The sequence below is a fragment of the Pelobates fuscus genome, chromosome 7 (genome assembly GCF_036172605.1).
Source record: "Pelobates fuscus isolate aPelFus1 chromosome 7, aPelFus1.pri, whole genome shotgun sequence".
NCBI classification, from domain to species: Eukaryota; Metazoa; Chordata; class Amphibia; order Anura; family Pelobatidae; genus Pelobates; species Pelobates fuscus.
This window is the reverse complement of record NC_086323.1, coordinates 30,905,458-31,033,614: the sequence shown is the minus strand read 5'-3', so window position 1 is coordinate 31,033,614 and position 128,157 is coordinate 30,905,458. Positions and strand designations below refer to the sequence as shown.

Below are 128,157 nucleotides of genomic sequence, written 5' to 3'. Positions count from 1 at the left end.
GCGGGAAGAGAGGCTTACACTGTGATACTTACTGAGTGCGGGGAGAGGGGCTGACACTGTGATACTCAGTGAGTGCGGGGAGAGGGTCTCACACTGTGATACTCAGTGAGTGCGGGAGAGGGTCTCACACTGTGATACTTACTGAGTGCGGGGAGAGAGGCTCACACTGTGATACTTACTGAGTGCGGGGAGAGGGGCTGACACTGTGATACTTACTGAGTGCGGGGAGAGGGGCTCACACTGTGATACTTACTGAGTGCGGGAGAGGGTCTCACACTGTGATACTTACTGAGTGCGGGGAGAGAGGCTCACACTGTGATACTTACTGAGTGCGGGGAGAGAGGCTCACACTGTGATACTTACTGAGTGCGGGGAGAGGGGCTGACACTGTGATACTTACTGAGTGCGGGGAGAGGGGCTCACACTGTGATACTCAGTGAGTGCGGGAGAGGGTCTCACACTGTGATACTTACTGAGTGCGGGGAGAGAGGCTCACACTGTGATACTTACTGAGTGCGGGGAGAGGGGCTGACACTGTGATACTTACTGAGTGCGGGGAGAGGGGCTCACACTGTGATACTTACTGAGTGCGGGGAGAGGGGCTCACACTGTGATACTTACTGAGTGCGGGGAGAGGGGCTCACACTGTGATACTCAGTGAGTGCGGGAGAGGGTCTCACACTGTGATACTCGCTGAGTGTGGGGAGGGGAGCTCACACTGTGATACTGAGTGCGGGGAGAGGGGCTGACACTGTGATACTCCGTGAGTGCAGGGAAAGGGGCTCACACTGTGATACTCGCTGAGTGTGGGGAGGGGAGCTCACACTGTGATACTGAGTGCGGGGAGAGGGGCTGACACTGGGACACTCAGTGAGTGCGTGGAGAGGGGCTGACACTGTGATACTTACTGAGTGTGGGGAGAGGGGCTCACACTGTGATACTTACTGAGTGCGGGGAGAGGGGCTCACACTGTGATATTTACTGAGTGAGGGGAGGGGCTCACACTGTGTTACTGAGTGCGGGGAGAGGGGCTCACACTGTGACACTATGTGCTGCTCCCTTACTGTTCCCCTCACTGGGTGCTTACGGACTGCTGCTCACTTACTGTGACCCTCACTGACTGCTGCTCACTTACTGTGACCCTCACTGACTGCTGTTCACTTACTGTGACCCTCACTGACTGCTGTTCACTTACTGTGACCCTCACTGACTGCTGTTCACTTACTGTGACCCTCACTGACTGCTGTTCACTTACTGTGACCCTCACTGACTGCTGTTCACTTACTGTGACCCTCACTGACTGCTGTTCACTTACTGTGACCCTCACTGACTGCTGTTCACTTACTGTGACCCTCACTGACTGCTGTTCACTTACTGTGACCCTCACTGACTGCTGTTCACTTACTGTGACCCTCACTGACTGCTGTTCACTTACTGTGACCCTCACTGACTGCTGTTCACTTACTGTGACCCTCACTGACTGCTGTTCACTTACTGTGACCCTCACTGACTGCTGTTCACTTACTGTGACCCTCACTGACTGCTGTTCACTTGCTGTGACCCTCACTGACTGGTGCTCACTTGCTGTGACCCTCACTGACTGGTGCTCACTTGCTGTGACCCTCACTGACTGGTGCTCACTTGCTGTGACCCTCACTGACTGGTGCTCACTTGCTGTGACCCTCACTGACTGGTGCTCACTTGCTGTGACCCTCACTGACTGGTGCTCACTTGCTGTGACCCTCACTGACTGGTGTTCACTTGCTGTGACCCTCACTGACTGGTGTTCACTTGCTGTGACCCTCACTGACTGGTGTTCACTTGCTGTGACCCTCACTGACTGGTGTTCACTTGCTGTGACCCTCACTGACTGGTGTTCACTTGCTGTGACCCTCTCTGGCTGGTGCTCACTTACTGTGACCCTCACTGACTGCTGCTCACTTACTCTGACCCTCACTGGCTGGCGTTCACTTACTGTGACCCTCACTGGCTGGCGCTCACTTACTGTGACCCTCACTGGCTGGCGCTCACTTACTGTGACCCTCACTGGCTGGCGCTCACTTACTGTGACCCTCACTGGCTGGCGCTCACTTACTGTGACCCTCACTGGCTGGCGCTCACTTACTGTGACCCTCACATGCTGGCGCACACTTACTGTGACCCTCACGGACTGCTGCTCACTACTGTGACCCCCACTGGCTGGTGCTCACTTACTGTGACCCCCACTGGCTGGTGCTCACTTACTCTGACCCCCACTGGCTGGTGCTCACTTACTGTGACCCCACTGGCTGGTGCTCACTTACTGTGACCCCCACTGGCTGGTGCTCACTTACTGTGACCCCCACTGGCTGGTGCTCACTTACTGTGACCCCCACTGGCTGGTGCTCACTTACTGTGACCCCCACTGGCTGGTGCTCACTTACTGTGACCCCCACTGGCTGGTGCTCACTTACTGTGACCCCCACTGGCTGGTGCTCACTTACTGTGACCCTCACTGGCTGGTGCTCACTTACTGTGACCCTCACTGGCTGGTGCTCACTTACTGTGACCCTCACTGGCTGGTGCTCACTTGCTGTGACCCTCACGGACTGGTGCTCACTTGCTGTGACCCTCACGGACTGGTGCTCACTTGCTGTGACCCTCACGGACTGGTGCTCACTTGCTGTGACCCTCACGGACTGGTGCTCACTTGCTGTGACCCTCACGGACTGGTGCTCACTTGCTGTGACCCTCACGGACTGGTGCTCACTTGCTGTGACCCTCACGGACTGGTGCTCACTTGCTGTGACCCTCACGGACTGGTGCTCACTTGCTGTGACCCTCACTGACTGGTGCTCACTTGCTGTGACCCTCACTGACTGGTGCTCACTTGCTGTGACCCTCACTGACTGGTGCTCACTTGCTGTGACCCTCACTGACTGCTGCTCACTCGCTGTGACCCTCACTGACTGCTGCTCACTTATTGTGACCCTCACTGGCTCGTGCTCACCTATTGTGACCCTCACTGGCTCGTGCTCACTAATTTATTTCGCCATAAAAAGTTTGCACTTAATGGAAAAAAATGTCACTTCTCTAGGACTTACACCATTGAATAACAATTTGGCAAACACTGGCACATGCATAGGTAGACTAACTTTAGTATGCAAAATCATATTTATTTGTGTTTCTTAATAAATAAAATCTTCAATTCCCTGTATTTTCCAAACGACCTCTGCACTTTTTCCAAGCTCATATACTCTTTTAATATCCTTCTTAAAAACATGTGCAGCATATAGAAATTACAAGGTGGAAGTGATTTGTAAACACGTATGCAAAAAAACAAAATTAAATTGCACAGTAATCTCTCTCTCTCTCTCTCTCTGAGAAGGGGCACGCGTGATGTGCGCATGCAAAGCTTTCTAAAAGAGAGGGTTTAAAGTGGCACTGTCACACCCCTCCACCCCAATAAATTTGAGCCTTTAATATAGATACATTTTTATGGAATGCTCATAAAGACTGTGTTGGAACTTCATGGAAATTCAAATACAGTCAAAATATATCATAAAACAAATAAGGGACTACTCTAGATTATGGTAAATCCTCCATATGGCAAAATTTGACAAAGACAGACTAGCATCGCCAAGTTTTGTCACTTCCCACAACCGTCACTGGCTCATAGCGCGATAATAGCAGTTGGCTATGCGATCAGTTTCCCTTTGGGATCTTGAAAAGAATAGAGTGCTCAAAGGTTCATGTTCACTCTAAGGAACCTGCGCAATATGTGACACACTCACACTTTAGACTTCTGGGGCAAATAAATTAGATGAATGCTGGTTCCCATCATTCCCTGGACATCTGCACCCATATTTTGATATCCACATATAATTTGGGTCTGTTTCTCCCCCTTTCAGAACCATGACTGGGTTGCCAGGTGACCCACCATGTTTTTGTAGCCACATCACTTCCCCTTGCAGGTGAACAATGTCAAGCGCAGTCAGTATGATGCATTATTCCTAGTAAATATATTGTCAATTAATGTGTATTCACTGTTCCATTGCCGAACTATGGTTAATTAATGTGATGTGTGTAGTGGATGCATTGAATGGTTACCCAATAGAGGTGGTATGATTTAATTATGGCAATGCAAAGGTTAATTTGGTGTGAAGCAATGGGTTGAATTTTGTTTGTAGCTGAAATAATATAGCCTTTAATTCCGTGGTTGCAGACCAAACAATGTAAAGGAATTTTACTACTGGCCTCTGAGTTATATTTATAACCATAGAAACCTTATGAGATAGGATGTCAGAGTTGAGACAACACTTATAATGTATATTGTAAGTTCAATAAAGCGTCACTCAGTTAAAGGACTACTCCAGACTGATTTTTTTTATGAACTGCAGCCTATGCAAGCCTCCGCTTTTTCCCCGGAAGAGACTAACAGTCTCTTCATTGGAAAAAAGCCTATCAGAGGCTTCTCATTGAGAAACATCAGAGTCTGTCTGTGCACTCGTACTGATCTGAGATCTGTGGAGGAGCTTGAGTTCCCCAAGACGTTAGTCCTATGTCTTTAGGGGAGGAGCTAATGGAATTAGGAAGCAAGCATCCATGGCGGTCTAATTGATCCTTTAAAGTTTGGGATAAATTTTAGATGTTATTTTGGTTTTGGGCCATTATGTATGAAATATGTTATGTTTGGTCTCAAACTAGTTGTCTGTATTCTTAAGTATATAGCATTGTACATTTTCAGACATATTTTAGGCATACATTATTTGCCCTCATAAAACTGGCAGCCTTATATAATTCCAGGGGTGGAGAATGGAAGTTTCGAACGCCATTGCTGTGGTCGTCATTTTAGGTATCAAGACCAGCCTCAGGCATGGCTACCCAACAGAATTGTAAATAAGGAAGAGGAGAGAAATTAAGCAGTGGAATGGAGGCAATGAGGAAGCTAGGGATGGTGGGAATGCGGAAGCTGGGGAATGCAGGAAATTAGATAGTTGAGGAATGGAAGCCATCGGGGAAGTATTTTTTGTCTTTCACTATTTTACACCATTTATATATTTTTTGAATCGAGTTATAGGTTGAAGGTAGGGACTTTGTGTCTAAGAATTAAGTATTAGAATGAGGGATTTGTAACCATCTAGCATTAGGATCGCTGCAAGGACCATATTTTGTTATGGTGCTTGGAATATCCCTTTAAAGAAATATTGCAATAACCATTACCGCCCTCTGTAGTGGTTATGGTGCTTGGAATATCCCTTTAAAGAAATATTGCAAGAACCATAACCATTACCGCCCTCTGTAGTGGTTATGGTGCTAGGAGTGCCCTGGCACCCTCCCAGAGAAATGTTTCAAATCATTAAAAGATATTTTCACATCTCAGTTCTGTTGGGCACCCCTCCCCTCATCCCTAAAGATCCTGCAGGGAGCTTCTACTAGCTTCACTGAGCTAAGCACTGCATTGGAGAGCAAGCTCTTTGACTGAAAGAGATCAGCTGATGCTCTGCATGGCCGGCTCAATGGCAGTGCGTCTGGTAGCAGGTGAGCTGTTGGCTGGCACCCAGGGGGCGCAGGTGAGTTGTCAGGGCGCTTCTGACATTATATCCATTACAGACTGCTGTAGTTGTTATGGTACATGAAATGTTCTTTTAATGATGAATGAAGGAGTAAGTGTAGTCAGGGGCGTATTAGCCGCGAGGCAAACAAGGCATTTGCCTTGGGCGGCATTTTCCAGGGGGCGGCAAAAAACGCCGCCCCCAAATGCCCAGGGCAAATGTCTTGTTAGCCTCGCGGCTAACTGACATGCTGGGCGGCGAGGGAGCACTTCCAGAGGTGTGTTTCCCTGGTGGTCCAGTGGCTGCTGTGCGGCGCGGCCGGCGAGGGAGCACTTCCTCTGAGCTCTCTGCTCAGCTCCCTCGCGCGCCGCCCGCAGAGTGAGGCTGGAAGGCGGAGCCGGAATATGACGTCATATTCCGGCTCCCAGCCTCACTCTGCGGGCGGCGCGCGAGGGAGCTGAGCAGAGAGCTCAGAGGAAGTGCTCCCTCGCCGGCCGCGCCGCCCAGCAGCCACTGGACCACCAGGGAAACACACCTCTGCAGAGACACCCCCCCCCCCCAGCATTCCCAAAGGTAAGGAGGCTGGGGGGGTGTTTAAATAAATGTAAAACATTTTTTTAATGTGGGTGAGTGTGTGAGTGTGTGAGTGTGAGTCTGTGAGAGTGAGTCTGTGAGTCTGAGTGTGAGAGTGAGTCTGTGAGTGTGAGAGTGAGTCTGTGAGTGTGAGAGTGAGTCTGTGAGTGTGAGAGTGAGTCTGTGAGTGTGAGAGTGAGTCTGTGAGTGCGAGAGTGAGTCTGTGAGTGCGAGAGTGAGTCTGTGAGTGCGAGAGTGAGTCTGTGAGTGCGAGAGTGAGTCTGTGAGTGCGAGAGTGAGTCTGTGAGTGCGAGAGTGAGTCTGTGAGTGCGAGAGTGAGTCTGTGAGTGCGAGAGTGAGTCTGTGAGTGCGAGAGTGAGTCTGTGAGAGTGAGTCTGTGAGAGTGAGTCTGTGAGAGTGTCTGTTAGTCTGTGTGTGTGTCTGTTAGTCTGTGTGTGTGTCTGTTAGTCTGTGTGTGTGTCTGACTGTGTGTGTGTTTGCCTGTGAGTGTGTGTGTCTGCTAGTGAGTGAGTGTGTGTCTGTTAGTGTGTCTGTTACTGAGTGTGAGTGTGTCTGTTAGTGTGTCTGTTAGTGTGTGTATCTGTCAGTGAATGTGTATGTGTGTATTTAGAATGCGGGGCGGGGGGAAGGGTTGGGTGGGGTGGCGTGGGGGGGTGGGGGGGGGCGGCGCCTGATTTTGTCCTGCCTAGGGCAGCACAAAACCAGAATACACCACTGAGTGTAGTGGCCACGTATCCAGTCATAGAAACCTGAAAGTGGATCTCCAGTGAAGCTCCACAGCTTAATTTCATACATGAATTAGATGTATTTTAAAACTTCCGCCATGGTCTTTGTGACGCCATTAACCCGTTCAGTGGCTTCTTATGGCAACATCTGTGGATGAGTTATACTGTATAGCAATAATAGTAAAAGGTGCATTATATGGATATTATAGGCGTGAATTATACATTTCACAAACGTGAAGTTGTCAGGTGATGCATGTCTCTTTAAGATGATATACCATGCTGTGTACTCCTTAAGAAGGTTAGTGCATGACTTCAGGACACTTTGAAGCAGAGCTATCAAGCTGACACATTTTCTCTACGAATGATAATTGGTGACCTAACAACATCCTTAGAAGAGCTTACACCTGCAACTAATTGTACTCATTGTTCCAAACCGATTTTGGTGCTTGGAGCGACCTTTTAAGGAGCCCCCATACCCTCAGCATTTCAGGCTAATGCCAATAAAATAAAGTGTGTGTCTCACAGCATGTCCTGTAACCTATATATTATTCATTTATATATTCTGGAGCTGCCTATTTTTGTATTGGAAATCCTGCCATGTTTATACTATGTGTTCAGTTGCAGTAAACCTGCTTGGGTATCCTCTGCTATGATGCAATCTATGGTGTCATGTGATGGATGATTTCATGTCATGAGTGAACAATCAGAGTCTCTACAAAAGCAAGTCACCTGGTCCCTCGCAGCCAAATATGTTTCAGGACCAGTAAAGTACAAATAATACTTACTGACATTCTCTGACCATGAAAATGGACGTTAATATAGCCGCGATGAAAGGAGATTACAAACGACTGAGAAAACTTGTAGAAGATGGAGGTGAAGTGAACGGCAGGGACAGTGAAAACAGAACGCCACTAATGGTATGCTGCCTTCATAATGGAGAGAAGTGGGCTGTAGGAGCTGCAAGAATTCTGTTGGATTTTGGAGCAAAAGTTGGTCACTGTGACCAAGAGGGCCGCAATGCTTTAATGTACGCTATCATGTACGAAAGAGAAGATTTGGTTAAACTATATTTGGAGGCTTTAGACTATGATTTGTCTCATAAGGACAAGAGAAATCGAACAATTCTCTGGTACGCAACTATGTCAAGAAATGAAGCCATTAATACCATGATAACTGATATTTTAAAGCGATACCACTTATTGCCAAAAATAACTAGATTTCCGGATCTAGATGTTAAATATAAACTACCGTACCGGAAAATAGATGCAGACATCTGGGACAGGAAAGAGAGATTCTCATTGCTGCCAAGTATTACAAGCTGTGATAAAAATGTGCAATACAGAGAATTACCTAAAAGTAAAAATAATTATCCACTTTCTGATTGGAGATATGACTTCTTAAGACTTCAGGGATTGCCAGAATTCCAACTGTCTTCATCATATTGTGCTCCCGACGGTTACGGGCTGTCCAGGAAAAAGAAACAGAGAAAAAAAAGAAGACTGGAAGACTCAGAGTCCATAGACGATCAGAACAAAAAATAAGTGTAATAATAACAGCATTTAGTAGTGTATTACAATAAAGGCAAAAAAAAATTTTCAGAGGTGTTTGTGATAATTTCATTTAATTCCTTCACTACCGAGCACTTCTTGATTGAAGATTGAAGAAATAAATGATTGATTGAAGAACAAAAAAGTATTAGCTTAACATTTATTTAAAAATGATAGCATATTAGCATATCGTAGTACAGCAAATTGGTGTATAAATTAATTTGCTGGGAAAGTTGTAAATTAAAATTAGGCAGATTTACACAATTTTTATTTTTCACTTATTCGATCATCCTTAATAAAAAAAATATTTGGCAAATTAAAAGCTATAGACAGGGGGCGGGGCCTGACCGTCGGCGGGATCAGACGTGCTCTGTCTGAGCTCCCGCTTCAGGGCTGAAAAATCGGCGCTAACTGGGGTCCAAAACCTAACCAGCAATCCACACCGGTGACCAACTTGATCCCCAGCTGCTGGGGCACATGGGGATACCCCCCAAGACCCTACCTGGCACCAACAGTAACCTGACAAGGGCCCGGAGCGTGCAGGAACTTAAGCCGAGACGAGACGACCGCTCTCCAGCCGGCGTCTGGCTTCTCCCCCCCCTGGACCGGTGGGGTCATCCCGGTCTACACGGGCAGCCACTAATGCGCCAATCTGGGCCTACAGCAACCACTCTGCAGTGGAACACATACGGAGCAGCACCCCTTGTGGCGAAAGTGACCTCGCCACTGGTTTTGGAGGGGCCTGTTTGCCAGCCTCCTGCCATGTGACTATGGCCCCTGGGATGTATTGCCCTTTAAGGAACTGAGTTGGGGCTTATGGACTTATACTGTTACTGACCCTTTAAGAACTGTATTTGGGCATAATGGATTTTTATAATGCTGTTTCTGGCCCTTTAATTACTTTGGAGCAGTGTTGCAACTTTAAATTGGCACTTCGGATACAGCCGAAGTAGTCGAAGTGGCCGCCATCTTTGTTCATTCGAACGAGGTAAGCGGTATGTGTAGCCAAATCCATGGAACTGAAATCGGCTACACATTTCAACGAACACCGCTGACCCTTACCTTCTCCTGCACTGAGTTTTCAGCCACAGAGACTAAGTCCAGTTCGAAGATTCGAACGCACGTTCGAATGGGACTTAGTAATTTTTTCAGTGTGAAATTGACCGACCGCACAGCCCAAATCTGCGTAACTGTTTTGGGCAGGAAAATGCGCTTGCGGTTGGTCATAAAGGACATCCAGCTAACTTTTTAACCCCTGGATGGAATTGACTGAATTTTGGATATGTTTGTAAGTAAAGTGTGCTGAGTTCGAATATGTAATTTATGAAGATTGAATGTATATTTTTAAAGTTACAGTGTATGTGTAAAAAGTATATTTTTCCTGCCTGTGATAATTATTTTAACCCATTGTGTTCAGTAATTATATCACAGGCAGAGGGGAGGGTTTGTGTGTAATTGATGGGAGTGTTTGTACTGTATACTACATGTTTATTGGTTGTTCTGTAAAACCCTGTGGGCGGTTCTGTATGTGTAAAACCTGCGTAAAAGAAGCAGTGGCGGATCCAGAGCCTGATCTCGGGAGGGGCACTTGTAGATTATTTAAAGAAATAATCCAGACACAATAACCACTACAGCTCAGTGTAGTGGTTATGGTGTCAATAGTGCCGGGGACCCCTCCCAGAGTAAGTAGTCAAACCGTTTAAGAACAGTTTGACAACTTACCTGAGGTCTGCTGGGAAATGGGGCTGTAGTAGGGTATAGAAGCAGTGGTGTGTGTGTGAGTGGTGCAATGTGTAAGGGGTGCAGTGTGTGTGTGTGTGTGTGAGGGTGACAGTGTGTGAGCAGTGTGTGTGTGTGAAGGTTGTAGTGTGTGAGTGAGGGCCGCAGTGTATGTCAGGGATGCAGTGTGGGACAGTATGTGTGTGTAACAGTTGCAGTGTGTGTGTGAGTATTGCAGTGTGGGCAATGTGTGTGTATGGGGCGGCAGTGTATGGGGGTAGTGTATGTGTGTATTGTGTGTGTGTATGGGGGAGCAGTATGTGTGTGTATGGGGCAGTGTGTGTGTGTATGGGGGCAGTGTGTGTGTATGGGGGCAGTATGGGGGGCAATGTGTGTGTATGGGGGCAGTGTGTGTGTATGGGGGCAGTATGGGGGGCAATGTGTGTGTATGGGGGCAGTGTGTGTGTATGGGGGCAGTATGGGGGCAGTGTGTGTGTATGGGGGCAGTGTGTGTGTATGGGGGCAGTATGGGGGGCAGTGTGTGTGTATGGGGGCAGTGTGTGTGTATGGGGGCAGTATGGGGGGCAGTGTGTGTGTATGGGGGCAGTATGGGGGGGCAGTGTGTGTGTATGGGGGCAGTGTGTGTGTGTATGGGGGCAGTGTATGTGTATGGGGGGGCAGTGTGTGTGTATGGGAGCAGTATGGGGGGAAGTATGTGTGTATGGGGTAAGTGTGTGTGTGTGTATGGGGGCAGTGTATGTGTATGAGGGGCAGTGTGTGTGTATGGGGGCAGTATGTGTATGGGGGCAGTGTGTATGGGGGGCAGTATGTGTGTTTGGGGGCAGTGTGTGTGTGTATGGGGGCAGTGTATGTGTATGTGTATGGGGGGCAGTGTGTGTGTGTATGGGGGCAGTGTATGTGTATGTGTATGGGGGGCAGTGTGTGTGTATGGGGGCAGTATGGGGGGGAAGTATGTGTGTATGGGGTAAGTGTGTGTGTGTGTATGGGGGGCCGTATGTGTATGGGGGGCCGTATGTGTATGGGGGGCAGTATGTGTATGGGGGGCAGTGTGTGTGTATGGGGGCAGTATGTGTATGGGGGGCAGTATGTGTATGGGGGGCAGTGTGTGTGTGTATGGGGGCAGTATGTGTATGGGGGCAGTGTGTGTGTGTGTATGGGGGCAGTATGCGGGGCAGTGTGTGTGTATTGGGGGCAGTGTGTGTGTATGGGGGCAGTATGGGGGGCAGTGTGTGTGTATTGGGGGCAGTATGTGTATGGGGGCAGTGTGTGTGTGTATGGGGGCAGTATGGGGGGCAGTGTGTGTGTATTGGGGGCAGTGTGTGTGTGTATGGGGGCAGTATGGGGGGCAGTGTGTGTGTATGGGGGCAGTATGGGGGGCAGTGTGTGTGTATTGGGGGCAGTGTGTGTGTGTATGGGGGCAGTATGGGGGGCAGTGTGTGTGTATGGGGGCAGTATGGGGGGTAGTGTGTGTGTATGGGGCAGTATGGGGGGCAGTGTGTGTGTATTGGGGGCAGTGTGTGTGTATGGGGGCAGTATGGGGGCAGTGTGTGTGTATGGGGGCAGTGTGTGTGTATTGGGGAAGTGTGTGTGCGTATGGGGGGCAGTATGGGGGGCAGTGTGTGTGTATGGGGGCAGTATGGGGGGCAGTGTGTGTGTATTGGGGGCAGTATGTGTATGGGGGCAGTGTGTGTGTGTATGGGGGCAGTATGGGGGGCAGTGTGTGTGTATTGGGGGCAGTGTGTGTGTGTATGGGGGCAGTATGGGGGGCAGTGTGTGTGTATTGGGGCAGTGTGTGTGTGTATGGGGGCAGTATGGGGGGCAGTGTGTGTGTATGGGGGCAGTATGGGGGGCAGTGTGTGTGTATTGGGGGCAGTGTGTGTGTATGGGGGCAGTATGGGGGCAGTGTGTGTGTATGGGGGCAGTGTGTGTGTATTGGGGAAGTGTGTGTGCGTATGGGGGGCAGTATGTGTATGGGGGGAGTATAGGGGCCAGTGTGTGTATTGGGGCAGTGTATGTGTATGGGGGGCCAGTGTGTGTATGGGGGCAGTGTATGTGTATGGGGGGCCAGTGTGTGTATGGGGGCAGTGTATGTGTATGGGGGGCCAGTGTGTGTATGGGGGCAGTGTATGTGTATGGGGGGCAGTGTATGTGTATGGGGGCAGTGTATGTGTATGGGGGGCAGTGTATGTGTATGGGGGCAGTGTGTGTGTATGGGGGCAGTATGGGGGGCAGTGTGTGTGTATGGGGGCAGTATGGGGGGCAGTGTGTGTGTATGGGGGCAGTATGGGGGGCAGTGTGTGTGTATTGGGGGCAGTATGTGTGTATGGGGGGCAGTGTGTGTGTATTGGGGCAGTGTGTGTGCGTATGGGGGGCAGTATGTGTATGGGGGGAGTATAGGGGCCAGTGTGTGTGTGTATGGGGCAGTATGTGTATGGGGGTAGTATGTGCGTATGGGGGGCAGTATGTGTATGGGGGGAGTATAGGGGCCAGTGTGTGTGTGTATGGGGCAGTATGTGTATGGGGGCAGTATGTGTATGGGGGGAGTATAGGGGCCAGTGTGTGTATGGGGCAGTATGTGTATGGGGGGAGTATAGGGGCCAGTGTGTGTATGGGGCAGTATGTGTATGGGGCAGTATGTGTATGGGGGCAGTGTGTGTGTATGGGGGCAGTATGGGGGGCAGTGTGTGTGTATTGGGGGCAGTGTGTGTGTATGGGAGCAGTATGGGGGGCAGTGTGTGTGTATTGGGGGCAGTATGTGTATGGGGGCAGTGTGTGTGTATGGGGGCAGTATGGGGGGCAGTGTGTGTGTGTATTGGGGGCAGTGTGTGTGCGTATGGGGGGCAGTATGTGTATGGGGGGAGTATAGGGGCCAGTGTGTGTGTATGGGGCAGTATGTGTATGGGGGCAGTATGTGTATGGGGGGGCAGTGTGTGTGTATTGGGGCAGTGTGTGTGCGTATGGGGGTGCAGTATTGGGGGCAGTGTGTGTGTATTGGGGCAGTGTGTGTGCGTATGGGAGGCAGTATGTGTATGGGGGGAGTATAGGGGCCAGTGTGTGTATGGGGCAGTATGTGTATGGGGGGCAGTGTGTGTGTATTGGGGCAGTGTGTGTGCGTATGGGGGGCAGTATGTGTATGGGGGGAGTATAGGGGCCAGTGTGTGTGTGTATGGGGGCAGTATGTGTATGGGGGGGCAGTGTGTGCGTATGGGGGGCAGTATGTGTATAGGGGCCAGTGTGTGTATGGGGCAGTATGTGTATGGGGGCAGTGTGTGTGTATGGGGGCAGTATGGGGGGCAGTGTGTGTGTATTGGGGGCAGTGTGTGTGTATGGGGGCAGTATGGGGGGCAGTGTGTGTGTATTGGGGGCAGTATGTGTATGGGGGCAGTGTGTGTGTATGGGGGCAGTATGGGGGGCAGTGTGTGTGTATTGGGGGCAGTATGTGTATGGGGGCAGTGTGTGTGTATGGGGGCAGTATGGGGGGCAGTGTGTGTGTATTGGGGGCAGTGTGTGTGTATTGGGGCAGTGTGTGTGCGTATGGGGGGCAGTATGTGTATGGGGGGAGTATAGGGGCCAGTGTGTGTGTATGGGGCAGTATGTGTATGGGGGCAGTATGTGTATGGGGGGGCAGTGTTTGTGTATTGGGGCAGTGTGTGTGTGTATGGGGGTGCAGTATTGGGGGCAGTGTGTGTGTATTGGGGCAGTGTGTGTGCGTATGGGGGGCAGTATGTGTTATGGGGGGAGTATAGGGGCCAGTGTGTGTGTGTATGGGGCAGTATGTGTATGGGGGCAGTATGTGTATGGGGGGGCAGTATGTGTATGGGGGGGCAGTGTGTGTGTATTGGGGCAGTGTGTGTGCGTATGGGGGTGCAGTATTGGGGGCAGTGTGTGTGTATTGGGGCAGTGTGTGTGCGTATGGGGGGCAGTATGTGTATGGGGGGAGTATAGGGGCCAGTGTGTGTGTGTATGGGGGCAGTATGTGTATGGGGGGGCAGTGTGTGTGTATTGGGGCAGTGTGTGTGTGCGTATGGGGGGGCAGTATGTGTATGGGGGGAGTATAGGGGCCAGTGTGTGTGTGTGTGTGTATGGGGGCAGTATGTGTATGGGGGTCAGTGTGTGTGTATGGGGGCAGTATGGGGGGCAGTGTGTGTGTGTGTATGGGGGGCAGTATGTGTAAGGGGGTCAGTGTGTGTGTATGGGGGCAGTATGGGGGGCAGTGTGTGTGTGTGTATGGGGGCAGTATAGGGGGCAATGTGTGTGTATGGGGGGGCAGTGTATGTGTGTAGAGTGTGTGTGATAAGGGTAGGGGGGGGCTTTTTTTATTATAATATATATATATACTAGAAAAGCTACAATTTCTGGGGAAATTGTGTGAAGTGTTCTTGCCTCCACCAGTAGTCTAAAACTGGAGTGGGCGCAGTAACTGTTATCATTTATATAGCACATTTAATTGCAACTTTGTTGCACAGTTACATTAACCCCTTAAGTCCGGAGGGCGTACTATTACGTCCTTTTAAAAGCGGCTCTAAACGCCGCCGGACGTAATAGTACGCCCTCCGTTTTTTAGTAACTTACCCGGTCGCTGGCGGTCCCACGCCGGCGATCGCGGTTCGGGGGACTCCCAGGGAGCCCCCCGCGGCACGTCCGCCCTCCAGGAGCCCTCCCGGCCATGTGAGAGTGAGGTCCTTGCGAGGACCTCACAATCACATGGCCGGTATAGCTGCCTGCTGCATTGCCAGCAGGGGGACCAACTGTAATGACAGTTGGTCCCCCTGCTGGCTGAAAATAAAATAAAAAATGTTTAAAACAGTGTAAAAAAAAATAAATTATATACTTAGATCATATATATATATTATATATATATGATCTAAGTATATATATACACATATACACACATACACATACACCGTCTAGGTGTATTTTAATATTAATATATATATAATTATATATATATATTAATATCAAATTACACGTAGACTGATACTGATTAAATATATATATAATTATTGTTATATATATATTTATAAATAATATAAAAAAAATTAATATGTAAATACGTAAAAAAATTTAATAAAAAAAATAATTAAAAATAAAATATTAAAAAATATATAGATGTGTTTTATTTCGTTCTAACTGTATTCTGATATTAATATATATATATTTATATCAAAATACACTTATAACGAAATAATATATATATCTATATACATAAATATATACGTATATATCACTATATATACCTATATATAAATAAAAATATTAAAAAATATATATATATATATATACGTATATATACACATATGTATATATATACATATATTAATTCTACACATATATTTATGTAATAATTTTACATAATTAGGTATCCTAATTAATTACAATTAACGGGACCTGCCTGACCACCCATGCCGAAAGTATAGGGAATTTAATTTGCTAGCACTATATTTAACCCTATAACTTTCCAAGACACCATAAAACCTGTACATGGTAGGTACTGTTTTACTCGGGAGACTTCGCTGAACACAAATATTAGTGTTTCAAAACAGTAAAATGTATTACAACCATGATATCGCCAGTAAAAGTGACGTTTTTTGCATTTTTCACGCACAAACAGCACTTACAGGGACGATATTATTGCTGCAATACTTTTTACTGTTTTGAAACACAAATATTTGTGTTCAGCGAAGTCTCCTGAGTACAACAGTACCCCTCATGTACAGGTTTTATGGTGTTTTCAAAAATTACAGCGTCAAATATAAGGCTTGTGTTTAATTTTTTTCACATTAAAATTCGCCAGATTGCTTACGTTGCCTTTATGACCCTATGGTAGCCCAAGAATGAAAATTACCCCTATGATGGCATACCATTTGCAATAGTAGACAACCAAAGGTATTGCAAATGGGGTATGTCCAGTATTTTTTAGTAGCCACTTAGTCACAAACACTGGCCAAAATTGGCGTTTTTTGCATTTTTCACACACAAACAAATACAAACGCTAACTTTGGCCAGTGTTTGTGACCAAATGGCTACTAAAAAAGACTGGACATCGCTTATTTGCAATACCTTGGGTCGTCTACTATTGCAAATGGTATGCCATTATGGGTGTAAATTTATTTCCTGGGCTACTATACAGTCTCAAAGGCAACGTAACCAATCTGGCGAATTTCAATTTCAAATGTAACACGCTATATTTGACCCTGTAACTTCCCAAAACACCATAAAACCTGTACATAGGGGGTACTGTTTTACACGTGAGACTTTGCTGAATACAAATATGTGTATTTTATTGCAGTAAAAGCAAACCGTATTATGACATTGACAGTTAAAATGTCATGAAGAACGAAAAAAATAAAAAAAAAATCTTATTTTCTCCCATTTTTTTCATATTAAATTATGTTTCATAGCTAAATATTTGATATTAAATGAAAGCCCTGTTTCCCCTGAATAAAATGATATATAATAAGGGGGGGTGCATTTAATATGAAAGAGGTGAATTACGGTTGGACAGACATATAGCGCAAATGCCAGGTTTTGTTTACGTTTTGTTTCGTTCACAACTTGTACATTTGGCTGCGGTGTTAAGGGGTTAAACCATACATTTATAAAAACACTAGCAGGTGTACAAAAGGCTTTGTCTATGACATCACTTGCTGCTGCAGCCTGACACAGGTCAGAGTATTTTGGCGGTTGCCATCTTCAAACGGTCGTATTTTAAAAACTATAAATCCTACAGACCTACATTTTGATGTATAGTATGTCTCTGAGATATTAACAATGAAGGCACAGTCGCAGTTTAGAAATTGCCCTTCAAATGTGAGCTTTGCAGAGTGGAGTTTCAATGAATGTCAATGGACTGCGTGAGTTGCAAACAAATGGTCATATTGTGAAAACTATCAGGACTATGGCTTAGCTGTGGACATTTTTAGTGGCAGCAGGGATAGCTGAACATTTTGATATAAGATTTGTGTAGGTGGGCCTGAAAATGAGGGAGTGGTGGCAGTTTAGAAATCATGTCCTGATTTTTCAGCTTTTGACAGCTCCCACTCTAGCTTTGCCATTCATTCCTATGGGACAAATTTCGCCAGAAGAACGACGATATTCCGAGAACCATTCGCCGAAACGTTCCACAAAGTAATAGCAATCCGGTCGGGAACAATCTGCACGTTTTGGTATATTTTTGTCTATGTAGTGTAAAAACTGTGGGAGGAGTTAGGGTGGCAAATGTGGCTATAATAATAATAATAATATATATGTGAGATAACAGTAAGTGGTCTTGCTATGCAAGAACACTTAATAACTAGAAAAGCTACAATTTCTGGGGAAATTGTGTGAAGTGTTCTTGCCTCCACCAGTAGTCTACAACTGGAGTGGGCGGAGTAACTGTTATTATTTATATAGCACATTTATATAGCACATTTAATTGCAATGTTGTTGCCCAAAGTGCTTCACAGTTACATTAAAACATACATTTATAAAAACATTAGCAGGCCCTGTCTATGACATCACTTGCTGCTCCAGCCTTGCACAGGCCAGAGTTTTTTCGCGGTTGCCATCTTCAAACGGTTGTATTTTAAAAACTATAAATTCTACAGCAAAGAGCTTTATATTGTGAGAATCACAAGACCCAGACCTACATTTTGATGCATAGTATGTCTCTGAGATATTAACAATGAAGGCACAGTCGCAGTTTAGAAATTGCCCTTCAAATGTGAGCTTTGCAGAGTGGAGTTTCAATGAATGCCAATGGACGGCGTGAGTTGCAAACAAATGGTCATATTGTGAAAACTATCAGGACTATGGCTTAGCTGTGGACATTTTTAGTGGCAGCAGGGATAGCTGAACGTTTTGGTATAAGATTTGTGTAGGTGGGCCTGAAAATGAGGGAGTGGTGGCAGTTTAGAAATCATGTCCTGATTTTTCAGCTTTTGCCAGCTCCCACTCTAGCTTTGCCATTCATTCCTATGGGACAAATTGCGCCACAAGAACGACGATATTCCGTGAACCATTTGGCTAAAACGTTCCACAAAGTAATAGCAATCCGATCGGGAACAATCTGCACGTTTTGGTAAATTTTTGTCTATGTAGTGTAAAAACTGTGGGAGGAGTTAGGGTGGCAAATTTGGCTATAATAAGAATAATAATAACTAGAAAAGCTACAATTTCTGGGGAAATTGTGTGAAGTGTTCTTGCATCCACCAGTAGTCTACAACTGGAGTGGGCGGAGTAACTGTTATCATTTATATAGCACATTTAATTGCAACGTTGTTGCCCAAAGTGCTTCACAGTTACATTAAAACATACAGTTATAAAAACATTAGCAGGTGCAAAAGTCCCTGTCTATGACATCACGTGCTGCTGCAGCCTTGCACAGGTCAGAGTATTTTTGCGGTTGCCATCTTCAAACGGTCGTATTTTAAAAACTAGAAATCCTACAGTGAAGAGCTTTATATTGTGAGAATCACAAGACCCAGACCTACATTTTGATGTATAGTATGTCTCTGAGATATTAACAATGAAGGCACAGTCGCAGTTTAGAAATTGCCCTTCAAATGTGAGCTTTGCAGAGTGGAGTTTCAATGAATGTCAATGGACTGCGTGAGTTGCAAACAAATGGTCATATTGTGAAAACTATCAGGACTATGGCTTAGCTGTGGACATTTTAAGTGGCAGCAGGGATAGCTGAACATTTTGATATAAGATTTGTGTAGGTGGGCCTGAAAATGAGGGAGTGGTGGCAGTTTAGAAATCATGTCCTGATTTTTCAGCTTTTGACAGCTCCCACTCTAGCTTTGCCATTCATTCCTATGGGACAAATTTCGCCAGAAGAACGACGATATTCCGAGAACCATTCGCCGAAACGTTCCACAAAGTAATAGCAATCCGGTCGGGAACAATCTGCACGTTTTGGTATAAGATTTGTGTAGGTGGGCCTGAAAATGAGGGAGTGGTGGCAGTTTAGAAATCATGTCCTGATTTTTCAGCTTTTGACAGCTCCCACTCTAGCTTTGCCATTCATTCCTATGGGACAAATTTCGCCAGAAGAACGACGATATTCCGAGTACCATTCGCCGAAACGTTCCACAAAGTAATAGCAATCCGGTCGGGAACAATCTGCACGTTTTGGTATATTTTTGTCTATGTAGTGTAAAAACTGTGGGAGGAGTTAGGGTGGCAAATGTGGCTATAATAATAATAATAATATATATGTGAGATAACAGTAAGTGGTCTTGCTATGCAAGAACACTTAATAACTAGAAAAGCTACAATTTCTGGGGAAATTGTGTGAAGTGTTCTTGCCTCCACCAGTAGTCTACAACTGGAGTGGGCGGAGTAACTGTTATTATTTATATAGCACATTTATATAGCACATTTAATTGCAATGTTGTTGCCCAAAGTGCTTCACAGTTACATTAAAACATACATTTATAAAAACATTAGCAGGCCCTGTCTATGACATCACTTGCTGCTCCAGCCTTGCACAGGCCAGAGTTTTTTCGCGGTTGCCATCTTCAAACGGTTGTATTTTAAAAACTATAAATTCTACAGCGAAGAGCTTTATATTGTGAGAATCACAAGACCCAGACCTACATTTTGATGCATAGTATGTCTCTGAGATATTAACAATGAAGGCACAGTCGCAGTTTAGAAATTTCCCTTCAAATGTGAGCTTTGCAGAGTGGAGTTTCAATGAATGCCAATGGACGGCGTGAGTTGCAAACAAATGGTCATATTGTGAAAACTATCAGGACTATGGCTTAGCTGTGGACATTTTTAGTGGCAGCAGGGATAGCTGAACGTTTTGATATAAGATTTGTGTAGGTGGGCCTGAAAATGAGGGAGTGGTGGCAGTTTAGAAATCATGTCCTGATTTTTCAGCTTTTGCCAGCTCCCACTCTAGCTTTGCCATTCATTCCTTTGGGACAAATTTCGCCACAAGAATGACGATATTCCTAGAACCATTCGGCGAAACGTTCCACAAAGTAATAGCAATCCGATCGGGAACAATCTGCACGTTTTGGTATATTTTTGTCTATAGAGTATAAAAACTGTGGGAGGAGTTATGGTGGCAAATTTGGCTATAATAAGAATAATAATAACTAGAAAAGCTACAATTTCTGGGGAAATTGTGTGAAGTGTTCTTGCCTCCATAAGTAGTCTACAACTAGAGTGGGCGGAGTAACTGTTAGTATTTATTTATATAGCACATTTAATTGCAATGTTGTTGCCCAAAGTGCTTCACAGTTACATTAAAACATACAGTTATAAAAAATTAGCAGGTGTAAAAGGCTTTGTCTATGACATCACTTGCTGTTGCAGCCTTGCACAGGTCAGAGTATTTTTGCGGTTGCCATCTTCAAACGGTCGTATTTTAAAAACTATAAATCCTACAGTGAAGAGCTTTATATTGTGAGAATCACAAGACCCAGACCTACATTTTGATGCATAGTATGTCTCTGAGATATTAACAATGAAGGCACAGTCGCAGTTTAGAAATTGCCCTTCAAATGTGAGCTTTGCAGAGTGGAGTTTCAATGAATGTCAATGGAAGGCGTGAGTTGCAAACAAATGGTCATATTGTGAAAACTATCAGGACTATGGCTTAGCCGTGGACATTTCTAGTGGCAGCAGGGATAGCTGAACGTTTTGATATAAGATTTGTGTAGGTGGGCCTGAAAATGAGGGTGTGGTGGCAGTTTAGAAATCATGTCCTGATTTTTCAGCTTTTGACAGCTCCCACTCTAGCTTTGCCATTCATTCCTATGGGACAAATTTCGCCAGAAGAACGACGATATTCCGTGAACCATTCGGCGAAACGTTCCACAAAGTAATAGCAATCCGATCGGGAACAATCTGCACGTTTTGGTATATTTTTGTCTATGTAGTGTAAAAACTGTGGGAGGAGTTAGGGTGGCAAATTTGGCTATAATAAGAATAATAAGAACTAGAAAAGCTACAATTTCTGGGGAAATTGTGTGAAGTGTTCTTGCCTCCATCAGTAGTCTACAACTAAGTGGGCGGAGTAACTGTTAGTATTTATTTATATAGCACATTTAATTGCAATGTTGTTGCCCAAAGTGCTTCACAGTTACATTAAAACATACAGTTATAAAAAATTAGCAGGTGTAAAAGGCTTTGTCTATGACATCACTTGCTGCTGCAGCCTTGCACAGGTCAGAGTATTTTGGCGGTTGCCATCTTCAAACGGTCGTATTTAAAAAACTATAAATCCTACAGTGAAGAGCTTTATATTGTGAGAATCACAAGACCCAGACCTACATTTTGATGTATAGTATGTCTCTGGAATATTAACAATGAAGGCACAGTCGCAGTTTAGAAATTGCCCTTCAAATGTGAGCTTTGCAGAGTGGAGTTTCAATGAATGTCAATGGAAGGCGTGAGTTGCAAACAAATGGTCATATTGTGAAAACTATCAGGACTATGGCTTAGCCGTGGACATTTCTAGTGGCAGCAGGGATAGCTGAACGTTTTGATATAAGATTTGTGTAGGTGGGCCTGAAAATGAGCGAGTGGTGGCAGTTTAGAAATCATGTCCTGATTTTTCAGCTTTTGCCAGCTCCCACTCTAGCTTTGCCATTCATTCCTATGGGACAAATTTCGCCACAAGAACGACGATATTCCGTGAACCATTCGGCGAAACGTTCCACAAAGTAATAGCAATCCGATCGGGAACAATCTGCACGTTTTGGTATATTTTTGTCTATGTAGTGTAAAAACTGTGGGAGGAGTTAGGGTGGCAAATTTGGCTATAATAAGAATAATAAGAATAATAATAATAATATATATGTGAGATAACATTAAGTGGTCTTGCTATGCAAGAACACTTAATAATAATAATAATATATAGGTGAGATAACATTAAGTGGTCTTGCTATGCAAGAACACTTAACTAGAAAAGCTACAATTTCTGGGGAAATTGTGTGAAGTGTTCTTGCATCCACCAGTAGTCTACAACTGGAGTGGGCGGAGTAACTGTTATCATTTATATAGCACATTTAATTGCAACGTTGTTGCCCAAAGTGCTTCACAGTTACATTAAAACATACAGTTATAAAAACATTAGCAGGTGCAAAAGTCCCTGTCTATGACATCACGTGGTGCTGCAGCCTTGCACAGGTCAGAGTATTTTTGCGGTTGCCATCTTCAAACGGTCGTATTTTAAAAACTAGAAATCCTACAGTGAAGAGCTTTATATTGTGAGAATCACAAGACCCAGACCTACATTTTGATGTATAGTATGTCTCTGAGATATTAACAATGAAGGCACAGTCGCAGTTTAGAAATTGCCCTTCAAATGTGAGCTTTGCAGAGTGGAGTTTCAATGAATGTCAATGGACTGCGTGAGTTGCAAACAAATGGTCATATTGTGAAAACTATCAGGACTATGGCTTAGCTGTGGACATTTTAAGTGGCAGCAGGGATAGCTGAACATTTTGATATAAGATTTGTGTAGGTGGGCCTGAAAATGAGGGAGTGGTGGCAGTTTAGAAATCATGTCCTGATTTTTCAGCTTTTGACAGCTCCCACTCTAGCTTTGCCATTCATTCCTATGGGACAAATTTCGCCAGAAGAACGACGATATTCCGAGAACCATTTGGCTAAAACGTTCCACAAAGTAATAGCAATCCGGTCGGGAACAATCTGCACGTTTTGGTATAAGATTTGTGTAGGTGGGCCTGAAAATGAGGGAGTGGTGGCAGTTTAGAAATCATGTCCTGATTTTTCAGCTTTTGCCAGCTCCCACTCTAGCTTTGCCATTCATTCCTATGGGACAAATTGCGCCACAAGAACGACGATATTCCGTGAACCATTTGGCTAAAACGTTCCACAAAGTAATAGCAATCCGGTCGGGAACAATCTGCACGTTTTGGTATAAGATTTGTGTAGGTGGGCCTGAAAATGAGGGAGTGGTGGCAGTTTAGAAATCATGTCCTGATTTTTCAGCTTTTGCCAGCTCCCACTCTAGCTTTGCCATTCATTCCTATGGGACAAATTGCGCCACAAGAACGACGATATTCCGTGAACCATTTGGCTAAAACGTTCCACAAAGTAATAGCAATCCAATCGGGAACAATCTGCACGTTTTGGTAAATTTTTGTCTATGTAGTGTAAAAACTGTGGGAGGAGTTAGGGTGGCAAATTTGGCTATAATAAGAATAATAATAACTAGAAAAGGTACAATTTCTGGGGAAATTGTGTGAAGTGTTCTTGCCTCCACCAGTAGTCTACAACTGGAGTGGGCGGAGTAACTGTTATTATTTATATAGCACATTTAATTGCAATGTTGTTGCACAGTTACATTAAACCATACATTTATAAAAACATTAGCAGGTGTACAAAAGGCCCTGTCTATGTTATCACTTGCTGCTGCAGCCTTGCACAGGTCAGAGTATTTTGGCGGTTGCCATCTTCAAACGGTCGTATTTTAAAAACTATAAATCCTACAGTGAAGATCTTTATATTGTGAGAATCACAAGACCCAGACCTACATTTTGATGTATAGTATGTCTCTGAAGTATTAAAAATGAAGGCACAGTCGCAGTTTAGAAATTGCCCTTCAAGTTTGAGTTTGCTTGAGTGAAGTTTCAATGAATGTCAATGGAAGGCGTGAGTTGCAAACAAATGGTCATATTGTGAAAACTATAAGGACTATGGCTTAGCTCTGGACATTTTTAGTGACAGCAGGGATAGCTGAACGTTTTGATATAAGATTTGTGTAGGTGGGCTTGAAAATGAGGGAGTGGTGGCAGTTTAGAAATCATGTCCTGATTTTTCAGCTTTTGCTAGCTCCCACTGTAGTTTTGAACATTTTGCCATTCATTCCTATGGGACAAATTTCGCCACAAGAACGACGATATTCCGTGAACCATTCGGCGAAACGTTCCACAAAGTAATAGCAATCCGATCGGGAACAACCCGCACGTTTCGGTATATTATGGTCTATGTAGTGTAAAAACTGTGGGAGGAGTTAGGGTGGCAAATTTGGCTATAAAAATAATAATAATAATATATATGTGAGATAACAGTAAGTGGTCTTGCTATGCAAGAACACTTAATAATATATATGTGAGATAACATTAAGTGGTCTTGCTATGCAAGAACACTTAATAATAATATATATGTGATATAACAGTAAGTGGTCTTGCTATGCAAGAACACTTAATAATAACTAGAAAAGCTACAATTTCTGGGGAAATTGTGTGTAGTGTTCTTGCCTCCACCAGTAGTCTACAACTGGAGTGGGCGGAGTAACTGTTATTATTTATTTATATAGCACATTTAATTGCAACGTTGTTGCCCAAGGTGCTTCACAGTTACATTAAAACATACAGTTATAAAAACATTAGCAGGTGCAAAAGGCTTTGTCTATGACATCACTTGCTGCTGCAGCCTTGCACAGGTCAGAGTATTTTGTTGGTTGCCATCTTCAAACGGTCGTATTTTAAAAACTATAAATCCTACAGCGAAGAGCTTTATATTGTGAGAATCACAAGACCAAGACCTACATTTTGATGTATAGTATAGTATAGTATAGTATAGTATAGTAAATGAGGGAGTGGTGGCAGTTTAGAAATCATGTCCTGATTTTTAAGCTTTTGCCAGCTCCCACTCTAGCTTTGCCATTCATTCCTATGGGACAAATTTCGCCACAAGAACAACGATATTCCGTGAACCATTCGGCGAAACGTTCCACAAAGTAATAGGAATCCGATCGGGAACAATCTGCATGTTTTGGTATATTTTTGTCTATGTAGTGTAAAAACTGTGGGAGGAGTTAGGGTGGCAAATTTGGCTATAATAATAATAATAATATATATGTGAGATAACAGTAAGTGGTCTTGCTATGCAAGAACACTTAATAATATATATGTGAGATAACAGTAAGTGGTCTTGCTATGCAAGAACACTTAATAATAATATATATGTGAGATAACATTAAGTGGTCTTGCTATGCAAGAACACTTAATAATATATATGTGAGATAACAGTAAGTGGTCTTGCTATGCAAGAACACTTAATTAAAATAAATATTGATGTCCCCCCTCTCTTCTTACCTTTACTGGGAGGAGGGGAGACATTTCTTGATCCCTGGTGGTCCCGGTGAGATTCCCTGGTGGTCCGGTGGGGATTCCCTGGTGGTCCAGTGGGGAGAGTGAACTCTCGCAAGATTTGGAGCGTTGCCGTGGTTACCGCGGCAACGATCCAAGCTCGCGAGATGAGGACCCGGAGGAGCTGCAGGCTGAGCTCCCGGGTCCTCTCTCTCTCCCTCCCTCCCTCCCCTGCCGGCTGCTCGGGGGGGGGGGGAGAGGAGGGGCAATTGCCCCGTTGCCCCCCCCGGATCCGCCACTGAAAAGAAGGCCTTTTGATGCCAAGTAAAAGTGAGTTCTTCTTCTCCCTCAATCTAGAGTCCTGTCTCTTATTGGGGGAATTGCTATATCACTACAAGAGATTGCTATGCTAGGCATACTCTCTTGCTATATCACTACTAAGCTCCTTTAAAAGCTTGTTCCTGTCTTACTCTCTGAAGGAGTCCAGGGTGGTTATGGTGTCGGCTGGAGACACCATAAGTACAGTTTCCTTTAATGCTCATTCCAAGAAACCTGTATAATGTGACACGTATACACAGATGCAGATGAATGTTGGTTTAAAGGATCACTATAGGGTCAGGAACACAAACATGTATTCCTGACCGTATAGTGCTAAATATAGTTTATAGGCTTGCCTCCCCTTAGCCCCCTAAAAATGTATAAAACTCGCCTTATTTCCAGCGCCGCGCTGGTCTGCCGGTGCTGGCTCCGCCCCCTTTGTGACATTATCTAAATGGCCGATTTTTAGCGAATCAAAAGCATGGGGCGGGGGGGGCGTGGCCGACCACGGAGCTGAACGGTCGCACATCTGTGGAGCTCCGCTACAGCCCCACAGATTCAGAGAGCTAAAGCAGAGAAATCCGCTCCAAAACTGCACAGCTACCCTGCCACCCGATAGCTGACAACATGGGGCGCAAACATAAAAAGCAAACCTACACGGAGCGACCCGCGGCACCCGACATTAGGCTGGCGTTCCAGAGGCCTACACAGGCGCGGCCCGCCAAGATGGCGCCGGACCCGCAGAGTGAGTTGGAGACGTCTGATGACTCCCAGGAAGAGAGGGATTCCCAAGCCTCACTCCCAGGCACCACTCACAGGTCTGATTCAGAGGAGGATGACTCCCCAGCTACGAAAGGGGACATCAGGAAGCTGCTGACAGACCTAAGACAGGTCTGGAAGGCCGATCTGAAGGAGACCCAAGCTGAACTAGGGGTCTTGCAGCAGAGAGTCCAGGAGGTGGAGACCAGAGAAAAGTCCAGAGATATCCAACTCCGAGACACCAAGCGGCAAGTGGAAGGTCTTCCTGAGCAGGTCCGGCGCTTGCAAGGAACGGTGGTGACACTCGAGACCAGACACCGCCGTCGTAACATACGCCTCAGGGGCATCCCCGAAACGGTTGGCGGAGAGGACCTGCTGCCCTTTGTCCGGAGACTTACCGCCTCCATGGGCCTCAAGTGTAACTCAGACACCCCACTGATACTATCCGCCTTCCGGGTGCGCAAATCACCAGCAGCACCAGCTGGTGCCTCCAGAGACACGATAGCTACCACCAGAGACATAGTGGCGAAAGCCGCCATCATGGCCGGATCTAGATCTTTGGGGTCGGTGAAATTAGAGGGAAGCGAGATAGACATCTACAGTGACCTCCCTTTTGCTGTGCTTGCTGCACGGAGACAACTGGTACCGGTCACAAAGAGGCTGAGAGAGCACTCCGTCCGATACCGTTGGAGCACAGACGGCTCACTGGTGGTACAGCAGGGCACTGACGTACTCACCTTGACCTCAGGGGAGGACCCAGAGACTTTCCTCACGAAGTTAGGCTTGCTAGTCAACGGACACCACAAGCGAACCGAGAAACGCAACACTTAGCTCTTGCAAGGCTTAGCTATTATAACACTGTAATTCATGTGTTTATATGTGTATATAGTTCATAGGAGTTGTTTATACGCCTAACCTACTACCCCATACATAAGCCCTACCAACCTGTCTTCATTAGCGTAGAATGCGTCAGTAGCGAACGCAAAACTCAAGCAACCTCACTAAGCAACCTCACTAAGCAGAGGTCAAAGTATAAAAATATAAAAGTAGAAAATGCATTTTGGCACCTAGCAATGTTAGTGTACATGTTTCACTACTACTGTGATTATTACCATGTTTGTAACCCAACGATATGCTACATGATCTTGTTATAACCTATTCAATAACCAATATAATGGAAAAATGTATACTGTGTGTACAAAACCCAATAAAATACAAATTAAAAAAAAAAAAAAAAAAAAGCATGGGGCGGGACCAAATACCGGTTTGGTCAGTCAGGACCTCCTCATGGAGATGTATTGAATCAATGCAGAGCGTGGAGACGCTGAACGGCACTGCTGCTTACTGTGCATCCCTGAGCCAGGAAGCCTCTCCAGTGGCCATCTAAGGAGTGGCCACTTGGAGGTGTCCCTAGGGGCATTGTAAACACTGCCTTTTCTCTGATTATACTCACCAGAACAACTACATTAAGCTGTAGTTGTTCTGGTGACTATAGTGTCCCTTTAAAGCACAGCCTATGAGCTGTGGATGGATGTGGCCATCAGAATATGTGTGTAGATGTCCAACATCCATGTTTGGCATGTCTCATCCTCTTTCAGAGCCATGACTTGGTTTACCAGATGGTACACCATGTTTTTTAGCCACATAATTTCCCCTTGTTAATGAGCAGCACATGAAGAGCTCTGACTTATCATGTGATATTCAAATAGTACATGAGCTAAGCCAATTCTCTTATTAATGAATTGTTGACTAATGAACTGATGTCACGCCACCTCAGGGCAGCAATTCCATGCATCACAGCATGAATAATTGACTGTGCCCAATAAAAAATGTAATTAAATTAAAAACAAAAACAAATGTGGATCTGGTAAATCCAGCTATGGCTGCCCTATTGGAACATCATACATCCACATTAATCATTAATACACAGAAAGGCAACAGCTGTTGTTTTCACTTTTTTTTTTTTTTTTTTTTAATAGAAAAGAAATGCATGTTTAATTGCTTTAAACCACAGACAAGCATGAAAATAAAAACACTGAATTGATGTGCAGATATTTGTATATGGAAAACCCATAAAGTGCCAAAGGGGAGCAAAACACAATGTCCTGCCATGCCTTGCACGCTCCTCAGGCACAAAAAGGGTAAATGATAGATATAGTTTAGGATCGTAAAATAAATGCAAGTAAGAATCTTACACATTGCTAAAACCAGGATATCAAGCCAACTGCCTAACCAGGGGTTAAAGCATACAGTACTTACATCCATAGGTTCATTAGGTAAGTGTCATACACACAATAATTTCTACAAACAGAGATGGGTAACAGTTAACCAATCACAGGGAAATGTTTCACATTCCAAGGTAATATGACAAGCAAATGATTTATTCCATATCTCCTTTTCCCCCATTTTTTCATGATATTACCAATCCTTACATTAGATTCTGGTCTTTTTTTATTTTATTTATTTTTTTGGATAAAGTTTTGCATAAAAAAACAACAACAGACAACATAACACTTCTCTGCCTGAGATCACAAATTAAACAAAACAGCAAGGTGTAGGGACCCGAAAATGACGGTCAAAATCTAGGGCCAAAATAGCCAATTTGGACAAAACAAATATCCAATCTCCGCCCAGATTCAGTTGTCAGCACACCAAAACATACGCTGTAGTAAGTAAATCCCAAAGTTTAAATGAGATGTGCATAATATGTTTAAGAAAAAAAACTCATTCTGTCAAATCCCCAGTATTCCTTGGCAGGTGCAACAACATCACAAAACACTGAACACCGAGCTGTTATATGCAAATTTCTGGTTTAAATGGCTACATTATGACTGTAACTGGATTGGAGCATTTCTCAAACCAGATGTTTTGGCAGTTGTGGTTTTCAATGCACTACAATTCACTGTTTCGAGAATAAACTCTGCACGGTTACTTATTGACCAGGAATTGACCAGGGAAAGGTGTAGGCCAAAATGGCCTGAAATTTGTAAATAACTGGAAAATTCTCAAAAATTCTAAATTCAGCGAATAACCCTGGTATTCTAGAAATCAGTTACCTAGGCATTGTCCCAATCTCTTGTATACACATAAAGTGGTTGAAGTTTTTATTATCACTGCCTCGTTGTGGAATTCAGGATGTTTCCTGGACACAGATCACATCTTCATGTTGACGGCATCACGTGAAAAAATGAATAAATATTTTGATCTTGATTTTCCTCGTGCAGCCTCTGATTTTTACATACTGCAAGGCAGCACTTTTCATGCAGTACACATCAATTTGTGTAAATGATATGTGTCCAGGATATCGGGATAATATGGCATCCCTATATAGGGTATAAACGCTACTGCCAATTGTAAGGAAAGCTCGTTAGGAATATTCATAGGTAGCGATTCCATTTTTTTTTTCTAAGGACCAGCTATATATTTGTTGTTAGTTTGGATTCTAGTTGGGATACAATATCTAAATGAATCACAGACAATAATTGTAAAATTGGCAAAGGAAACTGATGGATTCCGAGGAAAGGATAATGACATGTAAATGAAATGTCAGACAAGTCACCAATGTATTATAGTCTATGATTTATTCATTAATGTTGAGAAGGTTACTATTGCAATAAATTGATAGAATTCCGATTACCTTCTGAACTCTGTGTAACAGTTTAATTTCTCTTATTCCCTTGAATAGACACTGGGCTTTCCACTAAACCAGGAACTGTGAAGAATTTAGAAGGGAACTGCAAATTGCAGGCAAAAGTAAGCAAGTTAGAAAAATTCCCAACCTCAGCTAATTGTAAACACTCAGCTATGTTGGCTTGTCAACATTCGCATAAAGTCTCATCAATACCTGTATTATTTTATCAACTGCATAGTATGTATTACAATTTACCAAGCTCAGGTCTCCCCACACAATAACAGCGTAGTTAGCAAGGGTTGACTTGTTACAGAGGTATGATATATAAATACAACTTTGATTGCAGAAGAAACAATTAACTGCAACGTAGAGACGGCTTCTACAATCCACTGTGAGAGGAAATGTATTGCAATGTGTTATACCGAGTCCTCTCTGGAGCACTGGAGGGCAGCAAAACATTTTTGGAACAAAGCAATGTCTGCTTTTAAACTCTTATTCTGTGTGATTATAAATGACTGACCCAGACATGCACAATATAAAAGATTGACCCAGAACTAAAATATTGTAAAGTTAGGGGGTATGTATAAATAACAGTGTAATTCTGTAACACAAGGAATTATCTGGTCATATTTTACATTCTACGTCTTTAAGATATGTATAAAGATGTAAAAAAAATATTTATATGTGAGAACAAAAAGAGAAACATTTGCAACTTTTTATTCACAAATATGTGGCTTTTCATTCTTTTATTGGCGACTTTTCTCACAGTGCAGATAACGCCAAATACAGGATGGCAGAGAACTGTTATTTAAAAATGGCTGACTTTTGTGACAAAATAAATAATAATTTGATCCAATTTCTATTTTGCCATAGCTGTCAGGGATCAAATTATACATTGTTTTGCACATAAACTCAGACACTAATTTTAATGCACTTGCTCTACTTTTCTCATTGAAACACTCTTCTGCATAATCCCCAGTGTGCCTCATAGACGGGACGACAAATAAATATATTTTTTAAAAATGTTTGCCTTTTTCAAAGATAAAAAAAAACTAAATCTATAAATCTAGCCAAGCCAATGGCTTCCCCTGACTACCTGTGTTAAAGCAGGAGTAACCCTATAGATGTACAGTGCCAGGTAAGTGGGGAAAACCACAGCACTCGAGTCAGATAAATCCTCCAGTTATTGACATACACTGGCTGAAGTGGAAGGGATGCTGCAAGAATTCCAGCTGTTAAACTCAGAACTGGCTTCCCAAGAGAATGTTAGGAGTTGTAGTCTGTAATCTGCATCCCCCAACTTTGGTGTAACTTTCCCAAACCCTCTCTGGCATGCAGAGTGATAATAGCCTAACTCTGTCCCGGTTTAGTTAATGGGTAGTTGAAAGGCTAATTCAAAGGGCATTCAATCAAACAGCAGACACAACAAGCACTACTTAGTGCTCATAGCCATAGATGTAGCTCTCTATTAAAAAAAAAAAAAACACACACTCAACAATGGGGTCTACTGTCTACCCATACTAACCCAAGATGAAAAATTGTGCGTTTTCCTGGGTTTTAAGAATCTCTATCTGGTTATTTGGAGAAAGATAACCTATCGTGGTCTCTTGCAAAAGCGAAATTTGGTGAGATCATTTAAAATGAAATTCCCTGATTTGAGTTCCTGAGACTCAGCTCAGGGAAGGGTGATGAAGAGTCAGTTCCCCCCTAAGCACTGCTCGAGACTTTCTCCGGGTTGCTTTGACTATTAGCGGTATTTAGTGAATAAATATCACTATTTACGTCTATTTACCTCCACTACCCTGGTGCTGTAACTGAGTATCTTAGTTCAGATGATTCGGATTAAAATCCTGCACTGATAAAATAAATAAATAAATTAAATAAATTAAATAAATAAGGTTGGGGGGAGCAGCAGGGATTTTCCATTAGTATCATACAATCGAAAAAGATCATTATTAGGCATACAAGAACCGAGGAATTTTCATACAATTACTGTATCAACTCTTCTTGCCCTGTTAACATGTCCAAAAATGTGATATGTTGTGTCTCCTCTTATATTAAGAGAAATAAGACTGCATTGAGAGTACAAAGAACAAAAAGTAAACCAAAAACCCCAGCTTTTTTTTCTTTCTTTTTTTTCTCATGTTCTAGAGATGGAAGCTGTGAGAGTAGATCCGAAGCCTGTCTGAGAACTTGAAATTAATATAGCGGCTTCTGGCCCTGATTATCGAATTCTGACCAGGCGTCATTCAGCTCCATAAAAATCATCTTTGCATATTGCTCATAGGGCTGCCCGGTTGCCTGTAAAAGAAAATGTAAATATTTATCCTTGGGTTTTTCTACTTTGCTATTGTTAAATAAATACAGTTACGAGATTACAGGAGCAGAAAACCAGTTTATCAAGTTTTAACTTTTATCATGCCTTTCAACTGCCCCTGTTTAGTTGCATTGTCCCTATATTTGAGGTGCGATCCAGCTGTCGTGGGTTAGTTGCGTGGTGTTCTGCATTTAGGGACATCAGGAATGTCCCCAATCAGGATAGAGTGCGTGCATCGGAAGAAACTTGTGCGTAATGCAAAATTCTGTCAGAGCATTAAGCCTATGCTTAGAGTGCTTCAAAAGTGATCTGCGTATTTGCTGCCCTGAATGGGACCGGCCACACATGCGGTCAGTATGGTGTGCATCCACGCTGTCTAACATACTCCTAACTCAGGAATCCTTGTCCCTTTTCCAGGCAAGTGAAATGCTACTGAGATGCTATTGAACCTAAATATATAGTAGGTAGGCCGGATTTAACATTTTTGGATAAGCTTTTCATTTGATTTCACATTATTGGATAAACTTTTGAAATTAAATTTCCTAAATATTAAATTAATTTTCTCTCTATGGGAAGGCATTGAATTGGCTAAAAAATCTACAATTCTGATGATGTTACAAGGAAGGCGGATCGGGAGGGGGGACAGCGTCGGCGGACCCGCGCGGTGCTGGAAATAAGGTGAGTTTTAATTCATTTTAAGGGGGCTAACGGGGGATGGGGAAACCACCTAAATGGTGGGTTTAACACTTTAGGGTCAGGAATACATGTTTGTGTTCCTGACCCTATAGTGTTTCTTTAAATATATCAATTCATTCAAAAACTAAATATTAAACATTAAATCATTTTAAAAGTTTATCCCAAAGAAATGTAATAGTTTGAATAGCTTACCCAAAATATTAAATTGAGGCCATAGTGTTCAGATCTATATGAAGTGTTTTCAAAACAATCTTAAGTAAGAGAATAAAAAATAAAAATAGTAATTTTTATTCCTGCTTGTCCAGTGTGATGGAAGTGTCTGTCCCAAATATGGCAGAGGGTAAGGGACACCCAGTACTGTTCAAGAGCAAATAAAACCAACAACACTCAGATCTCCAGCTGTAAAGCCACAAATTCCATTATTCTAACGATGCAGGTTGTTTTTGTCATTAAGATGGCTTCATTTACATTTGGACTTACTTTATCTGGATGGACCACCAAGACAGCTTTACGATAGACTTTCTTCACTTGTTCGGGGGTCACTAGGTCCGCCATACTGATGGGTTTCCATTTGGTCTCCCCTGACCAGAGCACAGTGTGCATTGTAGAAAGAAGGGCTCTGATATTTCGTTCTTTACCTTCAATCCAATCTAAAATCTGTGAATAAGAGCAAATTTGTGTCTGTAAGTAGAATATTAACACATCTACTATGCATATATTACAGTTACAGGGAATCCATGGGGAAACTATTAACTAGTCTTTGTAGAGTCCATAGGATTTGTCTGGGATCAGCTGTATACATTGTAGGACAACATTGGTTGGGTTTATACATATTCCTTACTGTAGTATCAACAGGGTTATTAACTAAATGATGATTTGCCAAGGAATCAAAGTTAAATTTTAGGCCAAACTGTAGGCATAGTGGAAATGCAATTCACACTTCAGAAGAAAAATAAAATCTGTGTCTGCCCAGTACAATCATTCATACAGAGTATTGAATGTACTAGTTCTTCACTGAATTCTGTTTAATTTATATAGCGTGAAGGGGGCACTCAGCACTTTAGTGGTTACAAATCCCTACGTCCCTCTTTTCTAGGAGCTCCTTATTATTGGTGTGTCTGAGTGTGTAACAGAACTCCCCAATCAATAATACGCCCAGTAATGTGTCTTTAATCTACAAAAAATGTAATTTAGAACAGGAACAATGTTTCTTTACACAGACTGATTTATTAACCCAATTTAGTTGCACAAACTGTTATTAGTAAGTCACCTAAATTTTCTCCAAACAGCCCTGACCATGGCCACACCCCCAGTCACACACCTAAAATTAAAGTGTCCCTCTATGTCCATTTGAAATGTTGGGAGGCATGATATTGCACCAATAGATGTTCTTAGCACTTTACAGGTTAAATTACAGTAGGTATGAGGTACAGTAAGTGCAGTGGGTATACAGTGTATGTATATGTTACTTAGAAACATAGAAACATAGAATGTGACGGCAGATAAGAACCATTCGGCCCATCTAGTCTGCCCAGTTTTCTAAATACTTTCATTAGTCCCTGGCCTTATCTTATAGTTAGGATAGCCTTATGCCTATCCCACGCATCCCACTCCTTTACGGTGTTAACCTCTACCACTTCAGCTGGAAGGCTATTCCATGCATCCACAACCCTCTCAGTAAAGTAATACTTCCAAATATTATATTTAAACCTTTGTCCCTCTAATTTAAGACTATGTCCTCTTGTTGTGGTAGTTTTTCTTCTTTTAAATATAGTCTCCTCCTTTACTGTGTTGATTCCCTTTATGTATTTAAATGTTTCTATCATATCCCCCCTGTCTTGTCTTTCCTCCAAGCTATACATGTTAAGATCCTTTAACCTTTCCTGGTAAGTTTTATCCTGCAATCCATGAACCAGTTTAGTAGCCCTTCTCTGAACTCTCTCTAAAGTATCAATATCCTTCTGGAAATACGGCCTCCAGTACTGCATACAATACTCCAAGTGAGACATGTATTTAAATGTTTCTATCATATCCCCCCTGTCTCGTCTTTCCTCCAAGCTATACATTTTATTTGCTACTTATATAGTGATGGCAGGTATACTCGGCACTTTACAGGTTACATTACAGTAGGTATGAGGTACAGTAAGTGCAGCAATTATACAGTATGTATATGTTACTTATATAGTGCTGGCAGGTATACTCTGCACTTTACAGGTTACATTACAGTAGGTATGAGGTACACTAAGTGCAGTGGGTATACAGTGTATGTATATGTTACTTATATAGTGCTGGCAGGTATACTCGGCACTTTACAGGTTACATTACAGTAGGTATGAGGTACAGTAAGTGCAGTGGGTATACAGTGTATGTATATGTTACTTATATAGTGCTGGCAGGTATACTCGGCACTTTACAGGTTACATTACAGCAGAGGCGGCTCTCTAATTAGGCGGTTTAGGCGGCCGCCTAAGGCCTCGCGCTGGCGGGGGCCTCGCGGCCGCCTAAACCGCCTGTTGGCAGAGTGTGTCAGGTCCTCGGTCAGTGACCGAGGACCTGACACCAGGAGGGGGCCCGGCGGCTTGCCCGGTATGCCGCCGGGTGCGAGGCCCCTCCTGGCTGCCCGGCCACCATCGCAGACACTGGTCTGCAGCTCCGCAGTGTGCAGAGCTGCAGACCATGTGACTCGCGAGAATTGGCCAATCAGAGCGTTGCCGCGGGTTACCACGGCAACGCTCTGAAATCTCGCGAGACTACTCGGTCTGCAGCTCTGCGGAGCTGCAGACCGAGAGCAGTGGCCACCGGACCACCAGGGAGCCCACTGGACCACCAGGGAAATCAAGGTAGGCTCTCCCTCCCCATCACCCCCCAACACACTCAGCCTCACCCCCCCAGTCACCATCACCACACTCAGCCTTACCCCCAGCCTCACCATCCCCCCCCCACCACCCTCAGCCTCACCACCCCCCACCACCATCACCCCCACCACCCTCAGCCTCACCACCCCTAGCCCCCACCACCCTCACCCACCACCCCCACCACCCTCAGCATCACCCCCCTCAGTCTCACCCCCACCACCCTCAGCCTCACCACCCCTAGCCCCCACCACCCTCACCATCACCCCCACCACCCCTAGCCCCCACCACCCTCACCACTACCCCCACCACCCACAGCCTCACCCCCACCACCCTCAGCCTCACCACCCCTAGCCCCCACCACCCTCACCATCACCCCCCACCACCCCTAGCCCCCACCACCCTCACCACTACCCCCACCACCCTCAGCATCACCCCCCTCAGTCTCACCCCCAGCCCCCCTCAGCCTCACCCCCCACCACCCTCAGCCTCACCTCCCACCACCCTCAGCCTCACTACCCCTAGCCACCACCACCCTCAGCCTCACCCCCCTCACCATCACCCCCCACCACCCCTAGCCCCCACCACCCTCAGCATCACCCCACTCAGCCTCACCCCCACCACCCTCAGCATCACCCCCCTCACCATCACCCCCCAACACCCTCAGCCTCACTACCCCTAGCCCCCACCACCCTCAGCCTCACCCCCCCACCACCCTCACCATCACCCCCACCACCCTCAGCCTCACCACCCCTAGCCCCCACCACCCTCACCACCACCCTCCGTCTCACCCCCAGCCCCCCTCAGTCTCACCCTCAGCCCCCCTCAGCCTCACCACCCTCACCCCCCTCACCCCCTCACCATCACCCCACCACCCTCAGCATCACCCATCACCCCCCACCACCCTCAGCATCACCCCCCACCACCCTCAGCATCACCTCCCCCCACCACCCCCACCACCCTCAGCCTCACCACCCCCACCACCCTCAGCCTCACCACCCCCACCACCCTCAGCCTCACCACCCCCCACCACCCCCACCACCCTCAGCCTCACCACCCCCCACCACCCCCACCACCCTCAGCCTCACCACCCCTCACCACCCCCCACCACCCTCAGCCTCACCACCCTCCACCACCCCCCACCACCCTCACATCACCCCCACCACCCTCACCATCACCCCCACCACCCTCACCATCACCCCCACCACCCTCAGCATCACCCCCCACCACCCTCAGCATCACCCCCCACCACCCTCAGCATCACCCCCCACCACCCTCACCATCACCCCCACCACCCTCAGCATCACCCCCACCACCCTCACCATCACCCTCACCATCACCCCCACCACCCTCACCATCACCCCCACCACCCTCACCATCACCCCCCACCACCCTCAGCATCACCCCCCACCACCCTCAGCATCACCCCCCACCACCCTCAGCATCACCCCCACCACCCTCAGCATCACACCCCCCACCACCCTCAGCATCACACCCCCCACCACCCTCAGCATCACACCCCTCACCACCCTCAGCATCACACCCCTCACCACCCTCAGCATCACACCCCTCACCACCCTCAGCATCACACCCCACCACCCTCAGCATCACCCCCCACCACCCTCAGCATCACACCCCTCACCACCCTCAGCATCATACCCCTCACCACCCTCAGCATCACACCCCTCACCACCCTCAGCATCACACCCCTCACCACCCTCAGCATCACACCCCTCACCACCCTCAGCATCACACCCCTCACCACCCTCAGCATCACCACCCCCACCACCCTCAGCATCACCACCCCCACCACCCTCAGCATCACCACCCCCACCACCCTCAGCATCACCACCCCACCACCCTCAGCATCACCACCCCACCACCCTCAGCATCACCCCCCACCACCACCCTCAGCATCACCCCTCCACCACCCTCAGCATCACCCCCCCCCACCACCCTCAGCATCACCCCCCACCACCACCCTCAGCATCACCCCCCACCGCCACCCTCAGCATCACCCCCCACCGCCACCCTCAGCATCACCCCCCACCACCACCCTCAGCATCACCCCCCACCACCACCCTCAGCATCACCCCCCTCTCACTCTCACATTATCTCCCCTCTCACTCTCACATTATCTCCCCTCTCACTCTCACATTATCTCCCCTCTCACTCTCACATTATCCCCCCTCTCACTCTCACATTACCCCCCCTCTCACTCTCACATTACCATTACCCTCCCTCCATCAACCCCCCGCTCCCTCTCACCATCAACCCCCTCTCCCTCTCACCATCACCCCCCTCTCCCTCTCACCATCACCCCCCTCTCCCTCTCACCATCACCCCCCCTCTCCCTCTCACCATCACCCCCCCTCTCCCTCTCACCATCACCCCCCCTCTCCCTCTCACCATCACCCCCCCTCTCCCTCTCACCATCACCCCCCCTCTCCCTCTCACCATCAACCCCCCTCTCCCTCTCACCATCACCCCCCCCTCTCCCTCTCACCATCACCCCCCCTCTCACCATCACCCCCCTCCCTCTCACCATCACCCCCCTCCCTCTCACCATCACCCCCCCTCCCTCTTACCATCACCCCCCCTCTCCCTTACCATCACCCCCCCTCTCCCTCTCACCATCACCCCCCTCTCACCATCACCCCCCCTCTCCCTCTCACCATCACCCCCCTCTCCCTCTCACCATCACCCCCCTCTCCCTCTCACCATCACCCCCCCTCTCCCTCTCACCATCACCCCCCCTCTCCCTCTCACCATCACCCCCCCTCTCCCTCTCACCATCACCCCCCCTCTCCCTCTCGCCATCACCCCCCCTCTCCCTCTCGCCATCACCCCCCCTCTCCCTCTCGCCATCACCCCCCTCTCCCTCTCGCCATCACCTCCCTCTCCCTCTCGCCATCATCCCTCTCGCCATCACCCCCCCTCTCCCTCTCCCCATCACCCCCCCTCTGCCTCTGGCCATCACCCCCCCCCGCCATCACCCCCCCCTCTCACCATCACCCCCCCCCTCTCACCATCAACCCCCCTCTCACCATCACCCCCCCCTCTCACCATCACCCGCCTCTCCCCCCCCCCATACACACAACACACTTCAAGCAGCTACCCCATACACATAGGGTCTCAGACAAAAACGCAAACATGTTCAGAGACATACATTCACACACACAAGGATACTCTTTGTCAGACACACTCTCATGCACATACACAGGTAGACAGTGCATCAATGTGTATATGTGACACTTTTTTTTGTTAGTGGGGCCTCATGTTTGCGTTTCGCCTAAGGCCTCATAAAGTCTAGAGCCGCCTCTGCATTACAGTAGGTATGATGTACAGTAAATGCAGTAGGTATACAGTGTATGTATATGTTATTTATATAGTGCTGGCAGGTATACTCGGCACTTTACATTTTATTTGCTACTTATATAGTGATGGCAGGTATACTCGGCACTTTACAGGTTACATTACAGTAGGTATGAGGTACAGTAAGTGCAGCAATTATACAGTATGTATATGTTACTTATATAGTGCTGGCAGATATACTCGGCACTTTACAGGTTACATTACAGTAGGAGATACAGTAAGTGCAGGAGGTATACAGTGTATGTATATGTTACTTATATAGTGCTGGCAGGTATACTCAGCACTTTACAGGTTACATTACAGTAGGTATGAGGTACAGTAAATGCAGCAATTATACAGTGTATGTACATGTTATTTATCGCACTATACTTAGAACTATTTAGTATCAGTAAACATATTGTATGTTCTGTAGCACAGTGAAATCCTCTCTCAGTAAATACACATGACTTCCATTGCATTATGCAATATTCTAATTGTTTGATACCTTTAATTTCTCTGGGTCCATTTCTTTTGACATCTCCTCTTTTCTCATTTCAGCAATCGTTCTAGGTCCCTTTCTTTCCTTATGAGCGTTAAAGCCTTGACTGGACAATAAATCTTCAAAGTTGTCACCAGAAAATTTCTGTTTTGTATCTTAAACAACAAGTGAGAGGTAGTTAACTTTGTGAACAAACACAAATGTAGAGCCGTGAGCCAATTAAAATAGCGCTGACCTCAATATAACACGTCACCTGGGGCATGTTTGCAGGGCCGGATTAACATAGGGGCTGATGGAGCTGCAGCTCCAGGCCTTGCCCAGGCCCATGGTATAGGCCCATTGACTTAAAAAAAAAAAAAATTGTTGCTAGTTATTTCTCAGAAGTATTTCTCAGGTATTTCAGGCTGCCTAGCTGGTGCCGGTATTGCAGTAATACCGGCAATACAAATGTCTGTCTGAGTATAAACAGAGATGATTCTGCAATACCAGCGCTGGCCAGTAGGGGTCGCTGTTTGTGTGGAGAGAGGCAGGGATAAGGAGTTACAGCATCTACCTCCCTGCCTCTCACTACTCACTGATCCGCAGGGGAGCAGCTCTGCACAGAGTCCAGACAGCAGCTCCATCCTGCGAGACATGGGGACGGTGAGAGACTTGGGGACGCTGAGACATTGGGACACTGGGCGACATGGGGACACTGAGACACTAGGGGACACTGAAAGACATGGAGACACTGGGGGACACAGGGAGATATGGGGACACTGGGCAACTTTGAGACCTGGGAGACATAAGGGCCCTCCCAGTGTCCACATGTCTCTCAGCCAGTGTCCCTAGTGTCTCAGTATCCCCATGTCTCCCAGTGTCCGTAATATGCCAGTGTACATAGTGTCTGAGTGTTTCCTAGTCTCCTAAAGTCCCCTAGTCTCTCAGTGTCTCTTTGTCCCAATGTCTCCCAGTGTCTCGGTGTCCCCTAGTATAAAATAAAAAAATCTCAGGCACTCACTGTGATAGATTTAAAAGCAGGTTTATTGGACACCACAATGTTTCAACATGTACCTAAGTCTTTATCAAATCTCCAGTGTCCCCTGTGTATCACAGTGTCCCTTATATATCAGAGTGTATCAGTGCCCCATGTCTCCCAGTGTCCCTGGTGTCTCTCAGTGTCCGTAGTGTCTCAGTGCCCTTAGTGTCTCAGTGTCCCTTAGTCTCTCATAATCCTCTAGTCTCCCAGTGTCCCCATGTCTCACAGTGCCCCTAAGTGTCTCAGTGTCCCCTAGTATAAAAGAGAAAATCTCCGGCACTCACTGTGATAGATTTAAGCAGGTTTATTGGACACCGCAATGTTTCAACCTGTACCCAGGTCTTTATCAAGTCTCCAGTGTCCCCTACATATCACAGTGTCCCCTATGCATCACAGTGTCTCAGTGCTCCATATCTACCAGTGCCCCTTCATGTCTCAAAGTCACCCAGTGTCCCCATGTCTACCAGTGTCCCCAGGTCTCCCAGTGATCCCTAGTATCTCAGTGTCCCCATGTCTCCCAGTGTCCCAATGTCTCCCAGTGTCCCCTAGTGTCCTAGTCACATGGGAACACTGGGAGACATGGGGACACAGACACTATGGGACTGGGAGACATAGGGACACAGACATGCCCCCTTTTTGTGTATGTTCGCCCCTTTCGGCAGTTCTGGTTTTGAGATTTGTGTCAGTGGCCCACCCTTTTACCCCATCCATAGACTTCCTGCTTTACTGGACACTGTTGTTAGGGGGTATGGGATTACTTGAAAGATGAAAGCGTGAGATTAACATTGGGTATGTGTTTTCTCATAACTGCATCCTATGAGTTTCCCTCCAGCACCATCTCCATCAGATATATGACGTTTAGGAGGTAGGACTGTTTTAGTGTTTTTGGTCAATAATATTTTGTAATTAGGCCCATCATAATTGTCAGCACCAGGCCCACTGGGCTCTTAATCTGGCCCTGCATGTATGGAAAGATGAAATTAACTCAAATTAAACTGACAGAACCTGATTGCTAAAAAGTAAATTTCTTTAATTCTTTAAGACACTGGAGGTATCACCCTGCTTGGGATTGGCACCCCACCTGCCCTTGGACTACAAATCATGCAATGTTTAGATAGCCAAAATATGGATAACTGGAGCCTGCCCAATCCTAACTCTAACCCCACCATCAGGGTAACAATGGGTGCAACCGCTTGCACTTCCCCATAACTGACCACAAACCTTTACTAAGAAGTAAATGGGCTCTGCACCACATGCAGCGGTTGTTTAGATGACCCTTATATTCTCTGTGATCACTGTGGTCGCAGGAATATTGCGATTTTTGGATGTGTCACTAGTGATGCATTACAGAAATATCTGTACTGAGCAGTCCCAGAAGGCAGTCATCAAAGGGACAGCTGTCCCCACAACCGCTATGCCTCTCATCCTTACCAGCCACAAGGAGTTATTATGGGCAAAACGTTGGGGGGGTAGAAAAGTATTTTTCCATTTTTTAAAATAATTTCTACATAACTAGTATTATGTTAAGTATAATATATATGGTATCAGAAGAGAGCCCTATGTATCCTTTAAAAAAACTGTATATATTACATATGGGTACTCTTAGGGCCTCCATCAGAATGTGTATGTTTATATATATATATACACACACACACTCCGAAACAGCCCTGAAAATGACTCAGAAACAGCTTGACAGCAAAGCAAGGAATGGTGTGCATACAGTGCCCCTTTAAGGGCTGCATTTAGCCTAGAGGTTAATGTGTTCATAACACAGTTTAAGGTTGCTTGTGGCACGCCAATATATAGCGACATGCCGACTGTAAAACCACTGTTCTAATGTAACACAAAAAAATATTTACACAAATAGTTTGTTAATTTGTAATAACTAACCAGCACCAGCTGCAGGTTTTCCTTTTTCACTCTGACCACCTCCAGGGCCGGCAAAGCTGATATTGTAGTTAGGTTTGTTCTGCGGTGAGGAGTGCGGTATTTGTGTTGCTGGTTTGGTCTGTGATTGTTGCCAGTTATAGCCAGTGTTTGGATGCCAGCCTGCGCCCCCTACATGTTGTGGAGATGGGTTTTGTGGGGAGCTTGCAAGTGGAATTCCTCCGCCACAGCCTGTTGGTGTTGTTGGTTTACTGGCAAATGACGAGCCTCCTAGAAAGACACAATACAAATGCATTCCATGTTTAATTGGATATTATTCTACACTCAGGGAGAATAATCTCCAAAGACAAGATTATAGAAGCCTAAAAAAAATGTTCTCTACAATTCACCGACCGGGTTATTCACTAGTATTCTTTTTAGGGAATTCAATAGGAACTTTTACATTTTATGTCATAATAGGCAAATTGGAAATATTCTCCAACAGTTATTTACTTAAGCGTTAGGAATACAAACCTAATAATTTCTTATTGGCCATAAAAATAATAAAATGTCTGCCCAGTCGCAAGTTTCTAGATACAGTGAGCAAAGGCTACTCACGGTTTAGTAGATATGTCCCCTCTGTCAGCATGGGGGCATAATGGAGGTTACAAATCTCCCTTATTTACCTTATAGCAACATGGGGGTCCTATTGACCCCCATAGACCTTTTTCCCACTGTATAATGTAGCCTCTGGCTAGCAGGAGCTGGTCAGCGGCCACTCGATCACCCTCGCACTGCCGAGGGGGTTTTAACTAGTTGACCACAGGCAGCGGGCAAATGGTACTTTAAAATATCGTATGCTTGCATGAATCACGTGAACGATCATTTGCAAATGTGCATCCTCCTGGAAGTATTCGGTACTGATTCGATTTATAGTCATATTCTTTGTGCATATTCTGAATCCTAGACGTTATATGGCATTCAATGCGAAAAGCACGGATTTTAAACCAGACACTGAATGCTTCCTACTGAATTACACAGATTCAGTACGATCATCCAAAGTTTGACCAAAATTATCATTGGTAAATATGAGAATTGCCCTTCTGGTTGGGATTCAGACAGTGTAACTTCATTTAGGACAAAATTCCTTATGTAGTGAAAAACCATGCAGACAGTTTTGTCTAATGTTTGCAATTAAATTTTGAAATCACCGCAATTCACAGCATCCTGAATTAATACCACTTTTTGGAGATCATGTTCAATTTCTGCATTTCATATTTTACCACCGTCTACAAGGGAGCCGGAAGGATGATGTCTCTTGTCTCTCCGATATGTAGAAGGTGGGATGACTGTAACTCCCATCACACATTCACAAAACATATTTGTGCCAACCACAGAAAAAAAAATATAGAAAAAAAATATTACCAGGTAAATTTGCCCCCAAAGATCCAAGATCAGCAAAGGGGTCAAGGCTGTGCGGCTTTGATTGATGAGCAGGGGTACTATGCGGTGATCCTGTAGGACTGGTCGCTGCTGATCGGCTGCCTACACTCAAACCAGCTGGAAAAAATATGAAAAGTTATTAACTCTTACAGCAAACGTTGAGCGTTATATAGGACTTGATCCTAGTGAAACATATTAATAAAAATAAAGTATATAAGTATAATAAGTATAACAGAAAAATTAAAAGTAACTAAAATGTTTAATCTTTTTGAATGTGACCTGATTTTATTTACAATAATTCCACACCAGTGATTTAAACCAGCCAAACTACATTTGTATCACATGCATTGTAAACATTGAAATTGTATTTTTGAATGGTATCCCTGTGTTACTATTGTTTTGTCTTATTAAAAAAAAATAATAATAAACTTGCGTAATATCTTCCATAACATAAGACATTGGAACATTTTGTACATTATTTTTTTAATTATAATTTCCAGTTCTGCTTCTTGGTTTTATACTTTGCTCAGCTGTAACCATGGGTGGCAGAACATTGATTATCACATTGATTCAGAATATTCTATAGGATTTAGTTTCGTAAACTAATTAAATACCTGCTGGGATATTTTATAATGAGAAGTGTAATTAACTACTTTAAATATTTGATGAGAAAAGATTCAGGTTAAAAAAAAAAAGAGGACACATAGAGAAAGCATCACATTATATAATCTTGTCTAGTTGTCAACATTAAAGGGACACAATAGGCACAGCACCCAGACCATTTCATCTAATTGAAGTGATCTGGGTGTGTTGTCACTATCTGTTTAACCCTGCAATGTAAAACATTGTAGTTTCTGAGAAACTGTAATGATTACATTGCAGGGTTAAGCCCACTTCTAGTGGTTGTCTTCCAGTCACTAGAAGTGGAATCGCTTTCTGGTCCCTAACAAAGTGTTACCCTATAAAATGACGTTGGACATCCTCCTGCTTTGTATGAGGACATTTAAAATCTTAAAACGGTGATTCAATGCTTTGCTATGGGGAACGTTAATGCTTGTGTGCTGTGCATGCACCTTAGATCCCGCCAACGTCGTAATATCATGGGAAGAGGAAACCTAGTGCGCAGCAAAGGTGCCTTGTTGTTGGAAAGAGGGGTAAGAGAAATTAGGGTTTTTAACCCTTTCATAATCGGGGTTAGGGCGGGAACTAGTAAGTTATGGACAGAGACACTACAGAGTTAAAGGGACACTATAGACAACCAGACCACTTCTTCTCATTGAAGTGGTCTGGTTGCACTGTCCCTGTCCCCTTAACCCTACATTGTAAAATATTGTACACCAAACAGCCACTAGAGGTTCTTCCTGGCTTTTCATGGAGTTTCACTCTGTGAAATGATGTTCGATGTCCTCACACTTTGCACGAGGACATCTAGGAGTCTTTAAATTCCCAATAGGAAAACATTGAGTCAATGCTTTCCTACGGGGAAGACTTAATGTGCGTGTGGTGCTCGACGCACACGCATATTAGGTTCATAATGCTATAGCGTTTCTTTAAGAATACCAGTTTTAGCGCTACTACTATACTGTTCCTTTAAAGGTAATGCCTCAAGAGGACTCACCTTGTGGATTATTGTTCCAGTTCCATTGTGCAGACACATCCGGCTGTATGGAAACGGAGGGAGGTGCTAGTGTAGAGGAAGGTAAGGATAAATAAAATACAAATGTAATCTCATTACCGGGACTCGGTTTGTTTTCACGTTGAGTTTTGGAAGATGTACGAGTATGCAATGAATACATATATAGCAATAGTCAACGCAGAATAGAGCGTACCAAACAGATAGAAAAAAAAACTCTCTCACTAATGCGGGGTACAAGAATTTTTTCATTATAAAGAGCTTGCTCTCCAGTATATATATATATATATCTATCTATATATAATGCAATCCCCGTTTCCTAGCAATTCCCGATGTCTCAGAGAATGAAAAAATATAAATATAATTCAAAACTTGTTACTCACAATTTCCTTTTAAGATAATAAAGACTTTGATAGGAAATAGACTCGATGGGCCTGATTTAGCTTGCATTATTAAGTTAATTAATTAGTTATTAAGTTATGGAAACAAATCACAGTCTGAACCTGAGGTTAAAGGGCACCAAAGGGATTTATTCACTAAACAGCAAATTCTGGTGAATTTAAAAAAAAAATCAATTTGCAGTAGAGTCCATTCAGTGGTTCTTGGATTTGTCAGTGTGCTTTAAGCTTATAGGCAAATAATAAAGTAATTGAAAGATCATAGGCTACTCATAGAGGTAGGCAACCTTTGGTACTCCAGATGTTAGAGATTACATTTCCCTTGATGCTTTGCCAGGCTGTAAGAACATTATGGGAGATGTTGTCCACAACATCTGGAGTGCTGAAGGTTGCCTAACCATGGCCCTAGTCCAGCCTGCATGTTTGTCAATGGACAAACATATCTATAACTGGTTCATAAGAGCTCGGACTGGTTCTGTGTGCTGGTGTCCCCCTGGGTTTGCTGCCTTTAAGTACATGAACAACTTACGCATGTTAAATGGATCGGCAAACACAGTCGGAGATGGGCTTCGTGTGCTGTGTAGAAAGGGATCCCCGCTGCTGGTATTCGTAGCACTGAGAAAGGAGCCCAGCAAGTCCTTGGCTGGTTGTTTAGGACTGCAGCCAAATGGATCAAATGCAGCAGCTGGGGATAGACACATGTTAATATAATCCAATTCATAATGAGACAGAGGGATACGTTGTAAGAGGACAATACTAACCCAACACTCACTGATTCTCGTATTTAATAAACAGTCCAGAGAAAAGAATGAAACTCCATAGAATTCATGTATTTATTTATTTTTATTTCCCCTGTATCATATTGTGATGAACTGGTAATCAGCCGTCATCAATTCTTCCCATCTAATTTTTTTTTTTTTTAACGCATTTACTGAAAAGTAATAATTTTTTTAAATAATGCATATAAATGATGCTATCTGGGCACATGGACCTCCACAGATCAACATTGTTTATATCTTAATTTCCTCCCCCTCCATACCTACTATATATTCCCCAAAATACCACATTCCCCCCCCCCCCCCCCCCCCCACTGCCCCAGTACATACTGTGTTAGTATGGCAAACCTATCATCTAAAATAACATTTGAATATCTTATACAAGCAATATCTTGTATTTGGCTCATATTAAGGAATTCTACTGTCTGTGTACCATGACAGGAAGTCTCTTCTGAATTTTAGTATATAGCAAACGGTATAGGTCACAAACAAGAGTAACATTATCTCATGTCAATGGACTAAAAGATAATTCTGTTTCAACTCTGCTCACACCACATTGTAGCAAAATATATTTAAATGCCTATTTAAATGGCTGCACACAGCCCTTAGAGCACTGCATACAGCTCATCTGTCAGTCTTATCATAAAAATGTATGTCCAGTCCCTCAATATTCTGAGCCTGCCCTGCCTCCTTATCAGCTAGGTATTGCTATATTGGGACGGCGAGACCCCAGCCAAGTTGTAATGCTGGAAGTGGGAACTACGGTGCTGATGGTGTCTGGTGCGGTGCTTGTGGTACTCGGTAAGCACTAAGGAAGCAGCGATTGGCAGAGGCAGGCGGTCCGTCACACCCACCTTTCCTCCCTGGCTCTGAATGCACTCATGGCACTGGACCAAGCGACGCACATAACTGTTGTCAGTTAGAGGCGTGGAAGTCAACGCCGGGAGCTTTACTGTGAGCTGGATTCCAGGTAAGTAAAAATCTTTTTTTTTGCAGGTGTAATGCAAAATGTAGGGGAGGAGGGTATGAGTATTGTCCAATAGGGCGTTTTAAATAAAAAATTGCCGCCCTAAAATGCTTTGAGTAACCCTTAAATGTTATTTGATCCCCTGACCAGACTGGAATAAATTGTCTTCTTCATTGCATGAGAGCATTAAGAACATGTGATTTAATTTATGTCTGTGTGTGTCAGTGTGTATCTGTATGTGGCAGTTCATATCTCAATGTGTGTGTGTGACAGTATGTATCTGTATGTTAATAGTTGTGTGCATCTGGCAGTGTGTGTTTGTGTTTATGTGTGTCTGTACTGCATGTCTGTGTTTGTGTTTGGGAATGCATATGTGTATCTGCAATGGACCCTGCGATTTCCTTGCAGCGAAGGCTCACATTAGCCGTTTTAAATGAAATGATTACAAACGACTCTTGATATTGTTTTGCCTTTATTTTATTATGCTACTTGATGCTACTATAATTACACCTTTTTCGCTCTAATTGTCTACAGACTCTCCGCAGTCTACATTTCTTCACTGTGTCTTTTTATTGTTATTGCTGGGGTACAATATGATGAAGAGAGTTGGATCTTCTGTAATTCCCTAATTCTTAAGAAGTTATTTCTACTTTATCAGTATTTGGATGTTTGGATATTTCGTTTTAATTTTAGTTATTCCTCTCTGTTGTATACTTTTATCATGGTGGCAGCAATGAGAATCTCTCTTTCCTGTCCCAGATGTCTGCATCTATTGTACGGTACGGTAGTGTATATTGAACAGCTAGATCTCGAAGTCTAGTTAATGTTGCCAATAAGTGGTATCGCTTTAAAATATCAGTTATCATGGTATTAATGGCTTCATTTCTTGACATAGTTGCGTACCAGAGAATTGTTCGATTACTCTTGTCCTTATGAGACAAATCATAGTCTAAAGCCTCCAAATACAGTTTAACCAAATCTTCTCTTTCGTACATGATAGCGTACATTAAAGCATTGCGGCCCTCTTGGTCACAGTGACTTACAGATGCCCCAAAAGTCAACAGAATTCTTGCAGCTCCTACAGCCCACTTCTCTCCATTATGAAGGCAGCATACCATTAGTGGCGTTCTGTTCCATCTATCCCTGCCGTTCACTTCACCTCCACCTTCTACAAGCTTTCTCAGTCGTTTGTAATCTCCTTTCATCACGGCTATATTAACGTCCATTTTCATGGTCAGAGATAGTCAGTAAGTATTATGTGTACTTCACTGGTCCTGAAACATATTTGGCTGTGAGGAGCCAAATAAACTGCTTTTATTGAGACCCTGATTGTTCATCCATGACATCATTAGCTTACATCATAGTAGAGGATACCACAGCAGATTTACTGCCGTTTACTGCCACCAGACACATGGTAAAATCTTTCTAGACATATTTAAATGGCTAGGGAAGCCAAGAGAGAACAAGGGAAAAGGGGTGCAAATTGCAGATATTTCTGACAGCATTGTGTGGTCTGTCACTATTAACTCCTACAGCATATTGCATAGTGTAAGCTCTGCTGCCCAGCGACCATCACCATGCTGTGGCTAGTTGGAAGCGTCAAACTGCAGGACTGGGGCTGTGACTCAGATTCTGGTTTCATTCTGTAATGGTAGTTACTTGTGTTAACCATGTCAGCCACTTCCATGTTACTACTGCAGAAAGGTAATAAAGACCCTATCGGTATCCTGCTGCATCACCCTGCAGACACTGTGTAGCTGACATGTTTGATAAAAGCAGCAACATTCACTATAAAGCTGTAGTTGTCATAGCAGGGGCCCTACTGAAATCAAGATTAGAAGAGGGAGAGCTAGAGATCGAGAGTTAGACAGAGAGAGCTGGATTATTATACAGAGACATGTAATGTGTGGGGATCTCTGTATTGCAGCTCTGGGTAATCCATCACTGTGATCCTGGCCGTGTGGGATAGTTAGTATCTCCTTATTGTCTCCAGCTCTGTGTGTTACGTCTCTGTATTTTACTCCGTTCTATCTGTTGTATGGTATCTCTGTAGTCTATCCAGCTCTGTGTAATCCATCACTGTGATCCTGGCCGTGTGGGATAGTTAGTATCTCCTTATTGTGCCCAGCTCTGTGTTTTACGTCTCTGTATTTTACTCTGTTCTACCTGTTTATGATGGGATATTTGTCAAGAACTTCTACTAGTGTATATAGCAATATATGAAAATATTAAAGGGACACTGTAGGCACCACAAGCACTTAATCTCACTGGATCGGTTTGACACTGAATTAGGGTCTTGAGTGCCAGTGGTTCTAATTATCATATTTTCTGTCGTTACAATCTGTGCTGTATATTTCCTGTTCCAAATGGAAGGATTCCCTCAAGGACTGTAGGGTTGTAAAAAGCTGCCAAAGCTTAAAGAAGTGAAACATTTCATTTTCACATAAAGTCTACAGGAAGCAGATTGTGATAATGGCAAAGTGTAGCATTTGGTCCTTAAAGGAACATTCTAAACACATAAAGCACTTCAAAAAGAACTGGGTCAGCGTGGGGCGCTTTTATCCATGTGAGGTGCAAATGGTTTCTGAAAGGTGCCACACACTCCAAAACAATATGTAAAACAAAACTCGAAAAACATAAATGATTTTTATTTTTTTAAATCATTATCTTTGTTCAAAGTTGTTCAGTCATTTTTTTTTTTTATTATTAATAATGTGTTTAATCTCCACCTGGACTTCCCCGTTTCTTTCTTTTAGAGGTTATAATTCTTGTTGTTTTTTTTTTAAGTTATAATTATTTTTTATTTTAGGGACTATGTTTCCTTATCTACAACTTGCCGATTGACAAAAGCTGACAAACAGCTAACGAGCTTTAGTCAATCTGCACAGCCTTTGTCAACTTTGTCATTGGCTGCCAATGTGGTACTTACCTCCCACCGGCGTCTGTCAATTCCTGGACCATCGCAGCATCAGTCGAGAGTCAACACAGTGCTAATAAAACCCCCTTCGAGGACCTTACCAGCATGCGCGTGATTTGTCATGCAGGACCTAAGTAGGCAACCTCCATCTTGGAGAAGCCAAGATGCCGTGCAGTGAATTGAGACTCCGCAGGACTGTCACTACATGAGGTAAGTGGCATCTGTCCTAGGGTCACTAAATAGTACTAGGGGTGCTATAGAAAGGTTGGCGGCTGGGCAGTATCTATAGTGACAGTGTTGCTTTAAATGTAATAAAACTTAAAAAAAAAAAAGTTAATATTTGAAGACCGTTGGTTTTTAAGACTAACATGGTAAAATTTGAATCAATCTTGTTGTATACGTGTTATGTTTTAAATTTAATGAATTATTAAAATAAAGAATTACAACAATTGAAATAATCAATCTCCGTTATGTTTTCCCCAATTTCATTCAGCCTTATTTTGGCAAGTAATTTGTCAAATAATCCACTCACATAGACTAAACGGAACCACATCTATGTAATATGTGCTAAAGTATGAATGATTTAAGAACTCTGCATTCTTCATCACTTTCTAATCTGATTGGCTAAGAGTGAATAATGATGGCCTGATTAATCATATCTGTGCATAAGCTGCATAGCACATACTGAGTACCTGTTACTCATTGGACAACGTCTAGTAACTATGTTAATACACGCATATTAATGAGTAGTATAGCCAGTACGGTAAATGAAGTGCACCGTACTAGCTGTATACCATCTTAGTACCTCAGGAGGCAGGAATTCTGGCTAATGATGTGTGGTGATGATGTCTAAGTAGATCCTGTGTACTGAATGTTATTTGAACTGGTATAAGCAGGTATCCATGACTGCGCTGTATAAAACTGGGTCATAGTTCTGTTACCCCTAGACTCTCTCTGTAAAATTAGGTTTTTAGTTAATTCCAGGTAAAAAAATAGGTTTTTCAGATACCCCATATATTTGCATTTCTCACCTAAACACACATATAACTAACACATACATGTATAGTTACATTTCAACGTATATATAAAGCATGAGTGAAATTATAGAAATTTCCAAATTACCTTCTCCAATTCTCGGTGACTGGGACGGTGACAGTGACGCTGCAGACCTACGTGGAGTGGAGTGCACAGAGCCTACTCCTTCGGATTGTATCAGAGTCTCCCCAACTCCCTGAGGCACCCCCCCAAATATATCGTTCAGCAAGTCCGAGTTTGAAGGAGGAGGTTTGGGCTGAGATGGAGGAGCAGGTGGAGGAGTGCCACTCACAGTACTTCCATCCAGAAATAGGAGATCTACATCCTCAGGAGGTGCAGGAGGAGCCGGTGGGTCCGTTTTTTTGTGCTTTGGGGTCCCGTGAAGCTTCTCGCCACTTGTGTTGCTGTGCTGGCTGGAGAGGGACAGGAGTTCATCATCTGACTGCTCACTTTCCTCGTGTACTAGTGCAGCCCGGTCTTCTGGGACAGGATGGGACCCAGTCTTGTCTGACTTCTGGTCTGTAAGAGTAAAATAATGGTGTGTGCAGAATGTAAATGAAAAGGCAAATTGGCCCAGGACTTTCATTGTAGACAATGTAATAATGCCCCTTTATCCATTGGCATATTTGTATTTCCTATACTCTAGTGTTACTTACATTAGAATACTCCCCCTTGTGATCTCCTGGTGTCCTTGTTCCTCTAGTGTTCTTGTATCTTGCTTCACTTCAGTTTATATTCTTTTCAGTGTAGCTCCCTTTGTGTCTATCTCCTGACCATTGTGTGCTCCTTCTAGCCCCCCCTTCCAAATAGTGTGTATCTTAAACCACCTGACTCATTGTGTCTCTTAACCCCACACTGTTTGTACCTCTTAATCCTCTTACCCTTTTTCCCCCACACATACCTACATAGTTGCAAATATACATACAGTCATACAATCAATCATACATTCAGTCACATACAAACAAGGACACACACAGTCACACAAACACATGGATAGACTGTCACAACAAAATCACACATGCATACCAAGACACACAGTCACACAAAGTCACATAAACACAGTCGCACAGAGAGTCACATACAGTTACAAACACACAGTCCCACCGACAGTCACATACAGCCCCATGCACACAGTCCCACAGACAGTCACATACAGCCACATGCACACAGTCCCACAGACAGTCACATGCTCCTTACTAGGTCACTGGGGAGGAGCAGAGGGGTTGGACGTACAATCCCTGCAGTCCCTGGCGTGGAGAGGAAGCATGGACTCCTTCTCATTGAGAAGCCTCTGTGATGGAGCCATGAGTATGTGGGCACACACAATTGCTGTATTCCTATGCTTCTCAATGGTCTGTAGTACAGCTCATTGAATAGGGGAGAAGAGACAAAGCGCTCCTGCTACTTCCCTTAGCTCTGTGGAGCTAACGGAGGAGGAAGAAATCCTTCCTGGAGTCTTTTTGCCCCAATTGTATATGTATGTATATATATATATATATATATATATATATATATATATTAAGGTGCCGCAGAGATTAACGTGGAAGTTTAGAAATTGAAGCATAGTGTGGAAGCACAGGTTCTATGAGGAGGGATGGGACGAGACTTTCTTAAAAAGATGAGTTTCACGGACAGTTGTGAAAAAATCTCAGTCACACTGAGGAAGACAGTGATGGTAAAACAGATAACTTATTGTGACCACTGGGTTCTGGATGAATGCGATATATGAGATCCAAGATCAGAGAGGACCCATTAAAATAGCATCATGGAATCTGACCTATAAGAACCATTGTTTGTATCTGTGCACAGCTATGTAAAGCATCTCTATCCCATTTACTGATAAATAATGTGTGTGCTTACAAATCTATGAGAACTGTACCTTGCCAGCTCAAAGAGGAGAAAAATGTGGTCTGCCCGACAGTTCTAATGTTGTCTTGATGTTGTTCTACAGGAGCTTTACCTGTGATATACAAAAATACAAAGTATCAAAAACAATAAACGTATTGTGCGATGTAATAAAAGGGGTAAGGCGTGATAAATAAATAACACAGTACTCACTGCCGATTGTGTGGGCATCTTGCTGTTCCTGCTGAGAAGAAAATAAAATGCTAGGATTTACGTCTTTTGATGCAAAATTTTCCCAGGGGGGAGTAAGGTCTGTCTGTCTGTCCGTGGCTTCAATTTCAATGTCCAGCATCACATGAAACAGCTGTGGATATTTCTCTGGAGAGTCACAGGCATCAAGCTCAGGCCTTAAAATCAGCAATAAATGTGTAGTTATTTATTATTCATATATTTTCAGGTTATAAGACAATTGTAATCTCATTAAAAATTATAAAAAAAAAAACAAGTATTTAAAGTATATCTGTCAGAGGACCATAAGCGGTCTGTTAGGATATATTTGAAATAGTTTAGTAGTCTTTAAAGGGTTATTCCAAACACCATGGCCACTTCACTGTTTTTCAGTAGTCATGGTGCTTGCAGTCTGTATATGCAGAGTCCCATTTGGAAATGCTACACATACAGAGATAAAGGTCACTGCTCCTGGAGGCAGTTTAGTGGATATTTAACCCTCTGATGAAAACGGGAATGTGTTTAGTTAAAGGGTTAAAAAGACAGGGACGTGACAGTCACAGCATTCTGATCATGTGATCTAGGAGCCTATAGAGTCCCTTTAAACCCTGCACATCTCCCTAGAGACATAACATTCAACCCATCATGTCTACCTAGATTTAACTTTATTCTCTAGAGTCTAGACCAGGGATAGACAACCTTCGGCTCTCCAGATGTTGTGGACTACATCCCCCATAATGCTCTTACACACATAATGCTGGCAAAGCATCATGGGAGGTGTAGTCCAAAACATCTGTAGAGCCAAAGGTTGCCTATCCCTGGTCTAGACAATAGATTTAACCCAGGGGTTTTCATACATGTTTGTGTTTTTAGAACAACTATTAGGGATATTCGCTGGACTCTAAATTGCAGGTAATTAAGATGTTAATGGCCAAACTGAAGCTAACATAGCCAAGCTGTGGCTGGAGTGGAATTAGAGATTTTTTTTTCCAAAACCACTATTTTATCTCAAACTTTGGCATTCACAATGTAATTCTCTAAAAGTCAGAGTTTAGTAAATAACCTGTTGTATCTAGAACTCACAGCTAAATGCAGTGCTAATAGTTTTATTTAGAATACTCACTTTGTGAATTTCAATGCTGTTGTCCCCAAAGCTATAAACCCAGTATGAAACTGAATCTGTAATATCTGAGTATTTGACATCTGAGATGGAAAAAAATCGAAAACATTTTAAAGACAATGTAACAGCATAAAAACAATATCAATTTGTGGTACATTTGCATTGCATTTTCTCTGTACTTGTTTAAAGTATGCTTTATTCTGTAATGTAACGAAGAATGAATTACTAATCTAAAAGCAAGTCTGGTTTATCTATATAAAGAGTCTGTCTCAGCTCATATTAGTATACTATACTGTATTAGGCCCTTCAAATACTGAACCCTGCAGCATATTATTGACCAGGCATTGAAGCCTGAAGCTATCAATACACTAAACAAAGATAGGCCCTCCATCGTGACAAATAATTCCAAAGTATGCAGCTCTGCTAAGAAAAAGCATTGAAGATGGCAGCTTAGTATACTAAACACCGAAATCCAGAGTTCTACATACGCTAAATATTGCACCCTGCTACTATCCATGTACTGAACTCTGCAAGTCTCTACAGACAGATCACTGAACTCTGCAACTTCCTACAGACAGATCACTGAACTCTGCAACTCCCTACAGACAGATCACTGAACTCTGCAACTCCCTACAGACAGATCGCTGAACTCTGCAACTCCCTAGAGACAGATCACTGAACTCTGCAACTCCCTAGAGACAGATCACTGAACTCTGCAACTCCCTACAGACAGATCACTGAACTCTGCAACTCCCTACAGACAGATCACTGAACTCTGCAACTCCCTACAGACAGATCACTGAACTCTGCAACTCCCTACAGACAGATCACTGAACTCTGCAACTCCCTACAGACAGATCACTGAACTCTGCAACTCCCTACAGACAGATCACCGAACTCTGCAACTCCCTACAGACAGATCACCGAACTCTGCAACTCCCTACAGACAGATCACTGAACTCTGCAACTCTCTACAGACAGATCACCGAAGTCTGCAACTCCCTACAGACAGAGCACCGAAGTCTGCAACTCCCTACAGACAGAGCACCGAAGTCTGCAACTCCCTACAGACAGAGCACCGAAGTCTGCAACTCCCTACAGACAGAGCACCGAAGTCTGCAACTCCCTACAGACAGAGCACCGAAGTCTGCAACTCCCTACAGACAGAGCACCGAAGTCTGCAACTCCCTACAGACAGAGCACCGAAGTCTGCAACTCCCTACAGACAGAGCACCGAAGTCTGCAACTCCCTACAGACAGATCGCTGAACTCTGCAACTCCCTACAGACAGATCGCTGAACTCTGCAACTCTCTACAGACAGATTGCTGATCTCTGCAACTCTCTACAGACAGATTGCTGATCTCTGCAACTCTCTACAGACAAATCACTTAACTCTGCAACTCTCTACAGAGAAAGGCGCTCGTTTAGCGCTGAAACACGGTTTTCAGTATGATTTTTTTTAACTGCACAGCACTTTTTATTTCTTCACTATTTGGGGTGACTCTGGGAGGGAGAGGAAGCCGGACCTGGCTCACTAAGAGCTATTTCATCTACATGGGGGCTTATTAGTAAGCAGTTAGCCTCCTGCGATTTAGGGCTATTACAGCAAGGATTTTTGTCTGACAGCATACCTTTAGCATGCTCGTGAGGACGTTATAGCAGAATGTGCTCAGGGTTTAGCAATACGCTCTATGGCTGGCTAGTATCTGCTCTATTATAGACAGGTTACGATCTATACAATATTATATTTAGCATTTAAAGTGTGACTACTTCACCTATGGGAATATGTACTAACAGCAAGCTTTAATCAATCTGTGAGAAACATTGTTGGCAGCATGGCTTCTTTTTATTTAGGAGTTTTACCTCAGTATTACCACCTTAAAGCTAACATGCATGAAGCATATTTCCAAGGATCCAAATTTATGGATTATACTCAAGGCTAAGCAATACGATTTGTAGCTACTTTGTTTCACTATAGATTGTTACTGTTTGGATAGCAGTTTATTTAACATTCTGAGACAATGTGGCTAAGTGCATGAATTGTAATGGTTATCATCAGCAAGCTCTGATTTAACTATTTAGGACCAGCCACCGGCAACACAATAGAACTGTATCTAGTTTCTGTTATATGAAGGTCTATCCATTGTACTTATCTATATATTAGTAGTCTATTTTAAGTGGTCATAGATCCCCCTACAGGCTAACTGAGCTCTGTTTCTCTCCGCAGATTTTTTTTATAATATTTTTTTCATGTATTTTATAGATTTACTAATAACATTTTTAATTTGTTACAACCATATCCCAAATGTCGATACATGCCACCACAGATCACTGTTTAGTAAAGAGATCATAATGACTGATTGAGAAAAGGACACTACAAAATGCGATTAATTAACCCATTTAATGTTAAGCAGTTTAAATTACAGTAAAATGTGTTTAGAGCAGTAAAGATCCCCAAATCGATCCATATGTAACTTCTCCTCTGCCAAAAAAAAAAAAAAAAACCTTATCTGACTCGTGGGAGACTTTAGGGGTTTTACTAAACAGTGAATTGTGATGAAGCCAAAACCGAATTGCAAAATGTGGCTGAAAAAAAAAATATCAGTTTGTTTCTGGAGTCACTGATTTGCCTCGTGAAGTCACTTACTTTTGCTTGAAGTCTTCCCCCAATAGTGGATCTCATGTGGAACACCGATACTACGACATCCCCGTGAACAGTGACCCCCAAAGGAATAACAACCTTCCCGTCCTGAACACGATATTCCCTTGCAAAATGGAGAACGTTCATTATTTACTTCCTTTTAATATGTCTCGAGAAGTCCAAGATGCCATTATCTCCCTTATACCACCTTCATCATTATGCCTATTATATATATTATACCTAACATATTATGTATATATATTTAGTACCCGTGCAGCATGGCAGAGTATTCACAGGCAGGGTTATTCACTAAGAGAGAATGTAGAGTGAATTTCAATATGAAAGCCAACATACTGAAATGGAAACATTCTCTATGTCAGCTATGCTGCCAGCTCAGCTACTTTGGCCTTAAATTTGAAATTCACTGATAGACCTTATCCCTAAAGTGTGGATTGCTGGGAAACCAACGTGGGTTTCAAATTGTAGACCACATTAGCTCACCTGAAAACACAGATAACATATCCAGGTTTATTTTGGCCGTAAATTTAAAATTCACTTGGGCTTTAGACCTCACTAAGGGCCTTGATTTAATAATGTATAATAAGCTTTTCAAAGGATTTAATTTTTTGGGTACACTTTTATTTTTATATTAAAATATAAAAAAATATATCCTATATAAAACAAAAGAAATGGCAGAATATTAGAAAACGTTAATATTTTTCATAGTATTAAATCATTTTTAAAACATCATCTAAAAATAATAAAGTATTTGAAAAGCTTTTGTAAAGCTAAAAAAAATGAGGCCTTAGTGAATACCTCTGTTAGTATACAACCTTGATTGGTTTATTCACTAAACCGTGAAATGAAAGGAATTCGCCGGGGCATTGCACATGACAGGGTAAAATAGACGAGCAGTCAGCTGAATTTTTCTAAATCATCTATTTATGCCTGATGTTCACAGTCCCCTTGTGAATTCCCGACAGTTTGCATTTAGTGAATAGCACTGTTAGTGTTTTGTTATTGCATGCCGTGTGAATAGGGTTAGTTGTTCATCTTTAGTTTAAGTGGGCACATTGGCTACTTCATGTCTGTTAGGCTGTGTCTGAAAAGTGCTTCTCGAACGATATAGCATTCATAAACTGCAGGACTGATCATGGTAGGTATGTAATCACGGTAGGTATGTAATCACGGTAGGGATGTAACGAAGAGCCATAATTAACCTATAATTCAACAGTCATTTCTGTAGCTTATGATGGCTACATGCCGCTGGAAGTCCTTTTCATGCAGAGTCCTACAGGGTGATAATCAATATGTGTCCTGCAAATATACTGCAATCTGACAAAGTATCTGTGAGCAATTAAAAACTAGCCAGACTATACCTCCCATTTCATGCCTTCTTATAGGAGTAAAACTGCGTCAAAGTTACTAAATTAAAGGGACACTTCACTGCCTCCCAAGAATAAAAATCAGGGTTTAGTAGATATACCCCAAATTAATCCATGCATGCATTTAATTATGTATTTTTTAATTGGGAGTATATCTAAAAACAGATTTAACCCCTTAAGGACCAAACTTCTGGAATAAAAGGGAATCGTGACATGTCACACATGTCATGTGTCCTTAAGGGGTTAAAAGGGTGCATATCTCTTGTCTGCAGCCTTTGTAAGTCCTGCCCATCTAACCCCACCCAGACTTTCTGTGTCTGTCCAATCACAGACTTCCAAATGCAGTTCAATGGGAATTCTTTGCAAGGCAGGTGCTCTGCTCTATTGCTGTATCTTGAGTTTATATCCACTGAGCTTAACAAACCAGGAAGTAACAGGACCTGTTGTCTGATTGACAATCAAGGGGGTGTAACCGGGTTCATTTATAAAAGTTTCAATTTCTATTTTTTGTAAATGGGAAAAAAAGGACACACTCTTCACACATAAAGCATGTCAGCAAGCTAAGGTGCTTTAGGAGTCTGGAGTGTCTGTTTAACACAGTAGCTAAACAAAAAGTGGGTAGAAAACAGCCAACTCCCATGGTTGTGTTTCTAGCTAGTTTGGCATTTATTGAGACACACCATTACTATTGAAACTCACTTCATCCTTTCATAATCCAACATGGTGCTGAATATTCGCGTCTCTCCGATAAGAACCTCGCAGAAAGGACGGCACCCATTCCTCTGCTTGTTAAAGCACGGAATAGGACTGATGGTGGCAGATTTGATGAGAATAGGTTTGCAGTGAGGCTGTGTGGGTTTATCTGAAACCAGGTCACAGATATAACCTATGTACCTACCAAAAAAAGAGTGAAAGCAAATGTTAATACTGGATTAAAAGATGCTCCTGTCCAACGGATAACTGGCGCCAGCATTTATAAACACAAACCTTTCCATCTGTGATTCCTAAACATTATTTCTAAAAAGGTAATTACTCCTCAGTAACATACAGCAGAAATTGCATTAAACTAAAAACCATTTAACTCCAGGATTCAATTACTTAATAACATGTTTTATTGGTTTGTAGCCTGATCGTACCCTTCATCAGGCAGGAAAACCCCCCAGGAAGTCATTAACAGGGACAGGCACATTAATAACTGTAAATAGTTTGATGGTGTGGTTGGAATATACTAACAAATAATTAGATCTTTGCAGAGACGGATCCCAACTTAATAAACAGCAAACTCGTGCAAGTGTTTAAAAACTGCACGTGTGTAGAAGAGGTTACATTTACTATGAGCATGTTAATTCGTGAACAAGGAGCCATAGGTTCTGAGCTAAACAGGCCAGACAACTCAAATGCACTAGGGTGACTTGCATCTAAGCACACAACATGTTTTCAAGTTCAAGTACTTAACAGACTCATATTAAATGTGTGTGATTCTCCTATCAGCGAAAGTATGCCCTGACACTAAAGATATGTGTAGGCCAGATCTATGTAAGGATTACAGGAAATGTAGTTCACAGACATCTGCAGAGCCAAAGTTAGCCATTAGTGTCCACTATGATAACCGTGAGAATGACCGATGGTAAGAAAGCTTCTCACCTCCTGTGTGAGGGCCAGAGTCCGATCCCAGGGCGCTTCGCATTAAGGAGCTGAATGGCAGAAATAGGATTCGAGAAGAGATGGCAGAAACAAAACACAGCGCTTACTAGAACCGCAGATGCTGTGCGTCCATCCTGTAAAGTGGAGAATAGAAGGTTGTATTCGTAAAACATTTACATGATGAAGGTTTACTCACTAAACTGGGAGGCATGGAGACCTATTAAGGGAATAGGAAACTTTAGTCAAAAATAAGGAACTGACATTTTTAGATTGATTTATTTTTACAATCTGATTAGTTAAGTGAATCATCATAGAATTGCAGATTTCATGCCGAAGTTTAGTTCAATGAAAAATCTCCAGTGTACTTACACAAACAATCTATTACCATATTGGATTCTATAACTCAATCTGGAAAGCATACATTTCTGGGGTCTTTGCATACTTGTACTTTCTATAAGTTGCCCGAAACAGCAGATCCGGCATGAGTCCGGTGGCCACGGGGTGTAAAGGAGGTGCTTTTTTCGGTCTATGAAGGATTCCGCAAGACAACTGGATCCTCCATAGACATAGCCCGACTCCCACAGCTGTCATTTGTGAGGGCTTCTGGGATTTGAAAAAAGGTTGACTGCAGAGCTCCACCTTTTGTCAAATTTTCACCCTTTACTTAAGCTTTCCTATAAAAGATTTAGCTCTCTTGCACTTTGTTAGATATATTCCAATCCCATGAACTCAACACCCTCTCGGGAAAAGAGCATTTTACTGGTTTGGCTTACCATGCAGTGTATAACGCAGACATTTTTGGGGTTCTGCTGTAACCAATTGTGCATGTTTTTGCAAACAGCAAATAGATTGTGCAAACTTGGAGCTTGTCTGACAGGCCAGCTGCATTCTGAGACCTAGAGGGTAAAAAATATGTTAGAGATCTCTCGCTCGCTTGCATGAAGACTTACTGAATGGAAATATTTCACATGGTCACAAACAATAACTAAAAATTCAATTAAACCTGGCAACTCCCTAGTTCTTTAGAATGTTTATTATGATTACTTGTGAACCCGCAGTCCATGGGCACATTACCTCTTCAACCCACTATGACACAGGATGGGGAGAAAGGGGAGGTAACTACAAGAAACCTCCCCCTTCCTCCCCAGAAATTAAAGGACCACTATAGGCACCCAGACCACTTCAGCTTAATGAACTGGTCTGGGTGCCAGGTCCCTCTAGGATTAACCCTTTCTGCTGTAAACATAGCAGTTTCAGAGAAACTGCCATGTTTACACTGAGGGTTAATCCAGCCTTTAGTGGCTGTCTCATTGATTTTCACAGTGAGAAGACGCCAGCCTCCATAGGAAAGCATTGAGAATGCTTTCCTATGAGACTGACTGAATGCGCGCACGGCTCTTGCCGCGCATGCGCATTCAGCCGATGACCGGAAAGGAGGAGGAGAGTCCCCAGCGCCGAGGGAGCCCGGGGCTGGAAAAAAGGTAAGGGACTAACCCCTTCAGCCCGGCGAGGGGGGGGGACCCAGAGAGTGAGGGGGACCCAAGAACCCTATAGAGCCAGGAAAACGAGTATGTTTTTCTGGCACTATAGTGGTCCTTTAAGCTTTCATCTAGTTCATAAAGAGACACACCAGGCTGGAGAGAATGCCTGTTTTTAATGTGTATCATTAAAATATGCAGGAAAATTACAAATAAAAAGGCACTTTGAACTACCAGTAGTTATAGCCATCACCATGATTTGCAGTGTCTGCAATGAACTCTGTCTACCCTAGGGAGTAGCTAACTTCCTACAATCAATTCTAGTTATCCCACTATTGTTGACAGAGGTGCCTATCATACGCTTTAAACTTCTGCAGAAAGGGAGCAGGGAATGACTAACTTAGCCCTGTCTGTTGGCATCAGTGTAATGTATAGAAAATCTGTTCCTGACCATTTAAGCAATCTTCCTAGTGTATTGTATGGAAAATCTTATCCTGGTCTTCTATGTAGTATCCTCATGTATTATATGTGAGATCTTGCCGTGAGCATAAATGCATTCCACAACTGCACTGTATGTATATCCTGCTCTGTAGGTAGCACAGTGTGGGGAGGTTGAAATCTAGTCGAATCTAGTTGCTTAATGTACAGGATGGGAAATCTGACCCTGACCATGTAGGAAGCTGTCTAGTTCGCTGTATGTAAATCCTGGGCCTTAAACAGGACACTATAGTCACCTGAACAACTTCAGCTTAATGAGGTTGTTCAGGTGAGAACTATAGCTCTCTGCAGCCTCTTTAATGTAAACACTGTATTTTCTGAGAAAATACAGTGTTTACATTGAAAGCTAGGAACACCTCCAGTTGCAGTCACTCAGAGTTAACCAGAGGAACTTCGGAGTTGATGGAGGGATAATATGCCTCCATCCACTCAGATCTGCTGTGCACGAGCATCCTGTGATTCAGTATCTCCTCCATCTGCATGCAGACATTGAACTTTCCTCATAGAGATTCATTGATTCAATTCATCTCTATGAGGAGATGCTGATTGGCCAGGGCTGTGTTTGAATCATGCTGGCTCTGCCCCTGATCTGCCTCTTTGTCAGTCTCAGCCAATCCTATGGGGAAGCACTGTGATTGGATCAGGCTATCACATGTCAGCAGACTGCTTGTTTTTCCTGAGTCTAACAGCATGCAGATTTACAGCTTCTGGCTTGAATACAGTAAGATTTTTACTATATTTACGGAGGCATGAGGGGCCCAGGGGGGCTAGATGGTGGTGCTAACACTATAGGGTCAGGAATACATGTTTGTGTTCCTGACCCTATAGTGATCCGTTAAGCAGCTGTCTAGTTCACTGTATGTGAATCTGGTTGTGACCTTGTAAACATCTGCTAACTTGTAGGTAGTTGCCAATACACTGAATTGGGAAAATCTGGCTTCTAACATTGTAGGCAGTTACTATGGTACTGTATGGGAAATCTATCCCAGGCACTGTAGGCAGTTATGAGAAATATGGCTCTGACTTTGATAGATGCCGCCTAACTTTAGCAATAAACAGATTACAGTTTCTTTGTACATTTACCCATCAGCAACGTACCCTGTTATGAAATTTGGCACTGCGGTATGACTTCGGTGACAAATTGAAAACCGTGTAATGATCTAGATGTCTCGAATCTAGAAACGAACGTACGTCTTCGATATGGTTTCGAAAACCCAGTTCAACACCTTCTGCTGGGAATGACATGACTGGAAGGAGGAACACAAACATTGTTGTCAAATGAACAAACTGCAAACAGACAAAATTATAGAACAGCTACCTATTCATGTTTTGGTTGTACACCATTATGGAACTGAAAGCGATGAACAAGAAAATCAAATGAAATAAATCTTAATTAATGTATAAAGTCGCTTACCTATAATCCTTGAGGTAATATATGAAATGTCCAGCTCTCCTTTTGTATAACTACAAAAAAAAAGCCATCATAATTATTATACAAAATAAGTAATGTTTAGATTTTTAGTAAGTACTTTTTAAAAATCTTTCAATAAGTCAGGATTTCTTTACAGAAACTCTAATGACAATCACATGATAACCTAGCTCAGAAAGAAGTGCAATGCAAATAGTCCATTTTCATTTACCACTAGATAAGGTTTAGTCACTGCAGTGAGTTATGTTCGGTTATTTATGTAGCGTCAAATGTTGCAAGTCGTTTGTCAGGCATCCCAGTGGTTCCCAAACCCAGGCCTCTATGCACACCAACTGTCCAGGTTGTGTCCACATTGTAATAGAACTGTGAAATGCATGAATCCATGATGATTGGCGTGAGGACTGGATTGAGAACCGCTGAGATAGCCATAACATTCTGTTCAGTATCCCTAGTCTTTGGGAACTGGATCCAGCATTAGGTTTACCTGGCAACGGACTGCATGACTTTAGTAGACGTGTCCTTTAAGGTGTCCTTCAAGTTGTCCTTCAAGTTGCTGAAGAGACGGCCCGCTCCCCCTTTCACAATGTCTAACAGACCGCCACCATAGTTGGACTCCATGTCTGGAGAGGAGGCTCCTGGAACAAATAAAAGTGAACTCCGTTTTATATTAAACTCTTGAGGTCAAGTTCAACCAGTCATAATTGGAAAGATTATTGGAGAAAATTGTAAATTTGGAGGTATTAACTGGGTCCTAGTGTTCTGAATTCTACAATGGGCCATTGGATGCTATACGTGTGCACATGCCTTGGGCTCTTTTATAGTGACTTGGATGGGTTCTCTTGTAGTTTGCTGTGAGACATGGGTACTGCAGCCATGAACATAGAATGCTCCAAATAGTTCCATTCACTAAACGGATGCATTAAACAAGTAGTTTCATTCATGTATTTTATGAATAATACTACCTGTGATCTCTGAACTACATGTCGACGAACTGTATTTGGGCAGACATTTATGTGATAGTCACGGCACTCCTAACAATGGGAGGACCATAATTAGATGAGAAATCTCAAAAAGTTGCAACAACAAAAAATCCAAGAAAGAGTATCTGCTTGGTAATTCTTTTCATTTTTCTATCTGTATTTTTAGGTGTTAAAAAGGGAGAGTTATCTCCAACCTGAAATTGGAAAGACTGGGTTTCTATCCTTTATATATATAGCATTGCCGCTAACAAGTTTCAGTAAATCTCTCCAATTTATATCCAGATTTTACATAGATCCGACAAACATAAATGCTTGAAAAGGATCAGTCTTGTATCCTATAACGACAAAAGGTCTTGTTTTACATTATAAGGCTGAAAACATTGTTTGACGGAACTGCCTCCCACACATTTTCGTGTCCTGTATCACTGCTTTGTGTACTGATTAATGGTCTATGTTCTAACAGTATAAAAAATCAAATAAAATAAAGAATTGAAGGAATGTTCCTTCTGATTGCGTCTATTCATATAAGCTATTTTTTTTACTTGGTATATACATTACATATTTTATTTCTGATTCATGTAACAAGATAGATGGAATCTGTCTGTTACAAAACATTATTACACTAAAAGGGATGTGAGTATTTACAAGTTATATTAAAAAGAAAAGTGTCTGCTAGTTGTTCTATCGCAGTGTAACGTATATTGGACTATTAAATATTCATGGTTCGAACCCTAGTTCCCAGCTGTAGATGAGATTGATAAATTAACTTGTATAGTGTGTTGTTTTACCAGCCTACTTGTTAGGTAGATATGTTATCGTACAAACAAAATTCAACTCATTTCTCAAAATAAATTAAAAGTATCCTAGCATTGTAATAAAAAAAAATCTTCAAATAGCTGACCTGTGCTGTGGTTAAAGAGATGTCCGTAAAGGTTGGGTTAAGGAAGACGTAGGGAAAATTACTGCTAGGAAAGGTCAGTGCCTATATTGACAGACTGACTAATATGTATAAAATTAAAAAGCAGGAGGGGTATAAAGTGGCACAAAGTGTCAACATGTACGAAGGTAAATATCTCTACATCTCCTTATACATAGATACACTAAATGTGCTTTAAGCTTATTAATTTAAAGTGATTAAGGCAAAAATTGCTCAAATAGATAGAAGCTGAAGAGATATCTGGATTTAGGGCAGGATCAGAGTTTTACAGCCTGTAAAAGGCCTAAAGGGCCTGGCTGCGCCCTAGGGTCTACATGAGACCTTGTAGGGATATGTGGTCCAGTTGAGGAGATATAGGTATCTCTTCTAAACAGACAGCATTGTGGACCTCACATACATGTGAGCGTGTTTGTGCGTGCACCTGGCAGTATGTATGTATTTGCGTATCTGTGTGTTGTGGCATTGTGTTTAGGAATGTGTGCATGGTGTGGCATTGTGTGTTTGTGTGTGTACGTAAGTATGTGTGTCTGGCAGTCAGTATCTGTGTGTGTGTGTGTGTGTGTGTGTGTCTGTCTGTCTGGTAGTGTGTATCAGTATATTTCTGTGTCTTTGAGTGTTTATCTCTGAGTCATTCCTTTAGTGTGCCTGTAAATGCAAAGAGCGTTTTGAACAAAATAAACAAAGATCTTTGTCAAGTTCGGGTCAATGCGTTGCTTTTTGCATTATGATCCAATAAAACTACTTTGCTTGTGTACACTGTGAGTGCCTGAAGCCTCTGTTTGGATATATCTGATACAAAGGATTTGCTTGTCCTGCTTCAGTTAAAGCACCCTGTGGTTTCTGGAAATTGAGTGTGTAATATTATTTTGTATTTTTGTTGTAGCATATTTTCACAATGCAATGTTTGTGGACCCAGCACATACTTGAAAACGAGAGAAATCTCAATGTATTCTTCCTGGTATAAATATAACATTGGTATCCATATGTTATGTTTTAAGGAGCTCCCCTTCCTGGCTCTTTGGATGATCAAGTCTTGAATTATATCTCTTTGTTACTCCCGGTATGTTGTAAAGAGTACTCGGTATTCTAATCTGTTTCTCATCAATATACAAGTCATTAGAAAAAGAACATAACTAGCGGACTAGAACAGACAGGTCTGCCATATGGCCTTGTCTAGAAACACATCACTCCTGAATGGTGTGCCTTCCCTTCTGTGTTAATCCAGTTTAATACTATTAAGTATCAGGAGTTTGTTTTTTTAGAAAAACCCAAATAAATATACATGTATAAAAATAGAAGTGTCCTTTCTACACAGTATGAAATGGAATTAATAAAAGCGTAATCAATATTAAAATTCAGGTGCATTCTAGACAAATACATGGGTCAATACGTACAGACAATTTATTATACAGAAAAATATCTGTGTTAGGATAACTGACACTACCCACCCCTTTTATTTGGGTATTCGGGCTTAACCCAAGCAAATGAATAATCATAAATTCAATTCACTCCTTCCCAAAAGGGAATAAAAAAGACCAACTCCTTTAGTGTAACAAAAATAGAATGAACTATGTGCAGAAAGACTCTATTGAGATGACGTTAAAAAAGTATTCAAGTGTTTTGTGCAATTTACAAACTTCAGCCCGCCCTCCCTATTAACTTCTAGAGGTAAATATTCCACAATCATAACAATCACAATACAGCATGATATCGTTACCTCTTGAGAGATCAGCAAATTGAAAGTCCATTACAGAATACGTTTTCATAGGTGCTGTTATTGTGGCGAAACCAACCTCGCCACTGGGCCCTGGAGAAGCCTGTTTGCTAGCCTCCTACCTGCTGACTATGGCCCTGGGTTATTTGGGGCATATTGTACTTTATATTGCTGCTGCTGGCCCTTTTAAAAGCATCGGTGGACATATTGGGACTTTTGGGACTACTGTCCCTTTAAGACTGTGGAGCATATTACAGTAATACTGCCTTTAGTCCTTTAATATCATGTATGCATTTATGTGTTCAGTTAACCTGGGTTATATGTATGCAGCATTCATCTGATTGTTCGGTAGAATCACTCCATTCAGTATATTGAGTGAAACTACCGAACAACCAGACAACCCAGGAATAAGTGTGCCTCCAATTACCGTTTGCAACAATGTTGCAAACAGGTAATTGACAATCAGTGTAATGTCTTCTTTGTCCTCTGGGTGGCCGCCATTCGGGAAACGAACACGTGGCGGCGGCCATCTTAAACTCCCGAACAGCGGTGTTTTGCCGTCGAGTGTCTGGAACTAAAATCGGACACTCGACTAGGCAAACACCGCTGAGACCTCCATACTTCCAGAAATTCGTATAGAAACTACCGAATGGCCCGCCGTTCGGTAGAAAGAACCCCACAAACAAGGGAATTCATTCAAACCCTCTCCAGGCTCTATAACACAGGCAATTCGCCTGTTTTCATTCCCTTGTCTGTGACCGACCGCAGGGCCAAAATGCATGGAACTGTTTTCGGATACTTTACCCATGCAGTCGGTCAAATCTTTGGAACCCCATATCTCCCGAACCGTTTATCCGAATGAACTGATTTTTGGATATGTTGTCCCCCTGAATAAGGGCTATCCAGCGATGCTGGATTTAAAGGTGTACCCCCTGTTTTTGGGGTACATCCAGAACTTGGCTAAAAATGTGTACCGTATAATTGGGTTTACTGTTATCTGAGGGGAGGGGATGTGTGGGTTGAACCATGTATGTGATTGGTCATTTTGTGCCTCCCCCTGGGTGTGGCCTGTAAGTGTACAAGTGTAATAAAAGCCAGGCTGGATGAGCCAGTCCAGAGTTCCTGTTTTACCCTCAAAGTGAAGTGTCGTCTCATTATTGGGGGAAGGATTTATTGCATGCTGTTCCAGTTGACTGCTAGGAGTGTAAGCCTATTCGTATGGTTCCTATTCAACGGTCTACAGCATTCAGAGGCTTGAGAGGATTCATATGCTTCTCGGATTCGGTGATTGTGGTGTCTGCCAGAGTGTTTGGAGTCCTCAGGAAGCGCTAGGAGCATCCTTTAACGGAGGTACCCAGTCGGGGTGCCAGGTGATCCGTTACAGTTATAATTGTACCTGCCTGGATACAGTTGCTAATTGTGGACACAAGGAAAGCATTACTACAGAACAAGGACAACCAGATGCTGACCATGCAAGTCATTGCCAAAGTTTGCCAACCAGGCAGCAAGCTTGCAAATGTAACAAATGTAACGAATTCCCATATGTATTGACTTACTAACCTTTCTAAATATGGTTAGAATAACTAGTTGTATATTCGTATTAACAGCTTGTTGTTTCAAGGCGAAATGTGATTGCAACTTTGGAGTGAAAAGGGGAATTTTTCTCCCTGTTTGTGACATAGTTGATGCACTCAACCAGTTTGTTTGTTTTTTGCCTACATTTGGATCATTAATCATTTATACATGTTTCATCATTTTTGTCAATCCATTGAACATTCACCATATATTGATCTGCAGTTTGCGCTAATTGTTGAATATCCATTATACTTGATATATTAATGTTTACATTTTAGAATGTTAATATTTATTTATATTTTGTATAAATCTGGCCTGTGCTAGGAATATACATTTAATTTAAAATCTTTAGTAATTAACAAGCAAGCATCATAAACAAACACTTATTATTAGTTATTACAAGCTATTTGCACCGCCCCAATCAGGAACTTACGGAGTAAACCCCTAGGGAAAAAAATTCAACAGATAAAACCACTTGGCCACTAACCTGTCCATACAAAAAACACATACTATACTGAACCCACAGGTGGGCAATATGCAAAATAATCAGTAACATCTCCCATTTAGACTATTAAATATCATGTCCCAGATGCAGGCCGGGGACTTAGCAGATCCAATAACTTACCAAGACATGACATACAGCAATTCGATTCACATCTTGACAATGTCCAATATATGGACAGAACACATTGATGTCACAGAGGTGCACCCACTGCTGAGCCAGAGAGCAGAGGATTTATTTATATATCACATTTATATTTAGTGTCTTACTTTGAGTTAGTCATTTTTACTATTCAGTAGCTGTTAATTTTAGAATATCATACGGGGTTTATAATGTTATAGGGTAAGGTTATTATTAATGCAAAAGCCTGCAACTTATTTTGTGAATGTATATATCTCTGTTGTAAATCATTCTTTAGGCGTCTCATGGGTTCTGTGAGCATGTAAGGAGCGAATGGAGTGAACATGGTGAAAGGCTGATCTTGAGTCTTTTTTCAATCTAAGTAGTAAAGCTATGAAACCCGTCGTCTCTGGTCCGTAAACTTATGGATCAGAGGGTAGGGTGAGAGGTCAGGGTGGTGGTTCCAGTTCCACCTGAATGCGGGCTTGAACCCTAGTATATACATAAAAATAACAGAGAGAAATGTAGATTGGTTAGCTCCCCCTTAAAAAGAAGAAAAGGAGAGCTCGCCAATCAGCCTGGTATTTAGAAAAGAACACTGATTGATACAAAAAGATATCAATAGGTATATCAAAAGATACCACACATCTCTACAGGAAAAGCATATACTGGAAACACTCGATACAAATGTATCCTAACATAGACAGTGAAACACTGTAACTTTATTAGACAGACTGTAGAGAGGATACAAATTTTTTCAATCTATGTAAGTAGGTAAATATGTACCAATATCCCAAATCCAGTGGGACAGTCCTGACTTAAAACTCATAGATTATATTCTGACGTCAGCATAAAACACAGCACAAGCTCGTCATCATTAGCATAATTATTATTATAAATTATTGCCGTACATTTTTGCCAGTGAGAAAGATTCCATAGCACTCTGTGCACGCGCAGCCCTGATTGGCTGATTGCTCTCACATGTGAGAAAGATTCCATAGCACTCTGTGCACGCGCAGCCCTGATTGGCTGATTGCTCTCACATGTGAGAAAGATTCCATAGCACTCTGTGCACGCGCAGCCCTGATTGGCTGATTGCTCTCACATGTGAGAAAGATTCCACAGCACTCTGTGCATGCGCAGCCCTGATTGGCTGATTGCTCTCACATGTGAGAAAGATTCCACAGCACTCTGTGCATGCGCAGCCCTGATTGGCTGATTGCTCTCACATGTGAGAAAGATTCTGCAGCACTCTGACCATGTGCAGACCTGATTGGTTGACTGGCTAGTGGTTTGTCAGCTCAATGAGCATGTATTTGTGGCTCACACGTCTAGTCTTTATGGTCCTGGCTCCACCAGTAACTGCACTTAAATGTGTTGAGTAACTATCAGACCTCCTTTTACCGCCAGCCCTCCCGTCTGACTTTCATACCTTCCAATATTGAATTATTTGCTTACATGCTCTCCCATGCAACTTTCTTTACTATTTATAGGATATGCCAGGCTATTAAGGCACCTAATAGCCTGGCATAATAGCCAGGCCTGGCATCTAATTTTAATTACTGTGGCCTCCATGATTCCGGAAGGATGCATATATGATACATTGGAAAGAATATTTGAGCACGCATTCAGTTATACAGCACCTTAGAAGAAAATGAGTTTTAATAGCTCATGGTGACACTTATAATATATCAGTGAAGTCATATCCCCTCCTCCTCCCACCCCCCCCCCCCCCCCCCCCAAAAAAAAGCCACGCTGTTTCCATTGAGATGTATGCAAATTTCTTTAAACCATCTACTAGCAACTGTGGAAAATACTGTAAAAATAAATCTGTCCAATACAGGTCCTATTTCCAGGGAAAGCTGGCTGGGTTCCCAGACTCACTATCACAATAATTCATATAAAAAGGAAGCCAGTTTAGATAACCTTGTGTCTGCAAGTAAGAGTCAGCATTTCTGTGCATTCTATGAGCTCATTCATGATTTGAATACAACTGTATTTCTTCCTACCTAGTGCTACGGCCCAGGAGCCAGTGATTTCTAGATAAAGCTGGACCCTAGCAAAGCCTCCTCGGAAGTGTCAGCAATTTATGAGCCATAAAAAGATAAATGCCGAACTATAGCTTATGGTACATGTTGCTGCTAAGTCATTGGCAGAGGAATTCGGTTGTGTCTGCAATATATATCAAACAAGACCCAGCACACTCACTCACTATACACAAACTTCAAAGTATACACTATATGATCATACATTGCATATGCCTGCCACAATGTCAAAGTACCCCATTCTTGGCAGGTCCTACTCTAGCAATCTAATGCCTGCTCTTATGAGATTAATCCACTTACTTGGGAAGTCCTTTGTGCTCTTTTCAGGGCAATGTTAAATAGGGCCCTGGAATGAGGCACCTGTGACGGGGAAAGGTGCAAACCTAGGAGTTGGCCAGGACTCCCAAATATATCAAATATAACCAAGATTGTTGCACAAACCTGAACATGCATACATTATAGAGTTCTGCTGTGGCCAATTAATACAACATACAAGATCCAGCACACTCACTCACTAAACAATTCCAAAGCTCACAGAATCTAATAGTTATTTTTAAAACACCTAGCTTGGGCAAATAAATATATATATTATGATGGGACTGCGTGGTACATAGTGAGTGACAGAAATTGCCCTCTTTCCCAAGTGTCACTGTATCAGCAAATGGGCAGTGAGTACATCCTACCATGGACACTGATAGTATCAATGCTCGAGATGGTGGGAAGATCTGATTTTAGTTTTAGCTGACAAATGGGCTGAGTGAGCAGGAAGATGCAGTGGGGGGATTCAAAAAGATTTTCAAGAAGGTTTGCTGGAAAAGCCTGTGCCTATCTTACTTATTATTATTATTTTTATTATTATTTATATAGCGCCAATAAATTCTGCAGCTCTTACTGCAAGAGTTATTCACTAACCTGGACACGCAGGGACACAAATTTGCAATTTTTGACTGAAATCTGTATTTTTCTTTTCAATTCACCACAGATCTCTGGGAGAAGCCTTGATTGGGCCTCAGCTCAGCTAAAGTGACATTAGATGGGGGTGTGCCAAGCATTTAATTTAATTTAATTTAATAACGCTATTTAAACATTTTTGTATTGGGGAATAATGTGAAAAATGGTTGGAGAAATCCTTTCATCAATTTGTTAAACATTTGAATAATGGAAACATTAGGTACAAACTTGCTAAAAATAAATAAAGAGAAAAAAATAGTGAGAGGGGAAAAAAAAGAACAAGCGTTTGCAGAAATACAATGCAAGTAACCCAGGACTAATGTCACAAAGCTGCACTAGAGAGATCTTTCAGGACAAATTAAACAAGCAAACATCACCAAGCACAACGCCAGAGGCAAATGACACTAAGCAAATTATCCAAGAAATTCCACAAACCATGACAGGTTCATGGCAAGACATCGGACCCATCTCCTTATACACCTCAAGCTAATATTTTGTAACAGTTACAGCACTAGATAAATTGTCACGAAATTTAAAAATGCATACAATACATTCTATAATATATATATAGGTATATACACACACACGTATATTGAGAAAAAAATCAAATAAAGCCATGTACGTTTTTGGTTAGTGAAAGAGAAATAGATATTGGTTCAGTAACCAATGAATATATGGATTTTCGAACAAGAACAGACAAGTTCTCCAAAGCTTCTGTTCTGGATATTTTCCCATTGGTTTATGTTGTCCTAAATATTTGCAATTTTATTTTCAGCTCTCAAGAAATTAACTACAGAGCAGACGTTTACCATTGTATGCTCACGTTATCTAGTGCTCTCTGAATACAATGGTTGATGCTTTTTAGAATGCATTCTTTGTTACATTTCACAGTGCATTCCATACACACACACACACACACAAACCCATAATGTTTTATAATTCAGTTTATGCACAGTATAAATGATTGTAAAATTAAAATTTATAGTAAAATATTATTTAGATCAACCAGAATTTGAAATTTTACAGAGCTGTAACTTTTCAATTTCTTTTTTTTTATAAATTAAGTTGTTAAATTTAACCTCTTGCAGACTGCAATTACATTTATATATGGCTGCATTGGTATAAACAATGGGAGTTATTGATAAAGAACAATTCTGGAACAAAGTGCTAATAGTGGGTCCAATAAAGTTTCTGCTCCAGGTTTTCATGGTGACTGCACCACTTGGGATATAGTATACGATCTAACTGGTGATTCATCAGTAAAGAGAAGAATATTTGCTAAATTCTAAAAGTTGAGTAATCTCCATGGAAAATAATGGTATCATCAGACATTTGTGTCACTGGTTTCCATCGTGATTGCTGCACTTTAATATTAGTAACAATGTAATAAATCTCCCAGCACTTTGTCTCTAATTCACTCATCTTACGCCCCAAACTTAAAGGAACACTATAGTCCCCTAAATTACTTTAGCTAAATAAAGCAGTTTTAGTGTATAGATCATTCCCCTGCAATTTCACTGCTCAATTCACTGTCATTTAGGAGTTAAATCACTTTGTTTCTGTTTATGCAGCCCTAGCCACACCTCCCCTGGCTATGATTGACAGAGCCTGCATGAAAAAAAAAACTGGTTTCACTTTCAAACAGATGTAATTTACCTTATATAATTGTATCTCAATCTCTAAATTGAACTTTAATCACATACAGGAGGCTCTTGCAGGGTCTAGCAAGCTATTAACATAGCAGGGGATAAGAAAATCTTAATTAAACAGAACTTGCAATAAAGAAAGCCTAAATAGGGCTCTCTTTACAGGAAGTGTTTATGGAAGGCTGTGCAAGTCACATGCAGGGAGGTGTGACTAGGGTTCATAAACAAAGGGATTTAACTCCTAAATGGCAGAGGATTGAGCAGTGAGGCTGCAGGGGCATGTTCTATACACCAAAACTGCTTCATTAAGCTAAAGTTGTTCAGGTGACTATAGTGTCCCTTTAATGGCATAATATATAAATTATCAGCATACTAAAACCATAAAAAAAAAAGATTCAGCTCCTGTTCAGAGCAGAGGTAATGTTGTGTCTAAACACACAGAACTAGGAAAGTAAGCTACATTTAACAAAAGGTAATTTTTTGATGAAATATTCCAAGAATTATATAAAAGCAGGACAATAATTACAGTCAAGCAGTCTTGCCTTGTCCCTTTAATTCATACATTTATAAAGGCTGTAAGAGAGAGGTTATGTTTCTATTAAGTAAAAAAACAATAACATATTTTATATTAATCTCTTATAATCAATTACCTGTATTTCCTGTACCGTACTAGCTTGAAATAATGACGAACATATAGAATTAGTCCAACATGCATGCGTTTCTTAATATTAGAACATTAATTAATATGGTCTTTGCATCTGACTCAAAACCAGATGTTTGAATTTATAACAAATATTAACCTTTTAACTGCAGCCCATCTTGTTATAAAACTAGACCACAGCAAATTGGAATTAAAGAGACACTATCATTTTCTAGAAGTTTTTATACTGCGCTTCCTTATCCCTATATGTAATAAATCTGCACTTGTGAGGTGTGAAAAATAAAATGAACTGTATAAATCTGCACTTTGTCATCCTGAACCTGGGCGCCACCATCTTGGCTCCTTGTCCATCATTGTTATAAACTCTGTCGTTTGTACCTGGCAGTCAGCATAGAGAGAGCATAGAGAGAAAAGGAAACATGATACAATCAGTGGAGGGGCGTCCATATGGGCAGCACCAGTTTAAAAAATTAAACATAAACTATGTAATTATTTTTTTCAATTGGATATTTAACTTTTGTTTGTAAATTAACTCGTTTACTATGTGTCTGTGTGATAAAAATGTGTTTTGTCCCTTTAAATATTAGTTACTTCAGTTCCCCTTGTTATTCCCCTAAGCTGTTGCTAGGTAGAGTAAAAAACAAAACAAAAAAAAACCTAATTAGAATGTTGGACGACGTCCCAAAAAATCTGATTGAACTCTATGGGAAGTTACTACTTTACTGTTACTGTCAGTGCCCTGATGTTCTTATAGGAGCTCATTAGTGCGCCAAATAGGCGGGACTAACATAACGCTAGCAGACAGGCCAGCCTACGAGCCTGCATACTGGGCTCTCATTGGCTGTTTGCACCAGGGGGTGGAGTTGTCAGAACTCCACTTGCAGTGGTGCAGTTGAATCAGCTCTGATTGGCTGTTTGCACCAGTGTGTGGAGTCAGAACCCCATTTCCATCAGTGCTCCCTCCTTCCCTCCCCTAGCAGAGCTCAAACTCCTTCTCCTCCCAGCTCCCCAGCAAAGCCCCAGGTCCCTTCCAGCTCTTTCACCCCAGGAACCCCCATCTCCAGCTCCTTCCCTACCAGCTACAAATCCTTCCCTCCCAGCTTCCCAGCACAACTCCTGCTTCTTTCCTCCAGCTCAGGACCTCAGCAAAGATCCGCAGAATTTTTGATAGAGAAATTCTATCTAGCATTTTATGTTCAAATAATTTTTAAAAGTAATCCTTTGACGACATCTAGTGGCTAAATTCTGTATTTCACTTGTAATTTGAATTATGCCTCAAAATGACCAACTTCTTTAAAGGATCACTATAGGGTCAGGAACACAAACATGTGTTCCTGACCCTATAGTATAAAAACCACTATCTAGCCCCCTTCGCTCCCTTTGCCTCCCTAAATATAGTAAAATCTTACTTGTATTCAAGTCTGCAGCTGCTGCCTCTGCCTGTGAACTTCTTCTGACCTCTGACATCATCAGAAGTGGTGGCCTGATCCAATCACAATGCTTCCCATAGGATTGGCTGAGACTGACAAGGAGGCAGATCAGGGACAGAGCCAGCATGATTCAAACACAGCCCTGGCCAATTAGCATCTCCTCATAGAGATGAATTGAATCAATGAGTCTCTATGAGGAAAGTTCAGTGTCTGCATGCAGATGGAGGAGACACTGAATGTTTGGATGCATTTTAGGCAGCCATGACCCAGGAAGGATCTCTAACAGCCATCTGAGGAGTGGCCAGTGAAGTTATCATTAGGATGTAATGTAAACACTGTATTTTCTCTGGATTCTACTCACCAGAACAAATGCAATAAACTGTAGTTATTCTGGTGACTATAGTGTCCCGTTAACTCATTAATAGGAAAATGTCTATATGGTTGATTTCCTATATATGGCATCATCCACACATTTTGGTGGTATGCCATACAGATATATTCCTATTTTGTATTAAAAACGTTTAGCAGCAGAGTCAAATCCACGTGTTCTGTCTGGTCCCCCACCAACTTGACATTTCACCAGATGCCACTGGAACCAATGTTGTTCTTTCTTTCATCATTTGCAATGTTTGCCCTGACCTTGCTTTGTCTGAACAGCTCCCAGTTCCCCTTTAAGGACTGGAAGTGAGCAGTATATAAACTTGGTTTACCCAAGCAACAGAACATATGCAGACTTCTATGAGAGGGCCTGTACACTAGCCTTCATTGCCATAACATTTGCGGGCTTCTAAAGTTTTAATAAATAAATAAATTATATATTTTCATGAACACAACTACTAACAAATGTGAAATTCTATATTCCATAAACTCTGCACAGCTCTCCGTTTTAAAACAATGGGGGATATGTATAAAAAGCGTTGTTGTCTACGGTACTAAAACGTGGTCAATGACAGCTGAAGCCAATGGAACCAGCAGACACATTCCTTTGGTGATCCCACCCCATTTTACATCATTTCAGAACATGACACTTTCTATACATAAACCCCAATGTTACCAGGATGAGAGGTCCTCATTATCTTCATTAAAAAAGGAATCAGTTATAGCTTGAAACTGTCCCTTGAAATGTCAGACTGAAATGGTGAAAACATTTTTTATCTGTGCGTGTGATTATTCATCTTTCTCTGTAGATTTTCGAATGTTCAATAAACTGAATCATGTTTCTCCCCCCCATCACCACCACCACCCACATGTCCATAAAACATCCTTTTGATGACATAAGTAACTGCCAAGATTCTACACCCTAACGATAGGTATAAATAAATAAATGTTTCATAACAAGGAGGCGCACGAAGACAAAACATCCTTTCTTGTGTGAAAATGCAAATTTATAACAGCACAAAGTCCTATTCTTTTCAAGGTCATTTAACAGATGCAGCGATACAGGAGACATCGCTGTTTACATGGAATTTGGAAAAACAGAAAGCAAGAATTTGTATACTATATGTAAGTTATAGGGGCAATAAGCATGTTTGAGAATACATCATAGTAAAAAGGCGTGAAGGGTTTCATGAATTCTTCAGTGAATAACAGTTACATTTAAGGGGTTATGAAAAGGAGAGTGGTTAAAACATTTTAAGCCCATCCTCCATCTAAGGCTGCCGGTGAAAATCTCAGAGCCTTGTATAAGTTTTTGGGTGAAATAAAAAAATTCAGACAGCTGCAAGAGGGCTATGTTTTTTCTGTTTCCTATCTCTGGTCTCTCTCTCTAGACGGTCTGCATTAGTAGACTGGGTGAATCTGGATATAACATCATATCTATGTGCCCTCTGCCTGTACTAGAGAAGGAAACAGATGATTGAGCGTCAAAAGATTTCTTCAGTCTACTCTAGACCAGCGTTTCACAATTGGTGTTCCGCAGAACCCTAGGGTTCAGCAAGAACAAAATTGGGGTTCCGCTGCGATTTCCTTATCGGGTGACCAATGCAGTTAGGGCCATCCGATCGGTATTGCTGAACAGGGGCCCGGTCACGCGCCGCAGCCGTTTAACAGTTCGACTGGCCCCTGTAGTGTGGGATGCTGGGAGGAACCGACAGCGTGTCAGTTCTTCCCAGGCACACAGAGAGCCATCCTCTCACCGGGAGAGAAGGCAGGAGAATGGAGAGAGCAGTAGCCAGCCCCAGCACCCAACAGCACTTTAGCCCCAGCAGCCAGCAGCACTTCAAGCAAGTCACCCTCCTGCAGATAAAAAGTAACCTTATAGGAGGGTGACTGCAAATATAAACATTATAGTGTGTGTGTGTGTGTGTGTGTGTGTAACTGTGTGTCAGTGTGTATGTATCTGTGTGCCAGGTTGTGAGCCTGAGTGTGTCTCTGTGTGTCAATGTGTATATCTGTGTGTCAGTGTATCTGTCAGTTTGTGCATCTTAGTGTGTATGTATGTGTCAGTGTGTGTACCTGTCAGTGTGTATGTGCCAGGGTGTGTATATCTGTGTGTCTGAGTGTTAATGTGTGTAACCTGCAAAATGCCGTATAACGCAAGGCTAACAAGGCTGAGGCAGAATACGATTTTGATTCATTTAAGAAAATTATTTAATTGTTTATTTAATATTTAATGAATTAAACAATTCTGCAAGGAAATAAAGATGTTACCACTGTAACAAAGTGTTTAATTACTAGCACTTCCTAGCACTCATGAACACACACACTGACTCATAAGTCACCAGAGATGGAATTTTTCCAAGCCAAGCCATGTTCAATCGGTGTAAACATTTCTAAGCAGATCTACATTGCTATCTGTTAATTTTACCAGCTAACCACATTATAATTTCCTTGTAACAGGATGCTACTAAAGGGACTCTGTCATGAATTACATGCAGAGTCTATTTTAATCTACTAATTATTTAATCTCAACATTGTGCTATCCAAAAGGGCAGAAAATGTATAGGTCCTCAGCTGTAGCAAAGATGTATACTATTTATCTAATAATCCATTGTAATGCCAACCAACAATATGCACATGTATCACTGCACACCTACACCTTACCTGACATGCTTTCTGACTTGAAAGCAAAGTATTCTGGGACAGAACATGGAGGATGCAAGGTTATGCAGGAATTATATCAGCCAATAGCAGCATTGCACCCACTTTATAAGACCTGTACACACACAGCCAAGTGTTCTGTTGTGGTTTCAATCACACAAGACTGCATTTATATGCTATTGTGTTTCTGACTCTGGCTCATTACTGAATTCTGTATTACTCCTACGCTTGGCTCCCTTACTCAGATTGTTGCTTTTCTGTAATCCTGACCTTGAGTTATCCTGAATTTGCTTCACCTGCCTTCAGGTGTGTTTAGCCTTTTCATAGGTATCTGCATTAAGCCTGGCTACCTCTAAGGACCGGTAATACGCTCTGTCCTTTCTTCCAACATTACTGTCTCAGGTTTTGCGTTTTTATTATATCTGCTAATATCTACATTTACTTCCCACCCAGTAAATATAATGCACAGGTGACATAACAGATTAGCAGGATACTATGCCATTTTCCATTTAGTAAAGAATGCTATTCTCCCGTTACCCTGACATCATAATAAACTTCATAATCCTCTATAATTAGCACAGGGTTTCCAGGAATTAGATTAAATGTACACATTGTTGCTTGGCATGACTAATTCCAGACTAGGTCAACTATGGAGGTCAATATGAAGAAAATCAACAACAACACAGCAAAATGGACTTTTAATGCATTATTCCAGGGTATAGGTATAGGATTTTGAAGGACTTGTGAGATACACTAACACATGACACACAATCACAACCCAACACGATAAACACTCACCCCCGACCAGGAAGATAAGGAACAAGCCACACAGGCAGATATAGCTAGCACGTACATAACGCAACAGGAAAGCGACAACATCACCCATAGGGGAACTAAACGACCGCAGACGGACACTCTCTCTTTCCTGAAAATTCAAGTATTACAAGATACATGAACCTAATCCCACCATAGCGGACTTGAGAACCCTAAACACACTTCATCATCATAACAATAACAATACACACCAATGGAGACCTGCGAGTCTCAACGAACAATGACACACTCACGACATAGGCGATCACCACCTACCCCTATATAGACAACACCCCCCAACACAAAGCTCATACACACTTACGGGAGAACATGACATAAGAGAATGGGGGAGCATACCCGAGACTACTTAGATTTAGACTACTGATATATGTCAACAGACCTGCGAGTCCAGCCTATGCGAGCCTGATGTTTCAGCAATTATTTGTTTTACCAGAGACCTGTGCGTCTCACAGTTCAAATGTTTAATGGCATATTTATCACTCATAAAGATTATCTTTCTTTCGAAAACAAAAAACAGATCTACAAAAGACATAAAAAGTTAATCTGTTCGGAACACTATTTATGAATATTGGTCAAAGTTTGTAACATAAGCGATGTATTGTTGAATGGCAACACAACGTAACACTGTAAACCCAAACTATTGCTTAATAAAAACATGATTTACAAATGAATGCAATATTGTGATGTAGTATTATGCATAAAATGTATTGTAAATAATGCAATTCTCATCATTAAGGATTCTATAAAATAGAACATAACTCTAAAGGGGAAGGGTGTGATTAGTACTCTATGAAGGGCGTGAGACAAGAAGCATAGATATTAGCAAGTATAGTGGTTGCAGCCCAATACTAAGACCCCATGTAGAGAATTGCGCTGAAGGAGCTGTTTAAAAGGTAAACTCTGATAACTATAACCACTACAGATTGTTGGAGTGGTTTTGTTGCAAGGGATCATTGTGTAAAACAGTGATTCTGAGTATAATTAGGGATTCAGTGATACCTAATCAATTAAAAGTATTATTACCTTCACTCAAATATACACAATTTGCACAATTTTGATTTTCAATATAGTTGTCCATGCTTTAACGTAATAGTGGAAGGGAATTTTTTTTTATATATATATATATATATATATATATAGGTAACAGCTTATTGCAAGAAATATAGGGTCTGAAATATTAGCATGGATTCACAAATAGCACTGTTATGACAAATAATAAATGTGATCTTAAAAAATAGAAAAGGCCAAACAACCTGCTTACGGATCTTTGTAATGAAATGCATGACGTTTTAAAAAATAAAAAAAAAACTGTCAATATTTTTTATTCTAACTAAAAATAAAAGATTACATGTAATATAAACTCATTATTATTTTAAATTAATATATACAATGTAACGTAAGCCAATAAAGTGTTGAACGTGCCTTTTGGGCGGTTGTGCTATCCTTGATTTCTGGGGCAAACCATTCTTGAACAAAATTGGAACAAGCATTGGAAACAAAATGTCCCAACTCCCTACTGCTCGCCAATTGCTGATGCAGAGGTTTCACTTCAGATTAGCAATATCAAGTTTATCCATATTTTAGAAACATTCATTGGGCGAGTCCATCAACTGACCTTTAAATGTCATGATTTGGCTGCAGCGGATTTTAGTCTATAATTGGGAAACACCTAATTTCAAAGGTTCGTGATGGATACTTTTTATTTTTTTACTTTATATGATTAGCTTTGGCAGAACCAGGATTCGTACAGTCTGTTTGTAAATTTTTTTTGCTAAACGGGGCAACAGAGAGGGGTGTTCGTTTTTGATTACATACTTTCCCGACTCTTTTTAGACAAGTCAACAGTAAGAGGCCTCTCCCATGTTGGCTCAATGAATACTATTCATTATCATATTAACTAAAAACAAATGTCTTGCTTTAAATCCGTGCCTTGCTATGAGTTCAGAGAAGCCAGTTGGCGCTTTTCTGCGATCAGCTCACTTCAAAGCCCATGAGTATTAATATGCCCATCTGAGTTCAAAATGGAGTAAACAAACTTATTTTTTTTATCAGCTTATTCTATACCTGTAATTAATACTATAATAAAAAAAACAGACGTCTCCCACTGATCTGCCAATCATTCCCTGCAATATTACACAGCAATATAAATACGGTAATTAAAATGTACAGAGACCTGCGCGAGTATCCCACTGCATCTTTATCACAATGTGTTTGGAGATATGTGATTGATCCCTCCCTCATGGGATCTCTCTTTTAGTAAGTAGCCCTTTTTTTACTATTTGTTTTAAGCCATATATGAGCCCATATAATGAACAAGCACATTGTAAGTATTCACTCACACATGCGTAGACTTCAGTACTGCATGCACATTTTTACAGTTTAATTGCAATGTATATGTAAGTGAATGAGTAACATCAAGCATGATGTCATCTCGCTAAGATGCTGAGTTGCTGGCAATACAGCAAGCATGACAGAGAGATGGGGGAAGCGCCTATCCTTAGGGAGAACATTTCTGAACTTCTCACTTGGGAGTGTGGAAAAGAGGAGGGAGCTGTAAGTGACGCTGTCTGTGTCAGCTGACACTCTCAGTCAAGGAATAAGGTCCAAAGTAAAAACTAGATTGACTCCTTGCCATAGGATGGCGCCAGGGGACTTCTGACACCATAACCACCATAAAGCAAATTGTACTGGTTATCACGCTTTCATCTTTGAATAATTTTTATATAGCGCTCTTATCTAGAGCTTATTCGTTGTTATTGTTAAAGACATTGCTCCTAAATGTCCATTTTGAGCAGTACAGACCAGTCATGCAAAGTTTAGACTTTCGATTTTATTCATTAAACAGCTGCTAATTTGATGTGAATTTTTACATCTAAAATACAGAGATAGAAAGCACATTTACTTTCAGGATTTTTCATTTTTACACACTGTATCTACCAAGGCTTTTCACTATCCTCTAGTGAATTCCATTGTACCAGACACCAACAAAATATCTAATTATCAACTCTCCATCATCATTCATTCTATAACAACACGTTTTGGAAGAGTTTATTCTGTAACAGCCTGAGCAGTAAGCTACCTGGAGAATACTATTGGCACAATCCAAGTTTTTCTGTGCTCTGGAAAAAATGAATACAATGGGCTAGTATGCTAAGTTTTTCTGCAGTAAAAAGGACAGTGCAGGCAGACTGGATTAGATGGAATATATAATTTTATGCAAATGAAAATAAAACTGCTTGTCCAGACAAACCCCACATGAGAATATGGCGGCTATAACTAAATGTTACACCCCTAGGTGCAAGCAGCAGATCTGCCGCCCTCTTGGCTTCCAGGCACACTCAACAAGATGACCAGAAAACATGGCCGCACATGGGTGCAGCGTCCGCGTGCTCCTGGGCCCTGCCCTTTCTGTAGGAACTTGGGGTAGGAAGAACCATGACAGAAGCGAACCAGAAGTGGAGGAGCAGGGCCTCCGAGACAAAATGGGGGCGGGGCGGTGGGGTACCACAATGACTGAAATGAGACTGCTTCCAGTGAGGGGCAACCGAGGGCTGTGTGTATATATATATATATATATATATATATATATATATAAGCATGTATTTTTGTGTTAAGCAGTTTGTGTGTGTATGTACTGGGCAATATGTGTTCATGCATATATTAGGTAGTGTTTGTGTATGTATGTATGTATGTAATAGAAAGTGTCTATGAATGTTTGTGTGTTAGGAAATGTGTATATATATATATATATACACACAGGGCCGGTGCAAGGATTTCTGCCACCCTAGGCACCACCTTCGGGCGCCATGATGATCGGCCCAGCGCTGCGGCCCCAGACAGAGGGAACTCACCAGCAAACATCCCGGTGGGCGCCCCCAGCAGGCCGACGCCCTAGGCGAATGCCTAGTTCACCTAACGGTTGTGCCCAGCCCTGTATATATAGGTCTGTCTTCTTAACTTGTTTCCTTTAACTGTTTCTCCAGTCTCTTTGTTCACTAAGTGCCTTGCTAACTCAAAAAAAATAAAAATTTAAAAAAGAAAAGTTAGACTTGTGGGTCACTAACCAGTCATATAAACTTTTTTTTTTAAACTTGGGTCAAAAGAGAATTGCAAAGTTAGAAAGCTTTTTCCAAGTCTTCTATTTCAGCCTAATTGTAACATTTAGAAAACACATACACACAGGCAACAGTGCAAAAAGGACAAAAAGCATTAAAGAAATAAAAAAAACAGCCAGGAAAAGTTAAGTATAGAGGAGTAAGCAGAGAAAGCTTACAGACAGGGGGGTTTATTCACTAAAGACCAAATTGTAGGAATGTGAAAAATAAATTGCAAAATGTTGGGTAAAATAGCTAATTTGACATCTCTAGTGCTACACTCCATGGAATTGGAGTTAACTCCGAAATGGCAGATAATTGATCAGTGGCACTGCAGTGGCATGATCTATACACCAAAACCACTCAATTATGCTAAAGTTGTTTTGGTGCCTATATCCTCTTCCCATTGCCATAGCATGCTCAACCCAGAAAGCGAAGCCAGAGGAGGAATCAGTGGGATAATTTAGTTAAAGTAACACTATAGGGTCAGGAACACAAACATGTATTCCTGAACATATAGTGCTAAAAACACCATCAAGTCCCCCTACCCCCACCCCTCCCCTCCTCCTGTAAAATCTTATAGTAAAATCTTGCCTTTATTCCAGTCTGCTGCTGCTGGCTCTGCCCACAGCCCTGGTCAATCAGCATCTACTCAGAGATCAATTGAATCAATGCATCTCTATGAATTAAGTTCAGTGTCTCCATGCAGAGGGTGGATACACTGAATGACTGCCCCAGGAAGTAGCTCTAGCAGCGGAGTGGCCAGTGGAGGTGTCACTGGCCTGTAACGTAAACATTGCATTTTCTCTGAAAAGACAACGTTTACTGTAAAAATCCTGAAGGAAATTATTATACTCACCAGAAATACAATAAGCTATAGTTGTTCTGGTGACTATAGTGTCCCTTTAAGTGTAATTTAGCAGTGACAACTTTATTTTCTAGTAGTTTTATATTAATCCAGGTCTGATTTGCAACAAAGTGGAAAACTACAATGCAACAAAGTGATTTAAAAACGGTACACTATTGCAACAATTTATTTATAACATATAACAGGGTGTAAATTAAACAGGTCATGGCAGATATAAGTTTGCAGTTTTCCAACCATCTGGCTTGACTCATGTTATATAATGTAGTGTTTCTTTCCTTAATACTATTAAAAGCTCATATTTTAATGTATTTGCTGTACCCCTGTCTCCTGATGAGAGCATCAATCATGTTTTCAGTGGGTGTTACAGTTGCTGTAAGATACATCTCTCCTGCACACCCCTGTTTGGAAGGCATAGACTTGCTTCCCCTTTACAGGTTAGAGTCCCCAACACTTAAATTGACTCTGTGTAAATAAAACCTATCTGTTCTTTCTCTCAATTCCCAGATTTCTTGTCCAAAGCTGCTTGCAACAAATCATTTGGGCTGTTTCTCTCCTCTCCCCATGCTGTGGCTGGTACTGCTTTCACACAAAGCCTTCCCCTTCTCCCTACTTCCCCTGCAAGCATCGCTTTCCCTTAGGCCGAATTCAAGTATGAGAGATACCCAAAGAAGGGTTTCAATGATAACAAACATGTGGCTGTAGTGGTTATGGTGCTTTGATTGCTACTTTAAAAGTTACTTGCCACTGCAAACATGGAGGGATCATGGAACACTCACCAGTGGTGTATTTCTACGCACCAAAGCTACATTTTCACTTGCCAAGCAGCAATTTTGAGCCTTGACATAACAAAATAGTCAAACTGTACTCCAGTTTTCAATATTGATGAAGTTGTCTCACTAGTACTGATATATACAACCTCCATGAGATGACTTGTAGAAATGGGTATAGAGGAGTTTAGAAACTGGTCTGCTTATACCGTCAGCATCCTATGTAATCATTACAGAGAGTTATATGCAAGCTGGGATTTTGTTTTGTTTTCCAAAAAGAAAGGGGTGAAGGATGGCATCCCTAAATGTAAAGTCAGGTAGATAAGCTAAAGGGTAACTCAGCTCAGTGTGCCTTCAGCGTGCCTCAGCTCAGGTTCCTGTTGCCAAATGTATCAATTCTTACACTATGAACCTGCCAAGTTCTGCTGAAATGTGTCCCTGTAACGTTATTGGTGCTTCCATTTTCAATTGAACCCTGCAGACTACATACATATATAGCTTTCCAAAGGTTAAAGAACAACTGTCACCTCAACACTATCTTTCAACATAATGATCATTTCATCAAGTTTAGGAAATAGATTCGTGTTAAATGAAGTATATGTAGTATATGACAGGATCCTTCAGCCATATACATGCACCTTGGGTCAGACAGGGTTTGAAACTGACAAAAAAAAAGTCTCTATGTTCTTCCCTGCTTCCCTCCATGTACAGTGCAGGGACATCATAGAGACTAACTACCAAATTCACAAACTGTCTGACTCAAGGTGCAACTCTCACTTTTCTGAATAACCCTGATAGTTGATCTTTATATAAATAGTTTTTTTAGTTCCACTATTATGGCATCAAATTTATAATTCACACCAATTACACTTGATGGGATTATTCATTAAAGGGACACTGTAGGCACCCAGACCACTTCAGGTCATTGAAGTGGTCTGGTTGCAATGTCCCATATCCCTTAATCCTACAGTGATAATTATTGAAATGTCTATGCAATAATTACTCGCTATGGTTAACCCCACCTCTACTGGATGTCCACTAGAGGGACTTACGGGTGCTTAGATGACTTTTAGTCGTCTAAACGACGCTGGACGTACTCATGCTATTCATGAGGGCTTCCAGCATCACCGGAATCCCCATAGGAAAGCATTGACTAATGTTTTCCCATGGGGAAATCTTAAAGCGAGCGCGGCCATTGACGCGCATGCGCATTAGGTCTCCCCCGTAGGCTGACCATGACGGGGGAGGAGTGTGGGCAGAGCCTGACCCAGCACCGAGGGACATCAGCGATGGATTTAGGTAACTGACTGATGGGGTTTTAACCTCTTCAGCACCACAGGAAGGGAGGAGGGCGCGAGGGAGGGGGGCACTGTAGGAACCTATAGTGCCAGGAAAACGGCTTTGCTTTCTTGGAACTATAGAATTCCTTTAATTATCCAAATAACAGAATTTCAACCAGGTTTAGAATTCAGTCATCAAACTGAATGAGCACATCTGATTCAGTGTGCTCCGGTGTCCGCTTTAAAATCAGTAATTATCACATTGTGAATCTAATATAACATATAGGATTTGCATGGTTGTTAAACACCAGGCTTCAGACAGATAGAGTAAAAAAAATACAGGGTAGGGGAAACAGCTCTAAAACAAACAAAACTATAAAGATGGTGAATAACAGGCAGCAAACCTGAAGTAGGGCTCCAGGGGATGGCTGGCAGCCTTAGGCCTGGGGGGGAAATCCAGTCAAGTGGCCTATTGCACCAAGAGGAGAGTAAAAACACCTTTCCCTAACTAACAAACACACACTTACTGACAGGCACACACAAACACACACATTGTTACAGGCATACTGACTCACACAGACAGACATACTGACACACACAGACATACTGGCTGACACACACACACACACACACACACAGACAGACAAACTGGCACACACACAGAGACAGATATACTGACACACAAACAGACAGACATACTGGCCCACACACAGAGACATACCTACACACACAGAGATAGATATACTGAAACACACACAGACAGACATACTAGCACACACACAGAGACATACCTGCACACACACAGACAGATATACTGACACACACACAGACATACTTGCACACACAGACAGACATACTGACACACACACAGAGACATGCTGACACACACACAGACAGATATACTGACACACACACAGAGACATGCTGACACACACAGAGACAGATATACTGAAACACACACAGACAGACATACTGGCGCACACACAGACATACTGACAAACACAGACAGACATACTGACACACACACAGACAGATATACTGACACACACACAGAGACATGCTGACACACACACAGACAGATATACTGACACACACACAGAGACATGCTGACACACACAGAGACAGATATACTGAAACACACACAGACAGACATACTGGCGCACACACAGACATACTGACAAACACAGACAGACATACTGACACACACACAGAGACATACTGACACACAGAGACAGATATACTGACACACACACAGACAGACATACTGGCCCACACACAGAGACATACCTGCACACACAGAGACAGATATACTGACACACACATACAGACAGACATACCTGCACACACACAGAGACATACCTGCACACACACAGACAGATATACTGACACACACACAGAGACATACTGACACACAGACTTACTCATACACACACATACACCCAAACTTTTCACTTTTAGAGCCAGTAGACAGGGGCTGAGTAAGGGGACACAGCTGTAATGGAGGGTATGAGCTGTAATTGGGGGGATAGGAAATGTAGTGGGGTGGTAGGGGCTGAAGTAGGTTGATAGCTACAATTTGGGAAAGGGGCTGTGGTGTGGCTGATATGGGTTGCAATTGGGGAAGAGGAGCTGTAGTGGGGATGTTATGGGGGCTGAGGAGGGGGGTCAGGGCTGAGGAGGGGGATAAAAGAAAACTAAAGTGTATTCCCCCCCTCCCTAAGTCTTACCTTGGGCCAGGGAGAGGTGGGCAGCAGCCAGCAGTCAGTGCAGTCGGCCTCTCCTGATGATGTCAGGAGGAGGGGGCGTGGCTTCCTCTGCTCTTCTCCCAGACTCCCCAGCGGTCCTGTGAGAAGAGCAGTGAAAGGCACGCCCCTTATCCTGACATCATCAGGAGGGGCCAGCCAACTTCACTGGTTGAAGGGATTGTGAGGTAAATTGAAAAATCCGAGTCTCCAGCCAGGGCCAGGGCCAGGGCCAGAGACAGGGCCAGAGCCAGAGACAGGGCCAGAGCCAGAGCCAGGGCCTGAGTCAGAGCCAGGGCCAGGGCCAGAGCCAGAGCCAGAGCCAGAGGCAGGGCCAGAGCCAGGGCCAGAGGCAGGGCCAGAGCCAGGGCCAGAGGCAGAGCCAGGGCCAGAGCCAGGGCCAGAGCCAGAGACTGGACCAGAGCCAGAGACAGGGCCAGAGCCAGAGGCAGGGCCAGAGCCAGAGCCAGGGCCAGAGCCAGAGACAGGGCCAGAGCCAGGGCCAGAGCCAGTGCCAGGGCCAGAGCCAGAGGCAGAGCCAGGGCCAGAGCCAGAGGCAGAGCCAGAGGCAGGGCCAGAGGCAGAGCCAGGGCCAGAGGCAGGGCCAGAGGCAGAGCCAGTTGCAGAGCCAGAGGCAGGGCCAGAGCCAGAGGCAGCGCCAGACGCAGAGCCAGAGGCAGGGCCAGAGCCAGAGGCAGAGCCAGAGGCAGGGCCAGAGCCAGAGCCAGAGGCAGGGCCAGGGCCAGAGCCAGGGCCAGGGCCAGAGCCAGAGCCAAGGCCAGAGCCAGAGGCAGGGCCAGTTGCAGAGCCAGAGGCAGGGCCAGAGGCAGGGCCAGAGGCCGAGCCAGAGCCAGGGCCAGAGGCAGAAGCAGAGCCAGTTGCAGAGCCAGAGGCAGGGCCAGAGCCAGAGCCAGAGGCAGGGCCAGAGCCAGAGGCAGAGCTAGAGCCAGAGCCAGAGGCAGAGCTAGAGCCAGGGCCAGAGGCAGAGCCAGGGCCAGAGGCAGAGCTAGAGCCAGGGCCAGAGGCAGAGCTAGAGCCAGGGCCAGAGGCAGAGCCAGGGCCAGAGGCAGAGCCAGGGCCAGAGCCAGAGGCAGGGCCAGAGCCAGGGCCAGAGCCAGAAGCAGAGCCAAGGCCAGAGCCAGAGGCAGAGCCAGGGCCAGAGGCAGAGCCAGGGCCAGAGGCAGAGCCAGAGCCAGAGGCAGAGCCAGAGGCAGGGCCAGTTGCAGAGGCAGGGCCAGAGGCAGGGCCAGAGGCAGGGCCAGAGGCCGAGCCAGAGGCAGGGCCAGAGGCCGAGCCAGAGGCAGGGCCAGAGGCCGAGCCAGAGCCAGAGGCAGGGCCAGGGCCAGAGCCAGAGGCAGAGGCAGAGCCAGTTGCAGAGCCAGTTGCAGAGCCAGAGGCAGAGCTAGAGCCAGGGCCAGAGGCAGAGCTAGAGCCAGGGCCAGGGCCAGAGGCAGAGCTAGAGCCAGGGCCAGAGGCAGAGCTAGAGCCAGGGCCAGAGGCAGAGCTAGAGCCAGGGCCAGAGGCAGAGCCAGAGGCAGGGCCAGAGCCAGGGCCTGGGCCAGAGCCAGAAGCAGAGCCAAGGCCAGAGCCAGGGGCAGAGGCAGGGCCAGAGCCAGAGGCAGGGCCAGAGCCAGAGGCAGGGCCAGAGCCAGAGGCAGGGCCTGAGTCAGAGGCAGGGCCAGAGCCAAAGCCAGAGGCAGGGCCAGAGCCAGGGGATTTTTGCTGGATGCAGATGGCCCTGGGTTTAGGGCAGCCTGGGGGGGCAATTGCCTCCTACCCCCCTCCCAGCCCGCCACTGTAGGGCTCCCTCTAAGCCCTACTGACAAATAGAGCAAATACAATACAAGAAAAAATGTATACTCCCTTGGAGACGTAGAGAGATCAAAAAAACGTTAGGTAAAAAAAAAGTAATGTATTGGGTGTTTCTTTAAAAACCCCAGAAGGTTTAAATGCAGACTCTGATCTTTTACATTTTGTATAACTATATGTACATTTTACTCTGCATTTTCCAATATCATACCATTACTTTTAATTTCATTTACTTGTTTTACCATTGTGATATATGTATTTAAACATTTGTTAATGATATTATGATGTATTGTAGCTCCCTATACTGTCCACTATATAATTATGTATTTTCATTCCCCTCCCCTTCTGTTTATCACTTTAACATCTCCTATTTAGTATCCTTCTTTAGGTTCCCTTTACTACCTCCATGTTTATACCATCACCTTATATTCTCTAATTATAAGCCCCCTATGGTCTATAACCATACCCCTCTGACCCTTAGTCATTTTAAAGGGACACTATAGTCACCTGAACAACTTTAGCTTCAATGAAGCAGTTTTAGTGTATATAACATGCCCCTGCAGCCTCACTGCTTAATCCTCTGCCATTTAGGAGTTAAATCCCTTTGTTTATGAACCCTAGTCACACCTCCCAGTTTTTTTTTTTCATGCAGGCTCTGTCAATCATAGCCAAGGGAGGTGTGGCTAGGGCCGCATAAACAGAAACAAAGTGATTTAACTCCTAAATGACAGTGAATTGAGCAGTGAAATTGCAGGGGAATGATCTATACACTAAAACTGCTTTATTTAGCTAAAGTAATTTAGGTGACTATAGTGTTCCTTTAACTACGTTTTCCATAATACCCTTAATGGACGATAACCACGCCCCTTTTCCCAAGCAGCTTGGTCTGCTCTAAAAATTACTACATTTCCCATAATTCCACCAACAACCTACGTCCGCAAAACACGTCCCTTTCCTTTCTCTACCCGAGCAGCAAGGTCTGCTCTAGGTAGAACCTCTAATTATAATCCTACACAGGGCTAAAACAAACGGCCGAAAATCACATAATTTTAACTACATATCCCATACTCCTCAGCGACACATTGCGATCCCCAATATGGCTGCCGATCATGTGATGCAATTTAACATCAATTTTAACACTGTTAAAATCCTTGTTTTTATGCCAAAAATTAACAAGTCCTACATAATCTACACTATTTATATGTATAACTCTCTTTATAATTTGAATATATGTTACATTTTTATCTGTGACGTCATTTGGGCGCCAAAATTAAAAATTATTTTACTATCAGTCCCCTATATATACCCTACCCTACCAGGCATGTCTTTTTTATCTCTACTTGAGAAAGTCATATAGGCGAAACGCGTTGTGGATATTTTATTATTGTGTTGAATAAAGGTATTTTGGCTACTTTTAAACTATTTGCTTGTGCCATTTTACTTTTATTACTATTACTGCCTGGTATCCAGATTTTACTATTCCAGATGAGTATTTACTAGGTATAATCCTAGGTGGGGATTATACCACTCACACCTGATTCATTGAGCAGTCTGCCTGCTCAATTAAATGTGAATAAACATTTGTTATTCATACTCCTATTTTTCTTTTATACAGTGAACACTATTTGCTGTCTACTTTGTAACCCTTTTATGGTCTACACACTGTCGTGATATTTACATCTCTTCACGTGTCCTATAAGTGGGGATTGTACCACTGTACGCCATTCATACTAGAGCTGATTTTAAGCTCTGTTACACATGAGTAGGACCATATCAGAACCTTTACTTTTATATACTGATTTTTATAGGACTTTTTGCACTATTATCCTTTTTATGTTTCCACATACGGATTCCTAAAAGTTGTCCCCATCCGGCTCCTCTTAAGAACATTCTTCTCCACAGACTGTTGATTATCTTCCTGGCAAGTTATGCATTAGATCTCTTTCCTTTTGCTATTTTATTGGGATATTTGATTATCATCACTGTTGTGGACTCTTTAGATATTTATTATATATTTTTTATATATATTTTTTTTAATTCGCAATCTATTTACATAGTTTGTTACTTGGTGCAACCTTTCTCTTTGTATTGTTCAGACAGATGATTCTGAACAAATCCTACGGAATGCAAATTTGCTAAATAAATTCACCAGTATTTTGCATACCGACGTTCAGGAACCCGCTATATCTGCACATTGGAAGCAAAAACAGCTAGCCAGCAAATAATGAAAATATTTAAAAATAAAATATTGATTTGACAGATAATATTTATAATATGTGTTTTGCAACATAAACCTTTCTGATTTAATTATGTACAACATTTCCCACAATTCTGAGCCTTAAACGTGTGATAAATCCTGCTTCTCAATAACAGAATACTAAGGTTCTTAAGCCAGAGAAGCAAACATTCATAGTAATCACAAATGGCTAGTTGATTGCTATATCATAGAAAATGAATCCTCTAACTTTAAATATAATGTCACTATATTTGTCATTCATATTCTACCTAATATAAATGAGCATAGTAATTACTTGAAGATTACTATGCTAGTCATATACTGCCATGGATAGTTAACTGAACGGTGGGTACATTTTTCTATTGGCATTCCAATGTTTTACAATGGCAGTACTAAGACATTATATGGTTAAATAGTAAATAACTTTATATATTACAGGTTATAATATCACGTGCTATATGATCCTCTCAGGCATAGGATGCAGGGCAGGCCTCTCAGGCATAGGATGCAGGGCGCCCTATTGTGGTAGGATACAGTGTGTCCCACTCAGAGGAAGGATGCAGTGTGTACCACTTATGGTAGGATACAGTGTGTGTGTGCCTCCTTTATTAGGATGCAGTGTGTACCTCTTGTGGTTGGATACAGTGTGTGTACCTCCTTTATTAGGATGCAGTATGTACCTCTTATGGTAGGATACATTGTGTGTACCTCCTTTATTAGGATGCAGTGTGTACCTCTTGTGGTTGGATACAGTATGTGTGTACCTCCTTTATTAGGATGCAGTGTGTACCTCTTGTGGTAGGATACATTGTGTGTGTGCCTCCTTTATTAGGATGCAGTGTGTACCTCTTATGGTAGGATACATTGTGTGTGTGCCTCCTTTATTAGGATGCAGTGTGTACCTCTTATGGTAGGATACATTGTGTGTGTGCCTCCTTTATTAGGATGCAGTGTGTACCTCTTATGGTAGGATACATTGTGGGTGTGCCTCCTTTATTAGTATGCAGTGTGTACCTCTTGTGGTAGGATACAGTGTGTGTGTACCTCCTTTATTAGGATGCAGTGTGTACCTCTTGTGGTAGGATACAGTGTGTGTGTACCTCCTTTATTAGGATGCAGTGTGTACCTCTTATGGTAGGATACATTGTGTGTGTGCCTCCTTTATTAGGATGCAGTGTGTACCTCTTGTGGTAGGATACAGTGTGTGTGTGCCTCCTTTATTAGGATGCAGTATGTACCTCTTGTGGTAGGATACATTGTGTGTGTGCCTCCTTTATTAGGATGCAGTGTGTACCTCTTGTGGTAGGATACAGTGTGCGTGTACCTCCTTTATTAGGATGCAGTGTGTACCTCTTGTGGTAGGATACAGTGTGTGTGTACCTCCTTTATTAGGATGCAGTGTGTACCTCTTATGGTAGGATACATTGTGTGTGTACCTCCTTTATTAGGATGCAGTGTGTACCTCTTATGGTAGGATACATTGTGTGTGTGCCTCCTTTATTAGGATGCAGTGTGTACCTCTTATGGTAGGATACATTGTGTGTGTACCTCCTTTATTAGGATGCAATGTGTACCTCTTGTGGTAGGATACATTGTGTGTGTGCCTCCTTTATTAGGATGCAGTGTGTACCTCTTATGGTAGGATACATTGTGTGTGTGCCTCCTTTATTAGGATGCAGTGTGTACCTCTTGTGGTAGGATACAGTGTGTGTGTACCTCCTTTATTAGGATGCAGTGTGTACCTCTTGTGGTAGGATACAGTGTGTGTGTACCTCCTTTATTAGGATGCAGTGTGTACCTCTTATGGTAGGATACATTGTGTGTGTGCCTCCTTTATTAGGATGCAGTGTGTACCTCTTGTGGTAGGATACAGTGTGTGTGTGCCTCCTTTATTAGGATGCAGTATGTACCTCTTGTGGTAGGATACATTGTGTGTGTGCCTCCTTTATTAGGATGCAGTGTGTACCTCTTGTGGTAGGATACAGTGTGTGTGTACCTCCTTTATTAGGATGCAGTGTGTACCTCTTGTGGTAGGATACAGTGTGTGTGTACCTCCTTTATTAGGATGCAGTGTGTACCTCTTATGGTAGAATACATTGTGTGTGTACCTCCTTTATTAGGATGCAGTGTGTACCTCTTATGGTAGGATACATTGTGTGTGTGCCTCCTTTATTAGGATGCAGTGTGTACCTCTTGTGGTAGGATACATTGTGTGTGTGCCTCCTTTATTAGGATGCAGTATGTACCTCTTGTGGTAGGATACATTGTGTGTGTGCCTCCTTTATTAGGATGCAGTGTGTACCTCTTGTGGTAGGATACAGTGTGTGTGTACCTCCTTTATTAGGATGCAGTGTGTACCTCTTGTGGTAGGATACAGTGTGTGTGTACCTCCTGTATTAGGATGCAGTGTGTACCTCTTGTGGTACGATACAGTGTGTGTGTGCCTCCTTTATTAGGATGCAGTGTGTACCTCTTATGGTAGTATACATTGTGTGTGTGCTTCCTTTATTAGGATGCAGTGTGTACCTCTTATGGTAGGATACAGTGTGTGTGTGCCTCTGTTATTAGGATGCAGTATGTACCTCTTGTGGTAGGATACATTGTGTGTGTGCCTCCTTTATTAGGATGCAGTATGTACCTCTTGTGGTAGGATACAGTGTGTGTGTACCTCCTTTATTAGGATGCAGTGTGTACCTCTTGTGGTAGGATACATTGTGTGTGTGCCTCCTGTATTAGGATGCAGTGTGTACCTCTTGTGGTACGATACAGTGTGTGTGTGCCTCCTTTATTAGGATGCAGTGTGTACCTCTTATGGTAGTATACATTGTGTGTGTGCCTCCTTTATTAGGATGCAGTATGTACCTCTTGTGGTAGGATACATTGTGTGTGTGCCTCCTTTATTAGGATGCAGTGTGTACCTCTTGTGGTAGGATACATTGTGTGTGTACCTCCTTTATTAGGATGCAGTGTGTACCTCTTATGGTAGGATACAGTATGTGTGTACCCCCTTTATTAGGATGCAGTGTGTACCTCTTGTGGTAGGATACAGTATGTGTGTACCCCCTTTATTAGGATGCAGTGTGTACCTCTTGTGGTAGTATACAGTATGCGTGTGCCTCCTTTATTAGGATGCAGTGTGTACCTCTTATGGTAGGATACAGTATGTGTGTGTACCTCCTTTGTTAGGATGCAGTGTGTACCTATTATGGTAGGATACAGTGTGCGTGTGCCTCCTTTATTAGGATGCAGTGTGTACCTCTTGTGGTAGGATATACATTGTGTGTGTGCCTCCTGTATTAGGATGCAGTGTGTACCTCTTGTAGTAGGATACATTGTGTGTGTGCCTCTGTTATTTGGATGCAGTGTGTACCTCTTGTGGTAGGATACAGTGTGTGTGTACCTCCTTTATTAGGATGCAGTGTGTACCTCTTATGGTAGGATACAGTGTGTGTGTGCCTCCTTTATTAGGATGCAGTGTGTACCTCTTGTGGTAGGATACAGTGTGTGTGTACCTCCTTTATTAGGATGCAGTGTGTACCTCTTGTGGTAGGATACAGTGTGTGTGTACCTCCTTTATTAGGATGCAGTGTGTACCTCTTATGGTAGGATACAGTATGTGTGTACCTCCTTTATTAGGATGCAGTGTGTACCTCTTATGGTAGGATACAGTATGTGTGTGTACCTCCTTTGTTAGGATGCAGTGTGTACCTATTATGGTAGGATACAGTGTGCGTGTGCCTCCTTTATTAGGATGCAGTGTGTACCTCTTGTGGTAGTATACAGTGTGTGTGTGTACCTCCTTTATTAGGATGCAGTGTGTACCTCTTGTGGTAGGATACATTGTGTGCGTGTGCCTCCTTTATTAGGATGCAGCGTGTACCTCTTGTGGTAGGATACAGTGTGTGTGTACCTCCCTTATTAGGATGCAGTGTGTACCTCTTATGGTAGGATACAGTGTGCATAAGAGGTAGGATACATTGTGTGCGTGTGCCTCCTTTGTTAGGGTGCAATGTGTACCTCTTGTGGTAGGATACAGTGTGTGTGTACCTCCTTTATTAGGATGCAGTGTGTACCTCTTGTGGTAGGATACAGTGTGTGTGTACCTCCTTTATTAGGATGCAGTGTGTACCTCTTATGGTAGGATACAGTATGTGTGTACCTCCTTTATTAGGATGCAGTGTGTACCTCTTATGGTAGGATACAGTATGTGTGTGTACCTCCTTTGTTAGGATGCAGTGTGTACCTATTATGGTAGGATACAGTGTGCGTGTGCCTCCTTTATTAGGATGCAGTGTGTACCTCTTGTGGTAGTATACAGTGTGTGTGTGTACCTCCTTTATTAGGATGCAGTGTGTACCTCTTGTGGTAGGATACATTGTGTGCATGTGCCTCCTTTATTAGGATGCAGTATGTACCTCTTGTGGTAGGATACATTGTGTGTGTGCCTCCTTTATTAGGATGCAGTGTGTACCTCTTGTGGTAGGATACAGTGTGTGTGTACCTCCTTTATTAGGATGCAGTGTGTACCTCTTGTGGTAGGATACATTGTGTGTGTGCCTCCTGTATTAGGATGCAGTGTGTACCTCTTGTGGTACGATACAGTGTGTGTGTGCCTCCTTTATTAGGATGCAGTGTGTACCTCTTATGGTAGTATACATTGTGTGTGTGCCTCCTTTATTAGGATGCAGTGTGTACCTCTTATGGTAGGATACAGTGTGTGTGTGCCTCTGTTATTAGGATGCAGTATGTACCTCTTGTGGTAGGATACATTGTGTGTGTGCCTCCTTTATTAGGATGCAGTATGTACCTCTTGTGGTAGGATACAGTGTGTGTGTACCTCCTTTATTAGGATGCAGTGTGTACCTCTTGTGGTAGGATACATTGTGTGTGTGCCTCCTGTATTAGGATGCAGTGTGTACCTCTTGTGGTACGATACAGTGTGTGTGTGCCTCCTTTATTAGGATGCAGTGTGTACCTCTTATGGTAGTATACATTGTGTGTGTGCCTCCTTTATTAGGATGCAGTATGTACCTCTTGTGGTAGGATACATTGTGTGTGTGCCTCCTTTAGTAGGATGCAGTGTGTACCTCTTGTGGTAGGATACATTGTGTGTGTACCTCCTTTATTAGGATGCAGTGTGTACCTCTTATGGTAGGATACAGTATGTGTGTACCCCCTTTATTAGGATGCAGTGTGTACCTCTTGTGGTAGGATACAGTATGTGTGTACCCCCTTTATTAGGATGCAGTGTGTACCTCTTGTGGTAGTATACAGTATGCGTGTGCCTCCTTTATTAGGATGCAGTGTGTACCTCTTATGGTAGGATACAGTATGTGTGTGTACCTCCTTTGTTAGGATGCAGTGTGTACCTATTATGGTAGGATACAGTGTGCGTGTGCCTCCTTTATTAGGATGCAGTGTGTACCTCTTGTGGTAGGATATACATTGTGTGTGTGCCTCCTGTATTAGGATGCAGTGTGTACCTCTTGTAGTAGGATACATTGTGTGTGTGCCTCTGTTATTTGGATGCAGTGTGTACCTCTTGTGGTAGGATACAGTGTGTGTGTACCTCCTTTATTAGGATGCAGTGTGTACCTCTTATAGTAGGATACAGTGTGTGTGTGCCTCCTTTATTAGGATGCAGTGTGTACCTCTTGTGGTAGGATACAGTGTGTGTGTACCTCCTTTATTAGGATGCAGTGTGTACCTCTTGTGGTAGGATACAGTGTGTGTGTACCTCCTTTATTAGGATGCAGTGTGTACCTCTTATGGTAGGATACAGTATGTGTGTACCTCCTTTATTAGGATGCAGTGTGTACCTCTTATGGTAGGATACAGTATGTGTGTGTACCTCCTTTGTTAGGATGCAGTGTGTACCTATTATGGTAGGATACAGTGTGTGTGTACCTCCTTTATTAGGATGCAGTGTGTACCTCTTATGGTAGGATACAGTATGTGTGTGTACCTCCTTTGTTAGGATGCAGTGTGTACCTATTATGGTAGGATACAGTGTGCGTGTGCCTCCTTTATTAGGATGCAGTGTGTACCTCTTGTGGTAGTATACAGTGTGTGTGTGTACCTCCTTTATTAGGATGCAGCGTGTACCTCTTGTGGTAGGATACAGTGTGTGTGTACCTCCCTTATTAGGATGCAGTGTGTACCTCTTATGGTAGGATACAGTGTGCATAAGAGGTAGGATACATTGTGTGCGTGTGCCTCCTTTGTTAGGGTGCAATGTGTACCTCTTGTGGTAGGATACAGTGTGTGTGTACCTCCTTTATTAGGATGCAGTGTGTACCTCTTGTGGTAGGATACAGTGTGTGTGTACCTCCTTTATTAGGATGCAGTGTGTACCTCTTATGGTAGGATACAGTATGTGTGTGTACCTCCTTTGTTAGGATGCAGTGTGTACCTATTATGGTAGGATACAGTGTGCGTGTGCCTCCTTTATTAGGATGCAGTGTGTACCTCTTGTGGTAGTATACAGTGTGTGTGTGTACCTCCTTTATTAGGATGCAGTGTGTACCTCTTGTGGTAGGATACATTGTGTGCGTGTGCCTCCTTTATTAGGATGCAGCGTGTACCTCTTGTGGTAGGATACATTGTGTGCGTGTGCCTCCTTTGTTAGGGTGCAATGTGTACCTCTTGTGGTAGGATACAGTGTGTGTGTACCTCCTTTATTAGGATGCAGTGTGTACCTCTTGTGGTAGGATACAGTGTGTGTGTACCTCCTTTATTAGGATGCAGTGTGTACCTCTTATGGTAGGATACAGTATGTGTGTGTACCTCCTTTATTAGGATGCAGTGTGTACCTCTTGTGGTAGGATACAGTGTGTGTGTACCTCCTTTATTAGGATGCAGTGTGTACCTCTTGTGGTAGGATACAGTGTGTGTGTACCTCCTTTATTAGGATGCAGTGTGTACCTCTTATGGTAGGATACAGTATGTGTGTACCTCCTTTATTAGGATGCAGTGTGTACCTCTTATGGTAGGATACAGTATGTGTGTGTACCTCCTTTGTTAGGATGCAGTGTGTACCTATTATGGTAGGATACAGTTTGCGTGTGCCTCCTTTATTAGGATGCAGTGTGTACCTCTTGTGGTAGTATACAGTGTGTGTGTGTACCTCCTTTATTAGGATGCAGTGTGTACCTCTTGTGGTAGGATACATTGTGTGCGTGTGCCTCCTTTATTAGGATGCAGCGTGTACCTCTTGTGGTAGGATACAGTGTGTGTGTACCCCCTTCATTAGGATGCAGTGTGTACCTCTTATGGTAGGATACATTGTGTGTACCTCCTTTATTAGGATGCAGTATGTACCTCTTATGGTAGGATACAGTGTGCATAAGAGGTAGGATACATTGTGTGCGTGTGCCTCCTTTATTAGGATGCAGTGTGTACCTCTTGTGGTAGGATACAGTGTGTGTGTACCTCCCTTATTAGGATGCAGTGTGTACCTCTTATGGTAGGATACAGTGTGCATAAGAGGTAGGATACATTGTGTGCGTGTGCCTCCTTTGTTAGGGTGCAATGTGTACCTCTTGTGGTAGGATACAGTGTGTGTGTGCCTCCTTTATTAGGATGCAGTGTGTACCTCTTGTGGTAGGATACATTGTGTGCGTGTGCCTCCTTTATTAGGATGCAGTGTGTACCTCTTGTGGTAGGATACATTGTGTGTGTGCCTCCTTTGTTAGGGTGCAATGTGTACCTCTTGTGGTAGGATACAGTGTGTGTGTGCCTCCTTTATTAGGATGCAGTGTGTACCTCTTGTGGTAGGATACATTGTGTGCGTGTGCCTCCTTTATTAGGATGCAGTGTGTACCTCTTGTGGTAGGATACAGTATGTGTGTACCTCCTTTATTAGGATGCAGTATGTACCTCTTATGGTAGGATACAGTGTGCGTGTGCCTCCTTTATTAGGATGCAGTGTGTACCTCTTGTGGTTTATACAGTATGTGTGTGTGCCTCCTTTATTAGGATGCAGTATGTACCTCTTATGGTAGGATACAGTGTGTGTGTGCCTCCTTTATTAGGATGCAGTATGTACCTCTTATGGTAGGATACATTGTGTGTGTGCCTCCTTTATTAGGATGCAGTGTGTACCTCTTGTGGTTTATACAGTATGTGTGTACCCCCTTTATTAGGATGCAGTGTGTACCTCTTGTGGTAGTATACAGTGTGTATGTACCTCCTGTATTAGGATGCAGTGTGTACCTCTTGTGGTAGTATACAGTGTGTGTGTACCTCCTTTATTAGGATGCAGTGTGTACCTCTTGTGGTAGGATACAGTATGTGTGTACCTCCTTTATTAGGATGCAGTGTGTACCTCTTATGGTAGGATACATTGTGTGTGGGCCTCCTTTGTTAGGATGCAATGTGTACCTCTTGTGGTAGGATACAGTGTGTGTGTACCTCCTTTATTAGGATGCAGTGTGTACCTCTTGTGGTAGTATACAGTGTGTGTGTACCTCCTTTATTAGGATGAAGTGTGTACCTCTTGTGGTAGGATACAGTGTGTTAGTATGCAGTTTGGCCCTCTTAGGTATGAGAGTTGAGTCCATGAGTTGTCTGTGGTGCTGTAAACTGTCTGTTTTACCAGTTTCATTGTCTCTAGAAGGTGACATGCTTCTATGGTATTATGCAATGAGCAGTACTGCATGGAGCTGAACCACAGCTGTCCAATGTGCTGGTATCTGGCTGCTTAATCAGGCTCCTGGTGTGGCCCTTCCAGGGATAGTATGCAGTGAGGGCAAAGTAGAGAGAAAGTGTCATGTACTGGCGGTGCCATGCAGTGAGGGTGCCATGCAGTAAGTGTGTCATGTACTGAGGGTGTCATGCAGTGAGAGTGCCATGCAGTGAGTGTGTCATCTGCTGAGGGAGCCATGCAGTGAGGGTGCCATGCAGTAAGTGTGTCATGTACTGAGGGAGCCATGCAGTAAGTTTGTCATGTACTGAGGGTGCCATGCAGTAAGTGTGTCATGTACTGAGGGAGCCATGCAGTAAGTGTGTCATGTACTGAGGGTGCCATGCAGCGAGGGTGTCATGCAGTGATGATGTAATGCACTGACAGGCAGGTGCAGTGAGGGTGATATACAGCTGCAATGAGACCAGTCTGCATGGAGCTGTACCTGAGCTGTCCATGGTGCTGAAATATGGCTGCTTGCTCAGCCCCCTTCCAGGGACAACATGCAGTAAGGCTATCATACAATGAGGATGACATGCACTGAATGTGCTATAAAGTTGCAGTGAGGGTGCCATGAAGTGAATATATCACACAGTTGCAGTGAATATATCACAAAGTGAGGATGTAGTGAATGTATCACGCAGTTTGGATGTGGTGTATATCACACAATGAGAGGGCAGTGTATATATTATACACAGTGAGGGTGTAGTGTATATGTCACACAGTGGGATGCAGTATATATATATATATGTGTGTGTGTGTGTGTATATATATATATATATATATATATATATATGTATATATATAATACAATTATGGTGCAGTGTATATATAATGCACAAAATACATCACACAGTGAGGGTGCATTGTATATATAATGCAGTGAAGGTGCAGTGTGTGTATACCATGCAGTGAGAGTGCAGTATATATATACCATGCAGTGAGGGTGCTGTGTATACCATGCAGTGAGGGTGCCGTTTATACCATGCAGTGTGTATATATAATACAGTGTGGGGTGCAGTGTATACATTATACAGTGTGGATGCAGTATATATAATGCAGTGTGGGGTGGAATGCAGTGTGTATATACCATGCAGTGAGGGATGCAGTGTGTGTGTGTATATACCATGCAGTGAAGGATACAGTGTGTATATACCATGCAGTGAGGGATGCAGTGTGTGTGTATATACCATGCAGTGAGGGATACAGTGTGTGTATATAACATGCAGTGGGGGATACAGTGTATATATACCATGCAATGGGATGCAGTGTGTATATACCATGCAGTGGGGGATGCAGTGTGTATATACCATGCAGTGAGGGATGCAGTGTGTGTGTATACCATGCAATGAGGGATGCAGTGTGTGTGTGTGTGTATACCATGCACTAAGGGATACAGTGTGTGTATATACCATGCAGTGAGGGATAGTGTGTGTATATACCATGCAGTGAGGGATGCAGTGTGTGTATATACCATGCAGTGAGGGATGCAGTGTGTGTATATACCATGCAGTGAGGGATACAGTGTATTTATACCATGCAGTGAGGGATGCAGTGTGTATATACCATGCAGTGAGGGATGCAGTGTGTATATACCATGCAGTGAGGGATGCAGTGTGTATTTATACCATGCAGTGAGGGATGCAGTGTGTATATACCATGCAGTGAGGGATGCAGTGTGTATTTATACCATGCAGTGAGGGATGCAGTGTGTATATACCATGCAGTGAGGGATGCAGTGTGTATTTATACCATGCAGTGAGGGATGCAGTGTGTATATACCATGCAGTGAGGGATACAGTGTATTTATACCATGATGTATAGAGCTGTACCTGAGCTGTCCATGGTGCCGGTCTCTCCTGGCTGTCTGCTCGGGCTCCTGCCGGCCGTGGTTGCTGCTGCTGTCGGTGCTGCTCCTGTGGCCCCCGGGCCGCTCACTCCTTGCCTTCCCCCCGGCCGCTCCTTGTTACTCAGGTCCCCGTTGCTGTCCACCAGCTGCAAAGATTCATAACCGTCATTATTGGCCTTTTTCCGGTAGCTGCCGAGCAGGCTCATGGGTCAGTCAGCAAGAAGCAGCATTCCAGTGAGTGGAGGGGGGATCACTGGGTCACCACCTTCCCCACTGCCAGCCCCTTAAAATCCCCTCCCCCTTCCCTGCCAGCCCCTTACAACGCCTCCCCCTCCCTGCCTCTTGCTGCCAGCACTCTCTCAGCCTCCCTGTGCCAGCCCCTTCCCTGCCTCCTACTGCCAGCCCCTTCCCTGCCTCCTACTGCCAGCCCCTTCCAACCTTCCCCTGTGCCAGCCCCTTCCCTGCCTCCTACTGCCAGCCCCTTTTTACCTCTCCCAGCCATTCTCTGCCAGCCCCTTCCCTGCCTCCTACTGCCAGCCCCTTCCAACCTTTCCCTGTGCCAGCCCCTTCCCAGCCTCTTTGTGTCTGCCCCTTCCCACCCCACCCTCTGCCTGCCTATTCTCTGCCTGCCTGTGCCAACCCCTTCCCTATCTCCCTGTGTCTTCCCCTTCCCACCACTCCCTCTACCAGCCCCTTCCCTGCCTCCTACTGCCAGCTCCTTCCAACCTTTCCCTGTGCCAGCCCCTTCCCAGCCTCTTTGTGTCTGTCCCTTCCCACCCCTCCCTGTACCAGCCTTTACCCACCCTTCCCTGTGCCAGCCTCTACCTACCCACCCTTCCCAGTCTCCCTGTGTCAGCCACTTCCCAGACTCTTCTCTGCCTGCCCCCTCAGTGTGCAAGCAAAAATCCCTGTCTCTGTGCCACCCCTCCCTGCCTCCCAGCTTCCCTGTGCCAGTCCCTTCCCAGGTCCCCTGTGCTAGGCCCCTCCTGACCTCCCTATGCCAGCCCCTTACCTGCCTCCCAGCCCTCTTTGTGCCAGCCTCCCACCCTCCTGACTCCAACCCCCTCTGCCTGCTGCTAATGGGGGATTACACTGTGCTGGGCTCTGCTCTCAACCAGGCAATCAGCTTTTGCAGAGGAAACTACTGGTCTTTTAGGGGCTTTGTGGCCACTAGCCAGCTCTCCCAGTCACTGTAATATAGGTGCCTTTGTCTTGAATGCCTCAAGCAGACAATGTAACCCTCCCCCCCCCCCCCCCCCCCCCCCCCTTGCATTTGCTGATGCAGACCAGGTAATATTTTAAATGTTTTCTGCAAACTATTTTATTGTCTCCCTTTACCTCTGCATTGGAGCTTAGAATGAAACCATATGGTTACAAATCAGGGGGTAGCTTGATGCAATCACTCTTTTTATTTCTGGGATTTAAAACCTTTCTTTATAATGAGTTACAGAGGAATTAGCCTGTCCTCCTGTGGCCTGTTTATTTCAATGTGATCAAGAAGCTGAGTAATCTAACATTCAACTATTAAAGATGCTCCTTAAATAAGCATTAAGCTTTATTTACACAAAACCTTGTAATGTCCAAATATAAAATAAAGCAAAGCTACATTTAGAGCATATCTATGACACATAACATAAAACGCAGAATTCCTGAGTGTGTTTGTTGCAAAATACTTGCAGTTTTATTTAGTTTGGTATTGCTACATATTTGCTTATTTTAATGCTGGGCAAATTGAATTTAGCAGTACAAATAAAGTGTGGAATTGTCCAGTGTTATCCTATTGATATTGTGGAGTAAAGGTTTAGTCAGTGATAGTGAATTGTAGTGAACAGACATCAGGTTTTCGGGGGGGTTGCCTCTTTTGGCTATATTTGCCTCTTGGCACTGTTCACTATTCAGACTATAAGAGCAAGAAGCCAAGCCTAGTTATTCCCCGAACGGTGAATTATCACACAGTCACTGGCAAATAAGTCAACATCTCTAATTGTTCTTAATCCCTTAAAGGGACACTGTAGTTTCCAGAACCACAACAGCTTAATGTAGTTGTTCTGGTGAGTATAGTCAGTCCCTGCAGGCTTTTCAATGTAAGCACTGGCTTTTCTTAGAAATGGCAGTGTTTACATTTCTGCACATTTGAATGCTCCCCATAGAGGTGCATTAAAGGGACTCTCCAGTGCCAGGAAAACATATCCGTTTTCCTGGCACTGCCGGAACCTGCAGGCTCTGCCCACGCTCCTCCCCCGCCGACGTCAGCCTATGGGGATTCCAGCGACGCTGGAGGTCCTCATGCATAGCATGAGGCCGTCCAGCGTCATTTAAAACACGTTTCATGTTCTAAGAACACGGAAGTCCCTCTAGTGGCTGTCTGATAGACAGCCACTAGAGGAGGACTTAACCCTGCAAGGTAATTATTGCAGTTTATGAAAACTGCAATAATTACACTTGCAGGGTTACACTTGCTGGTGGGAGTTGGCACCCAAACCACTCCAATGGACAGAAGTGGTCTGGGTGCCTGGAGTGTCCCTATGAGGAGATGCTGATTGGCGCAGTGCAGTGTTTTGCTGCACATGCGCAATAGCCTCCTCATGCTTTCCCATGGGAAAGCTTTGGATTGGCTGAGATCATCAAGTTTGATGATCTCAGCTATGGAGGTTGAGCGAGGCGGGGCCATCTTCGGGGAAAGGCCGGCAAGGCATTGGGGAAAGGTGAATTTAAACACCTTTTTACTATCCAGAGGGAGGCCCAGACACCTACATAGCTATCTTAACACTATAGTGTCATGAATATATGTTTGTTTAAAGCAGAAATGTAGCTCCTTAAGTCATTCCCTCACCCCTGTAAGGATAAAAGGATGCACATACTAGGGCGAGGACTGCACACTCTGCCAGAAAAGTGAATGAGTTTATGCCTACACCAGGGTGAAAGTAATGTACATGGTATGCTCTAGTTGTGCCTGGACAAGCAATCTCAGTAAAAAAAATTAAATAAAAACCAATGCAGAATTAAAAAAAACCTATACAATAACTGACTAAAGTGAGAATTGCAAGTTTTTTTAAAGGAAATTTAAAATTTAAGGTCAAAATAGTCGAATTGGAAACATTCTCTAAATCAGCTATGCTTCCAGTTCAACTACTTTGGCCTTAAATTTGAAATTCACTTGGAATTCTCAATTTTGTGAAGAACCCTGTAAATTGGTTATTAATTTAGCAAAACACAGACGTGTGACGGTTCCACTATAACAAGGTACTATAGGCATTCAAACAACGTTAGCTTAATGAAGCAGTGTTGGTGTATGGATTATGCCCATGCAGTCTTACTGCTCGGTTCTCTGCCATTTAGGAGTTAAATCACCTTTGTTTCTGTTTTTGCAGCCCTAGCCACACCCCCTCTGGCTGTGACTGACGCAGCCTGCATGAATTTTTTTTTAGCACTTTCAATCAGATGTTAACTTGCTTTCGAAGTTTTTATCTTCTGCTCTGTAAATTGACCTTTAATCGCACTGCAGTAGGTTATACACTGTAGCTGTAGCAGGCTATTAACAGAGCAGGAGATAAGAAATTCTAAATTAAACAATGTTCAAAAAAGGAAGTTTAAGCATTAGATGTCTCTTTACAGGAAGTGTTTAGGAAGGCTGTGCAAGTCACATGCAGGGAGGTGTGACAGGTGTGACTAGGGCCGTATGAACAATGTTATTTAACTCTTAAATGGCAGAGAATTTAGCAGTGAGACTGCAGGGGAATGACCTATGCACCAAAACTGCTTCATTAAGCTAAAGTAGTTTTGGTGCCTATAGTGCCCCTTTAACCCCTTAAGGACCAAACTTCTGGAATAAAAGGGAATCATGACATGTCACACATGTCATGTGTCCTTAAGGGGTTAAGGGACCGACATTTCTCACATTACAAAACCGGAAAAATTGTGGCACTATTATAATGATAATTTCATGATATCAGAACAGTGAGGGCTTATGCACTAAATGCAAATTTATTTTTCAATTCACTGCAAGTTTAGTGCACACAACTCTGCCTGTCAAACCAGGTAGAGGATAAACGCAATCCTCTAGGTCAGGAGTGCTCAAAAGGTAGGTCCCGAGATGTTATAGAACTACAACTCCCATGATGCTTTGCATGTTTCTAGCGCACCGGCCCCTGGGGCGCTAGATTAGAGTGAGCGGCAGGAAGGACACAAAGCGCTCCCTCCTACCAGTCACTCAGTGTAGCGTGGCCGGGCGGAGCGGACCGCAGTACGGGAGCTTCTGTTTCCTGTACCCGGCCGGACTGACAGGAAATGCTCACTGAGAGAGCACTTCCTGTCAGTCCAGCCGGGTACAGGAAACCTACTACGCTCGGCCACACTACAAGATAGGTAGGAGGCATACCAGGGAGGGAGGGGAGCGGACCACTAAGGGGGGGAGAGTGAGGAACAGTAAAGGGTAGAGGGGGCACTAAGGGACATGGGAAGGAAGGGAAAAGGAACAATAAGGGGGAGGGGAGGAACACTAAAAGAGAGGGAAGAGGGGGGAAAAGAACACTAGGGGGGACACTAAGGGGAACAGGGGGGGCACTAAGAGACAGGTAAGGGGGGAGAGGAATACTAAGGGACAGGGGAGGGTGGTAAGTGGAACACTAAGAGACAGAGAAGTGAGGGGAGAGGAACACTAAGGAACGTGGAGGGAGAGGAACACTAATGGGCAGGGAAGAGGATCACTAATGGACATGGAGGGGAGGGGAGAGGAACACTAAGGGACGTGGAGGGGAGAGTAGCACACAGGGGGGCCTAAGTGGGAAGAAAGACACATAGAGGGACATGAGGAGGGAGAAAGACGCACAGATGGGCCTGGGGGTGAGAAAGACCTATAGAAGGGCTGGGGATGAAAGAGACACAGAGGGGCTGGAGAAGAGGAAAAAGAGAAACAGAGTGGCTTGGGTAAGATAAACGGGCTGGGTTGAAAGAGAAACACACAAATGGGGCTGGGAGAGAAGGAGGCACACAAAGGGGCTGGGAGAAGTAGGATACACAAAGGATTGTTTTAAGAGCTACACAATGGGGAAAAATAGGGGATAAGATACACTAAAGGGGGTATGACATTTAAAAAGTGGGATAAGAAACAAAAGTCAGGTTAAGAAGCACACAGGTGAAGATGCTTTCTTTTTGGGGGGTGCCAAAATCATCTTCGCCTGTGCACTTAAAAATCCCTGACAAGGCATCATGGAAGTTGTAGTTTTAAAACATCTGGGGATCTACCTTTTGGGCACCCCTGCTCTAGGTCATGCTACAAAATGGGTAGGAGACACAAAAGGGGAGCGAGCAAGAGGCACAGCGAAGTAAGAGAAACAGGAGGGGAGTAAGAGAGACAAGAGTGAGTAAGAGACACATAAAGGGGATAAGAAACACTATATGAAAACTGCAATAATTACACTTGCAGGGTTACACTTGCTGGTGGGAGTTGGCACCCAAACCACTCCAATGGACAGAAGTGGTCTGGGTGCCTGGAGTGTCCCTATGAGGAGATGCTGATTGGCGCAGTGCAGTGTTTTGCTGCACATGCGCAATAGCCTCCTTACACTAGGATGTAAAACATTAAAAAGGGCAATAAGATACACAAGATATCGTGGATAAAATCACAAAACTGGGAATTAGAATGACCAACAGGGGATAGACTGTAAAAGAGAGAAAACTATCACACAAAAAAAAGGGCCAAAAAAGGATGGGTAAGAGGGGTTAAGAGACATTCAAGCCCAGATGCATTTTTTGGAGGGGGTGGGGCAAGGGGGTAGAAGAAGGTGTCTTTGCCAGTGTAGCCAAAAAATCATTACATCAGCCCTGGTTACAGATTGAAAATTCTAGCCTAAATTTTTAATTTGTTTTTTTAATTTATTACAATTCACTGTTTAGTGACTTAACCCTTATGTGTTAATTTGTAACTTTCCTACACATACCATATCTTATATATTATTTAACCTTTTCATAAAAAACAGACAACATAACATATTTTAAACACGGGATGGATAGATATCGTATAAATGCTGAACAATACAGTAATGCAGTGCATAGATTGCTGTTTAGGGATACTGAAAAATTATATACATTTACACAATAATAGGGAGAGAAAAATCTGTAACGGGTTATACATTGTGCTATATAGTGCACTATTTCCGGTAGGATCAAATATTAGCTTTATATTAGAAGTCCCTCTAGATTGTAAGCTGTTTGAGCAAGGTCCTAATTAACCTATTCTTCCTGTCAAAATTTGTATTAGCTTGTCTCATATTTTGTCAAAGTACCCTTAATAACATTGTAAAGCACGGTGGAATCTTTGGGTACTATATAAATGTCAATAATAATTTTTCTATCCCTTCTTAGATGTTCCATGTTTTTCCATATTATTTGTTAAAAATAAATATGGCAGTCAATGTGTTATCTTCAAATATTGATTCCCACAAAGCTATTTAGAGACCTGCATTGGGGTAATTTTGATATATAAAGACGCCAGAGGATCTGTGAATGGTGCAAGTCACTAGTTAGATAATAACAGCCACCTGTGTTAAACTGGACGTATTCACTAAACCATGAATTGTAGAGAATTACAAAATATTTTTACACTTTATGTCTCATACATTCAAAGCTGCTGTGTAAGAGTCAGCCTTGGGGGATCTTTCTTGATCCCTGTAGAATACAGTGGTTTAGGATTTAATTATTTACTGGGAGACGGGAGCAGTGGAAATACTGGCGCAGGACTCATACTTACCTCCGAGAGTCTCTCTCACACAATGTCTAATTGTACCTACTTGTTCACTGTACAGTCTAGTGATTAAGGGGTTAAACTTTAAAACTTTAAACTTTCTAAAGAGTAGTTTGTGACAATGGAGAGTCTCCTCATATCTCCAAGCCCCACTCTCATTCACAGTTATTCCGAGCAAGAGTGAAGTTTGAAGACAAGGCACTGAGATTGTTATAATGTTGTCTACTGAACGTTACCTTTCAAGTGATTCGCTCTGAGAACAATCAGCTGTTTAGAGAGTAAAGTAGTGGATTGACATTAAAGAGGCACAATAGTCAGGAGGTGACCATCTAATTTTATGTCAAGACAGGAGGCTTCATATTTGCTTATCTTTCTTTACTGTAACTCCCAGCAGCAAAGAAACAGTTAACAGTAAGTAAAAATTTAACCAATCAGAGTGCACAACAGAGTATGTCCAGCTATCAGGCTCCTCCCAGCTCCTCTTTCTTTGCTGCTAGCCTCCCAGGTGAGTCTATTCCAATAACAGCATGTAATCAATTTCTAAATATATATATATTAGCAATGGTCTAATTTATTTCCATTTAAAATGATATTGCTTTATAGCTCATTCCTTGTAAGTAGTCAATAGTACTTTACATGTAATGCCAAAACTGTCACTTTAATTAAAACACTACCGCCGTCTGCAGCTCCTGTCACATCCGAAACACATCGGATTACTGACAGGAGCCACGTCGGTAACCTGATCGCAGCTTCTGGCTGGCTGCCATATTCGGGCGGTAACACCGCCGGTATTGCCGCATTTGTTTCCCCTACCGTCACCATAGCGACGGGTCCGTCCTTCCGCGGCCATCTCCTTCCCTCTGCATTGCGCGGGCTTTTTCCCGCGCTTCCTCTCCGGCCATCACGTCAGTTGCAACAGGGTGATGTTCAAACGGCTCTCCGGCGCCGCCTTCTGGTTGTCAGGTAAGTTGCATTTAAAACAAACATACATGTTATGTATACACCGAATTAAACAGCACTTAGCTGTTACATTTCTTTTTATTAAAGTGCCTTCACTTTGTTTTATTTTCAGATTGCCATTGAAAATCTAAAATCCTTGCATAAGAGGGTGACCCCCTCTATTCTAAATAATATTGTCTCAAGAGGGTGACCCCCTCTATACTATATTTGTCTGCCTCATTATAGAGGGTGACCCCCTCTGAAAAGAATATTAATATTGCCTGAAAATTACTGAGGGTGAACCCCTCTACTTCATAAACCATTTTTTGCCTCCAAAAGGGTGACCCCCTTATTAATCTATACCGCATGTTATTTGTGGGTGACTCCACGCTCAATTGGTGACTGACACCACTCTTGATACAACGCTTTGCGTTACTTTACCGAAAACAAGTCCACCGCCTATTGAATTATTTATTATATATAAAAAATAAATAAATAAATAAATTTAAAAAAAAAAAAAAAAAAAAAAAAAAATACATTTCTTAGTGGTGACCCCACTTTACCAACTATGTCCGATTTACCTGAACCCGCAGTCCCTGCGGAGCTCAAAGCTTGGCTATATAACGCCATTGCGGACTCTATTCCAAAAGCCTTAGCAGCTATCCACGATCAGTCAAAATCTACCTCTAGAGCTCCTTTTGTGCATTTGTCAGACTCGGAAGAGTCAAAAAGCTCAGACCATGAGGAAAACCCCCGCAAACGCCCCTGGAAGGGCGATAGTGCTACCGCCGGTAAAGGCAAAGCACCGGCTAAGACGCCTAAATTATCCATTCCAGATAATAACCCCAACTATAACCGGGATCCATTAGAGGGTTCCACCTCCAACCTGCAACTTCAAGTCATTGACGAATACTGTGCAGGGTATTCAGACGAGGATTTTCCCTCTCACGAACTAAATGAACCCCCCTCTGACTCTAACCCCATTTCGGAGGAGGTCTTACTAGATACCCTTGGCCGTCCCCTGTTCGACCCTAGGTACATCAAACACCCACGGTCGACTGAGTGGACCCCCCCAGACCACATCGCTAAATTCTGCAGGATGTGGCTACGGAAACCTTTGGAAAAGGAAGTGAGAGCTAAACTAAAAGCAGAATGCCCACGACCTTTTATCCCAGACAAGGTAGCTGTTACCCCAGAATTTGACCCCTTGCTGGTCACCTTTCTATACAAATCCGGGAAAGATCCCCGTAAGGGTTTGGAACAAGGCCTGAAGGCAACTCAAGACAAGATATTGGATATAGCGGGACCGCTTATCCAAATATTCAGCATTGCGGATGAGGCTTTGGCAGGTGGCACTTTAGATGCGCACATGGTGCGTGAATGGGCACAAAGGGCATTATGCCTACTTGGCAATGCCAACGTAGCAATGTCAACCGAAAGGCGGAAAGCCGCCCTATACAAAATTGACTCAAAGCTCGCCGAACTCGGCACTAAAGAGCTTGGCCCTGAGGCAAAAGGCATGCTTTTTGGAGACAAATTTATTAAGGAGTTGAGCAAACACGTTGCGGTGTTTACAACGCTTACCAAAGCGCAATCCTCCTTACGCAAGGTGTTTAGGACCCAACGTTTTTCTGGGAGAGCCAGCCATTACAGAGGCCGGTCGGCTGGCAGAGCTGCCTTCACGGGCTACAGGCCTCGACCTTCCGAACACTGGAACTCGGGCAATACCCGTTTCCATCACAGATCCTTCTTCCCATCTCGTGGCTCTATTAGAGGACGTGGATCCGCTTCCCTCCGCGGTCGCACTCCTACAGGTAATGGACTCTCGTTTTTCTCATATAAATATAGCAGGTCGATTAACCCATTTTTCCCAACAGTGGTCTCGACTCACACAAGACCCGTGGATCCTACAGACCGTGTCTGGCTTCCACCTAGAGTTCACAGAGAACCCAGTTCAAGTTGCTTTACCTACCCCCCTCAAAATGTCTCAAATAGACGACATGTCCCTTCAGGTCGAGCTCGATGACCTTATCACCAAGGGTGCCATCGAACAAGCACCCAGCCCACGAGGTTTCGTGAGCAACATGTTTCTGGTCAAGAAAAAGTCGGGCGAGTTCCGACCAGTCATCAATTTAAGAGAACTGAACAAATTCATCAAATACAGACATTTCAAGATGGAGGGCATCCATCTACTACGGGACCTCCTCTGCGAGGGAGACTGGTTCTCCCGCTTCGACCTCAAGGATGCATACCTCACAGTACCAATCACACCAGAACACCGCACCTTCCTCCAATTCCATTGGCGCAAAACACTATGGCAGTTCACCTGTCTCCCCTTCGGACTGTGCTCCGCACCTTGGTGTTTCACCAAACTAATGAAACCGGTGATGGCACTACTCCGTTCACAAGGGATTCGGTCCATCATATACTTGGACGATATCCTCCTTATGGCTCAAGACGAGGAGACTCTACGTCTCCATACAGATATGACTTCGGCTCTCCTCCAGAATTTGGGTTTTGTCATCAACCTTCAAAAATCTTCTCTAACGCCGTCTCAGACAGTCCAGTTTCTGGGATTTCAGATAGATTCGATTCAGGCAGTCCTCCAACTCCCTACCACAAAAATCAAAACCATAAAAAAGGACATCCGGAGACTGCTGGTTTCACCATATCTCCGACTCAGGGATTTAGCCCGCACAATAGGACTACTCTCCGCTTCAATCCAGGCAATATTTCCAGCCCCACTTCACTATCGGGCAATGCAACGTTTGAAAACACACTACTTACGTCGTTCAACATCTTACGAACAACAGATTTTTCTCACAGACGAAGTACAATTGGAACTCCACTGGTGGCTTCAACATATGGAAGCCTGGAATGGAAGGGCTATCTTCGGCCGACAACCGGATTTCATTCTGGAGTCAGACGCCAGCCTCCTCGGATGGGGTGCCACTTGCTCGGAACGTTCTACCGGAGGCCTCTGGTCCCCATCAGAACAGGCACTACACATCAATTGCCTCGAGCTAATTGCTGGTTCTTTCGCAATCCGCAGTTTCGCCAAGGAAGCTTACAACTGCAGCCTTGTCCTGAGGATGGACAATGTCTCAGCAGTACGATACGTGAACCGCCTAGGTGGCTCCCGATCAAAGATGCTATCGGATTTGACAAAGGAATTGTACCAATTCTGCCTCAACAGGAACATCTCCCTTCGTGCAGAATACCTCCCAGGCTCCGACAATCTTGTGGCAGACTGGTTCTCCCGCCACTGGAGGGATTCCAGCGACTGGCAACTAGATCCACAAATTTTCCTTCAACTACAAGCCCTGAGAGGACCACTCAACCTGGACCTGTTTGCATCTCGCCTGAACCGTCAGACGGACGCATTCTTCAGCTGGCTTCCAGACCCAGCGTGCCTGGCAGTGGATGCCTTCCTCCAACCGTGGCCAAAATCCGGGGCATATGCCTTTCCCCCGTTCTCCATGATCCCACGCACGGTACAATACCTCAGAACACAGGGCGTCATGATAACACTGGTGACCCCACTGTGGCGAACCCAACCATGGTTCCCCTACCTACTGGAGATGTCAGTGGACTACCCCCTACTCGTCTCCTACAACCTCCTCAGGGACCCTTCAGGCAACTTCCATCCACTAGCACTACAAGGCCACCTCCAGTTGGTGGCCTGGACCATTTCAGGGGATCCTGGAACGTCTCTGGCCTTTCGACTGCTGCTCGAGGACTTCTCTGGGACTCTTGGGCCCCAGGAACAAGACGCTCTTATCTCTCAGCGTGGCAACGTTGGAATAGCTGGTGTTTGGAGAGGGACGTCGATCCCTTTTCAGCCTCTTTGATTAACATCATGAACTTTCTGGCATCACTCTTCGAACAGGGTAAGTCTTATCGGTCAATTAATGTTTTCCGTTCCGCCATTTCGGCAGCTCATACTCCTGTTGACAACTCCGCGGTTGGCAAACACCCCTCCATATGTAGACTCTTGCGGGGCATCCGACTGGCGAGACCCCCGGCTCCCAAATACAATCAATTTTGGGATGTTGCTATTGTGCTCTCCTTCTTAGAGACTTGGCCCTCTAATGAAGAGCTCTCTCTCCGACAACTGTCGGCCAAATTGGCACTGCTGCTCTGTCTGGTGTCTTTTAGAAGAGTTTCAGACATCAGAGCATTTGACGTCCATGCCGTTGATTTTACCCCTGAGGGAGTACACTTCTCCATTACCCGGCGCACCAAAACTAACTCATCTACGGTAAATTACCCCTACTTCCACGACAAACCCACGCTCTGCGTAGCTAGCTGCGTCCGACACTACATCCTTCGCACTACTGACCTTAGACCACAAACAGGCCCCCTACTGGTGTCCTATGTTCGACCTCACAAACCAGTGTCATGCCCCACGATTGCTCGTTGGATCAAGTGGCTACTGTCCCTAGCAGGCATCGACCCATGTTTCGGTGCTCACTCAGTGAGAGGCGCGGCTGCCTCTTCTGCATTTACGTCCGGAGGCTCCCTAACGGAGATCCTCACATCCGCAGATTGGTCCAGAGAATCCACTTTCAGAACATTCTATTTCAGACAATGCCCTCATGTATCCAATTCCATCTTATCATCGCTTTAAAACAGCAAATATGAAGCCTCCTGTCTTGACATAAAATTCGGGATTATTCTAGCTTTAGTGACCGAATAATCTAAATTTTATTAAAGACAGGAGGCGAATATTTTCCCGCCCGCTGGAATACGCGCCCAACCCATCTAGGTAGGTATTACACAACACCTTTACTTCACACACCAATTATTTTACGTAATCAAGGTGCCAGACTACTCTTTACAACTACACTTACAGATAATACCCACAGTCACTAAACATAACTGAAGACTTGTCAGAATATTTGGGGTACTCTTTGGTTGGAAACATGTCATTTAAAGTACTTAAGTAATTTTCTCTTACCCAAGAAACCATACTTTCACGACCTCTCTCTCTTTTTCCTAGTGTGAAAACCCTTCACTATCCTCCCAAGGAATTACCTACATTCTTCAAAATCGTTTACATGGTTGACTTCACTTTGAACTGTTCATCGTTCTCCTGTTATATTTACATGGTTGATTCTACGGCTGCATCAAGAAAGAGGAGCTGGGAGGAGCCTGATAGCTGGACATACTCTGTTGTGCACTCTGATTGGTTAAATTTTTACTTACTGTTAACTGTTTCTTTGCTGCTGGGAGTTACAGTAAAGAAAGATAAGCAAATATTCGCCTCCTGTCTTTAATAAAATTTAGATTATTCGGTCACTAAAGCTAGAATAATCCCGAATTTTTAATTCACTTTATAAATAATGCGATAAAATATGCAAAACCAAATCTAAGTAATACATTTAAAAATACTCTTTAAAGTACTTTAGATTGCAGCACTTACACAAAATATCGTGGCAACAAAAAAACTGTTCTCAAACTCAGATATTTTGGTAGTACTATTGTCTCTTTCATTAAAAACAGTTAGAAGCCCCCATCCCAGTCCCAAAGCATGTTTTTATTGATTAATGCTCTGTTGGTCTCCAGTCTTGCCATTGAAATTGGGGGATAGGAAGATATGTCTCCATTAGGGGCGGATCCAGAACCTAATTTTGGGAGGGACACTCTCAGATTATTTAAAGAAACAATCCAGGCACAATAACCTCTACAGCTCTCTGTAGTGGTTATGGTACCAGGAGTGCCGTGGCACCCTCCCAGAGTAACCAGTCAAACCGTTTAAATAACAGTTTGATAACTTACCTCGGGTTTGCTGGGATAGGGGCAGTAGTGTGTGTATGTGTGTGAGGGGTGCAGTGCGTGTGTGTGTGAGGGGTGCAGTGTGTGTGTGTCGCAGTATGTGTATGGGGGGGGCAGTGCGTGTGTGAGAGGGGTACAGTGTATGTATGGGGGGCAATGTGTTTGTGTGTGATGGGTGCAGTGTATGTACGGGGGCAGTGTGCGTCTAAGGGGGGCACGGTGTGTATTGGGGTAGGGTGTTTGCGTGTGAGTGGCGCAGTGTGTGTATCAGGGGGGCAGTGTGTTTTAGTGTGAGGGGTGCAGTGTGTGTATGGGGGGCAGTGTGTGTGTGTGTATGGGGAGCAGTGTGTGTGAGGGGTGCAATGTGTGTATAAGGAGGCAGTGGGTTATTCTGTGAGGGGTGCAGTGTGTATGCGAGTCAGTGTGTGTATGAGGGTCAGTTGTGTATTGGGGCAATGTGTATATTGGGGGCCAGATTAGAGACAATATATGTTTTATAATTTTTTTTTACTATTAAATAATTAAATAAATATGGTTTATATCCCCCTCCCCTTTTACCTGAGGCCTGGGAGGAGGACAGTGTGCCCAATCCCTGGCTGTCCAAGTGATGAGAGTAAACTGTAGCCTGCAGCTCAGCTAGAGTTCAGACTCGCGAGAACGGAGCATTGCCATGGTAACCGCGGGAAAGCACCAAGCTCACGAGAGGAGAACCCAGTTGAGCTGCAGGTAAGAGCTCCCCAGGGTCCTCTCTACCTCCCCTGTCAGCTGCCCAGCAAGGTGCCTGTTGGCCGGTGAGAGAGATCAATGATCTCCCCTCTGGCCTGTGAAGGCAAACAGCAGGGCCGGCGCTTGGATAGCGCCAGCCTTGCATGGGCCTGTTTCATCTAGCATTAGACTCACTTCTTTGGTATCAAGAAGGCAACACCACAGTGAGACTACAGGGGCATGATCTATACACCAAAACTGCCTCATTAAGCTAAAGTTGTTTGGTACCTACAGTATTGCTTTAATATGCTAATAACATTAATATATTATTCATAGAATATGGGTTTTGCTTACAGTGTCACCTAGTGGTGAATTTGATATTTGTTTTTTATATTTATTTTAATTTAACAAATGTCTTTTTATGTTATATGACCCTTATGCCTGACCATTAGCATTCCAGCAGGGATGTGTATGGGCAAAGAATTTGGTTCAGTTCGGCACTTCCGAAATTCGGTTCAGCACTTCCGAAATTCGCCACTTCGGACATTCGGAAGCATCCGAACGTCCAAAATTCGGACACATTTTTATTCAGACCGAACCGAATTGCACATGTCTACATTCCAGTTCAAGTGCATTATATTTCTCAAGACACTTAGCCAGCTGAATGGATGGGTGACTCTCAAATGAAATGTAGTCAGCAAGAACTGCAGTGCTACAGGGAAGACATCATTATATGACTAACTAAACAGTTAAGTTCAATCTCTATATGCAAAGTATCAGACAAAGCTCTACTTATCTGGGTAACAGTAATTTCAGTTTCTGCCTGGGTGAGACTGCAGTAGAGAGCTGTCAACAGGGGAGAAAGTGAGTGAGGGATGGAGGGATTTAAAGCATGGAGCCAGGAAAGAGCTGTCTCTTCAGTTTTTACACAGTACAGAAGTACAGTGGTATACAGCTACTAGAGGTAGTTTTAGCCCTGTAATTAAAATATTACAGTTTTTCTAAAACTGCAGTGTTTTCACTTGCAGAGTTAAGGGCACAGGGACACTGCACCCAGACACTTCAATGAGATGAAGTGTGTTTGCGTGTGAGTGGCACAGTGTGTGTATAAGGGGAGCAGTGTGTTTTAGTGTGAGGGGTGCAGTGTGTGTGTGTATGGGGGGCAGTGTGTGTGAGTGGCGCAGTGTGTGTACAGTGTCCCTTTAATTAAATATTTTTTATTGCAACAAAAACTTGGGGCGGTATCGTAGAGTTTGCCGGTTGTTACATTGTATAGGTTTTTCACTATTGTTTGGCTTTCCTCTATAGTGATATTGCTGGAATTGTCTGAATCTTGTTAAAGGGAACCTGAACAACTTTAGCTTAATGAAGCAGTTTTGGTGTATAGAACATGCCCCTGCAGCCTCACTGCTCAATCCTCTGCCATTTAGGAGTTAAATCCCTTTGTTTATGAACCCTAGTCACAACCCCTGCATGTGACTTGCACAGCCTTCCATAAACACTTCCTGTAAAGAGAGCCCTATTTAGGCTTTCTTTATTGCAAGTTCTGTTTTAATTAAGATTTTCTTATCCCCTGCTATGTTAATAGCTTGCTAGACCCTGCAAGAGCCTCCTGTATGTGATTAAAGTTCAATTTAGAGATTGAGATACAATTATTTAAGGTAAATTACATCTGTTTGAAAGTGAAACCAGTTTTTTTTTCATGCAGGCTCTGTCAATCATAGCCAGGGGAGGTGTGGCTAGGGCTGCATAAACAGAAACAAAGTGATTTAACTCCTAAATGACAGTCAATTGAGCAGTGAAATTGCAGGGGAATGATCTATACAATAAAACTGCTTTATTTAGCTAAAGTCATTTAGGTGACTATAGTGTTCCTTTAACATAGGAAGATGTTTGCCATTTATTCCAGATTTTTCGATATAGATTCCATTGGTTGTTCCTTAAGTAATAACCTTTCTCCATTGAACATTGATAGTTTATGTGATTTATTATTTCATTCCAATTTTGGTACTCTTGCTTTTTCCAATTTCTCGCTATACATGTTGTTACTGCCAACATAATATGGATCATTAGATAAGAAAGGGTTTCTCCCATTGAGGAAAGTCTAGATGGAAACGAAGAAGCCGTGGGGTAATTTCAATGAGGACCGTCTTTTAAGGTTTCTTTCTAGGGAATCTAAATCCGAACATTCCCACCAGATGTGAAAGTGAGATCCTTTGGCTTTATTACATCTCCAACATTGGTCAAAATAATCACTATATATTTTATTTCATTTAGTTGGAACCATATACCACCTGTATAATACTTTATAATAAAGCTGGATCAGGTTTACACCATGTGTACTTTGTTTAGCCCAATTTATACTCTGTTTCCAATTGAATTTCAAATGACTTTTTAAGGTCATGTTCCCAATTTAAAAATATTGCTATTTAATGTGATTTGTGTAATGCATACATGAATTGGCTACTCGGTAGATGTGGTATGGCCAGAAGTGGTTAATTTCAATGATATAGTAATGTGATAGATGTCGGAAGGTTTACAACTCTTTGGAGCTGTGACTCCAAGGTGTGCAAGGTGTAAAATGTTACACATGATTTGCCTCTAAGTCTAGGAGTGGGTAGATATTACTGTGGCGAAACCGACCTCGCCACGTGTCCTTGGAGGGGGCTGCCTGCCCGCCTCTTGCCTTTAGACTATGGCCCTTGTTCTTTTTCCCTGCAGAAAGGCTGGTTTGTACCTTTTTGCGGACTGTTAAAGCCATGCTACCCTAGATAGCTATGCCATGGAACCCAGCCGTATACTGAAAGACTTTATGAAAGCCTTTGGCTCCATGGCGATTGAACTGTATGTATGTGATCTGAGCGTCATCCGGTAATAATGTGCGCTCAGATCTAAGCTATCTGGGGATAGGTAGAATGTCTGTATTTTATGTAATAAATGTAACCTTGGGTATTTTATTGTATTTTACTGTCTTTTTACTGCCATGTGCTTAATGGAGTTTTGCCTCTGTCCTTGGAGATGATTGGATTACTTCTCAATTATCTCCAGGATAGAAGACTCTGTGGAACTGGTTTTGGTCAGAAAAGCCATGCTTCATTTGGTCACAAAGGACTTCAATCTATCTTTTGAACCAATGGACCAATTTGGATGATTTTGACATATGTTTGTATTTGGAGTATGCTGATTCGGAAAATGTAATGCATACTTTCAAAGTTATGAATATTGTGTAAAAAACTGTATTCCTCTGCCTGTGATAATGAGATTACCCATTGTGTTCAGTAATCATATCACAGGCAGAGGGGAGGATTTTGTGTGGGAGTGTCTGTGTGTATTGTACGGATTGATTGGTTGTTCTGTAAAACCCTGTGGGCTGTACTATGTTTGTGGATTGGGAAAAAAAAGACTGTATGTGCCAGTACAGCCAGTTCCTGCTTAACCCTCAAAGTGAAGTGTCGTCTCATTCTTGGGGAGGACTTTGATTGTCTGCCGATTGCCAGGAGTGTAAGCTTCCAGTGCTCGTGTGTCTCTTGTTCGGGAGTTGGTGAATTTGTGCAGTTTACAGTTCGGGAGATTGGTGATTGCAGTAGCTGCTTGTCTATCTGGAAGGGGATTATCGCCTAAACGGTTTTTAACCTCTGGTGAGCAAAATGGTCCGTTACAATTACGTACACTTCTGTAAATAACAGTTTACTATACAGTGGTACCTCGGTTTACAAACGCCTCGGTTAACATAATTTTCGGTTTACAAATGAAAATCTATTAAAAATAATGCCTCGGTTTACAAAAATATTTTGCAATACAAAGCAAGTTTCCCATAGATGCATTGCGCCTGGGAGGTTTATAGCGCCGCCCAGCAGGTGGTGTCGAGTGTGGACGTGTTGGAAGTGTTGGAGCGGCTCTTGCATCGAGTTTTGGAGCCATTCTGGAAATGTTTTGCAGTGGTTTGGGGACTTTTTGGAACTTTTTGTGGTGCATTTCTCAAGCAGTGGAACGGTAGGGAGCTGAGCTTCGTCGTTTGCATGCCTTTTACTGTGTGTTCTGCATTGTGGGTTGGTTTTCATGCCAGCTCATTATTACTTTTTTATGACCTCCAGAACGGATTTATTGGTTTTCAATGCATTCCTATGGGAAACCGCGTTTCGGTTTACAAAATGTTCGCAATAAGAAATGTCCCGGAGAATGATTAAATTCGTAAATCGAGGTACCACTGTATTTTACTTGTTTTCTTGTATTATTCAGAAAATGTGCCAGTACCATTCATGCCACAATACTATGTTTTCTCAAAAGCTTGTTGTCTCTGTTGTAGCTCTATAAGCCTGTTTGTAATCCTAGGCACTTAAAATAAAGATTGACAAACATTTTTTAAAAAGTTTACACACAGGTAAAATAGCAATTAGAGGTTAATTTCTCACGGCTTTTTAAATTGCAATTAGTGTCTGTGTATAGATAGTCAATGAGTGTGTTAGCTCTCACATGGATGCACCGAGAAGGCTAGATACTGAGCCATGGGGAGCAGAAAAGAACTGTCAAAAGATCTCCTTAACAAGGTAATGGAACTTTATAAAGATGGAAAAGGATATAAAAAGATATCCAAAGGCTTGAAAATGCCTGTCAGTACTGTTCAATCATTAATTATGAATTGGAAAATCCAGGGATCTTTTGATACGAAGCCAAGGTCAGGTAGACCAAGAAAGATTTCAGCCATAACTGCCAGAAGAATTGTTCGTGATTCAAAGAAGAAACCACAGTTAACCACGGGAGAAATACAGGCTGTTTTGTAAAGAGATGGTGTGGTTCACGGAGCACAATACAATGATACTTGAACAAAAATTAGCTGCATGGTCAAGTGGCCAGAAAGAAGCATGTACTGCACCAATGCCACACAAAAAAGCCCGGTTACAATATGCCCGACAACACCTTAACACGCCTCTTCTTCTGGCATACTGTAATTTGACATGACAGGACCAAAATAGAGCTTTATGGTCACAACCAAGGGGTCAACAATACCTATAGTGAAAAGAATACTATCCTCACTGTGAAGCATGGTTGTGGCTCACTGATGTTTTAAGGGGGTGAAATCTCTAAAGGCACGGGGAATCTTGTGAAAATTGATGGCAAGATAAAAAATACTGGCAGACAATTTGCATTCTTCTGCAGGAAGGCTGTGCATGGGACACTGTTGGATATTCCAGCATGACAATGACCCTAAGCACAAGGCCAACTTGACCCTCCAGTGGTTACAGCAGAAAAAGGTGAAGGTTCTGGAGTGGCCATCACAGTCTCCTGACCTTAATATCATTGTGCCACTCTGGAGAGATCGCAAACATGTAGTTCATGCAAGACGACCAAAGACTTTGCATGACCTGGAGGCATTTTGCCAAGACGAATGGGCCACATGCAAGAATTGGGGGCCTCATGGCCAACTATTACAAAAGCCTGCACACTGTCATTGATGCTAAAGAGGGCAATACACAGTATTAACCCCTTAAGACCGCAGCCAAATGTACAAGTTATGATCAAAACAAAACGTAAACAAAACCTGGCATTTGCGCTAATTGTCTGTCCAACCGTAATTCACCTCTTTCATATTAAATGCACCCCCCTTATTATATATCATTTTATTCAGGGGAAACAGGGCTTTCGTTTAACCTCAAATATTTAGGTATGGAACATAATTTAATATGAAAAAAATATTTAAAAAAAAATGGGAGAAAACAAGATTTAAAAAAAAAAAATTTAGTTCTACATGACATTTTAACTGTGAATGTCAAAATGCTGTTTGGTTTTACTACAGTAACATACAATATTATATTGTGTGTGTGTGTATGTATTTCTCTGGGGGGGGTTGTTTGTTATTTAGTGATCTTTGTGTCCCGGTTCTTTGCAAGGCAGGTACTCTGAGCAATTGAACAAACCAGGAAGTAACCGAACAACTTGCGTGGTTGACAGCTAGAGGGTGTAATAACGTTAATCAATATCTGGACTTTTTATAAAATGAAAAAAGAGGACACACTCTTCACATATAAATCACCTCAGATTACAGGTGGTCCTCATTTTGCGACCTACCTGTTTTACAACGGTTCGCACTTACGACCAGCTCTCTTGCGGTCATAAGAGATTCTCTGCTCTGAAATTTCCCTGCACATAGACATGTGCACCATAGCAAGGAATCCCTTAAATCTATGTTTGGGAAAATTTCCCTGAGCATAGATTACAGGGATTCCCTGCTTTGCTGCATTCGTCTATGTTCGGGGAAATTTCCCCTGAACATAGACAAGCGCACCAGAGCAGAGAATCCCTTAACTCCTCACTTACCAACCAATTCAATCTATGACCGTAAGTGACGAGTACCTGTATATAAATGTGTTATGCCATTACTTGTTTAATAAAACTGCATTTATAAGAAAACACCACTAAACAAAGGTTTACTTATATTTATTAGGAGGTAAAACTATCCATTCTGTAAAGATATCAGTGCATATCTTCCAAACCCTTTTCTAAAAGTTTATTTTCACTTTATTCTGTTGCACACAATTACAAAGAGTCCCTCTTTAGAGACAATTCTAGTGTTATTTATTAATATAATTTGTAAAATGTTTTATACTGCAGAGTTTGCTCAAAATAGCTTGCAAACACTTTTTTAATAGCATTACGTTGATGACATTTAATGGCTTTGTTGATAGTTAAATATGATAATATATAAATATAATATAAGAATTCTATAAAAATGGCAATAAAAGACTACTGGTTAGCCTATCTAGGTATGAAAACCTGTACGTGAATATATACATTTTCAGGAAATTCTTTTCCTAGAACAGCAATGTTCTATTTATATGTTTTAGTATTTACAGAGCTTAAAGAGCCATAAGGAAGTCATTTATGTAATTACAAGAGAATATTAGTGAAAATAAGATTATCCTAGTGCATATTTCCTGTTAATGGGCCATTTTACATATAAATTAAATCTCAACGCAGCAATTCCCGTGCAGTAATTACAATGGATGAGTTTCAGCAGCTGATGGCAACTGTTTACATCATATAGTCCTCATCTGACTGGTTTGCAGAGACGATGGGATTTGTGATCCCATGGAGTACTATTTCCTCAACCCCCATTGGCTCTTCCAACACCTTAATAATGTAAAACAACTTAAACATGCATTGGACAGGCATTAAAGGAACACTGTAGACACCATAACTACCGCCATTGTAAGTAATCAAAGCGGTTTAACATAGTTTGCCACTGCTCCCTGCTTAGGAGCTTCCTGTAGCTCTTCTGAGCCTAGCCCTGATGTACATGGCTAGCTGATTGGCTAGCTCATCAGCTTATAGAACAAAATAAGGAAACCATTAAATACTGATTGTTCTTTTTTTTTACCTGGGACTAAAACTTGCCACCTGAACATCACCCAGAACCATTTATCTGCAGCACATCTTCCCTGAGCCATTTCCTTGCAGTACAGTTCCCTTGAGTCATTAGAGGGAGATCTGGGGAAAAGTGGTCATCGGGGAAAAGCATGCAGGGCACACTCTATCTCTCCATTTCACGAGCTCTGATATTGTAAGAGCATTGCCGTGATAACCAGCAGGAACGCTTGGAATCACCAGTGCTCATGAGTGGGAGAGACATGGTCTGTACCCTGCAGGAGTACAGACCACATAACCAGCCCAGTGGACCACCAGGAATCAGCGTGCTCCCTCTCCCCCTGCATGGTAATAAGAAGGAGGGGAGGAGTAAATGTGATTTAAAAAAAACCTAGTCAATGTATTATTTAAACCCCTATCTTAACCCTTATAAACACTATACTTAAAGTGTGTGTGAGGTGTGCAGTTAGAGTGTGTGCGTGTGAGATGTGCAGTTAGAATGTGTATGTGTTTGGGGTGCAATGTGTGTGTGTGAGGGGAGAGGTTAAAGAGTGTGTGTGTGTGTGTGAGTTTGGGGTGCAGTGTGTTGGTTTGGGTTGCAGTGTTTGTAAGGGGTGCAGTTAGAGTGTGTGTGGGGGGTGCAGTTAGAGTATGTGTGTGTGTGTGTGTGTGTGTGTGTTTGGGGTGCAGTGTGTGTTTATGAGGAGTTGCAGTTAGAGTGTGTGTGTGGGGGGAGGTGCAGATAGAGTGTGTGGGGGGGGTGCAGCTAGAGTGAGTGTGGGGTGCAGTGGGGGAAAGATTAGAGTAATATGAATGTGAATGACAACCCCTATACTCATACACACACAATGCAAACCCCTTGCAGCCCCTAGATACACACACAGCACAGTCCTTACATGCACACACAACACCCCCTTGGCCCACAAATTCTATATACCCTAAATACAGCTCAGAAACACACACACTACAGCCCCAAACCACACATAGTACACCACATACAACACCATAGGGAGCATCCCCACACACGCACAACACACTTTTAAAACCCTGTTCCACTTTTGTTATTTAATATCCCATTATTGGGGACACCACAGACAGTTCACTATGCAGAAATAAAAAAACAGGAAATATTCTCTATCTGAGAGCACTGGATGCTCTGGAGGGGCATCACACTAACATACTAATTTGGGAGGCATACTTGTCATAGGTGATGACATAAGATGCCCTTTCTGGCCTTTCCCCTCCTAGTGGGCTTCTCTGCCTTTAACTGTCCGGGTTGAGTTTTTGTCCCAGTCCTGACCTGGTAGGGGCTGTGTATGTGTGCAGGAGGCTATATAGGGCCGGACTGGCCCACCGGGATACCGGGAAATTTCCCGGTGGGCAGCGGCACCTGGGGCTGGGCTGACAGCCCCATTCAGTGATTAGGCTCCTGTGATCCCGGCCGGCCATGTGTGAGGTGTGCGGCCGCACAGGACCCCATGGGAGCAGGGGGTGCGGCCGGCACACCTCACACATGGCCGGCCGGGATCATTTAAAAAAGAAATTTGTGGCGGGAGCGGAGCCTAGTGTGCAGCGGGGGCGGAGCTTGCTGTGCGGCCGGGGCCTGGTTAATGCAGCATGGGAAGCAGGAAGGAGTCCCTGCTTCCCCAACACCCAGCCTCCAGGAGCTCCAAGGGATGTGGAGGTAAGAAGCAGGTCAGTGTGACTGTCTGCCTGTGTGTGTGACTATCTGCCTGTGTGTGTGTGTGTGTGACTGTCTGCCTGTGTGTGTGTGTGTGTGTGTGTGTGTGTGAGACTGACTGTGTGTGTGACTGTGTGATTGTGTGTGTGACTGTGTGTGTGTGTGTGACTGTCTGCCTGTGTGTGTGTGACTGTGTGTGTGTGTGTGTGTGTGTGTGTGTGTGTGACTGTCTGCCTGTGTGTGTGACTGTGTGTGTGTGTGTGTGTGACTGCCTGTGTGTGACTGTCTGCCTGTGTGTGTGACGGTCTGCTTGTGTGTGTGGCTGTCTGCCTGTCTCTGTATGTGTGGATGTTTGCCTCGGTGTCAGTGACTGTCTGCCTTTGTGTGTGCATCTGCTAGTGAGTGAGCGAGCAAGCTTCTGTGTGTGTGTGTGTGCATGCGCGCGCATCTGCTAGTGAGGGAGCTTCTGTGTGTGTGCGCCTGCTAGTGAGTTTGTGTGTGTCAGTGAGCTTGTCTGTAGTGAATCTGTGTGTTAGCAAGCTCTTCTGTAGGGAGCATGTGTGTGTCAATGGGCTTGTCTGTAGTAAGCTTGTGTGTGTATCAGAGTTTGTCTGTACTAAATTTGTGTGTTTGCCAGTAACCTTGTCTGTGTGTGTCATTGAGATTGTCTGTCAATGAGCCTATTTGTGTGCATCAGTAAGATTGTCTGTGTCTGTGTGTGAGTATACTTTACTGTATAATTTAATTACCCTGAAAGAACTAATAAACTAATATTTTGAATTAGAAGAAGAAATGTATCAATAATAAATATATATATATATATATATATATATATATATATATATACACAGGGCCGCCATCAGGGCATGACAACCATAACGGTTGTCATGGGCCTGGGGGGCCCGGACTGCTTAGGTCGTCCCGGGCCCCGCATTAGCTATGTGCACACATATATAGCGATTAACGCTATATATGTGTGCACTGCGGGGCCCCCCTACCTGTATTCTGCAGGGGGCCCAGCACACTTGAAATATACTGCCCAGCTACTCTGCTCTGTTGAAGTCTCGCGATCGTCAGAGCGTTGCCACTGGTTACCATGGCAACGCTCCACACAGCTCGCAAGACTTATACAGAGCAGAGTAGCTGGGCAGTATATTTCAAGTGTGCTGGGCCCCCTGCAGAATACAGGTAGTGGGGGGCTGCACCATGCCTCAGGACCTCTGGCTCCAGGGCTC

At 43.3% G+C, this 128,157-nt stretch overlaps 1 protein-coding gene across 2 annotated transcripts; it reads right to left on the bottom strand.

Moving 5' to 3' along the window:
* Positions 1–31,208: 31,208 nt before the first annotated feature.
* DNAJC6 (DnaJ heat shock protein family (Hsp40) member C6) lies at positions 31,209–103,973 on the bottom strand. Of its 2 annotated transcripts, none has more exons than XM_063427881.1 (19): positions 103,699–103,973; positions 64,438–64,588; positions 63,939–63,988; positions 63,623–63,771; positions 61,322–61,444; positions 60,549–60,682; positions 59,604–59,798; positions 57,526–57,643; positions 54,881–54,960; positions 53,743–53,936; positions 53,564–53,644; positions 51,772–52,203; positions 46,519–46,674; positions 45,577–45,642; positions 43,941–44,075; positions 42,540–42,806; positions 39,638–39,786; positions 33,407–33,583; positions 31,209–32,214 (listed from the first exon to the last, which is right to left on the bottom strand). In XM_063427881.1, the coding sequence occupies exons 1-19, from the start codon at positions 103,919–103,921 to the stop codon at positions 32,113–32,115; spliced, it is 2,982 nt and encodes a 993-aa protein (XP_063283951.1). In that variant the 5' UTR covers positions 103,922–103,973; the 3' UTR covers positions 31,209–32,112. The 2 variants fall into 2 exon arrangements, with proteins under 2 accessions (XP_063283951.1, XP_063283952.1); XM_063427882.1 differs by lacking the exon at positions 103,699–103,973 and adding an exon at positions 102,312–102,323.
* Positions 103,974–128,157: the final 24,184 nt, after the last annotated feature.

Bases quoted from the DNA above. Each gene is read 5' to 3' on its own strand.
- DNAJC6 (XM_063427881.1), bottom strand. From the start codon at position 103,921: ATGAGCCTGCTCGGCAGCTACCGGAAAAAGGCCAATAATGACGGTTAT. The intron at 54,961-57,525 runs GTAAGTGACTTC...TTTCCATCTCAG, and splicing joins GGGGAAGACTTCAAGCAAAA to ATGTCAAATACTCAGATATT. The intron at 53,645-53,742 runs GTGAGTACTGTG...TGTATATCACAG, and splicing joins AGATGCCCACACAATCGGCA to GTAAAGCTCCTGTAGAACAA.